This window comes from Lycium barbarum, chromosome 9 (genome assembly GCF_019175385.1).
Source record: "Lycium barbarum isolate Lr01 chromosome 9, ASM1917538v2, whole genome shotgun sequence".
In the NCBI taxonomy this organism is placed as follows: Eukaryota; Viridiplantae; Streptophyta; class Magnoliopsida; order Solanales; family Solanaceae; genus Lycium; species Lycium barbarum.
In genome coordinates, this window is record NC_083345.1 from 124719901 (window position 1) to 124837934 (window position 118034).

A 118034-nucleotide genomic window follows, 5' to 3' on the forward strand; every position below is an offset into this window, starting at 1 on the left:
CGGGGGCTGCGTTTTCATGCCGCGCAGGTACTGACGACAGGTTCGCTGATCCACACGTTTAGGATCCTATTTCTGCTATTTGGGGCGCTCTCTTCTACAGAGCCCATCTTTTGGTACAGTCTGTCACTGCTATCTGGATATGTACTTTGTTCAGGGTATGACGGGGCCCTGTCCCGTCTTATGATTATGATATGTTCTGTAGAGGTCTGTGGATACATCTGTGTGGGTTCTGTACATATGTTTGGGATATTCTGTTCTGTGATGGCCTTATCGGCCTATGTGTGCCAAGTCTGCTTTTCTGCTAAGTTCTGTAGCGACCACTAATATTATTATTATATTATTATTCTGTTAATATGCTAATTTGGGGTATCGGGTACGTATAGGTGCCCAGCTCGGGCACTGGTCGCGGCCCACGGGGTTGGGTCGTGACAGAAAATCCCCTGAAAATAATAAGTTCTTCAGTAGCAGAAATTCCCTCTTAAAAAATATCATTTCTTTTAACAGTGTTGTTGGTATCGAGTCAAAATCCACATCGTTTTGTTCTGTTCTTCCCTTGATATCTGTTTGGACTCAGTGGTATATAAATTCGGGGTTCGTAGTGTTTCGCAGTATATTTGAAGTGTTCGAGTAGATATCGAGACCTTCGCCTCACTTCGCCGCTCCCGAAAAAGGTCGAGGAACCCTCTTCATTTTATTTATTTATAGTATTTTGCGTATTTTAGTTTAAGTTGTGTTTGTGTGTTAGCTAACATCTGTGTTGGTGGTTGTTTAGTTTTGTTTGAGTTTAGTCTTTGTTAATATGGCACAGCATCAATTAATCATGTATTTAACTTAAGAATCATACATGTCAGATTTGTTCGTTTGTCAACTTGTTCTATGTGTTAGTATGGTCTTAAATCTAGTTAGCAACTGTTAAACGTGGGTTGAGGGAGTTTATCTAGTCATTATCATGTCCATAAAGTGGTTCGTTTGACTATTAACTGATCAGTGTTGGTCCGTGAAATTTAAGTTGTTCATGTGTATTTTGCTCAGACTATCTCGCATCTGCTAGGATGGTTCCTGATTCATTCGAGTATAATACATTTCTCTGTATGTGAATGGTTAGCTATACCCAGTGTATCCCACTAGCTATGATTAGTGTAATATGATTAAGACCATAATCTGCCCGTAATTTTGAACATCAGTAATCTTGCTCGTAAAACAATTTGTGGATGAGATCCCTAACGTTAAGAAAATCTTAACCAAGTCAAATGCTCATTGTTGTTCTAAAAAGGAGAGAGCCAGTATGAAATATAGGGAACACTTGATATTCTCTCAAAATGTTGTAATATTGGGGTCACTGGTGCGAGTAACAACAATTTAGTGAACATTATATGTTGGCTTTGCCTGATTTGATGCCCTTTAAGACATTTAAAATCACTCCTGACATAGTAACTAATGTGAGTGCTGATTTAGCATGAATATGATACTAATGACTGAGATTAGCTAACAGGATAAGTTGGATAATTAAATAAAATTTAGAAGGGAAGGCAAATGACCTATGTACCTCTTCTGGAATAGGCACTGCAATCATAGTTCGGTCCGAAACTGGTCCATCTTTCAATGAGTTAAAGCATGAGTAATGGTAACCATGTGATTCACGGTTGGAATCATCTTTTGATTCTCTTTTGATCCTGTACCTTTTATGATGTGTTTTGATTTTGTAAAGAGGAAGATGGTTACACTTTGAATGTCTAGACCAAAATGGGTTAAATGTTGTCCTGTTTGCTCCTCTATGTGGTTGGATGTACATCGTCTAAATAGATCTGGGTTCTCAGAATGAGATCTCCCTGAGTACTGCTTCCCTAAATACATATGTGATGGGGTTTCCTTCTGTCTCCCATTTAGACCCAGAGTAAAGTATTTATTGAATCTTAACTTGCTTGGATTTTGCACAAATTGGTTCGAGTGTCAAATAGCCCCCTGTACATCATGAAACGTGACCCCATTCCGTCTCTCTTTGATCATTGTTCTGTGTGTATAGATTTATTTAAATACAAACCACTAGAATGTTTAAACATGATACTCTCATTGAGCTGCATTCATAGTTAATTTAAGACCATCCTGTTTTTGAAAAATGACCAGCGATTTATATGTGTGGGACTAGCTATTTTACTGAGTGTTACTTTTGAATTGTAGAGGAGTCTCTTGCCCTTATAAGACAATATATGTGTATATATCCGGTATATTGACATTGAATTGATGTGGAACCCTTCTACTCTCCCTCTCCCTCTTTGCTATTATGCTACTGTTATGTGATATACATAGGATATACACAATATATACAATCTATTGGTCTGTTTTTTTAGATTTACACTTCATATGTTTAACCCTATTCATTGACAATATACTAATTCTTCCTTCCCTTTCATTTTATGCATGAACATCGCATACGAGTCTGAGAGACTCGTTCTTCTTCCATACTCGGTGTTGGGCCAAAAGCCCAACGACATCCGTCATCTCTGTCCAGTTGCGTTCACAGCAGATACAATATTTGGGCCGAAGCCCACATAGCAGGAACAGTGTTCGCAGCAGTGGCCCAAATGGGCCAGATCCATTTAACAGCAGCCCGTTTTTGAAATATGGGCTGAGCCCATTTTTAATTATCTCTCCTTTATTTATTTTATGCATTTAATTTGTATACTAACTATTTTGTTTATTTTTTATTTAGTTCATATAAACCTTAATGAGTTAATAGATTTAGTAATGGGTAGTTAGTTCAAAGAAGACTAATAATTAATCCCATAAGTTTTATTTTCTTCTTTTACATTACAGTTATTTATAGAATTTATAATATTTACTTCTAAAAAATAATTGATAGTATAGATTAATATTTTTTTAGTTAAAGGAATCATATTTTATCCCTCGTTATCTTAATTTCAAAAACACCACTAAGACGCAATTGTAAATTCAAACATATTTTAAACAACTCTTCGAATTTTGAGTCAATCAGGCATTTTTTTAATTAAGCATAGTAGATAAAGATAATAAAAACGGATAAAAGAATCTATTAACTCTTTCATGTTTTATTCGTATTTCTAAAATTTAAGTTATAATTAATATCTCATTGTTTAGTTCGTTCAAATATTTATCGTGTAAGTAAACATCTTCTTCTATTTTTATGTGAATCATCCCATTTTGCAAATTTCATCTTCATATCACTTCCTTTGAAACTGTTATTAACGATTATAAATTTTATTTAAAATAGCATCCTAAGATTCCCCTTTATACAAATATTAGTCTTGCTTTCAATAGTCTCTTATGTAAAGTCTTAATAACCTTTATAAGTCTTATTCTAAAATGGCATTTAAAGTTTCTTTATACAAATTATTATCTCTTTCCTGTAAATATTACTTTAATTAACATGATTTTCTTCTTAAAACTTTAGCAATATTTTAAGGTCATTTCTAAAAATTTTAACCCTACATTTAATTTAATTAATCAACCTAAGTTGGTCGGATAACCGTAAGTTAACGGATTCTAAAGGATGCCTAACCCCTTCCCTTTAGGATAATATAGAGCCCTTACCTAGAATTACACTGGTTAAGCAGACTATTAATTGAGGTTTAGCTTTAACTTTGCCTTAGTTAACCCTTTAGGTGTCCTAATTCACCGTTAAATTAATTAGGTGGCGACTCCTTAAAACAAATAAACAGGAATCACCAATACGTCATACTCCCTAAATCAACCCGGTTAAAATGGGGTGTGACAGCTTGGCGACTCTGCTGGGGAATTTAGGCTCTTAACCATAACAACTTAGGTTAATAAATCATTTGTTGGATGCTTTGTTTATTTTGCTTTATTTTGTCTATATTGTTGCTTTATATGCTTTTAAGTATTTTTATTCCTTATATGTATTTTCTGTGTAATATGTTATTACTGCTTTCCTTAAACTGGCATTCCGTTCATATTTCCTCCACTTTTGGAAAATTCACACTATCACACGTACACGCGAGGTGTGCTTAGCGCACCCGCAAATTTCTTCATAGAATCCAAATTTTAAGGGAGTTGGCGCATGCGCGGGGGTGCCCGAATAACGGGGACCGCGTAGCCTTCTCACTCGAGCAGTCCGCTCGGGAACCTTGTGTCTAGCAAACCCATTCTTAGTCTACTTAGGGTAGAGCGAAGCCAAAACCTTGTAAGAACATGCATCATTTTAAACCTAGGAGGCTTAATACCCTTGGTGTATTAAGTTCATTAGTCAACCTTACCAAATGTCCAAAAGAGTCCATGACTCTAAGTGACACTACTCACTATCTATGTGCATTATTTGAAGGACAAATATGTGGAATATGTAGACCTAGTACTCTATAGATAAGTATTTCAAGAAAAACTGACCTTTTGTTGCAGGTTGACGTGGAGCATCTAAAATTAATGTCGGAGGTTGAAGACAATTAAAAGAAATTAGTGGAGATAAAGCGTTAGATATCCTAGATCAACTTTAAATTGTATTATTAAACTGGCATGTAATAAATTTTATTTTCTTGTAAATTAGTTGTAAGAAGAGTTATGGAATGATACATAAAAGACATGTTTGTCCTTCAATGTTCGTTAGGCCTACCTCTGGCATAAAGAGGTCCCTTGCATTATAAAACGCGATGTATTATGTGCAATAATGTGTTTATATGCAATAATATTATCCTTACCGTATACTGACTCATTTTCCTTTTCTTTTTCTTGTTTTTATTTTTTTCTTTTTAAACTTATTTTCAAATCAAAAAAGGTTGACTTGTGCTAAAGGGGAACTGGCGGAACATCCATATTTCACACGGTCTAGAGCCAAGAAATCAGACTCTGACTCATCACTAATCGCCTGGTTAACTAAAAGGACTCGTTCTAAAATGGATCAAAGTTTGATCAATGCAACCACTTCATCTGAGCCATCTCTTAGTTTACCAATCACGAGTGATCCCACATCCTCTAATGAACCAGAAACACATTTGGAGACCATTGCTCGTCTGGAGCGACGAGTTGCCGAACTAAGTCATATGGTACTTCATAACCGGTCATTTTCTCAAACACCGCCACATATGACTCCGTCCCAGGGAGTTCGTCAAACTTTGCCTGTGCCACATCCATTCCCAAATTTGGACGAATTTAACCAAGCAAATTATTTCACCACTTCTCAGCCAGTTCGTTCCGAACACCTCACTCAAAATGCTCCCTTTTTATTTACAACCACCTCTTCAAAAGCTCAATTCATACCGCCAGCATATGACACACATCAAGTTCCGCCGGTGTATACTTATACCACAGCTCCACCCATGACACAGATTCAAGGACAATGTCGCACAGATGTTGATCATTATGTCGAAGTTGAAAATGAGGCACGGTCAGTTAATGATGAAATGATAAATAGAAAGCTCAAAAGTTTGGAAGATGCCATGAGAAGTTTGCGTGGACTTGGTAGTAACCAAAGCGTGAGATATGAAGAATTATGTGCATTTCCTGAGGTAGAATTGCCACCAGGTTACAAGATTCCAAAATTTGAGAAGTTTGATGGGTCGGGGAACCCTTTCTTCCATTTGAAGGTCTATTGTGAAAAGTTGATTGGTGTGGGGAAGAATGAAGGGATAAGAGTCAAACTATTCAATCAGAGTTTGAGTGGAAAAGCCTTGGAGTGGTATTCTAAGCAAGATACAACCAAATGGCGTACTTGGGATGATTTGGCAAATGCTTTTGTGGATCACTACAAGTTTCATGTTGAGATCGCTCCTGACAGAATCTCAATTACGAAGTTGAAGAAGAAGTTCACCGAATCATTTCGAGAATATGCTATACGGTGGAGGGAAGAAGCATCTAGGGTACACCCACCCATGGAGGAGACAGAAATGGTTACTTTCTTCATTCAAGCACTAGAACCAGAATACTATGAACGTTTGGTGACAATGAGTGGAAAAACTTTTGCAGAAGTGATCAAAGCTGGGGACATGATCGAAGATGGCATTAAGACAGGGAGAATAACAAGTCTTGCGGCTTTGCAGTCTACTAGTAGGGCTATACAAACAGGTACTCTCGGAAACGGAAAGAAAAAAGAAAAGGAAGCAGCCTCGGTAATGGCTTTGGGAAACACCTCGTACCGCCATCAACAACCACCGCGATACCAGCCTAACGCTCACCACTCACAATATTTCCAATATTCTCCACATCCCTACGACCAAGCTTTGTCATCTTACCAACCTCAATCACCACAAATATCCTACCCTGTTTACAACACACAACCAGCATATCGAGCTCCACGACCACCAACATATCCAGCTCCACCATCACAAACTCATCATCCAAACAATGCATCCGCACCTCGCCCAAATAAACCGTTCCGCAATTTCACACCATTGGGAGAACCACTGAGCGTTGTTTTCGAAAGACTGCAAGCTTCAGGCTTAGTATATCCCGTGGAAGGTAGAATTCCAGATCCATTACCCAGAAGCTTTGATCCCACTAAAACATGTGCCTATCATTCGGGGGTAAAAGGCCATTCCACTGATCGTTGTTACGCATTGAAGCATAAGGTTGAGGATCTTATTGAAGCAAAACAGATCACGGTCAAACCACCAACACCAAATGTGGTTAACAATCCACTCCCGACCCATGATGGGGCCACGATAAATATGATTGGAATAGATGAAAATGTTGACGACCCAGCCGAATTTATAGTGCCTGTGGATCGTGTGGAGGATCATGATTTTGTAGCCGTTGCTTCTCCGGCTGTAGTGATAAGGGGTTGTGTGCCTGTCGAGATATTAGGAGCTTCATCAACGCCTGTGGAAGTAGTTCAAGCACCAAATCAGTTACCAGTGCTCGATACAAAAGCCGTACCATGGAATTATCAACAAACTGTGATGGAATGTCGAGGAAAGGACACGATCACTGACAAGGTTAAGACATCAGGAATGACAAGGTCTGGAAGATGCTATTCTCCAGAAGAGCTAGTTAGATTGGGGCAAGATAAAGAAACCAATGCGCCTCCCAAAAGGGTCGTGACAGAAACCGAAGCAGAAGAATTTTTGAGGAAGATCAAGGCTAGTGAGTACTCAGTTGTGGATCAGTTGAAAAAGACCAATGCTCAAATTCCTATTCTCTCTTTGCTTTTGAGTTCAGATATGCACAGGAATGCACTGTTGAAGATCTTGAATGAAGCATATGTCCCAAGCGAAACAACTAGTGAGGCGTTAGCTGGGATGATTGAGCGCGTACTTGACAGCCATCGAATCAGCTTCGATAATGAAGAACTGCCGCCAGAAGGATGTATGCATAACAAAGCACTCTATATAACTGTCAAGTGTCGTAACATGTTTGTGGCTAAAGTATTGATTGATGGGGGTTCTGGACTCAACATCTGTCCATTAGCAAGTCTGAAGAAGATCGGATATAATGTTAGTGAGCTCAAGACCAGTGATATGAATATTCGAGCATTTGATGGGGCTCAAAGGCGCCCTATTGGGGAAATAGAGTTGAAAGTGTTGATTGGCCCTGTTGAATTCATTATGGATTTTCAAGTACTTGATATTTCCACGACATACAACATGCTGTTAGGTAGACCGTGGATCCATTTGGCTGGGGCCGTACCATCTACTTTGCACCAAACTGTCAAATTCGAGTGGGATCAGCAACAAATATGTATACACGGAGAAGGAGATACGTCTTTCTATCTAGAGCAATCCACCCCATTCGTCGAGGCAGAAGGAGGGTTCGACGGAGCAGCTTACCACGCTTGGGAGGTTGTGAATGTCACTAAAGAGAGTGAAGTGTGTCAAACTCAAGAGTTCAAAAGATCATGCGCCGCAATTATGGTTGCAAAAGAAATGCTGAGAAATGGGTACCAACCTGGATTTGGGCTAGGGAAAACACTAAATGGGCGAGTTGAGCCAGTCGTTCTCCCTACGCAACAGTTTACATTCGGTTTGGGATATGAGCCAACTGAGGAAGAAGTGAAGAAAGCACGAAAAAATAAAATGAAGGAGATTGCATTGCCAAAACCCATTCCTACCATTGATCAAACTTTCTTAAAACCTTCAGATCTTATTGTTGAAGTTGCCTATGATGATATCGTGGAAGGAGTCAAGAACCTGTTCGTGGAAGATGAAGATGATCATGCTATGATAATCAAAGACTTTGCTGAAATATTGACTTTATAGGCTGGTGAGCCGGGACCTGAGTTGCAAAATTGGACTTCTATCTTAGCCTCGGTTCGCCGGGAGTTTCAGTATTTTAAGTTTAAATTTCCTTTTGTAGTAGGCCGGAGGCATCAACTAGAACATTTAGTTCCTTTTGTCATGTTGCCTCTATGTTTTGTTACGGCCTTTTTAAATTAAGATTCTGTCATTTTGTTTGTAACGAACTACGTTTGGCCTGACTTCCTGTTGGATACGTAGGCAGCCCACATCGGGTTCGGCCACTTTTTCAAATCATTTCAGTATCTTTGTTGTATGGGTGGAACTACGTATGGCCTGATTTCCTTTTGGATACGTAGGCAACCCACATAGGGTTCGGCCCCTTTATTAAAAAACAAAACAAACTCAAAAATCTTTATGTTCATCACGAACTACGTCTGGCCTGATTCCTTTGGGATACGTAGGCAACCCGAGGCGGGTTCGGCCCTTCTATTTTGAAATTTTTATCTTCGGTTTGGCCAAACATTTTTGGTTCGTATAAAATACATAAGGATTTTTAACAAGATTTTGGTCTTCCCACCATTTAAATTCATGTGTCTTGGTATCTTGAAACTGGGACAAAGTTTTGAAATCGGTCAAATCACTTTCAAAAAATTTTCATTACAACTTTCTCACTTTTCGATCGTTTAGAACCAAGCGTTTCCAGGACTTGAAACTGGGACAAATTTCGAAGTCGGTCAAATCACTTTCGAAAACTTTCATTATAAGTTCTTATTTTTCAATTGTCCAGAATCAAGCATCTCTAAGACTGAAACTGGGACAAATTTTTAGAAGTAGCATAAAAGTGGTCTTAAACAAAAGTCCATCCATATTTCTAAAATGTGAGTAAATTCAAAAATCGAGCCTTCTTAATCATGTTACATATTAGAGCCACTAAGTATTTCCTTTCAAAGTCATCTAAATCTCATTACTTTTATTTTCAAAATACATTTTTTTTTTTTTTTTTTTTTATAACTGAAACTCCCCGGCGAAGCAAGATATGTGGTGAGACATCGAAGAACGTGGACGCGACCGAGACAAAAGTCAATTCAAGGGCCAAGTTCCCCGACATGCACAAGTCAACCAATTTTCTTTTAAACTCACAATTTTTCTTTGTTGAGACAGGTCCAATTAACATGAACACGGTGCATGTATTAAATTATGGGCATGATAAAAAAGTTAACTTTCTTCAAAATGCAAATACTCTTCAGCGTGGATGCAAAGGTAGCTTATGCCGAACGGTGGGCGTCGTTCCACTCATCACGAAATTTCAATTGCAACAGTGGACACAAGTTCATCTTCTCAACCAAGGGCTGTAAGTATAATTCTTTTAGACCCAGCTATTGATTCTTATCACTAACAGTTGTTTTAGCTCGTGACATTCATCGATGGATCGAATACATATAATCATGGACACTGACCTTGATCACCTGTTATTGGTTAGAATTCCTCAATTTCGTCATCACTTCATACATGTTCAAATCATTATCAAATTCTTTTAGAATGAAGTATGTTAATAAGATAACAAGATCGAAATATTGCATCGTATATCAAATTGTGGGGGTTAATTATATATTTAACTTCCGTCACAATGGGACATCGAGTAAGATGTGGATATCTTTTTACAATATTATCTCTAAAGTGGACGTGGATTTACATTTATATTGTGGATACGAGTATGGGAGTGGGAGTAGAATTATATTACAAAAATATACATATAATTGTAGAAAGTGGATACAGATTTATGTTTCGAAAGTAAAAGTGAATTTATTTTTGCGCCGTATAATGCAGACGTGAAAGTAGATGTAAATTTACTGTTGTACCGTATAATACGGACGTCAAAGTCGACGTGGATTTATATTTTGTACCGTGAAATGCGGACGTAGATTTATATTTTGAACTGTGAAAGTGGACTTGGATTTATTTTTCTGCACCCTGAAAGTGGATGTGGATTTACATTTTTGCACCATGGGAAGTGGACATGATATAGGCACCCACCTTAAAATGCGGGTATTTCAAAATTCAAATTAGGCACCCACCTTAGAATGCGGGTATGTCAATTTCCAATTTAGGCACCCACCTTAGAATGCGGGTATTTCAATGTTCAATTCAGGCACCCACCTTAGAATGCGGGTATGTCAATTTCAATCCAGGCACCCACCTTAGAATGCGGGTATTTCAATGTTCAAATTAGGCACCCACCTTAGAATGCGGGTATGTCAATTTCAATCCAGGCACCCACCTTAGAATGCGGGTATTTCAATGTTCAATTCAGGCACCCACCTTAGAATGCGGGTATTTCAAGTTCAGGCACCCACCTCCGAATGCGGGTATCTTATATTTCAAATTCAGGCACCCACCTCCGAATGCGGGTATCTTATATTTCAAGTTCAGGCACCCACCTCCGAATGCGGGTATCTTATATTTCAAGTTCAGGCACCCACCTCCGAATGCGGGTATCTTATATTTCAAGTTCAGGCACCCACCTCCGAATGCGGGTATCTTATATTTCAAGTTCAGGCACCCACCTCCGAATGCGGGTATCTTATATTTCAAGTTCAGGCGCCCACCTCCGAATGCGGGTATCTTATATTTCAAGTTCAGGCGCCCACCTCCGAATGCGGGTATCTTATATTTCAAGTTCAGGCGCCCACCTCCGAATGCGGGAATCTTATATTTCAGTTCCGGCATCCACCTCCGAATGTGGATTCAACTTTCGAAGCAGGGGTTGCAAGTGTAACTTCTCCAACCCTGCCTTATTTACATATATTTCTTTATTGCTAACATTTGTTTTTAGCTGATGGCTTTTGGCAATATCAAAGTTGGCATCACACATCAAATCGTGGAACTATTTCTTCGGCAGCGAACTGGGGCAATTTGTCGGGAAGGATAGTCAAACTTCCCGACACGGGTCAAAGATCTACCTCGAACACTCGTCTCTAATTGCAAGTATTCTCTTGCGTTCCAGCAATTCAATTTTCAGAATTCTAAAGTTTCTATCACAATACCCAGTGTTATCATAATTCAGCACTGGGACAATATTTTGCAAGTTTTGCGCCAATTGGGGTTCAAGTGTCGTATTGTTCCAGAACTACACTTGACCTGATTCTCGTGCAGCCCGAGATATGTAGGCAACTCAGAGACCGGAGTTCGGTCATAATCCTCTCAGATTTCCTTTAGCCGGGACAAAATAGGCTATTGAGTCAACGTCTTTGCCCGACAACTCTTTTCATCATTACCGGGCAAAGAGGGACAAGTTGTTGACACCCAATTTTGTCCCGTCTCTCTGCCAAAATACCTATTTTTAAGCTTCTAATATTTTGAAAAAAAATAAAAAAAATACATTCTGGTTACTATAATTATTAGCCTCTTATCAATACCGACATTTTATTATTCTATTATAATAATAATTATTATTATTATTATTATTATCATTATTATTATTATTATTATTATTATTTATTAATATTATTATAATTCACAATTCTTATCATTTCGGCATTTTACCAGCTTACGCATTTATCTTTGCATAAATAAATAATAGTATTTATTTAGTGCGGATTTTCAAAGAAAAGTAACATATATTATTACACGGCTATTATAACACCATATGATTTTATTACCCGAGTCTAGTAATCACATATTTTTTGGTATTAAGTAATATTTTGTCACCCTCGGTATGTTCATTAATTAAAATGGGTCTCTTATTCAAATTTAGAAGTCAAACTGTTTCTTGCACTCAGTCCGTGTTTTGACTTACCGGGCTCCAAATCAAATCCCGATTGACTCCTAATATTTTTTGGACTAGTCCATATCTCTTATCTCAATTTTTAGAATAATTCGTGTTTTAATTTATTAGCCTATTCTCTTAATACCCGGTCTAAAAATTGACCCAGTCCACAAATGGACCGGGTCTGACTCGTTTACTCAAAATAAGGGGAACCCTTTTAGGGTTTCCCCTCATTTTTCTCTTCCGCCTCATCATCGCCTCTTCTCCATCATCCTCCGCCTCTCCACCTCTCCACCTTCCCGTCAATTATCACCACCATCACCACCATCACCACCATCGTCACCTCTACACCACCATCTCCCCATCGTTCTCTTCCTCCCCTTTACCCTAAACCCTAGCCGCCGCACACACCCCCCACTGATTTTCCCTACCACGTTACATCACACGCCTCCACTACTCTGACACCTCCACTACCTCCATCACACCCCACTCGATCCTGTTCCCTCCACGCTCACTGTCACCCCACTTAATTTTGTCTCCCCCCGCTCCTCTCAAACAAACCCTAGTTCGCCCTATAAATATTTGTTTTTTTTAAGTCAGAAGGGGGGATTTTGGGGGATTCGAATAATTCCCCATACCGGATTGTTTTTTTTAGATTGAAGAAACCCCCAAGAATTGAAACCAGAAAATCAAGAAAATCCCTTGAAAAACGATATCTTGACAGATCGGAAAGAAAATTTCGAAGGAGCAAAACCTTTGGATTCGAAAATCCCCTGAAAATAATAAGTTCTTCAGTAGCAGAAATTCCCTCTTAAAAAATATCATTTCTTTTAACAGTGTTGTTGGTATCGAGTCAAAATCCACATCGTTTTGTTCTGTTCTTCCCTTGATATCTGTTTGGACTCAGTGGTATATAAATTCGGGGTTCGTAGTGTTTCGCAGTATATTTGAAGTGTTCGAGTAGATATCGAGACCTTCGCCTCACTTCGCCGCTCCCGAAAAAGGTCGAGGAACCCTCTTCATTTTATTTATTTATAGTATTTTGCGTATTTTAGTTTAAGTTGTGTTTGTGTGTTAGCTAACATCTGTGTTGGTGGTTGTTTAGTTTTGTTTGAGTTTAGTCTTTGTTAATATGGCACAGCATCAATTAATCATGTATTTAACTTAAGAATCATACATGTCAGATTTGTTCGTTTGTCAACTTGTTCTATGTGTTAGTATGGTCTTAAATCTAGTTAGCAACTGTTAAACGTGGGTTGAGGGAGTTTATCTAGTCATTATCATGTCCATAAAGTGGTTCGTTTGACTATTAACTGATCAGTGTTGGTCCGTGAAATTTAAGTTGTTCATGTGTATTTTGCTCAGACTATCTCGCATCTGCTAGGATGGCTCCTGATTCATTCAAGTATAATACATTTCTCTGTATGTGAATGGTTAGCTATACCCAGTGTATCCCACTAGCTATGATTAGTGTAATATGATTAAGACCATAATCTGCCCGTAATTTTGAACATCAGTAATCTTGCTCGTAAAACAATTTGTGGATGAGATCCCTAACGTTAAGAAAATCTTAACCAAGTCAAATGCTCATTGTTGTTCTAAAAAGGAGAGAGCCAGTATGAAATATAGGGAACACTTGATATTCTCTCAAAATGTTGTAATATTAGGGTCACTGGTGCGAGTAACAACAATTTAGTGAACATTATATGTTGGCTTTGCCTGATTTGATGCCCTTTAAGACATTTAAAATCACTCCTGACATAGTAACTAATGTGAGTGCTGATTTAGCATGAATATGATACTAATGACTGAGATTAGCTAACAGGATAAGTTGGATAATTAAATAAAATTTAGAAGGGAAGGCAAATGACCTATGTACCTCTTCTGGAATAGGCACTGCAATCATAGTTCGGTCCGAAACTGGTCCATCTTTCAATGAGTTAAAGCATGAGTAATGGTAACCATGTGATTCACGGTTGGAATCATCTTTTGATTCTCTTTTGATCCTGTACCTTTTATGATGTGTTTTGATTTTGTAAAGAGGAAGATGGTTACACTTTGAATGTCTAGACCAAAATGGGTTAAATGTTGTCCTGTTTGCTCCTCTATGTGGTTGGATGTACATCGTCTAAATAGATCTGGGTTCTCAGAATGAGATCTCCCTGAGTACTGCTTCCCTAAATACATATGTGATGGGGTTTCCTTCTGTCTCCCATTTAGACCCAGAGTAAAGTATTTATTGAATCTTAACTTGCTTGGATTTTGCACAAATTGGTTCGAGTGTCAAATAGCCCCCTGTACATCATGAAACGTGACCCCATTCCGTCTCTCTTTGATCATTGTTCTGTGTGTATAGATTTATTTAAATACAAACCACTAGAATGTTTAAACATGATACTCTCATTGAGCTGCATTCATAGTTAATTTAAGACCATCCTGTTTTTGAAAAATGACTAGCGATTTATATGTGTGGGACTAGCTATTTTACTGAGTGTTACTTTTGAATTGTAGAGGAGTCTCTTGCCCTTATAAGACAATATATGTGTATATATCCGGTATATTGACATTGAATTGATGTGGAACCCTTCTACTCTCCCTCTCCCTCTTTGCTATTATGCTACTGTTATGTGATATACATAGGATATACACAATATATACAATCTATTGGTCTGTTTTTTTAGATTTACACTTCATATGTTTAACCCTATTCATTGACAATATACTAATTCTTCCTTCCCTTTCATTTTATGCATGAACATCGCATACGAGTCTGAGAGACTCGTTCTTCTTCCATACTCGGTGTTGGGCCAAAAGCCCAACGACATCCGTCATCTCTGTCCAGTTGCGTTCACAGCAGATACAATATTTGGGCCGAAGCCCACATAGCAGGAACAGTGTTCGCAGCAGTGGCCCAAATGGGCCAGATCCATTTAACAGCAGCCCGTTTTTGAAATATGGGCTGAGCCCATTTTTAATTATCTCTCCTTTATTTATTTTATGCATTTAATTTGTATACTAACTATTTTGTTTATTTTTTATTTAGTTCATATAAACCTTAATGAGTTAATAGATTTAGTAATGGGTAGTTAGTTCAAAGAAGACTAATAATTAATCCCATAAGTTTTATTTTCTTCTTTTACATTACAGTTATTTATAGAATTTATAATATTTACTTCTAAAAAATAATTGATAGTATAGATTAATATTTTTTTAGTTAAAGGAATCATATTTTATCCCTCGTTATCTTAATTTCAAAAACACCACTAAGACGCAATTGTAAATTCAAACATATTTTAAACAACTCTTCGAATTTTGAGTCAATCAGGCATTTTTTTAATTAAGCATAGTAGATAAAGATAATAAAAACGGATAAAAGAATCTATTAACTCTTTCATGTTTTATTCGTATTTCTAAAATTTAAGTTATAATTAATATCTCATTGTTTAGTTCGTTCAAATATTTATCGTGTAAGTAAACATCTTCTTCTATTTTTATGTGAATCATCCCATTTTGCAAATTTCATCTTCATATCACTTCCTTTGAAACTGTTATTAACGATTATAAATTTTATTTAAAATAGCATCCTAAGATTCCCCTTTATACAAATATTAGTCTTGCTTTCAATAGTCTCTTATGTAAAGTCTTAATAACCTTTATAAGTCTTATTCTAAAATGGCATTTAAAGTTTCTTTATACAAATTATTATCTCTTTCCTGTAAATATTACTTTAATTAACATGATTTTCTTCTTAAAACTTTAGCAATATTTTAAGGTCATTTCTAAAAATTTTAACCCTACATTTAATTTAATTAATCAACCTAAGTTGGTCGGATAACCGTAAGTTAACGGATTCTAAAGGATGCCTAACCCCTTCCCTCTAGGATAATATAGAGCCCTTACCTAGAATTACACTGGTTAAGCAGACTATTAATTGAGGTTTAGCTTTAACTTTGCCTTAGTTAACCCTTTAGGTGTCCTAATTCACCGTTAAATTAATTAGGTGGCGACTCCTTAAAACAAATAAACAGGAATCACCAATACGTCATACTCCCTAAATCAACCCGGTTAAAATGGGGTGTGACATCATAGTACTGAATATTTATTCTCTTCTCATGTATACATGTATGCACTTCAATTTTAATTTTCCGACACATATTTATTTCCCCCGTACATGCACTTTTAATTGTTCACTTGTGACTTTTCACGTTCTTGCTGAATATTTATTCTCTTCTCATGTATACTTGTATGCACTTCAATTTTAATTCTCTGACACATATTTATTTCCTCCGTGCACTTTTACTTGTTCACTTTTGACTTTTCACGTTATTTAAGAATTAATAAATGAAGTACTCCCTCCGTCCCACCAACAAAACATCAAATACTTGTACCAAAAGCTTTACAAATTGTACACGCACTGAATGTTTGTACCATAAGCTATATAAATTGTACACTTTACTCAACTATTTTTTTATCCCACGTGGACATATGTCATAGTACTTAATATTAATTCCCTTCTCATGTATAGATGTATGCACTTCAATTTTAATTCTCCGACACATTTATTTCCTCCGTGCACTTTTACATGTTCACTTTTGACTTTTCACCTTCTTGCTGAATATTTATTCTCTTCTCATGTATAGATATATGTAGTTCAATTTTAATTCTTCTACACAAAAGTATCATTCTAACGGGTCTTATATCATCTAGTGGGACTCGGTATTATTCGATCAGAATTTGTCCTTTGAAGAGGAGACGGCTCTGTCTCAATTTAAGTGTTTACGTTTGAGTAGACACGGAGTTTAAGAAATAAAGATAGACTATCTTGTGGTTCTAAATTAAAAATGTGTATAATATAATAAAATATCCTTTGACTCTTGTGATTATAAACTTGACATGTAGGATATTTGAATTGTCAACTTACTAAATATAAAAAGAGGCGGATATAACTAAAATAAGACAAATTTTAACAACAATTGATGAGAAATTAAGGGAAAAAATAAGACGAAAAGAAAGAAATATGGAGACTCACTAAGGAGAATCACGGTATCATTTGTAAAATATACAAACCATAAAGACTAACTAAATTGAACAATCAAATTAATCATGTTGGGTCCCGTGCATCGCACGGGCATAGTTTGCTGGTATAACTTAAACAATAAGGTCTTTTTACCATACTATTTTGGCCACAATAACCCAAATGAGATAAATTTATATGAATATTGAGCTCAAATTTAATAATTTATACTTAATTAATTTCATTTCTTTTATATCATAAAAGAATGAATGGCACAAATCTACGCAATGATTTACGACTCTCCATGACTCCATCAATCTTCAGTGGGCCCTTAATTAGTTTGGAAATTAAGAAGAATTGAAACAGATTAATAAGTCAACAAAAGTCTAATAAGCCAATTTTCTCCCTTTGAGATGTCGTGTCGGTGCAGACATTTGAATTGAATAATAATGCTACTATTAGTTTAAATTTCAGTGATATTTTGATACTTGTTATTCAATTAAGTCTTTTCTATTCTTCATACAAAAAAATACGCTCCAATATACGAAACACCTCATATTCACGTAGAATTAAGGAAATGACCGCATTCCAAGGGAATATGATATAGGAAACCTTGTTATTTAATTGCCAGATATTTGATTCATTGCGAAAATATAATATAGTGTACATAAAAGCTTATATGTTAGATCTAGCATGAAATCATACCACAAATTGAGATATAAAATTATACAAATAGCAAGAAAACGTAGTAAAAGATTGTGCAATTTTTTATCGAATTTATTTTCCTAATTATTATGGTATTAAAACAACTTTCACGTGCCAAGTAAATGTAGTCACCAATTTGTTCACGACATATCGTGTCAGTTGTAGGAATAGCATACTGCTATTTTCTTAAAGATTATATTCCAGTCTTTTTGTCCATTTTGATGTAAACGTTTTTTGTTGGTTTTCTTATGTTAGTCCTAATTATTTATACTCTCTGTGTATATATATTTCTGCCTGAAATGAATGAATAAATGATATTTCTTCCTTCAAGGTATTTGTTGTTCGAAATTTAGTAGTCCGACTAGTTTGAATTCGTTCATCTCATTATAACTCTAGGTGGTTTTGTACATATGTATAGATATTGCAATGTAGTACAGAACTTGAGACAATATAATTTCAAGTTTTAACATTGATTAGTATATTTTGATTCAACATGAAATGTAAGAAAAAAAATTAGAATTTTTAAGTACGTGTTAAACATGTCATAACATTTGTGTGGTGATACGACTTTTGAAATTTGTGATATTAAATATTTCATAATATTTCTGTGACTATAAAAGCTTTTCATTAAGGATAAAATGAAAATTTTAAAATTAATTTAAATGTTATTTTTTTGGACGGAAAAAATGAAAACAAATTACGGCAGCAAAAGTACCATATAGTAGAAGCTGACAATGAAAGTGGCTTTGCTTTTTATATTCATTTGTTCATATAAGGATAAAAGATACACAAAATATAGAAATGAGAAGTGACAAATAAATAACAACAAAAGTGTTTACATCAAATTTACAAAAAACGTTGATGACTCACTAGTGGAATCTCCAAATTTCAATATGTTACTTCATTACAGACAAAACTTTGTAATCTGAACAGATTGGTGAATTCAAAATTTCAACATGCTACTTTGTCTTGGCAAGTATTATATTTTTATGAGCCATAGAGGAGGAGGAAAATATAAAAATGTAATTGCTACTATTAATTAAAAGCCATGGGTATGAGTTTTTTTTTTTTTTCATTTCTTTAGGAAATCAAGAGGGGCATTTGGACCTGTATTATCCTATTTTCTTGTGTGACTCATCTAAACTGTATTTGACGGTCCCATTTATAATTTATCAATTATAGATTTCGATAAGATTAATCATATGTTTAGCAGTATCTTAAGATGTCATAATCTTAAAAGGTAAAAATATAATTAAGTGATACCCACAAACTGGAATGCTTCTTCTTATAATGAAGTTGAGTTATAGGCTAAAGTGCACAAATAGCCACTTTTAGGATCATTGTTTGCATGATTTTTAATGTTTAGCTGCCTCAGAATCAAATTTCAGACCTTCGAGCCTGATGTTTGGACTAGCAGAATCTAAATACAGGTCGAATTCACACCTCTAGGTAGAAGCTAAACTCTGCCAAAGCCTGTTGAATAGCTTTGAGTCAACTAAACAGATGATAGGGTTCTTAATTGGACAGTATGAATATAGGATAATTATGTTTAGATTGACCCCATATATGAACTTTGATATTGACACGGCTAAATTTTAAAAACCTTATAAGCCTCGATTTCTTAAATAATGGTCCTAAAACAGCTATTTGTGCACTTACCCATACTCTTAAAAGATCGAAATCATCAACTTAAAATTCTAGATCCCCTGTGAAGAGGTAACTATCCATATAAAAAGTGAGATTCATAACCCGAAAAGTAAAACAACTAACATATTACAATAGGCTAAAAAAACACACTCAAAATTATATCCAATAATAACAAGTGTAAGGTTAAACCTTCTTAATGGGAACCCAACAAGGGTGTTAGTGGAGTGATATAAATATTCTTTCATTCTTAACCAGAAGTCTTCAGTTCGAATTCTAGATATATAGTCGCTTTTGATAGCAAGCCCTTTTTTCCCCAATGTGAGACTTTTTTGCACGGATTCGAATTAGCCAAGCCCCAATACGATACCAAACATGTGTGGGTCATTTGCACTTTTTCCCCTCATAACAAATATTTTTTCTACAAGCATAAGTTTATATTTTCGCATCATAATATTTCACAAGTGACGTCTCGCACCCGTAGACATAAATTCGATTTGAAAGACAAAAATTAAAGACAGGCCCGTTTGAAGGGAAAAAATTAAATACTAGCCCATTTGAAGTGCAAACCGTGCAATTTCTTCAATGCGTGTGGGAAACCAAAAGAAAAATAAAATAAGAATGGGCAAAATAAAGGTATTGGTGATCCAAAGAAGACGACGTCAATACTAATATATTCTCCCAAATGTCCTACAAGATAGCACATTTTATTTGACTTCTCCAACACTCATACAAATCTTCCTTCCTCTTTCCTTCTTCTTCTCTTCCCCTCCCTTTATTTCTCACTCACTTCTCTTTTCAACCACTTTCTCTACTCAACTTCTTACAAACCAAATGCTCTTTTTTCTAATCACACAACAATATGGGCAAAGCATCAAAATGGTTCAAAGCACTCCTTGGCTTCAAGAAAAATGACTCTTTTTCTTCTTCTTCTTCCACTAAGAAGAAATGGAGTGATGTTAAATCCTACAAAGATAAAGATTTTCAACACCACCACCATGATAACTACCATGACAAATTGCACTACAACGATCACCGTAAAAACGATGCTGGAGTGGACCGCACTAATCGTGCGGTCCACTCCAGCATCACGACCACAAGTAGTGTCCATACAGCTGTCGTGAGGACGTGGAACGGTGAAGAGTGGGCTGCCATAGTGATACAGTCACATTTCCGAGCTTATTTGGTTAGTTATATACCCTCTGTATCTTCGTTTCATTTTATGTGAAGGTATTTGTTGGCACGAAATATATTGAAATTTGAAATTTGGAGACTTTTAGAGTGTGGTTGGTATGAGTTTTCTAGAAAATAAGTCATTTCTTGAAAAGAAAAAAAAAATACGATGTGTCCTCGTCAGTTCATGGTAAAAACAAAAAGCGACGTTAGAGTGAACGCGGTCCACTCCAGCGTCACGACTAGTAGATAAGTTATTTAAAATAAAATGAAAAATTTGTAGTTAAATTGTTTTTAAATATAAAAGATTGATTTTTGTTTCCCGAAATTAGACCAAAAAAGTGCCCCATAAGTCATAAAATGGAAGAGAGAAAGCATTTATACCTTTTAAAAAAATCATTTTCAATTATACGAATAATTCTTGTTGTTAGGAACAGTTTACTCGTAATCTGTAAAGGACGGCAAGACGGTGATCGAAGGTTTTGTTAAAAATGGAAAAAAGATGTCGGACAGTTTATTAGTCGGTCATGAAATGGACAATTAATTAAATAGGTTAATTACTTTTTTTTTACTCTTAATCTAATTGAGAACGGAGTTTAAGAAGTAATATGCTTTCTTTTAATATTTGTAGTCTTAAATAATTATAATATTTGTGTGATTATAAGGCTTTTTTGAAACTTGTAATCTTAAAATATGTCATAATATTTGTATAACTATAAAAGCTTCTCCAAAAATATAACTTAAAAACAATAAAAGGTCCATTCTTGTTTGAACGAACTAATACAAAAATAGTACTACTTAGAACAAAAGTGAAACGAATGAAGTAATATTTCAAGATAGTAAATTTAAGAAAGTTGCTAAATTGCCGCACCAATTTGACCCAAATTTGGCCACACTTATGTAAAAACCACCATAACCTCTATTGTACAATTTTAAATTAAGATAAACTTTGAGAAGAAAAGATAGAAATGATATTAAGTAAGTATAAATTATTAAATCTAACCTAAAAAGTCATACGAATTTACTCCATTTGGACCATTGTGGCCAAAATAGTGTTAAAAAAGACCGTATTGTAAATTTAAAACACACACATATGTTAATGCGACCAGGGTATGTTAATGGTCAATAAAATAGAGTGAAAATTAGACGAACTAAATGCTTTCATTCCTTCTACTTAAGTTTTATACTAATGGAAGGTAAAATGTGTCGGATGAAATAGTCGAGCTGCGTGCAAATTGATATGGTAGATTTAACAATTTTTTTGGGAGTGCATGGGTTGGTGTGGTCGGCAGGGGGTGCGTGGATGGTTACCACATAGTCAAATGTATACATGAAAGAGGATAGTAGACTATTTTGGACCTGTCTGGACCAGAATGTTGTGGTCGGGGGCATAGTTTTCGAGTTTCATTAAATATAGGGAATGAACAAGTGTACTTAAAAATTCGATGAAGTTTGTCTATACGTTCACACTATGAAGATCTTTTTCACTATTAGATTACCTTAATATGTAATTAAGAATCATAATAAGTGAAATTAACAAAATGAAAATTAAAACAAATAATTTTTTATAACATATTAAATTACACAAATCATGTAAAATTCGTTTACGCTTTCAATTTTGAGTTATGTTTTGAACCTTATTTAGAACTGTAAAAATAATTTCTTTTAAAAATGCAAAATAAAGTTGTGTATAACAAACTCAATGTGGTTCAATATTTTTATGAATTTTACGCGTCACGAGGGCTTAATGCATCAGACTGCCTTTAAACTTATTTCCTTTAGGTATGTCTCAAGTCTCAAGTTGTTAATACAAAGCATTGGTCAAACTGTGAGAATTCACCGACTCTAGTTTCTGTATTCGTCTCTCCACCAATGTACCATTTATTTGCCAAAATTAGTGACACTCGATCGTACTACTAGTTTACTAATTTTCCATTTTGTGTGTTAATTTGTAGTCAAGGAGAGCTTTACGTGCATTGAAGGGACTTGTGAAGCTTCAAGCACTAGTAAGAGGTCATATTGTAAGGAAGCAAACTGCGGATATGCTAAGACGTATGCAGGCGTTGATAAGAGCTCAATCAAGAGCTCGAGCTGGACGATTTCATGTTTTTGAATCCCCTTCTTTGAGCGCGAAGTCTGCTCAATTTCTTCATCATGTAAGTAACGTAACATCTTCCTATTTTCTAAAAAATCGCTCGTGAATGAATATGCTTAACCATTTTGTTTCATTTCATATGATGGTGTTTGGCTGATCATGTTATTTAAACATGTTCATTTTGAATCTTGATAAATAGGGTCCTGCAACTCCTGAGAAATTCGAGCATATTATTCGTGCAAGGAGCATGAAGAATGATCAAATGTTTATGCTCAAGGTATTTAATTTGCTGGATATTTTATCCTTTAGGAAACACATAATCTAGGGAAAACAATAAAAAATAACCTTTTTTATTATACGAAATTAATTTTTCCCTCTGTTACACTTTAGGGTCATTCATACCCTTGTCGTTAGCAAATTGTCTCGTAACATATTTGCCCTTAGACTTAACGGAGCTCCACCCTAATGTATAACAGATGGTAATTTTGGATGATAGTGAAAAGCAGAGGGTAAATTTGGACTTTTTTCTGGAAGTATTTTGACACGTGAAATCCACTAAATCTGTGCTAAAGGTCCATTAGAGTCAAGGGGAACTACGAGAAGATTTACTGATAACAAGAGTATGAATGATCCTAAAGTATAACAGAGGATACAATTAAGATATTTATATGCTTGCATCAAGGTAGACTGTTTACGTCACACCCCTTGGGGTGCGGCCTTTCCCCTGACCTCACTATCTAACATGAGATCGATGCTTTGTGCACTCGGTTGCCCTTTATATAGTAGAGTGTCGATTTGTACCTTTTCTGCATTAGCTATTTGCATAAACTTATGCCTAACATAAAATGTGTACTTATGCAGAGGAATTCTTCAAACCATATGGGCAAAAGACAAGAATATTTTGCAAGAAATGGCTCAATTGATGATGACAAGATTTTTGACATATACACCATAAAACCATATGCCAATGCCAAACTAAAGAATTTATTTCATTCCTCTGAACTTAGCTTGATTTCGGACCAATTAAGTTTTAGCTATGATGAAACATGTTACTCCTCTACAGATAATAGCCCACAACTTCACTCAACAGCATCATCTAGATGTGCTCGTTCGAGGACAGGACCATTTACGCCGACTAAGAGTACCAGTGGATGCTCGGATAATCATCCGAATTACATGTCTTACACAGAGGCAGCTAAGGCAAAAACGCGATCAATGAGTGCACCAAAACTAAGGCCTCAGTATAATGTGTTAAACTCAACAAAGAGATACTCAAGAAATAACATGCAAACCAGCAAAGGCACTTATCAAGGTTCTGGTAGATTAGACAGGATTGGAATGCCTGTTAGGCGCGTTTCGGATGAATTTAGTCGCGGTTCTTCTCACACATATTAAGATGATTCATATTCAAATTTGTAAGTTTGAATTTCGAATTGTTTCATCTTGCTAACATAGGAGTATATGTATATGTATCTTATTCTGAATGTCTTATGTCCTGAATTTGCTTATTCATCTGTGTTGGAGATATAATTACTGAACTTATGTGAATCACTTTGTGTCTAACTACATGTTATGCTAAAATGTACTAGAAAGCTTTCCTTATGTTAAAGGCGATTCAAGATTTTATACACATAAATTTTCTTTAAGCTACATCCACAGTATATTATAACTACTTTTCAACCTTATTAAGAAGTTCAAATGCTCGTTTTTCTTAACGCGGTGTTACGATTAACTTGCGCACATTTCGGCTAATCCATTGAATACCTGCTACTTCCCACCTGCACGGGTAACAAGTAATTCTAGCCACCACCAGGACATAAACTGATGGAAATAGGTCATCAACCCTTTTTTCTGCCTACGCTAGGAGCAGGGGGAGCCAGCGGCGCAAAAGGGTTCATCCGAGCCCTTTTTCACTAGAAAATTACATTGTATATACAAGATCAAAGTTATTTCAGGTATATATAACTATATGTTAAAACCTCTAGGCTTCCTCTATGTTTACTCACTACAAGAAAGTATAGAAATCGCAACAAAAATTTTTATATTTGGCAACAACTTAGTTTTATTGTTAACAAATGATTTTTTTGTTGTCAAAGAATTTAATTTTGTTGTCATAGTATTAATTGTTGTTGCAAAAAGTACTTTTGGCAACAAAAAAAAAAAGTTATTGCACGTTGTTGTAATAACAGCCGTTGGGAAAAGTTCATGCAACAAAATATTTTTTTTTTTTTTGCCAAAAGTACTTTTTACAACAATAATCAATCTATGGCAACAAATTTTTTTGTTGACAAATATAGTTTTTCTTGCAGTGACTTTGTCATATTTTGAATCACTTAGTGAAATTGTTGATTTCACGCTATTGGTTAGGAGTAATGGACCACTAAAGCATTAGAAGACTTATAATCTTCTCTTTATTGTCAACTCATTCATGGCTTTTTGATCCATTTTGACAACTAGCGCTTAAGTATGGTTTGAATTTCTAGTATAACATACAAATGGTCAATTCGTGCTTTGAAATTAAGAGTATAAAAAAGCTAAGGCCATTAAAGATTTTTATATACATACTTCCAATTGCATCGCAAGAATATAATATCAATGGAGAAGAACGTATCTTCCCATATTAGATACACTCAATTTCATCTTTCCCAAATGTAGACCCCATGTCCATTTGACTTATAATAATAATAATAATAATAATAATAATAATCGAAATGAAGAAAAATAATGGCTGATCAATAGACAAACATAAATGTAGTAGTTGTAGCAGCTAAAAAGTTGTATTCGAATGTTCTTGACCCTTCTTACAAGCTGTAGTCAAATTTAGGGAAGACCCTCTTTTATCTTTTTCATTTCTTCTTCTTCATTCCCTTTTTTTTTGGGCCCTAGCAACATAGGATGTGTTTGGTAAGAAGAAGAATGCTTTCTTAGAAAATGAAGTGATTTTCTTATTTATTTGTTGATATTTGGTAAGTAAACAGAACATATTGTTCTGTGATCATTTATATGGACGAGGATCCTCTCCATTTTCTCCAATTTTCTACTTAGATGAGAGACACATGTCATTATTAAGAATTAAAAGTTAGGATTTAACTGTCCCAAAGCAAAATCCTAATCATGGTTAGGATGATAATCATTTCCTTTATTTACTCTAAATATTTTGAAATTCCACAATTCTAGCTAAAACATAATCTCATTCATAAATATATTTAAATTTTTCTCACATTTCTTATTTTGTTGCGTGTTCCTTCTTTTTTTTTTTTTTTTTTTAATTACACATATCATCTATAATTTGTCAAATTGTGTTCTAACTCTTTTATAATTGCATTTGTTCCATTGGACATTTAAGACATGACAGTGCTTACGATTGTCTAATTCGACGAACAATCTTATTCTATTCATTTTTATAGCTATTTTGTTGCTAAAAGATTCCATAACTATCAGTTGTAGCAAAAATATAAAAAAAAAATAACATCTTACAAATTTCTTTTAATTTAAAAATACAAATTTTATTTTTTATTTTTAAAAAAATTATCAAATATTGATTCAATTTGGTCTTACTGTTCCCACTGAGCTAATGATGTCTATTTCCCTCATATTTGATAGCAGTGTAAAGAAGAATTAGGGGGGAAGTATAAACTGGTAGTTTAGTACATGTATAAAAATAAAAACAAAACTTGTTAAAAAAAAAAAAAAAGATTCGTAATAAAGTAGGAAAAGTGAGAAAAGCTTAAATATATTTATGGATGAGATAATATTTTAGCTAGAATTGTGGGATTGCCCAAATTTTTTAGAGTAAACAAAGGAAATATTTGTTATTCTAACCATGATTAGGATTTTACTTTGGACAATTAAATCCTAATCTTTAATTTTTAACTATGACATGTGTATCTCATCTGAGTAGAAACTTGGGGAAAATAGAGAGAGTAGAAATGGAGATGAGCCAAGGTACTAGGGGTTCAAGGTAAGGGGTGGAAATTGACAGTGAGGAGGAGACAATCAGTGTAAAATGACACATGAAATTTCTTTTCTCTATATTCAACTGTTTTTCAAAATATTTTGACGAGCCCAAAATTGGCAGGAAAACATTTTACCGAAAAATGATTTCCTCGTATCAACCAAACCTTACAAATAGTGGTATTTTAAGATTACATGACAAATAGGTTTCGTGGTGTAGTTGGTTATCACGTCAGTCTAACACACTGAAGGTCTCCGGTTCGAGTCCGGGCGAAGCCATTTTGTTTTTATCTCTTTTTTTCTTCTTTTTGTTTTGGCAGATAACTGTGAGATGAATTTCATCTTTTGTTTTTTAATGACTTACTTTTGTACCTTTAATGTATTATCAACTCTAACTATCTTTTCTTTTCCTTTATCCTTTTTAATTCAACATGAAACAAAGGAGACTTGATATGAACATAGGGTGTGTTTGATATGACGGAATTTTTTTTCTGGTTTGGTTGCACTAATATTTTGAAAAATGTTTTCATCAAACGAGGGGAAAATGTTTCCTTCAAATTTTGACAAAAATATTTTTCGGACCAATAAAAACACAACAATGTATTCTCAACCCCGCACTATTCACTCACACCCTACCTGCCTACCCCATCTATCCCTACCCCCATACCCCCTCCCACACCAGAAGTTGCACTCCAAATTCAAAAACCTCTCTAGTATTTTGCTTTGAGTATATGCAAATGCTCTTAATCGCAAGTATGATATTGTAACATTCTTTTAAGGGTCGCTTGCACAAATCTCTGGCTCCACTACTCATGGCAGTAAGTTTTGTTAAGGCTAACTTTTAAAAAGTTCTAAAACAACAAAGCGACATGTGAAGCCATTTGATCAAGGGCAAAAATTAAACTTGTCTTCTCCAATTTTGAAGTATTCATATTCTGACTTGTTGATCAGATCCATCCAAATAATAATAATAAAAAAAAGTTCTCTAAAGTTGCTCAATTCACCGCCCACCGGTGGGGAACATGTTGTTTAACATCAAATGCACTATAGTAATATGAAGTGATAATTAACCTGAAATGTTATTTATGAAACTTATTTTCCCTACTACCACTTACTTTTCGAAATATTTTGACGAACCAAACTAGAAAAATGATTTCCTCACGCCAAACACATCCACATGTAATATTTTAAAGTTGTGCTTATAATTTTCTTAATATGAGGAATAATATCAATAACCAGGTTTCGTGGTGTAGTTGGTTATCACGTCAGTCTAACACACTGAAGGTCTCCGGTTCGAGTCCGGGCGAAGCCACTTCCTTTTTTCCTCTTTTTTCTTTTCTATTTTTTGTTTGGCAGATAACTGTGAGCACAAATTCATTATTTGATTTTTTAATGACTTATTTTTGTACCTTTGATGTACTTCCCTCTCTAGCCAGCGATACTGCTTTACGGTGTCCCAACTAATCCAGATTCGTGTCTTATAAAGCCTGTTAAAGAGAAGCATTCTCTATTATGATTGTTTCATTCCCAATGGTCGAATTCGAGATCTTTAGTTTAAGGATAGATGAATCTTACCCATCACACCACAACCATCGGTAGTATGAACATGATAGGGAAGTCAATTTATTAACTTGGATATTGCACATATTACTGGATATAAAATAGATGTCTTTTTACTTGGCACAGTGTATACGAATGGAATTGAATTTAACATGATACGGAAGGTTGATACTTCTTACTATTTGGGTTACTAATTTGACAATTTTTAAACAATTATCTGACATTACCATCAAATGACCTTAATGTATATAAGTATGTAACTCTACTTCATTGATTTTTTATGGGATTTTCCTAATATCCACTGATAATATGTAATGATATTTTTACAGTAATTTAACCTGCTATAAAAAAATTACTTGTCATCATTTTTTAATGTGGCAATTACATTTTGTTCTTGTTATACTATACTGTAGGGAGGTAATTCTGGATACGTGGCAGAAGAAGAAGACTATGGTGGCTGGAAGGAGTCTGCTTATTGAGGAATCAATTAATTGTTTTTCTTCATGTTGTGAAGTAGAGTGGAAATTGCAGACTAAAAGGTTATGTACTTACTGAGATATAAAGGTCAAAAACACATTTGAATTATCACTTTTTCGCGAGTTTTCCATCCAAACTATCAGTTGTTCCATTTTCCTACATGAACTATAACTATCTATGTATTACAACGTAACATGCCTAATTGAATACTTCAAGTAAAATAAAAGAACAACTGATAGTTAGGGTGTGAAACTAAAAAAAAATAATAGTTCAGGTTTGTTTTTATCATTACCTTGTTCTTAATTTATGCAGTTTGTAGTTGAAATGAAACAAGTTGGGTTGGCAAAGAGTGAATAATAGAGATTTTGCTTTAAAGAATCATGATTTCATCTTTTTCATATAGTAATAATTAATTATCATGTAAGATATGTTATTTCGGAATGAAATTTTTTGTTGTAACCAAAGTGTTTACCAAGTGAAAGTTCTGAATTTCCGATGAGCATAGGAAAAAATTGCTCTTGTGCTGGAAAGTGAAATATTAAAGCTCTAATGTTTTTACTTTTAACTAACAATAATTATTCCATCAAGGGCTAGTTTACAATGGATCGAGGATTTGAACTTTACGTGTTCAAGTTCAGGATTCTATCACCACCTATTTACATGTTGTAATGGAAAAAAGTGAGCTTTAAATGAAGCCTAATTTCGTTTGAGGTGTTAAAATGAATTCAAGTCAACTTTTAGGGGCCGTCTATGTATTTGGCCATATACTAATATATGTGAATCCAGTCCTACAAAACAGGATCTACAAAACTTAAGCGGATGGAACTAATCACACTTATTATGCATAGAGTAGACAAACATGATCAAAATGTAAGTATTTAACAAATTGCTATGAGGATTCTAAAGCAAATTTCTAAACTTACTGTTAAAAAGTGATATACAACCAAGATTGAAAATTGAAGCAATTTCAACTACCATAAAGGATAAGACCCTATGCATAAAATTCCCAATACCCATTTTCAACTAAAATATGATGCTAAAATAATACACCATCCAAACAAACAAAAAACCAGAAAAAAACATAGAAAATTCATTTGATTTTTTTCCATAATATCAGAAACAACCTTTTCCATGTCCAATTATCTTCATTTCTACAAATGACCTTTCCATATCCAAAAGACTAATAAATTTCTCACCATTTTCGCCTTCATATCTTATTTCAAAATAACCCCTTCTTGGCTTTTCAGGATTAATCACCACTACCGCACCAACCACCCCTTTTTCTAAAGATAATTCTGTATCCATCCAGTACTACTAAATGCCACATACTATGACCCCCTTGAGACTCTACCTAATTCACATAGACCTGAAAAGTTAGATTGTCAAGAATGGATTCTCAATCAGATGATAAGCTCTACCTGCAAATTCAAGGCCAACAGAACCATATAATGGCAAGACCATGCTGGAAGTATTATCTTTCAAGTTAGATTAACACAACTTGGTGAGGTATGTAGACGGCCATAAATAGTTCCTGATCATTTCCTTCTCCTCTTGCCCTAACAAAAAGAATACTACTCGGAGCTTCCAGTAGATCGATGCTATACTTTAGGCTCCAAGAGTAGTTGTTTCTCAATTCAAACACGTTAAAACGAGGCATCCGTCCCCGGATTGAAGGGCCAACTAGATACAAACGCTCATTGACACATCCAAACCAGTAATTCTTAAGCGTAATATCCATATCCGGCATCAAATAATCAGAGTGCACAATCTCCGTATCCATATCAAAATAGCAAAAAGCTACTAAAACCCGCTAACACCCAAAATTTGAACTCCACAGGTAAAATATACATACAAATAAAGCTATAAACATTATACACTAAATCAACTACTGGTAATTAAGAAGCTCATTCAACACAACGCAGACAAAATGAATAATACAATTTGGTGTTGAACTCATTCACCCTCTACTCAATCAAAATGTAAAGCATGTATACACGCCAAATATGGACCTATGTATCTATCTACAAGCATGTTTATGTGACAGAATGAAGATGAATAAAATTACCACAACCAAAAGGAGAAAATGATCAAAACGATCCTTAATGTATGAGCTTTGGTTCCATTTGGCTCTTAATGTATAAACAATAGTCCTTAGTGTATTCCAAGTGATCAGATTGGGCTTAAGCCATATAAGTAAAGACGATAACAATTTCTGCTGTCAAAATAAACAGAGGCCCTCGACATGTACACTTCACCTGAGTTGATAAACTACAAAACAAAAGTACCTTCTTGTATTATTCAATCCGATTTCAAAACCCACATAAAACATTCCTATCCCTGATACAAGTAAAGACAAAAACACAATTTTGTTGTCAAAATAAATGGAGGCCCTCGACATGTGCACTTCACATGTCTCGAACCGTTCAATCCGATGTCAGAACCCCGCACCCTAACTTGAAAGACCCATGGAAAAACTTTCCATGCAGGGCTAACCCTAGAATGTCTACGATCAGGCTGGGCTAGGTAGGGTGTATGTGGAGAAAGATGCGCTTCACTTTATTTTGACAGCAAAAGTAGCGATTATCTTTACTTATATGACCTACGACCAAACAAATCACTTCTTGAAATATATTACAGAGCATTTTCATAATGTTTATACAATGAGGACCAAATGGAACTATAGTGGAACTAAAACCCATATATTAAGAACTATTTTGATCAATAAAAAAACAGGTATATATACCAAGAAAGGTCTCAAATTTACAGCAAAATAGTACAAAGTGACATTTTAAAGGAAAAAATTGAAAGATAACTTACCAAATCACTGAAATAAGCAGACACCAGAGGCAAATTGGAACCAAAGTTGAGAAATATGTAAGTAGAAAAAAATAGAAAGAAATAAAGTATGAAACTGCTCGAATATATATAGACAGAGTACAGGTAAGTCTAATGACAAAGTTGCCCCAAAATAAACATCAAAATCACTGATCTACCCCTCGTCGTACACCCAACCAAAATTATAAATCAGAATCCTTAATGCTTAAACAAAAACAAAACAGTACTTAATATTTAAGCAGTATTTGTCTTCGAACTAGATACAGAAAAACGTTAAGTGGAAATGTAAACTGAACTTAAAATATTCTGAGCCACAGTACTTAATGTGTTTCCTTAAGAAATTTAATCTCCTCTTCGAGTTAAAAGATTATTTTTCTTCCAGGATAGAACAGAATTACCTTTACTGGGACAGCGGTGCTTCCAGTATACTTTGGATGCAAAGAACAGAAGCAAAACACAGACGACTCAAGTTTTAACCAAAAATTTTCGAGTTAGGAAATGAAGTAGATGTCCTGTAACCCTTAGTACACCTACTCATCGCAATTCAAATCAGTGACCGGTGAATTCCAAAGACCGGGTGCCTAAAGAACCCAAAAAAAAAAAAAAAAAAACTATGCCTCATATGACTAAAATGAATGTCAAAATGAATACAACAACATGCTATAAGAATCACAACAAAAAGAAGCAATGGTTCACAAAATACCAACAAATTTCTGAACTTACCATTAAAAGGTGATATACAAACCAAGATTGAATCAAATGCTCCATACCTCATTGTCTACTAATTTATGATTCTAAAATCATACATCCAGACAAACAAAAATGGCCCCAAAACCAGAAAAAAAACATAGTAGATTAATTTTATTTTTTCAACAATATCATAAACACCCTTTTCTATCTAGTTTCTTCATTGCTAAAATGACCTTACCATATCCAAAAGCCTAAATAGATTTCTCAACATTTTCACCTTTCTCTCTTACTTCCAAACAACCCCTTCTCGGCTTTTCAGGGTTAATCACCACGTTAAATCCAATCACTCCCTTCTTCAACCCCTAGTTCACCATTAAATCTCGAGTCTTGAACGAGTTACATTGCTTATACTGCTCCATAACAAGAGTCTTTTTTCACCCGTCAAGAACATTCTCAAATTTGGTTTTTTGGTTTTGGGTGATCAAGGGCTAGCTTGCTTGCAGCTCAACTATTCACAACATGTTACCTTCCACCAGCACAAATACTAGATAATTCAATCTACAAAACTTAAGCGGATGGAACTAATCACACTAACTATGCATAGAGTAGACAAAGTGACAAACATGATGAAAATGTAAGTATTTAACAAATTGCTATGAGGATTCTAAAGCAAATTTCTAAACTTACTGTCAAAAGGTGATATACAACCAAGATGGAAAATTGAAGCAATTTCAACTACCATAAAGGACTTACCCTTTGCATTAAATGCCCGATACCCATTTTAAACTACAATTTGATGCTAAAATGATACACCATCCAAACAAACAAAAAACCAGAAATAAACAGAGTAAATTCATTTGATTCTTTTTCCATAATATCAGAAACAACCTTTTCCATGTCCAATTTCTTCATTGCTACAAATGGCCTTTCCATATCCAAAACACTAATAAATTTCTCACCATTTTCACCTTCGTTTCTTATGTCAAAGTAACCCCTTCTTGCTTTTTGAGGATTAATTACCACTTCCACACCAGCCACCCCTTTTTTCTAAACAGGATCATAAAAGAGATACTAAATATGCTAAAGGATAATTCTGCATCCATCTAATACTACTAAATGTCACAGACTAACTTGCGACTCTACCTAATTCACATAGATCCTAAAAGTTAGATTGTCCAGAGTGGATTCTCAATCACATGATAAGCTGTACCTGCAAATGCAAGGCCAGCAGAATCAGGTAATGTCAAGACCATGCTGCAACAACTATTACAACAAGGTCTCCAGAAATTCACTTATTGTGGTATATGTTATTTGTGGATATAGCTGCGTCCCTTCCAAACCACCAGAAGACTCAATGCTGAAGAATGTGTGATCTCCTTTAACAAATGCAGAGTATATGAAAACCAACTCCATATTATCAGGATATGGGGTTTCTCTGATTTTCTTCAGGAGTTCATCTTCGGTGATGTAAATCTTCTTTAGCGTCTTCCCAATTTTTCCTTCCCAAATCCCTACCAGCTCATTCATTGAATAGACATTTCCCGGTGGCCTCAGGTATAGCGCTTTGTTCAGAGTACGTGCATCATCCACTGCATTTATGGCAAACGCAGCAACATCATTTTCCTTCACAAAGACACCTTTAGCAGTTCCATCACCAAATATGGTGACTTCATCTCTTGGAGGGGCTTTCAGACCAGGTTGAACAAGTGACGGTAGGAGAACACTCGTAAAGAAGTTGCAACAGACATAGGTGTGAGGAATGCCTTCAGCTTCAATAATACGCCTAATCTCGGATTTTCTTGAGTAGAAGTTGTGGTCCAAATCAGAAACTTGACTTCTGTCAGGATCTGACCCGAACTCTGAAGGGAGGAACCGCTTAATGCAACCAACTCGTTTGATAGCAGAAATCAGAAGCTTTTGTTCGTGTACTTGCTTAGCTGAAACGGCACAAATCACGACATCAACTTGCTTGAGTGCTTCAAGCATGATATCTTCATCTTGCAATGAACCCTTGATAAGTGTAACGCCCGCGCTGGAAAGGGCATGAAGCTTTTGGGATTTATGTGGGTCAGAGAATGCTGAGTCTCTGACAAGTCCAAATGTGGGATGGAAGGAATTGAGACTGGCCTTGGCCAGTTCAGAACCCAGACGGCCTGTTACTCCGATTATCAGTATCTTGCTCTTTTTTGACTCCATTTGCCACCGTCCACCCTCGTCGATGAGCTGAGGGTTGAAGACTCACTCCTACAAAGAACTCAATCACCCTCCACTCAATCAAAATGAAAAGCATGGACACACACTAAACATGGACCTATGTAGATATCTATCTACAAACATTGAACCAGAAAAAATATTACATGCATGTACAATTTCAGCAACAAATTTCCCAAAAGAATAAAATTACCAAAATCAAAAGGAGAAAATGATCAAAATGGTCTGTATGTATGGGCTTTGGTTCCATTTGGTTCTTATTGTATTTCAAAAAGTGATCAATTGGTCCTAAGCCATATAAGTAAAGACGATAACAATGTATGCTGTCAAAACAAACGGAGGCCCTCGACATGTGCACTTCATGTGAGTTTTAAACATCAAAACAAAGGTACCTTATTGTATCATTCAATCCGATTTCAGAACCCCACATGAAAATCCCTTACCCTAACTTGAAAGGCCCATGGGAAAACCTTTCATGCACGTGTAGAGCTTGAAGAAATTTTATGTGCATATTTTCTAGAATTGATATAATATTATCTACTGGAAGCAAGGTTCAAAAGAGTTGAATGGCGCACAATGTTGAGTTATTTAGTAGAGGACTATGGATCAATTCCCACTTAATACTATTTCTTCTCCTTTTTTAAGTGGTGTAACCATGTTTTAGAAATTCTAGATCCATCTCTGCTTCTTTTCACAATTTTTCTTGGACTCACACTCTAGCAACTCTCTTTGTTGCTCTCTCTTATTTCTTACTTGTTCAATCACTTCTTGCTTACATAAGCACGCACTCTTTATTTGAGGATACATACAACTCAAATAGTCACCTCTTTTTATAGATGCTGATTGAAGGATCTAGTGATAGATATTTACTGCTCTCTTCTAGAATACTCCTAACTACCTTTTTCTAAAATCACTCTCATCCTAGAGTTCTCCTCCCAATTCTCTAGAACTCCCCGAAGGGTAGCGGCTGCGGGTTCCCATGTCATTAAAAAAAAAAAAACTCTAGAACTCTTTGAATATTATAGATTCTTCATGAAATATCTTAGTTATTAATTAAGTCGGTGATGAATTCTTAACAGATTATGGAAGGAACGCTAGAATGTCTTGATTGGGCTAGGTAGGCTGTGTATGGAGGAAGATGCCGAAGACCTCACTTTATTTTGACAGCAAATTAAAGTACGGATAGTCTTTACTTATATGACCTTCCAAATTGATCACTTTTTAAAATACATTAACCACTATTTTCCTAATGATTACTCTCTTTGTCCCAATTTATGTGGCACATTTCTAATTTCGAGAGTCAAATTTCTTAATTTTGATCGAGAATTCGGGCATATAATCTTTAGGTTTTTTAAAATAAAATATACATATTTGGATTACGTAAATCTACGCATTGATTCACAATTTTTTGAACCATATGCATAAAAACAATTTTAACCTAATCAACCGACTTTATCGAGAAAGATTACTTTTTTTAGGCCAAAGGATTAATAGCGAGATTTCAAACAATTTATTGGTCTTCCGACTATTGGCTTTCCGTCAAGAGTTAGTTCCGAGACATAGATATTCAATTCAATCTCGGAGACAGTCAAAATAACATTGTTCGTTCTAAATGAAAGGACTGAGATAGGCCGCACATAAGAAGCACTATAAGTCACAATAATTAAACATTTAAATGTTTATTTTCCATAATGTTTATACACTCCACCCCCCACCACCCACCCTCCACCTCTCGAACACATCTCATCTTCACACCCACTCAACCCACCCACCCTGCCCAACACCCACTACCCCCCAACACCCACCCTCCACCTCTCGAACACATCTCATCTTCATGCCCACTCAACCCACCCACCCTGCCCAACACCCCCTACCCCCACTCCGCACCCTCCACCTCTCGAACACATCTCATCTTCACGCCCACTCAACCCACCCACCCTGCCCAGCACCCCCACTCCCCACCACCTTCCACCCCTCCCCCACCACCCACCCTCCACCTCTCGAACACATCTCATCTTCACACCCACCCACCCCAACACCCACCACCCACCCCTCCCCCACCACCCACCCTCCACCTCTCGAACACATCTCATCTTCACACCCACCCCAACACCCCCACTCCCCACCTTCCACCCCTCCCCCACCACCCACCCTCCACCTCTCGAACACATCTCATCTTCACGCCCACTCAACCCACCCACCCTGCCCAACACCCACCCCTATATTAAGGACCAAATGGTATCAAAACCCATACATTAAGAACTATTTTGAACATTTTAACAACAATAACAATACAGAAGTGACAAATTCTTGAAGAAAAAAATGAAGGAAAACTCACCCAACTTCTGAAATCAGCAGAACCCAAGAAACAAATTGGAACTGAAGTTGAGAATTATTGAAAGGCCAAAAATAGGAACTTGCTTGACTTATATGACCCGAAATGAATATCAATATTACTTAACTACCCCTGTCGTGCAGTCACTCCCAATTAATCCCTCGTTTCAATTTATACGAACTCATTTGACTGGGCATGACATTTAAGAAAGAGGAATACTTTTAAAACTTGTGGTTCAAAATAAGCCTTAAAAATTTGTGTGAGCTGTAAATCATTCATAAAGTGAATTTTTTTTCAAATTAGGAAAGAGGTCATTCATTTTGACACGGACTAAAAAAGAAATAGGTTCAAACAAATTGAAACAGAGGGAGTATTAGTTTCGACAAAAGATCAAAATGGTCCTTAATGTATCGCGATTGGGCTATTTTGGTCCTTCGTATATACTACGTAATCGAAATACAGTCAAACTTCTTTATAACAGCATTGTTGGATCTGAATGCACCCATAACAATATTAACATTTAAATAATATTTCGTTGTTATAGGCAAAAAAAAATGCATAAAATCTATTCATTTTTAATTGTCAAATTCTAAGCCTAATTACACTTTTGATAATAAAGGAAATCTTTTAATGATTATCAAATTCTAAGCCTAATTACACTTTTGATAATGAAGGAAATCTTTTAATGATGAAAATATACATATTCATATGACATTCTTTATCTTAAATAGTGTATTAAGGATTAAATATTTGGTCAAAATCTCTACACTTATTATTGATAATCATAAATATTCTATTTTTATAAAGATTGTTAATTATTATACTACCCAAAAAAAAAATGTTATATGGGGTAATTTTACAAAGAGTGGACTGGTATAAAGTTGGTTGTTGCTGTTATAGGTAAAATATTGTATAGAGAAGTAAAATATGACTTAAAAAAATTGATTCCGAAAAAACTTGACTGTTATAGAGAGATGCTTTATATACGGATGATGTTATAGAGAGGTCTGATTGTAGTCTTTAATGTAAGGAAAAATGATTATTGTAGTCTTTCATATATACCACGTAATCGAAATAATCCTTCATATATATACCACATAATCGAAATAATAAAGGTTGACCTTTCTTTTCATTATATTAGATTTGGTTATGGCCGAAAGGTTTCACTTCCATTTTTATATTTTATACAATTCAAGTGAGTTGTTGATTAATCTTAACAGCTTTTTTACTTGCACCGTCACTTTTAAGGTTTAGGACCCAAAAGATCATATTTTTTCATACACTAAGGATTAAATTGATCATTTTTTCAAACATTAAAGACTTTTTCAGTTAGTTTCTCTCCTTTTTTTTTTTTTTTTGAGTTTTTTTCATTCTTTTCGTAACTCTAACAAAGTTTAGTAGTAAAAAGATGTGTTTGCATTCTTTTCTAATATTTGCCTAATATTATAAAGAATGAGAAGTGTAGTAATGTCAAATCTCAAAGATATTTTTTTGTAAAATTCAATTCACGAGATTGAAACAATATATATTTGATGACATAACTAAACACACACTCCTATAGTCTCCTATAAAAGGGCTTAATACCTAGATGGACCCTTAAACTTGACATGTTTTGTAAGATAGGCATATAAACTTATAAGGTGACCAGATAGACACTTAAACTTATTCAAAGTGTATTTTTCAAGTTTTTCAGTTGTTTTGAAAACAAAAACTATATTTTTCAAACACTCACAATTTTCATGGCCAAACAAGCCCTAAATATATCACAAAATATTTTTTTAAAAAAGCAAAAATAAGGCAAACGCATATACATGAGACTATAAATGTGCACTTAAACCAATAAATACTCGCTAATCGCAATTTTGCAGCTTTCAATTAACTCGGATTGTTTTTTTACACTTGAATAATTAAAAAACAATAACTTTAACCAATAAAAATCCTTAAAAAAAGAAATTTCAAATTAAGAAATTTCTAAGTTCAGTATTTCAAGTGTAAAAGAAATTTCAAATTAAGAAAACTGTAAAGCCGAGAAGAAAATCCTTAAAAAAAAGAAATTTCTTAATTTGAAATTTCTTTTTTTAAGGATTTTTATTGGTTAAAGATATTGTTTTTTAATTATTCAAGTGTAAAAAAAAAAACCGAGTTAATTGAAAGCTGCAAAATTACGATTAGCGAGTATTTATTGGTTTAAGTGCACATTTATAGTCTCATGTATATGCGTTTGCCTTATTTTTGCATTTTAAAAAAAATATTTTGTGATATATTTAGGGCTTGTTTGGCCATGAAAATTGTGAGTGTTTGAAAAATATAGTTTTTGTTTTCAAAACAACTGAAAAACTTGAAAAATACACTTTGAGTAAGTTTAAGTGTCTATCTGGTCGCCTTATAAGTTTATATGACTATCTTACAAAACATGCCAAATTTAAGGGTCCATCTGGGTATTAAGCCCCTATAAAAGCATAATGGAGCAAATCAACAAGAATAAACTTGCACGGCGCCTAATATCATAATCAAAACAAAATGTAGGTATTAATTAATGTTAGTCGATTTCTTTAATGAGCATATACTAAGAATGAAATGTGTTACATATAATATATATCTATTAAATAATTCAGTTTTCTTTAAAAAAAAAAAAAAACAGTAAAGTAATATAATGAACAGAGAATATGAAAGAAAAAGATCAAAAAATTGTATGAGTTTTGGTTCCATTTGATCCTCAATGTATAAGCATGATGAAAATAATCTTTAATGTATTACAAAAAGTGATCGATTTGGCCCTAAGCCATATAAATAAAGACAATTGTTACTTCGGTATCAAAATAAATTGGGGCCCTAAGTATCTTTCTTCGTATACAACCTATTTAGCTTAATCGAAGACATTATAGGCTTCCTTCTATACTCCATTGAATATATTCACCATAAAATTACAATTTTCCTCAAGTGTAACCTTGTATAGAAAGTTTTTCCCTAGCTCTTTTCAAGGGTTAAGGATTTTGATGTGGGCTTTGACGGATTGTACGATACAAGAAGGTACTTTTGTTTTGTAGTTTGATAGCTCAAATGCAGCGCACATGTCCGGTGACTCCGTTTATTTTTACAACAAAAATATGTGTTGTCTTTACTTATATGCATTGGGACCAAACTGATCATTTTTTAAAATATATTATGGACCATTTTCATTATGTCTATACATTAAGGATCAAATGGAATCAAAACCCATGCATTTAGGACCATTTTGGTCATTTTTTCGAGAAAATGAGTTTACCACCCAATAAGGGACCTTCCATATTCCCATCAGAAGCTCTTGGGGTTGTTTGGTTCAAAATTAGGATATTTCAAAATTATAACTTGGATAACTTACTTCATTTTCTATATCGGATAAATTATATCAAGATTTTGATATAAAAATAATAATCATTTTATTAATAAAATCTTTTATTTACCAAAAATATTAACATGAATACAGTGTGAGCTCGCTCACATTGCCGGTCCCAAGCCCGGATAAAGGAGGAGGGTTGCCGAGGGTCAATCGGAAACAGCCTCCCTACCCAGGTAGGGGTAAGGCTGCGTACATCTTACCCTCCCCAGACCCCACTATTGTGGGATTACACTGGGTAGTGACCAAGACCATTAACATGAATACAGTGTCATAACATGATAAATCCTCTTAAATATTGAATTCTTTGTGCCCTGGTGATTTAGGTATACCTGAATAAGGCAAAATAGATATACAAGATTCATATAACCGACTTCAACTTATTTGGAATCGAAGTGTAATTGATTGATCGCGTTGACGTGTACACATACAATATGTCATAGACCTTACATAAACTCCTAACTCATCAGAAAAGAGAAAAATATATATATTAACAAACAAAGAGAGAAGAAAAATAACCAAAAATATTTTGTTGATATAATCCACGGCATATCCAGGATCAAAAATGCAACATGAGAATGGCCAGAATTCATTATCAGCTCACCAGATTCTCGAAGACCTAAACGATAAATCGATAGCATTTGTGTTCGGAATAGGATACCACGTCGGTCATTTCTCTTCTTCGCATCTGCTGTTATAACTTCAACTTCTGCTAGTCCGGTTTCAAAGCTTTACCATCCGTTGGCTGCCTCCACAGAAAGATTGGTCACTTTCTTCTTATTATTGTTATTTGATTTGATAGGTTATTCAACTTTATCTGTACAAGATTGAATTGCAGATTTCATTTCCTCTTTACCCAATGATGTTTCCACTATCACCTGCACAAAACAATGCCCACTTAGCACCAATGAGTACAACAACAACAACATACCCAATGAATCCCACAATGTGGGGTCTGGGGAGGGTAGAGTGTACGCAGACCTTACCCCCCTACCTTAGGTAGGGAGGCTGTTTCCCTACATAGCACCAATGAGTATTGCCATAAAAAGGATTTACCTATTTATATACATCTCTGAGTAAATGGTACTTAGTACTGAAGTTACAAGTTGGTAAACATGTAATGACATGACAAAAAGACGTCTTCGGATGGACAAGTTATAGCCAGGTAGAGGTAAAACTTAACCTTGAGGTCATTACACACATTATAACCAGTGTTGTCAAAGGCGAAAAGCATAAAAAAGCTCTAAGGTCCGTAGGAGCTTTAAGCACAAAGTGCAAATAAAGCGTGGGCTTTAATGAAAGAAAGGCGAAAATGGAGAAAAATACAAATATGTATGTGTAGTCCAAGACTAATGACAAGCATGAATTACAAATATATGAGCAAAGAAATTGAAAAAACAATTACGGTAAAGTGAACTATCAATTGTTTATTGTTGCCCATGCAGGATAACACTCACTAGCAAGGAAAAGTATGCCTTAGAGCCTTGACGACGACACTGGAACACCCGCTAAGTGAGGGGAAGCGCTCAAGATGTTTTGCGCATTGTTTCAAGCTTAAGCGATCTTTAAGTGTGCCTTTGACACCACTGGTTATAACTAGCATTAAGTAGACCGAGTTTCCAACATTGCAAAGATCTCACATCGATGGTGGCATTTGTGTGGACCTTCTAAATCGGTGTCCAAAATCTATCATCCAAAACATAATTTTACGCTCTTAAGTATCACGTTGAGAATGTGAACCTCCTGCTCCCAAATAATTAACAAGAAAAACCAACATGACAAGGAAAGAAAAAAAAAGGTTTTTCTCTCTTCTTTTTCCAGGATTTAATGACACATCAACCGCAACCAACATCACCAAGAATCTGTACTTTAAATTCACTGATAAGCTCTTGACAATCCAGCTCGATTACAGCCCTATATAACCTCTTATACCCATAGTCTTTCAAAGAGAAAATGATACTTGTTTTCCTTCTTTCTTTCTCGCTTCTCTCTTTTCTTTCTTCATAATTCTTCGACATCAATGGTCTCCAACTACGCCTAATTACAGTTTTTTTTATTTTTTAATCGTGGTGTCCAGACAAGCTTGCGTGCACCTCGACTAGATCCATGGAGTACCTACTACCTCCCACTTCAGGTATCGAGTAACTCTGTCCACCAAGCCTAGGACAGATGGGAAGAAATCACCCCATGTTTTTGCTTCCGCTAGGATTTGAACCCGAGACCTCATGATTCTCAACCTTCATTGACCACCGGACCACATGCTCGGGTGTAAAATTATAGAATTTCATTCTCAGGAAAGGGTGATAAGTTATCCAAGAAATTTGTCAGACTACAACATGTCAAGCATTTTACACTTCCAGACATCAAAGAAACTTCAACTAAATACTCGATGGATATGAACAGGAGAACTAAATGTTTTAATCATGATTTCACGACACATCTTTAAGAACTGCAACTTTACCCTTCTTTTGCAGAAAAAGAATTGATAGATAAAATTATGATTTATGACGCAACATTAAGGCAAAATAAGGAGAACTTTGAAATTTTACCTCTTGTACTCTATTTCCTGACCGAGCAAGTAACTTGTATTGATTCTCAAACATGGATGCCATATAAACCTGATAGAAAATCAATGATTAAAATCTTCCAAAACAATAAAGCCAGCAATGCACAGTTAAATTCACTATCTCTTACATGCTTTGAGTGAACCAATCAAAAACCTAATACATTTGCTGTAAGTATTGCGCCTAAAAACGTGCCAAGCCTAATACATTTGCTGTAAGTATTGCGCCTAAAAACATGTCATAAACTGGTACTCCCTCCGTCCCAATTTATGTAACACTCTTTCACTCCCAAAAAGAGTAACACATTTCTATATTTAGCAACAATTTAACTTTAAACTTCCCATTTTACCCCCTAATGAGATGATTTAAGCCTTATTTTGGACCACAAGTTTCAAAAGTTTTCCTTTCATTTTTAAACCCCATGCCCACTCATAACAACTTCACGTAAATTGGGATGGAGGGAGTACTATATATGAATGAAAGCTACGTTAAAGCAAATAGTTATATTGCTTATGTCTTATGTAAGGTGTTACCTGAAATGTTGGAGCCAAACCAGGGCTCAAGAAGTACCGCCCTTTTGACACAGAGGAGATACCTTCGACTTGCTGTAATTCTTTGATAAGTGATTCCACGTCGGGCCACTGTCCAACATTAAATTAAAATTCTACCATCAGCTATAGACAAATGCAAATGTATATTACAATCTAAGATCAGATTCAGCAATGATTTCATGATAATTTTAAAAATTATGGGTTCATTCTACTTGTTGCATTTTCAATAGATTTTTACACATAAATTTATACACCGCGTTAAAAGTACTGTGTTTAGATGAACCCGGTAACGAAAGGCTACATCCGCCACTGCTAACAAGTACTTGTACTGTACACAACTCCAACTCCAACTCATCATGAATCTTAATAATATCCAAGAGGACAAGATGTTTATTGAAGAGAAAAACTATATAGCTTGTCAAACCATTTTTTTAAATTGAAACTCATCTTCAAAAATTATTTCAAAAAATCAATCCAGTCGTATGACCAAACACTGTTTTGAATTTTTTATTTGAAAAAAAGCAAAAATATATATATGGCCAAACAGGCCATAAGTGTTCTTTTAACTGAAATCGAGGACAACGATGACGTATTGATCTAAGGTGTCTTTGGTAAATTGAATGAAGTTCAAAAGGAATAATACTGTTCAATCACAAGGGTGAGAACATAAAACACAAAAAAAAAAAAAAAAAAGAAGGAGAGAGAGAGAGAACATAAACCTCAGTATCTTGATCTGCTGGTTGGAGTTTTCCGCTCAAATTATCATGATCGCCAACAACAGCCTCCAACGCCTCCATCATGGGATCTGGCTGCAAAAGGTACATAAAAACGCACAGGTCAATCTCAATCTTACCTAATAATATCAGGAAAGAAAACAGACAGATTACCGTTATTTCCTTCAACGACAAAAAGATGCGCTCAAGTGAAAAGTCTAACTGGTGAACTTTTGCCTCCACAATCTACAAGGAAAAATTTCCAAAAAAAAAAAAAGAGAGTAAGATATCTTTAAAATAGTTAGTTCTGACATTATCAGAGAACATATGATGCGCTTAACCTCCAATACTCCGAGCCAGCATGGATCTTTCACAACTCAAAACACTATACTTATCTATAATCATCCGCTAAATTTCATTTCACTTTTACATCAGAAGATATGAATTACTCCTCTGTACCATTTCATGTGATGTACTTTCGTTTTTGGTCTGTTCCAAAAAGAATGATACCTTTCTATATTTAGAAAAAAATTAACTTGAAACTTCCCATTTTACCCTTAATGAGATGATTTATCGCCACACAAATTTCAAAAGCTCCTTTTCTTTCTTAAATTCCGTGCCTAGTCAAAGTGCATCACATAAATCGGGACGGAGGAAGTACAAAATTTGTTATGTATAGTTACTGTCTTATTGAGAAGAAACTACCTGGCCAATTTTAAAATATGACACAGGGTCTAGAGTGGCATCCCATGAGACTTCTGTCTGGTGAATTAGGGCAGGTACTCCTTCAACCTATATTAAATATTGCAAATTTAAGATGTAATCAATAGTTAGCTGGAGTTATCTGTCATGAGAAGCTCATGCTACATCACTGTTATACCTCAACAAATATACCGAAGTAGGTAATTTTTTGTATGCAACATTTTACCACATCCCCGACTTGAAGTTTTGCCTGCAATGCAAATTACACAAGCTCAGTGACTTCACTATGGGAGCAAGATCCAGATTAACTAACACTGAGAGATAGCATACAGTTACTATCTAAAATACATAGGAAATATTTGCATATTCCCAAAACCAACATACTAGAGCTATTGAGAATTGCCCTTTTTTCTTCCTTCATTTTGTGGGAGGAAGGGAGCGGGTTCTCAACGACTAACTTTATTTCAAAAGTGGAAGAAGTCAATATTGCGTATTCAACATATATTGACAGAGGAAGTCTCCATAACTTGTTGCATGAAAGTTTCACAGGACTACAAGAAATGCATACAAACTACAAAGTATACCGATAAAGTGCCTAAATCTATACACAATACGAGCTTTTTCTGTTCCTGATTAAGAGCCACATGTACATTAAAGCAGAGACTAAAGAGCAAGGAAGGGCGCTTGAAACTGGAAACATAGATTTCAGACAGCTGCATTAGGAGATCCAATGGATGGCACAGATATTATATTTTCCAGAATTTTCTTCAAACTGCTAGACTTCAGCATAATTTACAAACTACCTCTAGATTTTTTTTTTGACAATTACAAACTACCTCTAGATTGAAAGTTCCATAAGTTAGAGAAAACCGATTACTCAACAAATTAATAGTGAACTACAGTGGATTTGTTTTTGATAACCATGGTGTCTGGGCGAGCTTACGTGCATCTCGACTAATTCCGTGGGGCACCTGCTACTGTCCATCAACACAGGAACCAGGCAACTCTATCCACCAGGGCTTAGACAGAAGAAAGAAATCACCTAGTGTTTGTGCCTTTGCTGGGAATTGAACCTGAGACCTCATAGCTCTCAACCCACATCATTGACCACTAGGCCACACCCTTGGGTGCTCCCTCTATTATCTTATTAAAAGCGATACCAAGCTTATTTCCTTCTACAAGTGTGCCTATCTATTTTCAGGATTTTCTCTTCTGAACAATATAGAACGAGGAGAAATATAGAACAATATAAAACGAGGAGAAATAAAGAACAATATAGAACAAGGAGAAAGAAGTTAGGTTGGATATCTTGAAGTCAGTCGTAATATTCATGACCAGTTAACATAGAAAACCGAATACCACATTCCATAGAAGCTTGGGTTATTTGTGAGATGGCCAGTTTGATAAAAATTACGCAAAAAAAAATTGCAAGCTTTAGACAATGTAATGTTCTTACCATAAGGCTTCTCTTCTTCTCGACCAATTCTTCCTTTTCTTTTGGCTTTATCGAGAATATTAGCCTTCTGGAATTTCTGTCAGCCAACACCACACTTACTCTGATCCTCTACATGACAAGGATCACAAATTATGTTCTTTCTCAGAGTTCTAAGATTGAGATTAATAGCCTGTTTGGCCAAGCTTCTCCAAGGTCAAAAGTGCTTATATTCAAAGTTGAGGCTTTTGGTTGAATTTTTCGGAGAAGAAAAAGTGTTTTTGAGTAGAAGCAGAAGCTGTTTTTGAGAAGCTAAAAAAGATAGTTTCTCCCCAAAAGTACTTTTTGTATAGCACTTTTGAGAAAATACACTTAGAATCACTTTTTAAAAAGTAGGCCAAGCATTAATTGCTGCTCAAAAGTGTTTTCCAAATTGATTAGCCAAACACAAACTGCTTCTCACCAAAAGTACTTTTTTGAAAAAAAAACACTTATCAAAATAAGTTGAGTTTAAAAGCTTGGCCAAATAGGCTATAAATAGCGAAGCCCTCCTCACCTGACCAACAAACGATGATAAGAACTTGAGTTTCTCTTGGTCATAAATCCTAAGAAGATCTTCAAGTTTCATGTCTGGTGAGATCTCCTGATCGCCATTTTTAGCAACTTGTGGCTCTATTCCCGCCTCAGGAGAAGCTGCCTTGCCAAAACCATCAATGATACCCAAACCTTGCTTGTACAGGGATGGATCTAAGCCTTTTTGCCTCAACCAAGATTCAAAGGCTAAGAATTTCCACCTGGCTGCTAGATTGCGGTATGGCAAAAATCCTATCAAGGAACCAAAAGATACCTGTAAAAAGACGTAAAAAGAGTTTCCGTTAGAAATAAGTTAAGAGCAGATGCACCTTCAACATCAACTACACCTCAGTCAGCAATATGAATCCTCATTTCTTCATTTAAGCTCATATCATATCATCATCATACTAAATAAAATAAAAGTGAAAAATAAGTTAAAAAGTATATACTCCCTCCGTCCTAATTTAGCGACACTCTTTCCTTTTTAGCCAGTCCCAAAAAGAATGAAATCTTCTCATAGTTAGTAACAATTTAACTTCAAACTTCCCATTTTACCCTTAATGAAATGATTTATAGCCACAGAAATTTCTGTGACTTAATTTAGACCACAAGTTTCAAAAGTCTTCCTTTCTTAAACTATGTGCCCAGTCAAACACCTTCACATAAATTGGAACGGAGGGAGTATAATAATAATATTAATAATAATAATAATAATAATGAAGTAATATGATGAGTCGGGGTAGTAAGTAGACTTACAACAAAGCCTCTGGTGCTACAGCTGACTAGTTCCACTTCGTCTCTTCCTCCGCTCTTAACAAGCTCCTCAGCTCTTACCCAGTCATTATCTTCGTGTTCCTACAAGGTTGCAGCACTCAGTTTCATCAATACATTCTTCCTAGTTTTAAGGAACGAACACAGAAAGAAGGAAAAAATTTAATCTACCTTAATGGGTGATTTTGCCAGAAAGTTTTCAATCTCTGACACATTTTCCATGTAGCCCTCAGATTTGACAGGACGCATATCCTCTTGACTAACATTTGATGTTGTCTTTTTAGGTTGGTCTAATCTATAGTAGCACAAGTTATTAATCAAGAAAAATATAACAGCAAAATATGTAAGGGCAAAACAATGTCTGCAAGTACCTTTTCGGTTTTCCAAGAAGAGCAGCATCTAAAGATTCCGTGGGTCCAGTCTCGGACGGTTTATTGGAATCAGAACTTCTTTCGGCACGCTGTGTATCAGTCTGCTGGAATCCTTGAAAAACAATCAAGTACACTGACTAAGATGCTAAATTACCAACAAAATTATAAAAATTGTCCCTTATATTTGGTAGTAGGTTCAAAAATAGTCCCCTCAGTATAGGTTCAAAAATAGTCCCCTAAGTATCACTTGAGCAGTTTTGGTCCTTTCAGTTTGCCAAAAGTGAACATTTTTGGTTTCCGTCAGATATTTACGGAACTCTGATTGTTAAGTTTAATCGGAACTATGAAAATGAAAAAATATTTATCAGGAACTCACATTTGGAAGTACATATCTTGTTAATTTTGGTCAATTTCAAGAATCTGCTGCAACTTTTGTGGTGCAATTTCTGTTATTTTTGGTGTAGTTTTTTATGTTGCTGTTTCTGAAATTTTGACGGAAATTTCTGGTTTTTTTGGTTAAAAAAAAACTCCACAGCTCTGGTTAAATTCAACAATCAAAGTTTGGTAAATATTTGACGGAGACCGCAGTACTCACATTTGGAAATCTTAAAGGACCAAAACTGCTCAGTTGATACTTAAGGGACTATTTTGAACTACTCTCAAACATAAGGGACCATTTTTGTCGTAAGGGGCCATTTTTGTCGTTTTCTCTTAAATTACCACTTCAGATTACTATCTGTCAAGAAACAGAATCCTGTTACCTGTCCCAGAGCCTTGTTCCTCAAGAGGATTGTTTCTGCTAGGTTGTAACGGTTCACCAAGTTTATTCTCTGCCATACTTTGCTCAGAAGAAGAGTTAGCACCATTCAAAGTACTTTCATCCAAAGCACTAATATGCTGATCCTCGGCAGATTCTTGATTTAGATCTACCTTCAGGTTTAAATTATTAAACTCTGGCTTATTCAAAAGCAAGCTGTTTTTGGATTCACTAGCATCTACAGTGTCATCACTAGCTACGGGTAAGACATTGCTTGATTCTCCATTCTTTTCACTATCATCGGAGTTGATACTCATCAGCTCCGGCTTCTTTAACAATGTAACATCACTAGACTTATCACTTGATTGTCCATTCTTTTCACTATCGTCAGAGCTGATCCTCATCGGTTCCGGCTTCTTCAACAACGTTACATCACTAAACTTCTCGGGTTTCAGTTCTTTGCCCATTTTCAGAGTCAAGTTTGGCTTAATTTTGTATTTTGCTGATTCATACTCCTCCTCCGAATACAAACTCGGTTTACGCAATATAACATTTGGAACACTACTTTTCCTACTTACTTGAGGTCTTGAAATTGGTTGGCTTTGTTTATCACCCTCGGTCTTTATCGGTTTATCATCAACCTCGAACTTAACACCCTTCTTTGGCACAGGGCGAACCAAATTTAATCCATTTGATGAATTGAGAGATTTCTTTTCCTTGGACGCATCAAATGGAACCTCGGCAATTTCACCCTTCTTCTTGCCAAATGACTCTTCAACTTCAAGATAAGATGTCTCCGGGTTTGTTTTCCTACTAATTATCTATGAAATCAAGAATCACAATCAGATATAGACAGATATATACAGCATGAAACCAACACACCACATTCAGCAGTTCTGCAAGAACACACAGGAAACAATCTAAGTAGGTGTTTGGCCATAGATTCCAAATATTTTTCACCTTATTTGGAATTTACTAAGCTGGAGTTGTGTTTGGTTATACTTTTTGCAATGGAGAGAAGAGAGCACCTTATTTGAAATTTATGGAGATGGAAATGGAGTTGGAAAACAGGTTTGGAGCACTTTTCAAACTTGAAATCCACTCCAAGTTGGATTTGGAAATTTATAAACAAACACTGATTTTGAAATAAAGTGAAACATTATTCCGGAAAAAAACTGTATAATTCTCATGGCCAAACGGCTCCTAAGAGTTCCGTTCAAATTGTTAACTACCACAAGTTTTCCGTTCTCCTCTTCCAAGTGCAAATATAACTCGATGCAATTAGCAAATAAGAACATAAAATAGTAAAGCAGGGATATTTAACTTTGTCATGAAGGACTGAAATTTTAAAGCTTAAGTTACAGATAAGGTCAATACTAAGAAACTGACAATATGTTAGCAGATATCAAATTACGATATATGATTGTACAATTCCGGATGCAGGATAAGTTCTTTTTTTGCTATAATAACCCTCATTGTGCTGGTAACCAAAGCTAAGTTTAAAACTTTGGAAGGGATAAAACTCTCCATTCTCACCAGACGGACAGGAAAATCACTCAACTCCTCAAATTTGTATTGCACTGATTCAGAAAGTCTCTTAACTATCTATACTATCAACTGTGTCTCAATCCTAAACTAGTTTTTGGGTCGGCTATATGAATCCCACAACTCAAATTTGAATTGCGTTGATTCGAAAAGACTCTTAAATATCCATACTATCAACTATGTCTCGATCCCAAACTAGCTTTTGGATCGGCTATATGAATACTACAACTCAAATTTGAATAGCATTGACTGGACAAGTCTCTTAACTATCTATACTATCAACTACGTCTCAACTCAAGATGCAGGATTAGTTCTCTTTTCCTCTGGAACACCTCGTTGTGTTGGTAAACAAATCAAATTTTAAAACTTTATTATCAACACACAAGTAGAAAAGCCACTCGACTCCTCAAACTTTGAATTGCATTCATTCAAAAAATCTCTTAGCTACATATACTACCAACTATATCTCAATTAGACTAGTTTTTGGGTCAGCTTTATGAATCTTAATACTTCCTCCTGTCCCGTTTATGTGATACCATATCCTTATTAGTTCGTTACAAAACGAATGACACATCCTATATTCAGAAACTATAATCAGAAGCTTTTATAGCCACAACACAAATGACACTGCATGTTTAATACCACAAGTGTCAAAAGTCTTATAACCACATAGTATCACATAAATTGAAATGGAAGGAGTACCAAATTTCTTAGCTAAGCAAAGAAAAACTTAAAAAACAATAAAGAACGGCACATTCTATATTCGGAAACAATATAATGAGAAGCGTTTATAGCCACACAAATGATATGACATGTTATTACTTATTAGCCACACAATGTCACATAAATTGGAACGGCGGGAGTACCTATTTTCTTAACTAAGCAAAGAAAAATTAGAGAACATAATTTGCTGAAATGAATAAGGAAAATAAAAAGAACAATGAACATGTTAGTGCAAGTTTAAAGGAGAAAAATAAACCTTAGCTAAGGTCAATTTTGGGTCTTCACCAATCAATCTACCAAACTTAAGTTCCATTTGGTCCCATTGGTCAAGCTTGTTACTACTACTACTACTATCATCTTTAGTAGCAAAAACAACAAATTTCTTTGTCTTTCTGGTGGAAAAAACAGTTCTTGAAAAAACCCCACTTGTTATTGACCTTGAATTATCATCTTTAGCAGAAAAAACACCATTTTTTTGGGATTTTTTGGAGGAAAAATGAGTTCTTGAAAACACCCCACTTGTTATTGAGCTTGAATTATCATCTTTACAAGCAAAAACACCAGTTTTTTTGGAGGAAAAATGAGTTCTTGTCAAGAACTCATTTGTTATTGAGCTTGAATTATCATGTTTATCAGAAAAGACAACAACTTTATTGGATTTTTTTGATAAAGAAAGGGATTTTGAGGTTCTTGAATGGTGTAAAGATGAAACTGACAAGAAGGGGTTGGTTGTTAAGGTTTGGTCTAGGCTAAGGTTGTTCATTCTTGAAAAAACAAAGTGAATTTCATCAGACAATTTTGAATATTATTGAAGATTATATATGGGTCTAAAATCCCAATTTAAAGGAACAAGGATTGTGAGCCTAGTGAAGAGTAGCAATAGAGATTTTGCCTTTGGTTTATCCTCTTGTTTTGAGTTAATTTTTGTATTGAGAGAGTGAGAGTTTTCAATTAGTGGCATAGGGGGAAGGGGTGTCACGTGATTGGCACGTGAAGCAATACTGTGTGATTTTATCTAATAAGGGTCAAGACATAAGTTTTATCCTGCTTGCAAGAGTAGCGTGAGGCGAGCTGTTTTATCTAATGAGGGTCAAGACATAAGTTCAATCCTGCTTGCACGCGTAACGTGAGAATAAAGAAGACAATGGGATGGATGGAAACAAGTTATGAACGAGTTAAAGACTATATATGCAAGACGAGATGGGGCGACAGAACTTGTAGGCAGGCTGAGAATGGAGAACGAGCGAATCAGTATTTTACTACCAATCACAAGTTTCATATTGGATGCAGTATTCATATGGAAAGTTATGATTAAAGAGTTCAGAGTTCTTTATAAATCACAATCTACTTTAGAGATTTCTATGGAAACCTTTTTCAAATACAATATCAGTATGTGACGCGAATTTAATTAATCGTGCCAACGAATTTTGAAACCAAAATAAAATATGAAGACAACAATGTGTTTCTTATTAAAACAAAATTGTGGAGAAAAGCATTACAAACATATGGTGCCTCAATAGGCTTTACAAAATTTTCAAATGAATGAAACAAATAATTAAGAAAACCAATTAACATGTCTCTCATCAAGATGATTGATTAGTCTCATTAACAATAATTAAATCAATTAACTATTGCATTATGACTAATCTTGAGTTTCTTGAGTCTCTTCAGCAGGCTGTGGCTCATCAACAGTAGTAGTTGAAACATCTTGTTCATCAGTTGATCCACTATTTTTTTTATTTGTAGTTGTTGTGAGATGATTATAGGAACCTTTTTCTTTGAACAATTGAGAGAAATGAGGCTTGCAATAGAGAAGTCCATCTAATGCTGCATATGATGAAGTTGTAAGTTTGCATCCACCATGAGCACATCTGAAGCAAGACTGATGGTAAAATTCTCCATCTACTGTCACCTGTTTTTTTTCAATCACATAATATAGATTAAAGTATCTAATTATATGTTATACAGATGAAAAAAAAAAAAGAACTGCTCGATACCTTTGGGTGATCTAGTTTACAAAATAGAAGACAAATGTATAACTTTTATATATTTTAGTATACTATACATATAATATACATATACTATGTGTATAATATACAAATGTCATACGTATAATATACATATCCATGTATAAGTTTTGTATATTTAGGCTACTGTCGGTAACTAAGTTTGGCCGAAGAGACATAAACGAAAGTATCCCATGGGCTAATGCGCACACAGAGACAGATCAATTTGATCTTTATTAGTTCGAGTTCAGAATTCTACCTCAAGACCACTTAATTTGTTGGGTTCAAAATCTATTTTATTTTATATTAATTTAGTGGATTATTTAACATATTGTAAGGATTTGAGTCAAGCTATTGGATTCGTATGAACCCATAGCTAATGCAGGAGGTCCGCCCAGCATACATGTACACATAGGGAAGAAACGCCTTGTATGGAGTGTTTTCTCCCTTTTAATGAGCTTTATGAAGGGTAAATCAGAATTAACAGGGTCAGCGGATACAAAATACCAAATGGTTAAACAAACTCAAAAAAAGAAAGAATCTTATATTTCAATATTCTTTGTAGAATCTTATATCTCAATATTCTTTGTACGCATGTAACATTTTTTTTTTTCCAAATACTACTTAGTGTGTCTGATCATACAATAACCATGTGGAAAAGAAGAAAGAGAGCTCTTTATCAGTATTCTAGCTGGGAAAATAAAAGCATTATTTGGAAAATCTTTGTTTCCATCTGTCTTGCGCGGGACAGTACTTCATCCTCCCAAACGGAACATATCTTATAAAAACATATAAATTGGGTGGGTTCAGATTAAACGATTTGATTACGAGTCATCTCTACTTGTTAAAACTGAATTAATTCTATAACATAACAAATTAAAATTTCTTTTATTTTTTGGTTTAATCATCTGATATCCGAAATTCATATGTCTAGTTAATCCGAAAACTCGATAAAATTATTTACCTTTTCCAATGGGTACACAGTTTTCTTGCATGCTGCACATTTTTCTTGAGTGCCCGAAAATAGAGAGGATAGCTTGCTCGGGCATCTGTTCTGTAATCACAATGATATTAAAAAAAAAAGTCAAATTTCTGATATATACAATCAGTAACAAATAAATACATGGAGCGAATATAGTGAAAAGATTAATGTTGACATTGTTAGAACAATTATATATCATATCTCCTCATAATTAATAAAATAAAAGAACATTCAAAAGTATACAAATAAACTACAATATATATTATGCATGGATGGATTGCTTATTAGAATTAAAACTGTTATGACAACATCATTAACTTTATACTCTCGACATTTCAGTTTATATGACTAATTTTCTAACACAGTGGCATATTTCTATAGTTAGAAACTATTAACTTTTATAGCCACACAAATATTATAACATGTTTAAGACTATAAGTTTCACAAGTTTTAAACAACACAAATATTCCGACATTTAAGACCACAAATTTCAAAATTCTTTATTTTTCTTAAATTCTGCGCAAATCTAAATTATGTCATATAAATTGGAATGACAAGAGTAATTAAAAAGTCTCACTAAAGTTGACATGAGATACATACCAGATCATTGTTCCTCCCGACTGCACATTGATATAAGAAAAAAATAATTAGGCTATGAAAATAATAAAAATAAATTTAGGCTAATTAGGCATATAATTAAAAACGTATATAGATGTATTAAAATTCAGAAGAAAAAAAAAAAAACTAACGTGACGAAGACTTCAAGGCTCCACTTCCTTTCTCCTTGAGGAGTTGTTCAAAATGTGGCTTGCAAAATAAAGTTCCATCGAGGCTAGAGTAGTTGCTCAACTATATATAATTCAAAGGAAAAATCAACAAAAACACATTAATTAGAAGCTTCAAGTTGATATGATAATTTCCATACAAAATTAATAATTTGTTTTATGTGTTTTTTTTTTCATTTGTATCTATCCATTTGATAATAATTCTGCTTGTGCGAGCTTTGCTCACATTACCCGTCTCAAGTAGGGACATAGGTTGGATAGGAGACAAGGGGATTCAAAAAAATTGTGTAAGAAATGTAAAGGTGGAGTTGAATAAGGACAATTCGGGGCACGAAGCATCTTGTGATCACAAAGGGTCCGAGGAAGGGTCATGCCCTAAGAAGTGTTCTGTAGGTGGCCTATCCTAACACAAGAGTCATTAATTCCACGGTTCAAATGCGTGATCTACAAATTTCACAAAGACAACTTTACTATTTCCCCTTGTCCCCTTGAAGCAGGAGTCGTTGTAACTCATATGCTGGAAGGTTTCCATATATACATAAAACATATCTATGCACTCTATATTTTCTGTACAAGGGATTAACGTTGGGCGAACGTGGATAGTAGTCACTATCTCAAATAAAGGAGGATTGTTGAAGTAGGTTGATAACCAGCGTAAAATTCATCCATTTATGATGAATTTTCAAAGTGCATAACCATTATATCTATTTATTAATAATATACATTACAATAATATTTAAGGACTGATAAGCAACAAATTATCAAATAATCATGTTAGTTACGAATTATTTGGCTATAAATAGCAGCTAATCTCGTAGCTAATTTTTATTTGTTCCGTGAATAGCTGGGGCAATATATATGTGATGATATGTTTGTACATGGAATACAACCAGAGCGGAAGATAATGGAAAGGAGACAAGGTCCTAACTAAGCATAACACAAACTACCATCCCATTTATCATATCAGTCGAATCGATCAGATTCGTTATAAACGAGCCTTCGAAAAATTCATGAAATAGTGAAGAAGTAAAAATATTATAAAATCTTACAGCAAGTCTTCCATTGCAATGGCTACATCTGAAACAAGTATTATGATAATTAACACCACCTGCAGAAATCACCTCTGCAGCATACACAGCTTTATCACATGCCTTGCATTTTGTTTGGGTTCCAAAACTTGACATTTTGTTAATTTTTTATTTTTTTTATTTTTCAATTTGGGAATTGAGATTTGAGATCATTTACAATATATGAATGAATCTCTATCCCCAAAGTTATAATGAAAAAAAAAAGCTCATGATTTAACTTATGATGAACAAGTAGTTGATTTATTCTTCATTTTAGTGGCTAGGAACGAATTTCCTGAATGAATGGATAGGCCAAAATTTGCCTAACATTAAGGACATGCACTGAAATATATTAAAGTGGTTAAATCAGTTGGGACAAAGAAAGTGAAGATGGAAAAAAGAGAGAACGTTTTGAATAAATTGTGAATATGAAAAATAAAACAATTATATAAGTCGATTTTATATCATCGGATACAATGCCGTTTATGTTGGACCAAAAAATATTCAAATTATAAAAAAAAATAACCAACGGACAACTTTAAAATCGAATCAAACCAACCGATAAGCAACAACATTCAACAGAAACAACACAGTACATTAGCACCATTCAAGCTCGAGATTTTGCTCAAGGGTAGAAGTATAATTTTTCATAAAGCTTATCGAGTTATATATGATACGGATAAAATCGGACAAACTGGGTCCTAAACAAATAACCCGAGAGTCATTAATATGATATCAATAATATTTTTTTCTCGGCTCGGGTTATCGGCTTCGCTTATCTGCCAAAACAAAAAGAAGAAAACAAGAGATAAAAAGAAATGGCTTCGCCCGGACTCGAACCGGAGACCTTCAGTGTGTTAGACTGACGTGATAACCAACTACACCACGAAACCTGCTATATTCTATAAGTCCTCAGTTTTATTAAGATGGACTAGTACAACCTTAAACTAACCTACCCTCAGAGAATTGGAGCAGACTTATTTTTTTAAAACTACTAATCCGTTTCAAATTAAGGGTTTTAGTTTGACTGAGCACAAGATTTAAGGAATACAAAAAGACTTTTGAATCTTATGATCATAAATTAAAGATGTGTGTCATTTGAATCTTGTGATTTTAAACTTGTAATATAAGATGTTTGAATCGACAACTTACTAAATATAAAAAAAGAGATACTCTTTTGAGACATTATCAAAAGGAAATTAAGATACTTAAATTGAGACGAAGAGAGTACATATGTAATTTTTTACATAATGAACAAGCTAAATAGTTTTTTTTTTTTTTTTTTAAATATGTCAGCGGAAAGGTTATATTTGGCCCATTTGTGTTTTTGAACAAGGCTAGTTCAGTAATTTTGATGTTTCATTTTGGTGCAATTGCAACTTTGTCATTAGACTTACCTGTACGTTTTTGTTCTTCGCTTATATTCCACACTTCCTTTTCTCTCTGCTTTTTGCCCTTTGCATATCATCACTTCAGTATTTCTCAACTTTATTTCCAATTTGTCTCTGGGGTCTGTTAATTTGGTGAGTTTTCATTAAAAATTTGTCACTTTTGAATTTTTGTACTATTGTGTTGTGAAATAATTCTTAGGGTGTGTTTAGTTTTTAATCTACAGTTTATTTCTTTGATTCTTGCTACTATATGTTGTTTCTTGTACTTCAATTATCTTATTTATCTGTGATAGCTACTGTTTTTTTTCCAGACTGCTTTATCATGGCTTTTTCACTTTCGTTAGTTTATTTTCATATTGCTTTGAACTGCTCGTGCTTATCTTGATATTTTTTTCGTCATGCTTTCTCTTGAGCTGAGGATCTTTCGGAAATAGTCTCCTTATCTTCTGAGGTAAGTAAGGTCTGCGTACACTTTACCCTCCCTAGACCCCACATTGTGGGGTCTCACTGGGTATGTTGTTGTTGTTTCTAGTATTTGGTAAGTACGCAATAAAATATTATCTCAAAAGTATTTTTATGTAATCTAGTAAAATACTATGGGGTTGGGATTGGGGGAGTGAGGGTTCAGAAGTGGCGAGGGTGGGGGTTGGGGTTGGGGCGTTGCGTGGGTGGGGAGGAGACAATAAACTTAGAATGTCACTATAGAACTTATTTTCCCTACTTCTATTAGGGAAGTCATTTTTCTCATTTTTGAGGAACTTACTTTCCTAAGGAAAATGTTTTCCAAAACATTTTGACCGGCCAAACATGAGAAAATTAAAAAATATTTTCTTCCATACCAAACACACTCTTAATATATGGGTTTTGGCTCATTAGTCCTAATGTATAAACATGATGAAAAGGGTCCTTAAGTAAAGAAAATAGCTATTTTTAATGTCAAAATAAAATGAGGCCCTGGACATCTTCCTAGATACACAACCTAACCAAGCCTAATCAAAGACATTCTGGGGTTCCTTCCATACTAGATTGAATATATTCTCCATAAAATTGCTATTTTCTTCGAGCTCTACTTGTGCATCAAAAGTTTTCCCGGGGGTCTTTCAAGTTAGGGTTAAGAATTTTCATGTGGGTTCTGAAATCGGATTGAACGATACAAGTGGTACCTTTGTTTTGTAGTTTATTAGCTCACGTGAAGTGCACATGTCAAGGGTCTCCGTTGCTTTTATTTTGTCAACAAAAATAGCTGTTGTTACTTGTATTGTTTCCTTTTCAAAATTTCAACATTTTGGTTCCTTTTTTTCTTATGTTTGGGTAGTTTCTTGATGAATTTGTACATGCAAGTAGGGGTTTCAAATGAGCGGGTTGGGCTGAATTCGGGTGGGTCAAAATGGGCTGAGTCAATAAATGACCTGCCAAAAGTTACTTCAGTTGAAATGGGCTGGGCTAAAACGCACTAAAAAGCGGGTCATAACCTAACCTGCCCAGTTCACTAAATTTTAATTTCTTTGTTTGTTCTTTTATAATTTTTAGTACCTAATATAACTATTTTTTTCCTTCTTATAATGACTATACTTATAACATATCAAATTAAGAAAATGTATTTTGAGAATATATTAAATTATTTCGATTTTCGCATATGTCAATTTGGACTACATATCAGCTTAACTATTAGATGGACTGAAAGGGTTGGGTCGAAATGGGCGGGTCAATGACCAGCTCAAACTTGAGCAGTTGAGTGGGTTGAGCAGATCATGTTTTTATGTGCTAATTTTGCTACCATGTATATTTTTTTCTTATTCGGGTATGAGTGTTTGTAGATATATATATATATATATATATATATATATATATAGGTCCATATTTAGTGTGTATACATGCTTTTGATTTTGATTGAGTAGAGGGTGAACGAGTTCTTTGTAGGAGAGTGGTGAGGTAGAATTGATACTCAAGAAAGTATTCCAATTTGATGAGATTCGGAAACGAGGGTTCATTTAAAATAAATAAATTAAAGAATTAAATTTTCTTTAGCATTGGATGTAAGAAAAAACTCGACTGCCAAAGCAGCACTTAGCACTCCAATTATTAGAAATAGACTAGTAAGAGACTCAAATGTCACCTAAAACTTTGTGGGAGGAGTTTTGATAGACATACACCCCGTCAAAACCACTAAAATCATAACATGAAAATCTTAAGGCTTTTACAGTAAAGTCAAATATATGATATTCGAGAAGAACGGGGAAGCAAGGGAGGGGAATGAATCCGGTCTTGGGTATAAAGGTGTGCCTTAAGGCAGCGAGGGACGAAAGGATAGAATGATTCTATGTATGCGCGAGCTGAAATATAGTTAGTTTCATTAAAGCCATTTTGTCACTTGGTTACCAACTTCCAATTGAAGTGCCACCGACAACTTTCGTGTAGTTTGTGATTGGTTGTAACTGCTATGATTTTCTCTAGAATAAATCTTTCACTTAATGGATCTTCTTGTTCCTCAAACCAGAACACCAAATTGTATTATTCATTTTCTCTTCTCTGTGTTGTTGTTTATATATTAAAGTATCTGCTAAATTTGAAAGGAATATCACTTGCTATGGCTTCATCCGAACATTGCAAAAGTGCTGAAGCAGTTGAAAGAAGTGATGATCTTGTAGTCAAGATTCTACTGCTCCTCCCAGCAAGACCTCTGTTCAGGTTCAAATTAGTTTCTAAACGGTGGCAATCTCTAATCTCTAATCCTTATTTTTCGTCCCTCTGGAGGCCTCAAACTTTCCCGAGTGCACTCATTGCCCGGAATTTGTCTTGGTCGTTCGGGAACAACTGTGACAACTTCTCTTACATTCCACTCAAAGATGCAGCAGCACTCGAGGATTCTCCTCATGGACTCTTGGATTTTTTAAAAGGCGACTCTTTCACTTACACGGTTGAAATCATGAGTTCCTGTGGTGGTTTACTTTTCTGTTGCTGTTATAAACCATGGATCAGAGAGTACTATGTGTGTAACCCGACTACCAAGAAATTCACCCTTCTTCCAAGTCCAGATAGGCATTACTCGCGAGACTTGTGTTTGGCTTTTGACCCTTCAAAATCCCCTCACTACAAGATTCTCAATGTTGGATTTCATTACAATGAGATGTACTCTTCTGAGACAAACTCCTGGAGGCAATTACGAGATCCGTTTCCAAGACAAATTCTATTCCATTTGAGAGAAGACGAAGACACGGGAGTTTTCTTCAACGGAGCAATCTTTTGGGTGTTAGCCCGTAGCTTTTGCTATTTTGATATGGATAAGGAGATTCTTCACTCTGATTATCCGATGCCAGAAATGGATATTACGTTTACAGATTACTGGTTTGGATGTGTCGATGAGCGTTTGTATCTAGTTGGCCATTCGGACAGGGGATGGATGCCTGGTTTTGACATGTTTGAATTGGGAAATGACTATTCATGGAGCCTAAAGTATCACGTTGATCCAGTACTGGAAGTTCAGAGTAGCATTCTTTCGGTTATGACAAGGGAAGGGAATGATCAGGAACTATTTATGGCTGTCTACGTACCTTACCAAGTTAAGTTTATCAACTTAAAAGATAATACTTGCAACATGGTCTTGCCATTACATGCTTCTGTTGGCCTTGCATTTGCAAGTAGAGTTTATCATTTGATTGAGAATCCATTCTTGGCTATCTAACTTTTAGGATATATGGTGTAGTACTCTTTGTAGTAGCGGTCTTTACATATCGTATAAACAATCGAAAGAAAAATCTCTATCTGATAGGGCTAGGTACAGTCTCAAGGTTGTCATAGTATGTTACATTTAGTATTATCATCAGACCCTCTATAACGACATTTCACTATAATGATCAAATTTTCTTTGGAACCGTTCTTTCATTATGTTATATTACATGTTTACTATAAAAGCATTTCGCTATAGCGCCCAAAAACAATCTGGACAAACGACGATGTTATACCGAGGTTTGCCTGGTCAGGCCTCCTCTCTATAACAGTCATCCTTTATAGCATCATTTTACTGTAACTGTTAAGTTTTCTCCGTAACCAATTTTCATTTTATGTTATAAATAGGGATAAGGCATCATTACCCCCCTCACCTAGTAGCGTTTTTGCTACGACACACCTTACCTAATTTTTGGTCCTATCACTCCCCTAAACTATTTAAAACCGTAATATTTTACCCCCTAAACGCTGATGCCCACTCTCATATGGGAGAGTGACATACACTCTCGTTGCCACATGTGCATTTATTTATTTTCTTTTTTTTAAAAAAAAAATCCAGCTTACGTGTCAATTTTTAAGAATAAAAAAATAAAAAATTGTTTTTTCTTTTAAAAAATTTATTTTTAAAACCCGTTTTAAAAATAAAATAAAAAAAGCTGAAAACGCGAATTAAAAAACTGAATTTTCTTTAAAAAAATAAATTTAAAACCCTTTTTTTTTAAAAAAAATGAAAATTTGTTTTTTTTTTTAAAACCCATATGTTTTTAAAAAAAATAAAAATAAAACAAAATTGAAAACATGAATTTTTTTTAAAATATGGAAAAATGGATTTGTTAAAAATACGGAAAGCTTGATTATTTTTTTTAAAATGTTTTAAAAGATCTTGATTTTCATGATTTCATTTTCTTAGGACACTTTTATTTTTCAAATAAAATCCGGAAAAAGTGTTTTTTCTTGTCAAAATTTGAAAAAAACTGATTTTTTATAAAATTTTGAAAAAATTAATTATTTTTTTAAAATGTGGAAAACTAGATTTATATTCATATTTTAAGAAAATACAGATTTTTAAGAAAAAAATTAAGTTTTCCCGTTTTTTATGTTTCTCACTCTCTCAAGGAGAGTGAAACACACTCTCCTTGCCACGTCAGCGTTTAGGGGGTAAAATATTACGGTTTTAAATAGTTTAGGGGGGTGATAGGACCAAAAATTAGGTAAGGTGTGTCGTAGCAAAAACGCTACTAGGTGGGGGGGGGGGGGGGGGGGTAATGATGCCTTATCCCTTGTAAATATGTTCTCTATAACAACATTTTGCTATAGCAGTCAAAAGTATCCGGATAAACGACATTGTTATAGAGAGGTTTGACTTTGGATATAGAATTATGCTACCATATTTAGAAGCTCTTTTATGATCCTGTTTTCTTAGAGTGGAACTTCACATATATTAGTAGTATAGTTTTTTTATGTTTTATCTTTCATCCTTTTTGTGCCTTAATGAAAGGCCACCTTATTATATACCAACAGCTTATTCCTAATCAATTAGAAATTAGCACTTTATGGTTAAAAGTCTTTTTTTTTTGTCCTTCCACATTTCTTCTTATACTGAGGGGAACAGTATTAACTTTGACTGAGTCAGTCAGATTATTTTCCATGAGATGGATATCAATTTTTTATGACCGTGTTGTCTGGGCCCGCACCTCGAGTAATTCACGGGGTATCTGCTACCTCCCGCCAATACAAGTTGATATAATGGAACAAAATTAATCTGTGTTTAAGTGAACAACATTTTCCGCAAATAAGGTCTCTAAACTCGCCGAGAGCAACTGAAAAGAAATGCTGAGTGTTTATCCAAATACTGAATCTGCAACATCTCAGCTACAAGTATATAATTACTTGGCAGTATCAACATTCCTATGCTAAGAATGCTAGCATAGAACAAAAGATTTATAAATGAACCATTTTTATGTAACAGTATATATGATTTGCACATAGCATATCCCCCTTTGTAGATGATACATTTACAATGTTAACGTCACAAACAGTAGATCCTGTTACATCAGATTATAAGATTAAATGTGATTCCCGTGCTTCTAGTAAACCAAACATGGATATCGCGCAATATAATGAGTTTGAAAGTTGGTTTTGCAATTGTTATTGACAAACAAGGGTCTCAAAGTGTTGCAAGGCTTGAAAAAATCAAATGAATGTATGTTTATTTGCCTATTCTTTTTTCTTCTGGTTTTTTGGGGGTAAGTCCTTTCTGTTAGTAAAAAGTTGTTGAAGTTTCAATCTTGGTTGGTCATATATCGCCTTTTATGGAGTGGTAAGTTTGGAAATTTGCTGGACTTCTGTGAACCATTGTCACTTCTTCTTGTAGTGCTTCATTAACATAGAAGTTAATATTTTGGTGATAATGTTTACTTATCTATAGGACTTTGTCATATATATGAAGTATCTCATTTGAAACAAATTAATGAGCAACCAATTAATTCCAACAAGACGTTTTCATTTCTTTTCTTAGTGATATGGCATGTATTGCTTCTGCATATGTTTCCAATAACACAGCCAATTCAATTCCATTCGTATGCACTGTGCCAAGTAAAAACACATCTATTTTATATCCAGTAATAGGTGCAATATCCAAGTTAATAAATTGACTTCCCTATCATGTTCATACTACCGAGGGTTGTGGTGGGATGGATAAGATATCCTTAAACTAAAGGTCTCAAATTCGACCATTGGGAATGAAAACAATCATAATAGAGAATGCTTCCCTTTAATAGGCCTTATAAGACCTGAATCTGGATTAGTTTGGACACTCTAAAGCGGGATCGCTAGCTATACGGGACAATCTTTCTTAATTTGTTTCATGTTGTCAAAAGAAATTACCTCAATTTTGAAAAGAATAAAATTATATAAAAAGATGATGGCTAGAGTGGGAAGTACATAAAAGGTACAATAAGAAGTCATAAAAAAAATAAAAGATGAATGCTCACAGTTATCTGCCAAACAAAAAATAGAAAAGAAAAAAAGAGATTAAAACAAAAAGAAATGGCTTCGCCCGGACTCGAACCGGAGACCTTCAGTGTGTTAGACTGACGTGATAACCAACTACACCACGAAACCCACTTGCTATTATTTGCATCCGATCATAAAATATAGATTTCATTCCAATTTGCTTGCCATCATTCCCCTTTGATCAAGTTTAAAAAAGAAATAGAGCCTTCTAAAAACATGTGATATTAAACATGCCTTAATATTTGTATGCTATAATACCTTTAACACTTGTAATCTTAAACATGTCATAACATGTGTGCCGCTATAAAAGCGGCGACACAAATAAGAAAATAGTATCACATAAAACGAAACAGGGGCAGTACAAGATTTGTTAATTAATTGGACATTCATATGAACTCAAATTTCTTAAATAAATGTAGCTTATAGTTATGTTGCTCGGACTTTCCTAAAATGTTGTTGTGCTTGTGTCTAATATTCCTTCAAATTAAAATGCACTAACTTAAATCATCTGACATGCACTTATCAGCAATTTTTGAAGAGTTCTAGCAACATAAATCTTTAGAAGGCTAATTTTCGTTGTCCCCTAAAACTCTATGTTTCCATTATAACTTGATGAGAGTCCTCCTTCAACTCACAATTATTATCATGAGTAACCAAATTAACGAGAAAATCAAAAACATCAGTGGCTATAACAGCAGATGCAACATCTTCTTTATGAAGTGTACTTCTTCTTTTTTCATGCATATTGGTCATATTAATCCATGCCCCCTTTGTGAGCTCTTCAATGAATAATTCACATGCCTTTGAAAAAACAATGGGAGCTTCACCAGATATCATCTTCACATCATCACTTGATTTCTTCATTATTTTCTTGATTCTTGCTAGTGGCAATGAGTGTGGACCTGTTTTTCTTGAAAGAATTCTTGAATATGCCCCTGCTTGCCTCATTTTTTTTATTGAACTTTGTGACTTTTTTGTACTTTTTTTTTTTTTGGATAATTATAGGAGTGAACTTAGAGTTTTGTATGAAAAATGAGAAACAAGTTTATGATTTGTTGAATTATTTCAAGAGGGATATTTGCATGAATATATATAGATATATGGAGTGGAGTATAAGTGCAAAAAGTCGTATAGGCCGGCTGGTTTGGCCGGCTAGAGAGTATATTTAGAGACTGTTTCACAAAATCAATTCTTATTCAATATTTGGATGTTCCTTGTATATAATTTGATAAATTTTTTGTTTAAATTTCAATTTCATTTTTGTCATAAGGGGTGCCATCTAGGGACGTGCATTCGGTTTTTTGGTTTTTGTTTTTTTTGGGGATTTGTTATTAGAGGCGAAGGTAGCATGAGAAGTACGAGTTCGGCAAAATTTAGTATAATTTTTGTTCAATTCTATATATTTTTTGAGAAATCCACTGAATATTGACATATAATAAACTTCAGAATCCATAAATTTCAATTTTTGGATCCGCCTCTAATTGTTATGAAATATACTTGTCCTTCTTGGTTATGTAAGAGTTTTTTAAAGGGGTTTATAATGCATGTTCCGGACGATTTCACCACCTACCTTAGGTTTTGGATCAGAGCCTCAGTTTTTTTTTTCAAAGAATAGGTTGTCTGGTGACTTTTTTCTGTTTGCCCAAATTGGTGAGTATAGTAACCAGGTACCTATAATGTTGTAAGGTGTGTGTATATGTGTATATATATATATAGAATGTATTCAGTGAAATAATTAAGACGAGAGCAAGCTGGTTCGTTAACATAAAAATAAAGAAGTGATGGGAGAAGGAAGATGAAGAAGCTATGCATGTTGGAGTTATAATTCATGACTTTTGTTATCTCAAAATGCTTCTAAGAGCCCGTTTGGATTGACTTATAAGTTGTTTTCAGCTTTTTTGAGTGTTTGACTGGCTAACTTAAAGTCATTTTGTGCATAAAATAAGCCCAAAAAAATAATTGGACCCGTTTGACTTAGCTTATTTAAAACAGCTTATAAGCCAAAAATAAATAAATTAGTCTACCCCAATTTTTTTTTTTTTTTTTTTTGACTTATAAGCTGTTTCCAGCTTATAAGCTGCTTATTTTAAGCTCATCCAAACAGGCTCTAAATCAGGGAAGAGGCTTTCAAATTGTCAACCAACGAAAGAGATTCAAATTTTACAAGTTCCAAATTCTTTCTACTTATTAGGGCGATAGGACCTTTTTGAATTGATCGTTGATGACCACATCCAAAAAGAAAGTTGAAAAATGCCAGTAGCATCATCTAATTATAATAGATTGATGCTGACTAAATATATAATCTACAGTTATGTTATTGCATGTCGGGAGAAACTACTACTTTTTGTGACATTGACAGGATATTTAATTTAACGAGCCTTCTTGATTATAATTCTTTTATACTTAAACATTTTACTAATCATCAAAGTAACGTTTATAAAACTTCAACTTAATTAACCTTGATGATTATCATTATTTCTTCTAGATTGTTGCGACAGAGAGAGGGATAGAACATCGAACTAGACAAGATTTTTGCTAAGCGAATTTAAAATTTATAAAAGTAAACACATGAAAAAGCAAACATAACTCAATACTTACTATATATACATAAAACATAGTAAGTTTTACCTTATATACAGTGAATCTTCCAGTAAAGGGGATTTGATTTTTATGTGTAAGTTTGATAGCATCATCTAATAATACATTGAAGTTGACTAAATCTAGAATCTGCAATTATGTTATTGCTCATCAGGACAAACTACTACTTTTTGTGAAATTGACAGGATATTTAATTTAACGAGCCTGGTTGATTATCATTATTTAGAACTGCTTCATAGAATATGTAATCACATACTTGTTAAATATGATAGAAGCATATTCTAAGAATCATGCTTAAAGAAATTAGGAATGGACTAATGGTGTTATTTTTTTCCTACAATAAATTGTGTGGTCAAATGTCACTTTTGATTTAAGAGAATCCAAATTATTTGTTTAGGACAAATATAATTATTGGTTAATCTTCATTATTAAATTCCCACTCTTCAAACTGGAGTATTTCTTGTACATTATATATAGTTAATGGTAGTTTCATGAATCTTTATTTTAGGATCAATGATTGTGGTGAGATGAATATGACAACTTCATCTTTAATTAGAGGTTTCGATTGAAGCCCTCAAAATGAAAAAAAAAAAAAAAAATCATCTGATATAGAGTGTTTTATCCTTGCGCAATTCCAAATTAGTTAGGACCCAAAAAGAGTATCAAATGTAGGAGGAAAAATAACCATGAAAACTTTATTATAAATGCACTTTTTTTTGGAGGGACTAAATTGAAAAGTATAAACTCTCGGGAGTTTAACATCTAAGATGATCTTGTTAGAAAGAAAACATTATAATGGACACTTTGAAGTTGTTTTCTAGACATGCTATTGCCGCCTGTCGGTAGCCTGTCGGTAAGGCAGTTCAATGGTCAAGAGGTTAAAATTTTAAATCGTGATGTATATAAGTCAGAAATCGATTGATCTCATAATCACTGTTGTTCTCCTCAAAAAGTTACATTTAAGGGGGCAATTCGCAGGAATGCCCTTATTTTGGGGTGGTCTTTAATTTTTGCCCTTGGTTAGAATCTTTTAGTTTTGGGGTCAAAAATTGAAAAAAAAAATCGCAAGGTAGAATTTGGAATCTCAAGGCAGAGTTTTGCTACCTTCAGGCAAAGTTTGAAACTCTGCCTTAAGGGAGAGTTTGCAGTCAAACTCTACCTGATCAGGCAGAATTTAGGTAGAGTTTTGTGACAAACTCTATCTTAAGGTAGAGTTTTGCCTTCAAACTCTGTCTTAAGGCCTAACTTTGCTAAAAAACTCTGTCTTGCGAAATTAGTTTTTTTTTTCCTTAGCCGGGATTCGAACCCCAAACCTCATGGTATTAGGCGAAAGAGACAAAAATTAAAGGCCATCAATTTGAGGAGCAAAAATTAAAGACCAGTGCATTTGAAGGGAACTCCGCACAAAAAAATGTATTTAAGGTAGGATCTCATTCAACTAATTTGACTAGTTTTTCTTAGGCTACTTTGAGTCCAGTTGAAATTCTCTATTTTCATGAATTTTGTTCTTTATAGTAAATGAAAAGACTATAGACGGAAAGCAAGGAAATCCATAATGCTGCCCATGTCATGAGCTTGTGTCGCCAATTCTTCAAAAGTGTGGCTTGATTCCTTGGGATATACACTAGACCCCAATGCATCCCTTGATTGTACATCTCGACAACACAAGTTTCTAAAAGGCTATTCTTGTAATTTAAACTTAATGTTCATCACATATTGATGAAGTCCGCTACTAGTTCATCTTTCCTTTGTCGTGATGTTCATCAAATTGGACATTTTTAACTTCGTATTAAAAATGTGAAATAAAATATTAAAATCCATTGGCAAACAAGAGAGAAAGATGTGGCATTTTTTCGGTTGTCGAGTGATTGATGATATTCCTTCCCACAATTTGCACATCATCATTGAGTAAATTTCTTAAAATGTCACTCATGTATTGAGAATTGTCTTCTAATAGCACTTTCATTTTTTTTAGGACTAAAATATCACTCAACCATCACTATCTTCCTCTGAATATACTAAACACACAACATTTTTCTTTTCTCCTAGTTCGAATGTCATGTCACATAAATTTCTATTTTTTTTTATAATAAATTTATTTAACACCTCCAATCCATGTCTATGAAAATTAGCTAAAAGTTCTTTGTTGTTATAAAACTAAATAATTGTAAAGAAGAAAAGCTTTAGAGAAAGGGGGGAAACTTTATATTTCACTTCTTGTTTTTTGGTGTCTCTAATACAAGAAAACACACTCCTATTTATAGGAGGAAATAAGTGAACTTGGTGGCCATAAGGGACAACTTGGTGGCCACCAAGTTTTTACTTGGTGGCCACACATACTTGGTGCCCATGTATTTGGTGGGCATCCAACTACATCCAACTTACAACACTCCCCATTGGATGTCCATTAATTAGATGATGTGCCTCGTTAAAACCTTATTAGGAAAAACCCTATGGGAAAAAAAATATGCTAATGAAGGAAAAAGAGTACACATATCTAGTAATATGCTTTGAGAGATGCCTCATTAAAAACCTTACCAAGAAAACCCAATGGGACAAAACTTGGTTAAGGAAAAAAGAGTACAATGCGTATTTTACTCCCCCTGACGAAGACCAAGATTCAAATGTCGGAGTCTTCGCATTCCAATCTTGAATATCATCTTCTCAAGAGTTGAAGTTGGCAAAGATTTGGTGAACAAATCTGCAGGATTGTCACTTGAATAGATTTGTTGCACATCAATATCACCATTTTTCTGGAGATCATGTGTGAAGAATAACTTTGGTGAAACGTGCTTCGTTCTATCCCCTTTTATGAAACCTCCTTTTAATTGAGCTATGCATGCAACATTATCTTTATATAATACTGTGGGTATTTTTGTATCACACTTCAAGCCACATCTTTCTCTGATGAAATGTATCACTGATCTCAACCACACACATTCTCTACTTGCTTCATGAATAGTGATTATCTCAACATGATTTGAAGAAGTAGCAACAATAGATTGCTTTGTAGATCGCCATGATATAGTAGTACCTCCGCATGTAAACAGATAGCCTGCTTGAGATAGAAATTTATGTAGATCAGATAAATAACCTGCATCTGCATAACTGTCACGACCCAAACCCCGTGGGCCGCGACTGGTACCCTAACTGGGTACCCATACGTACCTACCTGATCGAATTTGAACCATACAGATTTTTTTTTGTGTCAAAACAGAAGTACAGAAATAGGCCGATACAAATACGGCACGCGCGTAACATACGTACATATGAAACATATACCGGAACATACGGACATTTACAAGTAAGCCGATAAGGCTAACATACAGATGAAACCCGTAACCCACACACCTATCTACAGGCCTCTACAGACATACAGAATCATATGACGGGACAAGGCCCCGCCGTACCCAGAATATACAGACATACGGAGTACACAAAGACAAAAGATATATACCAAAAGATATGCTCCGGGTCAAAGGAGCTCTTCAGGTAGCAGAGTCGGAAACCTACGCTGGCGGCGTCTCACCTGGCGCGTCTGTACCTGCGGGCATGTAGCGCAGCCCCCGGATGACCGGGGGTTAGTACAAAAAAATGTACCGAGTATGTAAAGCAGAAATATATATATCAAACATAATGATGATCTGGACCGGAAACACAGAATCGTAATTAGACAGGCAGATAATCCGGACAGACATACAGAAATATAACCAGTCGGACAGATAATCCAGACGGACACACAGAAATATAACCAGTCGGACAGATAATCCGGACGGACATACAGAAGCGTAAATCGTGCCGACAGACAGAATCACACATGAGTACAGGAACGTGGTCGCCACTCCTGCCATTGGCACCACAATACGTCAGATATCAGAAATTATTCTCCGACCTCCGTCACACATCATAACATAACCACGGTACCCGGGGGCGGACAGATAACACAGCACCCCGAGCCCGGACACATCATGCTTCGTAATATACCCTCGGTAACCGGGGACGAACATATAACACAGTACCCCGGAACCGGACACATCATACTTCGGAATTCACATATAGGGCTCGGCGGCCCACCGCACGATATACGTACCGGCCCGGGATCCGGTGAAAAGGAGTCATAACATGTGCACGAACTGATTAAAACGAAACCACGTACATACAAATCGTCATACAGACTCAACAGAACAGAAGTAGGCCAACTGGCCGATCGAACCAAAGTATCCGGACAATTTTTCAGACTACGCGCCTACACGACACTTGGGGAGGCACGACAAATTATAACCAGAATCAGATTTTTCAGATGTCAAAGGTTATTTTGTGGGATTTACATAGACACAGTCATATCGTGAGCAGAATAGTCGTCCAGATGTCTTCTAAGAAAATCGGGCAAAACTAAAGTAATTAAGACCATACAGAAGGTATCGGGCCTCGTGGGCCCGCCTCGGGTCAACTCGAGGCGACATATGTAAATTACCGATAGTAGACCTTATGAGGTCATCCATAATCATCTGGAAGTGTTCCGACTCCGTATGGGAAGGTTTCGTGCAAAAGTTTACTTTAAAGGCATTTTTCAAGAAAAGGGTTTCAATTGTACTGAAGGAATTGGAGCGGATTTCCGTCTCGAATTCCGAGGAACGGAGTCGTACTTAAGGCTCGCGGCCGAGCCCATCACCTCCAGAACATGCCTAGGAACAAAGGGAAATGCTTCACATACCTTGATGGCGTCTTATGCTCGCTTGGCGTCAATCCAAATTTCGTCCAGAAACTGCAAATGGTCACTTCTACCAGTTACTATTCATGAGATTCAACATTTTAGTCTTTGGGCTACATTTGGCTACCGAAATTTCGGCAGCACTTCCCCTATAAATCTAACACCCCCGAGACTTAGCTCGGCTCAAAATACAACAACAACAACAGCCCAAACATTATTAAATCACACAAACCACAACCATATTACATTAACTTCAAAACTTCACTTTAATACACAAGTTGGCAAATTCTTGATTCAACTTCAAAATTCCAAATTTATTTCCACATTAGTCCATTCATTCACTCATACCCAATTATTCAAGCAACTACATACAAGTTCCAAATCACCTACAAACATTCCCAAAGTTCACTACTTTCCAATTTTCATTCAAAACACCAAAAGTTACGACGAACGTTCTAACTTGCGTCGTTTCATTCCAAACTCATTATCATCAACCATAAATCATATTTAAAGTCCTTAATATCACAAATATACTATGATATACACAAATATACCAAAGGTATACATTTTTCTGATAGCATCCGAAATCGTTTTCTAACACCAAATCAATTCTCCAAACATTCATTTACATTATAAAGGTTACAACGACACCTCAAACGACTAAACGGAATTAAATCCATATGGTCTTGAACTCTCTACAAGTCACGGCCAAACACACCCCTTCTACACACACACACCATGCACAAACACAACCTCATCCCATAATCTTCACACTAATTCAATCACCAACACATATACATCCATTGCATAACATTAAAACATAAAAATCTTACCTTTTTCTTGAATTTCCGACTTGTCGCAAACGTCGCTCTTTCTCCGAACTATTTGTATCACGTCGGAGAGCGTCTTGAGTACTTCACCACTATGTAAAACTCAAGATTTTTGAAACAACAACCAAGGTTGGAAATTTTTCCTTCTTTTTCTCTCTAGTGGCCGAAACCCCCTATCTTTGTGTTCTTTGATTTTTCTTGCTATGATCTTGATAAGGCCAAGCCTAAATCATATATATCCACTTATAGGTCATGTGCTATGCACATGACCTTAAGAAAAATGGGCTTGGACTTGATCCCTTGGCCGGCCACCTTATTCATTGGGCCTAAATTCTTGTATTCAATTTTCTTGGCCCAATTCATTAAAAGTCCCGTTTTGTAATTCCCGAAACTAATTCCCGAAATTCCAAATTTACCCTCGGCCTCCCCCGAGGTCTTAACATTCACGACTCCATAACCAACATGGTCACATTCATCAAAATCCAAATATTTCCTCAACACACACGAGTCTTCCTTATTTCTTGATTTCCCGTTATACGAAAATACGGGACATAACATTCTCCCCCCCTTAAGAACATTCGTCCTCGAATGTTGAATCGAACTCATGGGTGTCGTACTACTCCGGGAGGGTTCTCTTGATAGTTGTCCTTTATTGATTTCTCTGACATGTCTTCTTTACCAATACTAAGGCAGATTTTTCACATCACCGACTCAAATACCTTCATAATACATTTTCCCATACTCTACGTAATCACCGAACTCTGCACTAAATTCTTGTAAGGGACGGACACTTTCCAGACATCATCATCAATATCATCTCCTTGTTACACTCCTGAGTTCCCTTACCACATCGTCGTAATCTCACTTTACTTCATATCAGACACTTCATGCCGAACAGATTCAGAACTAAAACCGGACGGATTCATAATCGGAGGCAGACATACTCAACTATGGCGGACGGATTCATAGTCAACATCGAAGGTACGGGAGCATATCAGACACATCTGAGATCGGAGTCAGACGTACAAAGGCGTATCGGACGAATTCGTAAGCAGAATCAACCACACGAAGGTATACCAAACAGATTCACAATCGAAGTCAGACGTACGAACTCATATCGGACAGATCCGAAATCAGAATCAAATATACAAGATTGTTTCATACAAAGTCGTGACCAGTCAAACCGAAGTGTATCAAACACACACGCGGTCAAAATCAAACGCACCGAAGCACATCAGATGGATTTATATCCAGAGTCAGACCCACAGAGGTGTGCCAGACAGAAACAGATTCAGAATCGAACGCAAAAAAGGTTCATCGAACAGGAACATAGTCGAACTCAGAAATATAGAGGCGTACTAGGCAGAGCCTCGTCGGAATCGGAAGTGCAGAAGCACCACAGATAGATTGTCACATTAGGATCAAATCGTTCATATTAAGGCTCCAATGATTCATGAGAACTTCCCTTTATTTGCAAACTCACTCATCCAGTCGTCACGCAATTTACCTTACGTCTTACGTATCAACTCCTTCAAAAATTCCAATTACTCACACTGCTTATCCTTTATTCATTACAACATTAGTTTCCGGGGCTCGGCTCCTAGCCCACATAGGCACCAAATGAGAATCATACACACACATACACATACACGTACACATACACACACTTATTCGAACCCTACTGGATAAAATCTCTGGCTGTCATTCAAGTTCATTCAACTTCCCAAGCAGTGTCATACCATTTTTCTTTTTGCCCGTTTAGTCCGCCTCGTTCCGCGCGACTCTCACAAGGGCACTAATTATTCCACACTCATTCTATTTACCTTTTGGTTACTCCAAATTTTCATTTATTTTGGTCACACTCTTTCTCCGGAAAAACATTACATTACTTCCCAGGGGGTCACTCATCCCAGAATTGCTCTGGCTTGAGCACGCTTAACCCTGAAACTTTTACACATTTTGACGCGTTAGGGCTGATATAATTTCGCCAATTTCCTCGTACGACCTTTGTCACGTAATTTTAGGCCAAACGGGGTCTTAGCAAATTTTTCGGAAATTTTTCGTAGCGGGTCCCACCCCCGGCTAAGTCATACCATTACCATACTGCCTTTCTGAATCTCGGTATCTACAAAATTAACATTTATCTTACTATTCCTAATACCCAGGAGTATAAGATCACGTAATTCAGCAAAATACAAAATTATCCATACATACATTTCTCAAAAGGCTTTGCTGGCGTACCTGGGCGTGCACTGGAAGACGCTCCTAGGTCCTGTCGGCCGGTCAAAGCAAATACGCGGTTCGAAGGACCGCTGTAACCAGAAGCTGCACCACGTCCTCTGCCACGACCCGCTGGCGCTGGTGCTGGTGCTCCTCGCCCCGCAGGGCGCATGGCCGCCAAAGGAGGGGATGAGCCAGTAACTGACCCGGTAAGCTGGGTTGAACCACCTGGACCACCCCTATATGGACACTCTCTCATCGTATGGCCTTGTTAGCAGGCACCAGTGGCACGATAACACTCGCCGGGGTGGCGCCTCCTGCAATGAGGACATCGAGGTATGGATGGCCCCATCTGACTGAAACTTCCATCTACTCGCGAACTCGAGGCCATGGGGTTCTGTCCCGAGAACTGTGGGGGCGTACTGTACGCTGGATGGGACGGATACCTGTTACCTTGCCGCTGGGAAGGCTCACCCTGAAACCCTTCTAAATACCCAGCCGATCTGGCTCTCTTAGGCCGACCCCTGTCGTAACCCCTATCAGGCCGACGTTCCCTACGTCGGTCCTCCATGCCCTGGGCGTGTGCCTGTACCCGGGCTACATGCATCCCTGGCTGAGCAGCCACAGCTAAACAACCATCAATCAGGTAAGAGTCCAGTCCCATCACATACCTGTGCACCCTGTCGGCCATGTCAGCTACTATGGTGGGTGCATACCTAGCCAGTGAATCGAACTCTAGGCTGTACTCGCGAACACTTCTACCATTCTGCCTCAAATTCAAGAACCGATCGACCCTAGCTCTTCGTAGCTCCGGTGGTAGAAAATGGTCAAGAAAGGCCCTAGTAAATTCGGCCCATACCGCTGGGGGCGCATCGTCGCCCCTGGAGAGCTGCCAAGACTCATACCAATTTGCTGCCACCTCATGCAATCGATACGAAGCCAACTCCACAGACTCAGTCGACGAAGCCTTAATCAATTGCAGTGTGCTCTCCATCTTTCTAACGAACTCCTGGGGGTCCTCCTCAAACTTGGTCCCGGAGAATTCTGGAGGACCACATGTCAGAAACTCGCGAGCCCTGGAGCTCTCATACCTGTCCGTACGACCACCCCCAAATCCAGGTCTGCGAACCTGCTCCGCCATTAACGTGGTCAACAACTGGACCGCATCTCGCATGGCCCTACCCTCCGCTCCTGCCTGTGGGGCTGGCGGCTCGGGCACTAGAACCTCAGGAGCTCGCGGTGGAGCCGTCTCCCGATTAGCAGCTCCTGCTGCTCTGATGTCCTCCCGCAAGGGGGGTGTAACAGACCCAGACGACGGGGGCACATCCTCAAGTGCAGGTTGTACACTGGCCCTGGTAACCCTCGGGGCCTGGCTGGTCTCTCCTGCCTCAATCCTCGCCTTGCCCTTCTGGGCAGCCGTTGCCTTCCTCGGAGGCATCACTGAAACATAGCAGATCGTTAGGAGAGGATCATCCTACTAGTATAGTTCTATCGCACGATCTAAGAATCCAAAGAAGGGTAACATCCTAAATGCCCTGTAGCTTCCCGTTTATAGATGTGGTGCACAACACATCGATAAACAAGACTCTACTAGACACGGCCTGTAGACATTCCGAGGACAAACCGCTCTGATACCACTTTTGTCACGACCCAAACCCCGTGGGCCGCGACTGGTACCCTAACTGGGTACCCATACGTACCTACCTGATCGAATTTGAACCATACAGATTTTTTTTTGTGTCAAAACAGAAGTACAGAAATAGGCCGATACAAATACGGCACGCGCGTAACATACGTACATATGAAACATATACCGGAACATACGGACATTTACAAGTAAGCCGATAAGGCTAACATACAGATGAAACCCGTAACCCACACACCTATCTACAGGCCTCTACAGACATACAGAATCATATGACGGGACAAGGCCCCGCCGTACCCAGAATATACAGACATACGGAGTACACAAAGACAAAAGATATATACCAAAAGATATGCTCCGGGTCAAAGGAGCTCTTCAGGTAGCAGAGTCGGAAACCTACGCTGGCGGCGTCTCACCTGGCGCGTCTGTACCTGCGGGCATGTAGCGCAGCCCCCGGATGACCGGGGGTTAGTACAAAAAAATGTACCGAGTATGTAAAGCAGAAATATATATATCAAACATAATGATGATCTGGACCGGAAACACAGAATCGTAATTAGACAGGCAGATAATCCGGACAGACATACAGAAATATAACCAGTCGGACAGATAATCCAGACGGACACACAGAAATATAACCAGTCGGACAGATAATCCGGACGGACATACAGAAGCGTAAATCGTGCCGACAGACAGAATCACACATGAGTACAGGAACGTGGTCGCCACTCCTGCCATTGGCACCACAATACGTCAGATATCAGAAATTATTCTCCGACCTCCGTCACACATCATAACATAACCACGGTACCCGGGGGCGGACAGATAACACAGCACCCCGAGCCCGGACACATCATGCTTCGTAATATACCCTCGGTAACCGGGGACGAACATATAACACAGTACCCCGGAACCGGACACATCATACTTCGGAATTCACATATAGGGCTCGGCGGCCCACCGCACGATATACGTACCGGCCCGGGATCCGGTGAAAAGGAGTCATAACATGTGCACGAACTGATTAAAACGAAACCACGTACATACAAATCGTCATACAGACTCAACAGAACAGAAGTAGGCCAACTGGCCGATCGAACCAAAGTATCCGGACAATTTTTCAGACTACGCGCCTACACGACACTTGGGGAGGCACGACAAATTATAACCAGAATCAGATTTTTCAGATGTCAAAGGTTATTTTGTGGGATTTACATAGACACAGTCATATCGTGAGCAGAATAGTCGTCCAGATGTCTTCTAAGAAAATCGGGCAAAACTAAAGTAATTAAGACCATACAGAAGGTATCGGGCCTCGTGGGCCCGCCTCGGGTCAACTCGAGGCGACATATGTAAATTACCGATAGTAGACCTTATGAGGTCATCCATAATCATCTGGAAGTGTTCCGACTCCGTATGGGAAGGTTTCGTGCAAAAGTTTACTTTAAAGGCATTTTTCAAGAAAAGGGTTTCAATTGTACTGAAGGAATTGGAGCGGATTTCCGTCTCGAATTCCGAGGAACGGAGTCGTACTTAAGGCTCGCGGCCGAGCCCATCACCTCCAGAACATGCCTAGGAACAAAGGGAAATGCTTCACATACCTTGATGGCGTCTTATGCTCGCTTGGCGTCAATCCAAATTTCGTCCAGAAACTGCAAATGGTCACTTCTACCAGTTACTATTCATGAGATTCAACATTTTAGTCTTTGGGCTACATTTGGCTACCGAAATTTCGGCAGCACTTCCCCTATAAATCTAACACCCCCGAGACTTAGCTCGGCTCAAAATACAACAACAACAACAGCCCAAACATTATTAAATCACACAAACCACAACCATATTACATTAACTTCAAAACTTCACTTTAATACACAAGTTGGCAAATTCTTGATTCAACTTCAAAATTCCAAATTTATTTCCACATTAGTCCATTCATTCACTCATACCCAATTATTCAAGCAACTACATACAAGTTCCAAATCACCTACAAACATTCCCAAAGTTCACTACTTTCCAATTTTCATTCAAAACACCAAAAGTTACGACGAACGTTCTAACTTGCGTCGTTTCATTCCAAACTCATTATCATCAACCATAAATCATATTTAAAGTCCTTAATATCACAAATATACTATGATATACACAAATATACCAAAGGTATACATTTTTCTGATAGCATCCGAAATCGTTTTCTAACACCAAATCAATTCTCCAAACATTCATTTACATTATAAAGGTTACAACGACACCTCAAACGACTAAACGGAATTAAATCCATATGGTCTTGAACTCTCTACAAGTCACGGCCAAACACACCCCTTCTACACACACACACCATGCACAAACACAACCTCATCCCATAATCTTCACACTAATTCAATCACCAACACATATACATCCATTGCATAACATTAAAACATAAAAATCTTACCTTTTTCTTGAATTTCCGACTTGTCGCAAACGTCGCTCTTTCTCCGAACTATTTGTATCACGTCGGAGAGCGTCTTGAGTACTTCACCACTATGTAAAACTCAAGATTTTTGAAACAACAACCAAGGTTGGAAATTTTTCCTTCTTTTTCTCTCTAGTGGCCGAAACCCCCTATCTTTGTGTTCTTTGATTTTTCTTGCTATGATCTTGATAAGGCCAAGCCTAAATCATATATATCCACTTATAGGTCATGTGCTATGCACATGACCTTAAGAAAAATGGGCTTGGACTTGATCCCTTGGCCGGCCACCTTATTCATTGGGCCTAAATTCTTGTATTCAATTTTCTTGGCCCAATTCATTAAAAGTCCCGTTTTGTAATTCCCGAAACTAATTCCCGAAATTCCAAATTTACCCTCGGCCTCCCCCGAGGTCTTAACATTCACGACTCCATAACCAACATGGTCACATTCATCAAAATCCAAATATTTCCTCAACACACACGAGTCTTCCTTATTTCTTGATTTCCCGTTATACGAAAATACGGGACATAACAATAACCAACAAGATCTATACTACCTTTGTTAGTATAAAACAGACCGATATCGCTAGTTCCTTTCAGATATCGCAATATATGCTTAACTCTGTTCCAATGTCTTCGTGTAGGAGAAGAGCTATATATTGCTAGCAAACTAACAGAGAACGCTATGTCAGGTCTTGTAGCGTTAGCAAGATACATAGATGCACCAATTGCACTAAGATATGATACTTCAGGACCAAGAAGCTCTTCATTTTCTTCCCGAGGTCGGAACAGATCTTTACTCACTTTAAGTGAGCGAACAACCATTGGAGTACTTAAAAGATGCGCATTGTCCATGTAAAATCGTTTTAAAACTTTTTCGGTATAAGTAGATTGATGGATAAAGATCCCGTCTGCTAAATGTTCAACCTGCAAACCAAGACAAATGTAACACCCCGTACCTTTAACTTAAACTTCGATCATGATCCTAGACTTAGAAAGTCAGATAAAGAATGTGAGAGTTAGAATTTTCCTGTTCAGTTGTGAGATAGTGGTTTACGCCCATGAACAGTGGACGTATTTCAATTTACGGGCCGTAAACCAAGTCGTAAACTGAAACCAAGGATTTCTGAACATTCTGGAATTTGGCATTTTGATGTCACATGGTTAAATACGGACCGTATTTTAGTTTACGACCCGTATTTCAAAACGTATTTGTAATTTGGGAAAACTTCCTTGATGAAAGTTGTAGATATTTGAAATAACTTTCCAACGGTATATTATGGGGGTCAAACAGACATCTGTGCAAAGAGTTATAGCCATTTTACTGAAGAGACGCAGTGCAGTCCGTATTGCAAAATACGACCCGTATTGCAGTTTACGACCCGTAAACTGAAAATACGGCTAGCACAGTGCTGGACGTAAACTGCATTTTCCCAGGACAGTATATATTCGTCCATACCAGTTCAAATCATTATTTTTCATTCCTTCAAGCCCTAGAACGACTTCCTACCATCTCCCATCATCAAGAACACCAAGGTAAGCCTACTCTAATTATTCCAACTCGATTCTAATACCTATTCTTGTAATCTAAACAAGAAATTATCATTCCAAAACTAGGGTTTTCAAGAAAACCCATCTCAAGGTTCAAGAATTCAAGATTTTGGAAATCTTCTTCAAAGCTCAAGTCTTTAATTCAAGTTTTGGAGCAATTAAGGTATGTAGAACTTCCATCCACATGTGGGAATCTCTACGTTCTTCCCCATGCTCCGTTTCTTGATATCCATGAAGTTCAAACCCTAGGGCATTAAACCCAACATATTGGTAGCCCGTATTTATGTACATGAATTTTGTATCTATATTCGTTATTGTATTCCTAATTTTCCATTATGGTTATTAGAAACCCTAGCTTAATCCATGAATCATGAATTCTTCCTCATGTGTTCTCATTATGTTTATATGAAACTTTATGATTTTATGTAGCAAGTTACAAGCATGTTTTCAAGTCAATTATATATATATATAATTATGAACTATTGTTATTACTCATGAATCAAGAACATGTTTGCAAGACTATGACAAGTTATCTCATGAAATCATATTACAAGATATTTCATGAAACCATGTTTACAAGTTATTTCGTGAAATAATGATTACAAGTTATTTCACGAAAATCATGGGCTTCTTAGCCAACTATATTATGTTCATGTTTTTGGAAATTGCTTAGTTAACCGAGAAGGCTCAGATAGCCTGAAACTACGTAGCCACCGTAGGATAAGGGTTGTCAGCAAGGAGGCAACACCTTCATTATGCAGTTTGGATCCTTACATGCTTATTATTACTTAAATCACATATCCCTGGCAAGGTTGTGAGTGTTCTGCTGGTAGGACGCAAGTACCAGACCATGTTGTCGGTTATACTATAGCATTCCCCACGTTACAAGTAGTTTTACGTACAAGTATTTCTATTGATTGTTGTTTTAAGACTTCACTCACGTTTCATGTTCATGTTCAAGTTACATTCAGTTTCAGTTCATATCCTATATCTATGTTGTGCCATGTTCTTCATTTCAGCAGGTTTTACTTACTAGTACTATTCACCATGTACTAACGTCCCTTTTGCCCGGGGCCTGCACTTCACGGTGCAGATATCGGTTTTCAGGAGCATACATCTGCGCAGTAGGATCACTTCAGATATCAGCTTATTGGTGAGCCCCACTTCTCTCGGGGTTCAACATGGAGTCTGCATTAGTATTCAGTTTATGGTAGTCCAGGGCCATGTCCTGGTAGTTAGTATTCAAACATGTTTTAGAGGTTTCATAAACATATGTTAGTTCACAGAGTCAGTTATGCTTTTATGTTTGCAAACTATTGTGTTTCCATGATATTTCATGCTATGAGATAATTTCAAGACTTTATTCCGCAAATTACATTTTCATGATTTATTTAAATTGCATCATATAGATTATATTGTTTTAATGCCCATATTGAAAAGCAAGCCATGAGGTTCGCTCGGACACATGCAAGCAAGGCCCGAGTGCCGTGTTACGCCCAGGCCATGGTTCGGGACGTGACAACAAAGTTTTGTTTTTCCGAGATCTTTCATCTCAAATTATTTCTTTAACTATTCAATCGCCTTTTGGAGCTCTTCTGGAGTTCCAATTAGGTTCATGTCATCAACATAAACATCAATTATAACAAACTCTGATTTTGTTTTCTTAATAAAAACACATGGACAAATGGCATCATTTATATAACCGTCATTTACCAAGTACTCACTGAGGCGATTGTACCACATGCGCCCTGATTGTTTTAAATCATACAATGATCTTTGTAATCTGATTGAATACATCTTCCGAGACTTTGAACTAATTGTTTCAGGCATTTTAATCCTTCAGGAATTTTCATATAGATTTCATTATCAAGTGAGCCATAAAGGTAGGCTGTAACTGTTGACACCTAATTTTGGCTCGACGTGCTTAAAATTAACGTTTTGGGGGGCCCTGATTCGTTAAAGAGCACGAAATACATTTTTATACATTTTTTCAACAATTTATTAATACTTATTCTTATTTATGCAAAGATTATGATTTTTATCAATTTATTGTCATTTGAATTAATTTAAATAATCATTATTTTTTCAGAGTCATCTGTACAGATACAACACAACAGTGCAATTACATATTAGTAAATAATCATTTTTTATTTCTTTACAACACATTACATTTTCAAGTATCAATCATATTTTATTTACATTTTTTTATGGTATATTAATACTCGTATTTTTTATATGTATATTAGTTATATTTTAATACAGTTCGTTAATACAGAAAAGCCTGGACAGTTTATAACAACACAATTAATTCAAAGATATTTCAAAATTCACCTTGTGTAAATTACCGAATTATCGCTTAGTGTACAGTTAAAATCCCACTTACCCGTCATATAATTTCTTTTCCCTTTCTTTCTTCTGCGAGGCCCCACACGTTTTCTCCTTTTTAACTTTTCTCCTATTTTTCCCCCTCATTTTTGTTTCTCCAGATTTTTTATTCCTTTCCTCTTTTCTCTGCAGGCCCCATATGTCTCCTACCCTTTTTGACTATTTCTCCCCATCTTTGCCCTCAAATTCTCTCCCCTCATTATTACACATGCACACACTTACAGATTTCATCTTTTTTTTCCCTTTAAACCCAAACACTTTTTCTCCCCTCACTCCTCCACAAACCGCCGCCGCCCATCACCACGCCGGAGCTCGGAGCTCCAGCGAACCCCAACTTCACCTCCAACCATAGCCATAAACCACCAGCAGCCCATTCCTCCCTTTCCCCTTTCCCGTCACTGCTCCGACGAGCTAAGACCAACCACAACGACACCAACCACCCCACCGTCTTCCTCCTCTTTCCCCCTTTTTCTCCTTCACGCCGGAACTGCCACCATCTCCGACAACCCTTCTGTTTTATCGTGGTCCCACAGATCTGTTCATCATTGAGGTGTTGCGCTGGTGGTTGTCACCATTAAAGAAACGCGTTGAACGTAAAAATAAACTCCGGCAAACTGCGCCGGAAAAGAAATGATCAATAAACCCCGACAGCCCCTGTTCTTATATTTTTTGTGCATCTGCTCTATTTTTGGTTGTTGATTAGTTTGATTGTTGCTACCCATTTCGGAGAAGCCCCATGTTGCTCTCATTTTTTCCGATGACCTCGTGGTCCCCTCCGGCGTTTGTTCGCCGCTCTAATAACGATATTATCTCTGTTTTTCCAGAGATCTTGCTCCATATTTTTTGGACGATTGTTTTTTTTTTCTTTTTTCCAGTGACTTTCACTATCATTTGGTTACTACCCCATCATTACTACTACTGTTACTGTCTTTTTACTATTGCTCACTTGTTGCTTTTTTTTCATATTAACTCTTACGTTATTTTCGCTAAATAAAGATTGGATTTTTGGCCAGAGAATATTTTTTTGGAGGCCATCGGTACTTTTACCCTTTTTATTGCATTTATTTAAATTTATTTGGGCGAATACTAAACCCAATTGGCCGATGAAGAAATTTCCGTCGATTTCCAAGGCCTTCCATGTACAAAGACGGGTTTTTTTATTTTAAGTTTATTCATTATTTTTTTAATTCATCCAAGAGTTATTTATTATCTTACTAACATTTTTATTAAGTCTCACGCAGGTATCCGGAGTTACTTTTTGAAGATGACACTCAAAAGAAGTTCAAATAGCTTCTTAAATTCTCTGTTTATATATATATATATATATATATATATTTTTACATTATTAAATTATACAAGCATAAAATATAGTGAAACTTTACTTTTTAGGGTGCAATTTGATGGTATTTATTTATGATCTGCTTAGGTGATTTAAATTTTATGTGTTTTAGAAAAATCAATATTAGGCAGTTATTATTTTCGTAGCTAATATTCTTATAGTTATCATGTTTCGCTAGAGTTTTAATTTAATAGCTTAGCACACTTAAGTAAATAAATAGGGTGATTTGCCTCAATATTTAGGCTTTAGAATGTACTCTCATAATTAATTGATTAGGCGTACATACTTAGCTAGTTAAATTAGTTAACTCACCTTGAGTGCAAAATAATTTCATGTCCATTCCTTATACCCTTTTCACATATCCAAGCCTTTAAGTTGCACATAACTTTTTTTTTTAAAATAATTATTATATCACATATGTATAAAATACGTATTGCACGATTATTTATGTGAATAGTCATATTAGTTATTCTTTAGTCTAAACTCTACTAATTTTTGTAAATAATAATCAAGCCTTTTTACACATCCCTCGAATAGTTAAATTGGTCCAGCCGGGAACCACATTTGTGGATTCTGAAGGATGCCTAACACCTTCCCTTCGGAATAATTTGAACCCTTACCTAGAATCTCACTTATTTTCGTAGACGTGTTAAGCTGCATATATTAATAATTTATACGTACCCTAGTATACCTTAAATGCTAGGTGGCGACTCTGTACATAATTAATTATTTCAGAGCTCCATAAGTTGTGCTTTGTTTAGCCTTTGGTAAAAATAGGGTGCAACAACATGGCGACTCTGCTGGGGAAACACTTAGGTTCTAGCCATATAGACTCAATTTGTTATTCGAGGTATGTTATCTTTATTTGAATTTTTCTTTATTTTACTTTCTTGTATTTATTCGTCATGTATATCCTTTCCCTTGTTCCCTTATTTGTTTACGTACATATCTGCTTTTAATTTCATATACTGTATTTTTGCCTTTTTACTAGCAAGTTTATTTACCATACTCATTTTTACTTTATTGTAAATTATGCATCTTGCTTTTACTGTTTCTCTTTAATTGCTATCTTTTTGTGGTTTTATATTAATATTCATACGTGTTATCGGTTTATATAAATTGGCATTCCGTTCATATTTCCTCCACTTCTGGAAAACTCACACTATCACACGTACACGCGAGGTGTGTTTTGCGCACCCGCGAATTTTTTTCGTAAAATCCAAATTTTAGGAGAGTTGGCGTATGCGCGGGGTGCCCGAGTAACGGGGACCGCGTAGCCTTCTCACTCGAGTAGTCCGCTCGGGAGTCATAGGAAAACCAACTCTTAGAATTCCTAGGTTACTGTACATTCCATTTTGCAGTTGTTTTTAGCTAGGTTGAATTTTATCCTTTATTTCGAACATTCTTTTCATTTTTCACATACTCTTTATTTGTTACATGTTTGGTTTTTAAATAAATATTGTTGTTATTTGCTTTGCACTACCTTAGCACTTTATCTAACTATTTTTTAGTTGACTTGCGTCGAACCCTGCATTTTGTAAAATATTTTTTCTTCAATCATGCATTTTATACCCTATCTGCAAGAACTACGCACACCTGATTCTCTTCTTTGATGAGATACGTAGGCAGCCCTTTTGGGTTCGGTATTCATTATTCAAAAATCACAAAAAAAAAATCCTTTATTTTGAAAAAAAAATCACAAAAATATTTTATTTCTTTCTACCCTATCTGCAAGAACTACGCACACCTGATTCTCTTCTTTTATGAGATACGTAGGCAGCCCTTTTGGGTTCGGTATTATTATTCAAAAAATCACAAAAAAAAATCCTTTATTTTGAAAAAAAAATCACAAAAATATTTTATTTCTTTCTACCCTATCTGCAAGAACTACGCACACCTGATTCTCTTCTTTGATGAGATACGTAGGCAACCCTTTTGGGTTCGGTATTCATTATTCAAAAATCACAAAAAAAAAAATTCTTTATTTTGAAAAAAAAATCACAAAAATATTTTATTTCTTTCTACCCTATCTGCAAGAACTACGCACACCTGATTCTCTTCTTTGATGAGATACGTAGGCAGCCCTTTTGGGTTCGGTATTCATTATTCAAAAATCACAAAAAAAAAATCCTTTATTTTGAAAAAAATATCACAAAAATATTTTATTTCTTTCTACCCTATCTGCAAGAACTACGCACACCTGATTCTCTTCTTTGATGAGATACGTAGGCAGCCCTTTTGGGTTCGGTATTCATTATTCAAAAATCACAAAAAAAAAAAAATCCTTTATTTTGAAAAATCACAAAAATATTTTATTTCTTCTATCCTATTTGAACGAACTACGCGCACCTGATTCTCATCTAAGATGAGATACGTAGGCAACCCTTCTCGGGTTCGGTACTCCTTATTCAAAAATTTAAAAAAAAATACAAAAATATTTTTTAGTTTCGTATCTTTGACTTGGTTGGTACTGACACAGTTAGAATGTGCATATGAAATAAACAAGTGATAATCAATATGATATAGAGGACTGACTTTGTGGTAAACCATAGATTCTTTTGGTACCTCTCATTCACACCTTAAGTGACACTTGAAAAATTCTATTGCATGCTTGTAAGACAAGAACAAAACCAACCTCATTGTTTCCTGTGCATTGTGTGGTGAGCTTTAGATAGCGTTCAATTGCATTGCATTGTGATCTAGAACTTGGCCTGAATGTCTGTTGAGGCGAAATTATGAGTAACACTCAGCATAGAAAAGGATCGTAGGCTTCTTTGACCCGTTTGAGCCTTTCTAGCCTACCAAATGACATTATCCCTAGCATTCGCCCTTTGAGCCTAAAGCCTTTTATTTGACCACCACATCATAAGCCTATACCATTTCTGAGTGCTTACATGCACTATCTCTCTCTTGGCCCAACCTCCCTGAGCGTACTAAAAAAACGTGCAACTGCGGATAGAGATCTGAGCTGAAGCTTCAAAAAAAAAAAAAGAAGAAAAAAAAAAAGGGGATTCGACCGTCCCAGCAAAATAAAGGCTAAGAATGACCTCCAAAGCAAGAAGGAGCCCACACATAAAAAAAAAAAAAAAAAAAAAAAACTCAGTCATTAGGGATCTCGGACATCTAACCCGTTATTTATTTTTATTTTTTACACTCAGGCATACAATCTGGAATTACTATCAAGACCTCGGGCGTGCAACCCAGGTCAATTCTCTTAATCCCCACAGAGTCTCGGGCATGCAACCCTAAACTCAAAAAAAAAAAAAAAAAAAAAAAAAAAAGGGCTCGCAACCCTAAACTCAAAAAAAAAGGGGGCTTTAACTTGCAAAATAGGTCGCACAAGTACAAAAGAAAGGGACAATAAAACAAAGTAGATCAGCGTCAGAGCACACAAATACTAAGCACAGACATAGTGCAACGCTTAGGGAAGGATTAGTCACTCCTTACCCAAATAATATCCTACCCTTTTCCGAAGCCTACATTACAACACCATAACAAGCCCTACGTGATTCTATGCTAAGGTTTCTCTCATTAGTGGATACTTACATGACGGCCAAGCTTATGGTATTACAATTGCAAGCATTGAACATCTTTCTGAGTTTGAGTGTACTTCTCTAGATGTCTCAAAGTTCGAAAATATTGAATATGTGTGAAAAGAGACTTTCTTTCTGGTGAGGGCACTTGAAACATGAGGATAGGTATAGTTCGTAATCCTTGTTTGAAGCAAAATGAACCAATCTTGTCGATTTTTAGGTATGTCTGAGGTACCACTTGAAGCTATAGGAATTACCAATAAGTCGATCTTGGTTTGTTGGACGATAAATAATGGTGAATTCTTATGCACAATACTAATTGTTGGTACCAACTGAAGTCGGGGCATGTTATATCAATCATTGTTATTATTAAAAAAAAAAATTGCTGGATTTTGCTTTCGTGATTTTGTTATTTTTTTTTTCTTAATTTTATTTTTTATCGTTGCACAGTAAATATAGTTCAATGTTGTTGTGTTGTTACTAACTCTACAAGGTATCGACATCTGGTCTTACCATGAAAGATCCTCGTATTTCTCCGCTGAAGCATGAAATTGGGAGAACATTTTTTAGTAGCTTAAAAAAAAAAAAAAAAAAAAAAAAGAGCAAGTGCACATCACTTTCCGCTGGAAGTATGCGAATTTTTGTTTGTTTAAACTGGGACAAAATTTTTGAGGGGGCCCTCAAAAATTCCACCAATGGCACATTTTGAGAGAAAAGGCACGGGCTCATCCGGCCCCACAGTAGGGCACTGCATTGGCTCGTCCAGCCCCACAATAGGACACCGAGGGCGTCATAGTCTAAAGGCATCATTCTCATTGCCTAAAGGCACCATTTCATGGCCCAAGGACCTTACCTTCTGCACTTCATTCGCGCCGAAACAAAGGCGTTACCCTCCACACCTGCATTGCTTTGTTTATTTTTTTTCAAATGCCCCCGCGTATGCTCGCGGCCGCATTGCACTGCATCTGCATAATGCTGAGCACCGCCTTTCATATGATGCATGGGCTGCGCACCGCCTTTTGCATCGCTTTCATATGTTGCATGGGCCATGCACCGCCCTTTGTAATTTTTGCATAAGGCTGAGCCGCCTTTCATATGATGCATGGGCTGCGCACCGCCCTTTGCATCGCTTTCATATATTGCATGGGTCTTGCACCGCCCTTTTAAATTTCTGCTTGGGCTGCGCACCGCCTTTTTGCATCACTTTCATATATTACAATGGGCCATGCACCGCCCTTTGTAAATTTCTGCATAAGGCTGAGCATCGCCTTTCATACATTACATGGGCCATGCACCGCCCTTTTAAATTTCTGCTTGGGCTGCGCACCGCCCATCGCATCGCTTTCATATGTTACATGGGCCATGCACCGCCCTTTGTAATTTCTGCATAAGGCTGAGCACCGCCTTTCATATGATGCACGGGTTGCGCACCGCCCATCGCATCGCTTTCATATGTTACATGGGCCATGCACCGCCCTTTGTAATTTCTGAATAAGGCTGAGCACCGCCTTTCATACGATGCACGGGCTGCGCACTGCCCTTCGCATCGCTTTCATATGTTACATGGGCCATGCACCGCCCTTTGTAATTTCTGCATAAGGCTGAGCACCACCTTTCATATGATGCACGGGCTGCGCACCGCCCTTCGCATCGCTTTCATATGTTACATGGGCCATGCACCGCCCTTTGTAATTTCTGCATAAGGCTGAGCACCGCCTTTCAAATGATGCACGGGCTGCGCACCGCCCTTCGCATCGCTTTCATATGTTACATGGGCCATGCACCGCCCTTTGTACTTTCTGCATAAGGCTGCGCACCGCCCTTTGCATCCCTTTCATATGTTACATGGGCCATGCACCGCCCTTTGTAATTTCTGCATAAGACATCGCACCGCATCTGCCGTGTTTTATTCTTGTTTTCTTAATGCCCCTGCGTATGCTCGTAGCCGCATTGCACCGCACCTGCATTTCTTTATTGTTTTCAAATGCCCCTGCATATGCTCGCAGCCGCATTGCACCGCACCTGCATTTCTTTATTGTTTTCAAATGCCCCTGCATATACTCGCAGCCGCATTGTACTGCACCTGCATTTGTTTGTTTTAAATGCCTTGCGAATGCTCGCAGATGCACTGCACATACATTGCATCATTACTTTGCGAATGCTCGCAAACACACTGCACATGCATTGCATTATCACTTTCAGATACCCTTCAAACGCATTGCATCATGCCTTAAAAAAAAAAAAAAAACGTCCATTAGTTATCACCTTTTCGAACTACATTGACCTGATTCTCGTGATTGACGAGATATGTAGGAAGCTCGATGCAGAATTCGGTCACATCGGGACGAGAATCATTCTTTCCCCAGCAAGTGTACAATCCTTCCCTTTTTATCATTTTTTCTTTTTATCGCAACCCTGCCGACGGACTGAGAGTATTGTCAAAGCTCTACCAACGTCTGGCCTCTTTCTCCGTACATATCATTTTAGCAATTCTTTATCGAGCCAAAATAGGCTACATGTCAACATCTTCGTCCGAAAACTCTTTCATCGTCTCCGGTCGAAGAGGGACAATCTGTTGACACCTAATTTTGGCTCGACGTGCTTAAAATTAACGTTTTGGGGGGCCCTGATTCGTTAAAGAGCACGAAATACATTTTTTACACATTTTTTACATTTTTTCAACAATTTATTAATACTTATTCTTATTTATGCAAAGATTATGATTTTTATCAATTTATTGTCATTTGAATTAATTTAAATAATCATTATTTTTTCAGAGTCATCTGTACAGATACAGCACAACAGTGCAATTACATATTAGTAAATAATCATTTTTTATTTCTTTACAACACATTACATTTTCAAGTATCAATCATATTTTATTTACATTTTTTTATGGTATATTAATACTCGTATTTTTTATATGTATATTAGTTATATTTTAATACAGTTCGTTAATACAGAAAAGCCTGGACAGTTTATAACAACACAATTAATTCAAAGATATTTCAAAATTCACCTTGTGTAAATTACCGAATTATCGCTTAGTGTACAGTTAAAATCTCACTTACCCGTCATATAATTTCTTTTCCCTTTCTTTCTTCTGCGAGGCCCCACACGTTTTCTCCTTTTTAACTTTTCTCCTATTTTTCCCCCTCATTTTTGTTTCTCCAGATTTTTTATTCCTTTCCTCTTTTCTCTGCAGGCCCCATATGTCTCCTACCCTTTTTGACTATTTCTCCCCATCTTTGCCCTCAAATTCTCTCCCCTCATTATTACACACGCACACACTTACAGATTTCATTTTTTTTTCCCCTTTAAACCCAAACACTTTTTCTCCTCTCACTCCTCCACAAACCGCCGCCGCCCATCACCACGCCGGAGCTCCGAGCTCCGGCGAACCCCAACTTCACCTCCAACCATAGCCATAAACCACCAGCAGCCCATTCCTCCCTTTCCCCTTTCCCATCACTGCTCCGACGAGCTAAGACCAACCACAACGACACCAACCACCCCACCGTCTTCCTCCTCTTTCCCCCTTTTTCTCCTTCACGCCGGAACTGCCATCATCTCCGACAACCCTTCTGTTTTATCGTGGTCCCACAGATCTGTTCATCATTGAGGTGTTGCGCTGGTGGTTGTCACCATTAAAGAAACGCGTTGAACGTAAAAATAAACTCCGGCAAACTGCGCCGGAAAAGAAATGATCAATAAACCCCGACAGCCCCTGTTCTTATATTTTTTGTGCATCTGCTCTATTTTTGGTTGTTGATTAGTTTGATTGTTGCTACCCATTTCGGAGAAGCCCCATGTTGCTCTCATTTTTTCCGATGACCTCGTGGTCCCCTCCGGCGTTTGTTCGCCGCTCTAATAACGATATTATCTCTGTTTTTCCAGAGATCTTGCTCCATATTTTTTGGACGATTGTTTTTTTTTTTTCTTTTTTCCAGTGACTTTCACTATCATTTGGTTACTACCCCATCATTACTACTACTGTTACTGTCTTTTTACTATTGCTCACTTGTTGCTTTTTTTTCATATTAACTCTTACGTTATTTTCGCTAAATAAAGATTGGATTTTTGGCCAGAGAATATTTTTTTGGAGGCCATCGGTACTTTTACCCTTTTTATTGCATTTATTTAAATTTATTTGGGCGAATACTAAACCCAATTGGCCGATGAAGAAATTTCCGTCGATTTCCAAGGCCTTCCATGTACAAAGACGGGTTTTTTTATTTTAAGTTTATTCATTATTTCTTTAATTCATCCAAGAGTTATTTATTTTCTTACTAACATTTTTATTAAGTCTCACGCAGGTATCCGAAGTTACTTTTTGAAGATGACACTCAAAAGAAGTTCAAATAGCTTCTTAAATTCTCTGTTTATATATATATATATATATATATATATATATTTACATTATTAAATTATACAAGCATAAAATATAGTGAAACTTTAATTTTTAGGGTGCAATTTGATGGTATTTATTTATGATCTGCTTAGGTGATTTAAATTTTATGTGTTTTAGAAAAATCAATATTAGGCAGTTATTATTTTCGTAGCTAATATTCTTATAGTTATCATGTTTCGCTAGAGTTTTAATTTAATAGCTTAGCACACTTAAGTAAATAAATAGGGTGATTTGCCTCAATATTTAGGCTTTAGAATGTACTCTCATAATTAATTGATTAGGCGTACATACTTAGCTAGTTAAATTAGTTAACTCACCTTGAGTGCAAAATAATTTCATGTCCATTCCTTATACCCTTTTCACATACCCAAGCCTTTAAGTTGCACATAACTTTTTTTTTTTAAATAATTATTATATCACATATGTATAAAATACGTATTGCACGATTATTTATGTGAATAGTCATATTAGTTATTCTTTAGTCTAAACTCTACTAATTTTTGTAAATAATAATCAAGCCTTTTTACACATCCCTCGAATAGTTAAATTGGTCCAGCCGGGAACCACATTTGTGGATTCTGAAGGATGCCTAACACCTTCCCTTCGGAATAATTTGAACCCTTACCTAGAATCTCACTTATTTTCGTAGACGTGTTAAGCTGCATATATTAATAATTTATAGGTACCCTAGTATACCTTAAATGCTAGGTGGCGACTCTGTACATAATTAATTATTTCAAAGCTCCATAAGTTGTGCTTTGTTTAGCCTTTGGTAAAAATAGGGTGCAACAGTAACCACATCCATCAGATATATTTCAAGGTTTTCATGTACAGCTAAATTGATGAGATATTGAAATGTTATGCCATCCATAACGGGTGAATATGTTTCTTCATAGTCGATACCGGGTCTTTGAGAGAATCCCTGTGCAACAAAGCGTGCCTTGTATCTCACAATATCATTTCTCTCATTCCTTTTTCGCATAAAGACCCATTTGTGGCCAACTGGTTTTACACCATTAGGCGTCTGGACTACTGATAAGTTGGTATTTTACCAACTTATCTCTTCTTTAATCTTATATTTTTGCTATGTTTGCTTGAGAAAATAGTGCATTTAATATCATTTACATCTATTTTACAGGTTTATGTGATTTAGAAGTGATCGGAAGAAACCAAGTGAAAATAAAGTCAAAAAGAGGTCAAATTGGACAAAACTGCACAGTTTTGCAAAAAACGGGCAGAACTGCAAAAACGAAAATCTGGGGCATATTTTGTCATTTTTTGGACTTGGAAAAATTGGGAAACATAAAAGGAAGACTAGGGGGCAAAACATTTTCATCTTTGGCACAACACATAAGTTCTTAGAGGCTAGGGTTCATCACCAACACCTTAGAAGAGAAGATTTGGAGGCACCGAATGAGAAATTCTTTACCCATTTCTTCTACTCTTGTTTTGTATTGAATATTTATGTGTAGTATTTCGTTTCAATACTTGAACCTTGTTTATGGAAGTATACATTGTTTAAGTTTGGATTGAATCTCTTGTTTTGCTTATGTGTTGAATGATTTTATTCCTAATGAAGTGGGTTATTGTTTCTTTAATTAATCTCATTTTGAATGATTCTTAAGGGAGTAGCTAACCTTAAGACTTGCCCATTTATTTCGATTTAAACTTGGAAGAGGCAAACTCGGGATTGGGAAAGATTAATTAACAAGAATTTGGGGCGTTAACCCTCATCTAATGGAAATCGACCTAGGGATAGGCGACACCACTTGTAGCCATATTCGGGTGTTCTTAATGCTCCTAATTGATTTAGGGATATTCAATTAGGTAGTCTAGTTAGTCTTCGGAAGAAGCTAATTTAGAGTCATTATCCGAGGCTAAGTAATATAAACTCACCATTATTTGTAAATCATGAAGTACATTGGATCGTTACTTGAGCGTAGTTTCCCTTGTATCCATGCTTGTGTCCATTGATCATTTTACTTGCTTTCTAGGTTAGTTTACATTTTTGCATTAGTTATAATTTTCTCTCAAACAAAATCAAAATATTATCTATCGTTTGGCTTTAGCGTAGTTGGTGAAAATTCCTACTTTTCCTAATCGCCTACATATTGTTCTTTGTGGGATTCGACCCCGACTCATAGTTGGGTAAATATATTTGCATACGACCGTGCCCATTCTAATTAATAGGGTGGATTTGGGCGTTATCAACTACCGGTCCAAAAACCTCACGTTTGGCAAGTGAATTCAATTTTGATTGAACTGCCTCTTGTCATTTTGGCCAATCATATCTTCATTGACATTCTTCGATAGATTGAGTTTCCTGATCCTTAATGTCTTTCATAATATTCAGTGCAACATTATATGCAAAAACATTATCCACCATAATCTTCGATCGATTCAAATCTATCCCATCACCAGAAGAACTCAATAATAGTTCTTTACTCACTTGAGTCGGGCTCCCTAATATCTTCAGGAGTATCAAGATTAATCAGATTTTGAATAGCTTCATGATATTCTTTCACGGTGTCATTCTGATCATTTTTCGTGTTTCTTTTTCTAGGATTTTTATCCTTAGAACCCAATGGCCTACCACGCTTCAGGCATGTATGAGATTCAGAGGCTATGACACTAGTAGATTGTCCATTTGAGACATCAATTCGGATAGGCACATTCTCTGCATGGATATATGACTTAGTTATCTTTTTCAAATCAGTAAATGCATTTGGCATTTGATTTGCTATTTTTTGCAAGTGAATGATCTTCTGGATCTCTTGTTCACATATGGGGGCACGTGGATCAAAATGAGATAGTGATGAAACTCTCCACGCAATCTCTCTTTTGATTTCTTTTCTCTCTCTCCTAATTGTGGAAAATTTGTTTCATCAAATCAACAATCTGCAAATCGAGCAGTGAATAAATCTCCCGTCAATGGCTCAAGATAGCGAATAATAGAGGGTGATTCAAACCCAACATATATTTCTAACCTTCTTTAAGGGCCCATCTTAGTGCGCTGTGGTGGTGCTACTGGCACATATACAAGACAACCAAAGATTCGGAGATGAGTAATATTTGTTTCATGACCAAATACTAATTGTGACGGGGAGTATTTATTATAATGAGTCGGTCTGAGACGAATAAGAGATGTTGCATGTAAGATAGCATGATCCCAGACGGTAGTGGGCAACTGCGTTTTCATAAGTAGTGGTCTTGCTATCAATTGTAGTCGTTTAATAAATGACTCAGCAAGGCCATTTTAGGTATGAACATGAGATACAGGATGTTCAACTTTTATCCCAACTGACAAACAATAATCATCAAAAGATTGAGACATAAATTCTCCGGCATTATCGAGGCGCATAGCCTTAATAGGATAATCTGAAAACTGTGCCCTTAAGCGTATTATTTGTGCCAATAATTTCGCAAACGCCAGGTTGCGAGACGATAGGAGGCACACATGAGACCATCTTGAAGATGCGTCTATTAGGACCATAAAATATCTGAATGACCCACAAGGTGGATGGATAGGTCCACATATATCCCCATGTATACGCTCTAGAAAGGTAGGGGATTCAATGTCAACTTTCATTAGTGATGGCTTAGCTATCAATTTACCCTGATAACAAGCGGCACATAAAAATTCACCACTTTCAAGAATCTCCAGGTTCTTAAGTGGATGCCCATTTGAATTTTCAATAATTCGTCTCATCATTATTAATCCAGGGTGACCTATTCGGTCATGCCAAAGCACAAAAGTATTTGAATCATTAAAGTTCTGGTTTACGATCGAGTGTGCTTCAATTGTACAAATTTCTGCATAATACAGACCAGAAGACAAAGTTGGCAATTTCTCCAAAACATATTTCTGGTCGGAGACATTCTTTGTAATGGCAAAATATTCATCATTTATTTCGTTTAATGTCTCAACTTGATATCCATTACGGCGGATATCTTTGAAACTTAACAAGTTTCTTGGCGATTTAGAAGAGAATAATGCATCTTTTATAACAAGTTTCATCCCCTTAGGCAGAAATACAGTGGCTCTTCCGGAGCCTTCAATCAATTTTGAATTGCCAGAAATTGGATTAATGTTTCCTTTTTTCCTACGCAAGTGAGAAAAGTATTTCTCATCTTTGAATATGGCATGCGCTGTTCCACTATCAATCACACAAATATCTACATGATTGGTCATTGATCCAAATAAAATTTGAGGAATTTCCACATATTCTTCAAAATAAAAGAATAGACAAAGTAAACATGAAAGTAGATATTATTATTAAACAAAGCATTAGACAAAAATTATTTACATAACTATGGAAACATAACTATTATAGATAATAGTAACAACATGGATAAAATTATCTAAACTATTATAGATCCATCACCGATCAGATGATCTATTTTTCCTTCAGGGAGTTCAAAGAAATCTGCCACATCTAGATGCATGGGCTCAACATTATCTTCAGAAATAAAATTTACTTCGGCATTCTTTTCTGTCTTTTTGAGGAAGGCTTGATAAAGCTCAACTAGATGCTTTGGCGTACGATAGGTACGTGACCAGTGCCCCATTCCTTCACATCGGTAGCATTTATTTTATGAATCTTTCTTTTGCACAGCTTCATGCTTTTCATCCTTCCTTTTACACTGCTGATGGCGAAGGATATTACTTGGTGCAACTCGAGAATCATGATTAAAATTTCTTCCTCGACCACGGCTATGACCACGACTGGGGCCACGACCTCTTTCACGCCGAGAATGGCGAAAATTTGCCTCATTTACTTCAGGGAATAGGGCAGTACCAGTAGGTCGGCTTTCATGATTTTTTATTAATAATTCATTATGTTGTTCAGCCACTAGAAGATGTGAGATTAGTTCAGAATATTTCTTGAACTTCATCTCTCGGTATTGCTGCTGCAGGAACATACTCGAGGCAGGAAAAGTGGAGAATGTTTTCTCCAGCATATCACGATCAGTGATATTTTCACCTCATAATTTCAACTAAGAAATAATTTTAAACATGAGAGAATTATATGCCCAAATATATTTAAAATCTTGTAGTCTCAGATGGATCCAATCAAAACGTGCTTGTGGAAGCACAACCATTTTCAGGTGGTCATATTTATCCTTTAAATTATTCCACAACATAAGAGGATCTTTAACAGTGAGATATTCTATTTTCAAGCTCTCATCAAGGTGATGGCGAAGGAATATCATTGCCTTGGCACGGTCTTGATTCAATGCCTGATTTTAATCTTTGATGGTGTCTGCCAGACCCATCGCATCAAGATGAATTTCGGCATCAAGAATCTAAGACAGGTAGCTTTTGCCAGATATATCTAAGGCAACAAATTCACGTTTAGAAATATTTGTCATTAATTAATAAAAGGAAAGTCAATACCTTCAGGGCTTTCAAAGTATTTGCTCGAGATGGCAAAGACTCGTGCTGATAACGTGTTATAAAACTAAATAATTGCAAAGAAGAAAAGCTTTAGAGAAATGGGGGAAACTTTATATTTCACTTCTTGTTTTTTGGTGTCTCTAATACAAGAAAACACACTCCTATTTATAGGAGGAAATAAGTGAACTTGGTGGCCACACATACTTGGTGCCCAAGTATTTGGTGGGCATCCAACTACATCCAACTTACAACATTTGTTTCTTTTTTCTTTTTTTAATTTATGTTAGATTGGTATTTATGTTTTTGATGAATTCAGGGTTGGCCCAAGGCCAAAGCCACTAAGGCAATGGCTTTGCGCCCCCAAATTTTTGAGGCCCCGTTTTTTATTAAGTTTTATGCTAATTTGTTTTAAAAATAATTGTCACTTATGGGACTTTATGTAGCTTCTAACTATGTAAATCATTTTAAAAAAAAATTAAAGATTGCATGTCTGAATTCACGATAAAATAAAGAAGTTGGACTTTTGAAATCTAAACTGTGTCACATAAATTGAGACAGAGGGAGTGCACAATATTTATAAAAGAAAAAAGGAGTAGAAATGTTTTTAGTTGTGTGGTTGATTAGCTATATTGTCAGTTGATTTTTTTTTTGAATTAATTGACTTGAAAAAATTGTTAACAAGTTTGCATTGACGATTATAAAACTGTAATTAATGAATTCACATCTAAAAAAAAACTAGAAAACTAGACTTTAAATAAAAAATATATGTCGATCTTTCTCTTTAAAAATAAAATAAAATTAGGGCCCCTCTCTGAAGTTTGGCTTTAGGCCCCCAATCTTGTTGAGACGGCCCTGGAATTCAGCTTCTTCTTCTTCTTCTTCTTCTTCTTCAAAAAAAAAAAAAAAAAAAAAAAAAAAAAATTTATGTTAGATTGGTATTTATGTGTTGATGAATTCAGCTTGAAGCTTTAATTTAGGAAATTCAAAGTTCTAATGTTTTGGGGTTTTTTTTTTTTTAATGTAATTATCAAGTTCACTTCTAATATAAAAACAAGATTTTGCTGCATCTGAATTCTGGATTAAAATTTTCAAGAATTAAATGGGGAAATATATATTTTTTGGCCTATTAAGTTGATTTTAGCTTTTTCTATCTGGATACGCATTATAGATTCAAATTACATTTTCTAATTGGTTGTTCTCAAAATGTTAATTTTGTTTAGCTTTAAAAGGGATTTTAATTTTGTTTTTGCTTTTTTGAAAATTCAAATATTTATACCTGCATGTCGTAGGGCCTCATGGCGAAGATAAAACCACAAGCTCTATTGCTGCAAAGAACAAAGAAGTTATAGTCATAAATAGCCCCCTAAACTTGTCCACAGATTCCTCATGGCAATCTAAACTGACACTTGTACCTATTGAACACCTAAACCACTTCGAATTTGTGCCACATAAATACTTTTTGCTGATGTGGCAAAAAAAGTGAAGCACACTTTCCTTGAGCGCGTTAACTACTCTTAAATATTAATTTATTTATTTATGGTTAAAAACTTACCTCTTTTAAAAAATATGACTTTAATTAAATTAAAAATAAAATAAAAATTGGCCCCTACATTTAACTCTTGCGCCAGTCATAGTCACCTCCCCCCCCCCCCCCCCCCACCTTTTCTCTTCTCCACTTCGTCTTCTTCAGCAATTTTTTTTTGTTCTTTTGTTTTTGTGTCTTTTGATTCTTTAAATAAAAATAATTTGTGAATTAGATGTTTCTTTTGATCACCATTTTCTTTATCTTTTCTAAATCTGAAAAGCACCATCACCATCTTGTTCACCGGAAAAATGCTCACCACTACTACCACTCTCTTTTTTATTAAGTGTGCATTCTTACCTTTCATTGATTAACTTATATTTAGCAAGAACTTTAAAGATTGCAGGGCCATAATTTTAGTAGTGGTTCGGCGGTGGCCGCCGGTGGATTTCGATAGTGAAAAAAGAAAAGAGGGATCCTAAGGAGAGGGGAAAGAAAGGGATAAGAAAAGAGGGGTGGGTCTTAGAAAGGCGTTGCTGGACTTAAATGAGGGAAGAAAAGGGGAATAATTGTTGGCGGGGTGGGGGATGGCTGCTGGGGGTGGGGGAACGGCGGAAGGTGGTGGTGGATTGGTGAGGAAGAAGAATAAAGGGGGTGATTGTTTGGGTTGGGGTGTGGGTCTATTCCTTTCTTTTTTTAACTATTTTTTTTTAATTAGTTAACATTTTCTAATAATTATTTTGAGGCCAAATGCAATGTGTCATAATTTAATTTGTCAAATTTGTCACATCATACGCGAGTGAACTACACACACTCATATTTTTCATTGATTGTTAAAAATGTGTCTAAGTGGTATAAATTCGGAGTAGTTTAGGTGTTCAATAGGTATAAGCGTCAGTTTAGGTGGCCATGAGGAATCTGTAGACAAGTTTAGGGGGCCTCTTATGACTTTGGCCTTTGATGTTTTTTAATTGGGTTAAATGGGTATAAGATATGGGTGGGTTGATTTAATGGGTTTGAGTTGAGTTCAATGTATTGAATGAGTTAAATAATTTTTATTAAAAAATAGAATATCACGTGACATAGCATGCCAACTAAGAGAATGAGGGGTTTGTGTTTTGAGTATATTATGAGGAAAATAATGATAGTTGAGTGATGTTCTAGTCCTTAAAAAACATAAATGATATTAGAAGACAATTCTCAATACATGGGTGACCTTTCAGTGAATTTACTTGGGCAATTTCCAGGGTTGCCCTTTGCTGGGGGTTCGAACCCCCGCTCAGTCAAAAATTTTAAAAAAATTCGCAAGGTAGATTTAGATTCTCAAGGCTGAAATTTCATGGATAGAATTTGCAAAATTCTGCCTTGCGAATCCAAACATCTGCCTTGCTATTTTGTTTTTAATTGAACCGAAGTTTGAATCCACAACTTCAGGGTATTACGCGAAGGGCAAAACTTAAAGACCACCAATTTGAAGGACAAAAATTAAAGACCACCCCAAATGAAGGATATTCCGCGCAAAAAAAGAATTTACTCCATCATCATTAACTGGGCAATTTGCAGGATTGTCACTGGAGGTGGTCTTTAATTTTTGTCCCTCAAAATGGTGGTCTTTAAAGTTTGCCCTTCAAGCAGAATTTACATGGCATAGGCAGAATTTCTGCCCATGCAAATTCTGCCTGAAGGATTTGCATGGGTAGAAATTTTGCCTGTGCGAATTTTTATTTCTTTTTTTACTGAGTTGGAGTTCGAACCCACAACCTCGGGGTGTTAGGCGAGGGGTAAAATTTAAAGACCACCAATTTGACGGACAAAAATTAAAGACCATCCCAAGTGAACGACAATCCGCGCAAAAACAAAGTCATTAATTTGAGCAAATCGTCAAGTTAATATTTGGGCCTTTGGCGAATAGACAAAAGTGTAAAGAAATTTGTGCCTATATAGTGACTGACCCATGAAACTTTTGACTTTAGATGGCCTAAGATTCAATAAGGACAATTTGCACGATTGTCCTTCTCCGGGGACTAGTCTTTAATTTTTATCCCTCAATTTGCTGGTCTTTAATTTATTTCTTTTGCCTAAAATATTCCGAAGTTTTGGGTTCAAATCTTGTCTTAGTCATAAAATTTTTTTAAAAAAATCGCAAGGCAAGGCTTCGCGAAAAGTCTGTCTTATGTGGCAGACTTTGCCTTAAGGCATAACTAAAACTCTGCCGGATACGGCAGATTTTGCCTTATAAGGCAGACTTTTAGTTATGCCTTAAGGCAACGTCTACAGACTTTAGTTATGCCTTAAGGCAAATTTTGCCGCATAAGGCATACTTTTTGCAAAGCCCTGCCTATAGATTTTTTTTATTTTTTTTATTTTTTTTACTGAGCGAAGGTTCCAACCCAGAACCTCGGGGCATTTTCGATCACTTTTTTAAGGAAGGCCAAAAATTAAATACCAGCAATTTGAGGGACAAAAATTAAAGACCAGTGCCTTTGCAGAGCAATCCGTGCAAAAAATTGGTTCAATAATTGGGCTGCTGATGAGTGGGCTTTAGCTAATTGGGCCAAAATTTCAGACAGAATGACTAAGAAGAACTAGGAGGAGGTAGAAAAGATGAAGATGAAGAGGAGAGGGAAGTAAAAAAGTGTCAAATTTGACTAAACTGTAAATTATTTTTAAAAAAACTGACTAAAATTTAAAGAGCCATATCTAAAAGAGATTATCTGGTGCTACTTTGGGTTTCTATTCACATTTCGTTTGAAGAAATTGCACGGATTGTCCTTCAAATTGGCTGGTCTGTAATTTTGGTCCTTCAAAATCAAACTTAGACCCAGGGGTTAAGTTCTTTAAAGGATCCGACATAATTTATGGGATATTATGATGCAAAAATATATTTATGCCCCACAAAAAAGTGTTCTGTCTTGAGGGACAAAAATTAAATACCAGCACAAAATAGGATAAAAGTGCAAATGGCCCATTTCGTTTTGGTATGAAATGATTCTTGAAAAATACAAGGTACCACTATATATATATCCAATAATATTTGCAATGACTGCATGGATTTAGCACAAATGATATAATTTTATTAAACTTTTAAGCTCATAAAATATATATTTGAGTTGAATATAGCAATTAGCAAAGCAAAGTTGAGATGCACTTGTTAGAATACAAAAGTGTCACTACATCCGCTAATATTTGCAAGGCTTTACTAGAGTGACAATATCAAAGACCATGATTATGACTATTAGATGGTTCCCTTCTACTTTCCTCAACCTTTTTCCTTTTATGTTGCTTATCATCATTTCTACTTTCACACTTAAATCTGATTCTTACTCATACTCATTTGTTTCAATTTTTTATAAAATTTATATATGATATATATCTAGTATCTACTGATCCAACTAATTCAGATTTTTGTTGTGTATCCCATTAAAGTGGAAGTGCTAGTTTCATATTAGAGATTTTTTCATTCTCAAAATTCGAATTCTAATTCTTTTAATTAAGGATAAAGAGGTCCATCCATCCCGACACATCACTCGATGGTACTAATACTTCATTTCTACTCTTGCATAAAAAGGGAAAAAAAGGATTTGATGGCTTTTTAGCTAATAATTAGCCCATCCTTTTATATTGCGCTCATCCTCATTTCGATTTTTACACTCAAATCTAATCCTTATTAATCTTTGTTTCGATTTTTTTTATAACATATGGTCTATATTAAGGTTTTTCATTCTAAAGGTTCGCACTTGAGATCTTTTGTCAAGGATAGAGGGATTCTGTTTGTCTCGTAACATTCCCCAGTGGTACTAACCCTTCATTTATACTCCTGCACAAAAGGGAAAAGAAGGATTTGATGGCTTTTTAGCTAATAATTAGACCATCATTCCTATATTTTTTTATCATGGATAACTAACACTAATTAACTTACTAATTGCCTTGGTTAGTGCAATTGATTATCCTAGTAACTACACAATGAGAGAATTAATGTCAAAATGGAGTACTGCTCTATTACAACTCATGTTAGGAGAGCTTATAAATAGTCATGACTTTTTTAAAAAAAAAAATTGGATCACCAACAGGGTTGTGGTGAAGTGATAAGTTTTAATTCATCCTTAATTAGAAGTTTCTGGTTCGAGTCCTACTGGGTACGAAGTCGCCTTTGTTAGAGAACGCTTTACCTCCAAAATGTGAAACTTCCCGCACAATTCAAATAATTTAGTTGGATCCCAAAGCGAGTGGACACTAGATGCAAACCAACAAAAATTCTTTTTTGGATCACATGATAACATGTCATTAAAGCTTTCATTTTACTTGTAGAGGAGGCTAACCTATAGTGAAAGAACAAAAGATCAAAGCTGCAAAAACAAAAATCTTTAGTGGAAAGGACCCCATAGAAGAATAAATGATGAAACAAACAAAAGAAAGAAGGAAAAAAATCACATATAGATTTTTCTTTCACTAGAGCAAAACAAGTTGAGAAGGTACAATCATAAGTGAATTTGCACATAATTTGGGAGACAACATAAGGTGTACTCATGAGTGATGAAGGTTCCCCACCCCAACCCCCACCATTTTCTTTCATAGTTGAAGACAGGAACAATGTCACATTCTACAGCAAGGAGTGGGTAGGGTCCAATTTATATATTTCAAGAAAAGTCAGTGAAGGATCTAATGTAGACTTAATGGATTTGTCCGAAACTTATTATGTCTAATTCGGACTTTACACATATACATACGTACACACACACACACATATATATATATATATATATATATATATATATATATATATATATATATATATATATATATACACACATGATTTTATACTATAGTTTAGTGGACATGAATTTTAGAACAAAATTGACTTAGGATAATTTGTCAATTAATCGAGTAGCTCTAAAGGCATGTATCTAAGTTCACATTGAAGGACGTGATTATTCGTAAGGTTAGCAAATGGAGCAGAAATTAGACGTTGTTTGTGAGGTATCTTTCGATACTGAAATCCGATTTTAATTTCAATACTTATGGATAATTGAAAAAAAATTGACATTAACAAATATACGTGTGTGTGAATAGAAATAAATTTAGGTATATAACTATGTATAAAGAACATAATGCACGAATCCTAAATTCTGAATTCGTAACTGAAAAAAAAAAGAACATTAGTCTAACAGTACGTTTGTTCTTCCATGATTTGATAGTTGCTCCTTTCTCTGCCTTTATAATTAATATTAACATAAAAAAGAAGGAAAAAAAAAACAAGGGAAAAGAGTAGTGTGGCCAAAGATAGAAGCAAAGATATGGTAGCATTTTAATATGAACTTTATTATAAATTTTATAAAATTTACTCGAGTGAGAAAAATAATTAGCATGTGCAAGACAGTTCAGAGATTGTAAAACTCCACGTGACAAAAGTCTCTGTCCGTCTCAGCATGTAGACCAAATCTATGGAGTAATGGAAAATGTACAGGTTGGCCACATTCAATATTTCAACAACTCTAAGTTGAATTATTCAGTATATATTATGAAGTTTCTGAAAGGATATAAATGCCGTAAGGTTAGTATAGATACAGCCTTTTAGAGGGTAGGCAAGAATTTACTCATATTTGCTTGTTTCAATAAATGTAAAATATGTGTCTTTTACATCCATGTTTTACTTAATTATAATATAATTAAGTGACATGTATTTGCACTTTAGTTTTTTTAACTACTAAATTAAAGTTGAATTGGTTGATTTGACATCAAAACTGATTGATTTATCTAGGTTAACATTGCTTCAAATCATAAAACTTTTGAAGATTCGTCTCAAAAGAATGTTCAAGTAACTTCCAATAAATGTCATTCTGCAGTCTCGTTTTGTGCAAATATTTGTTTATTAGGCCATCATTTAGATTTTATTCCTATTCTATTCTAAAAGTTGTGCAAATATATTTTTCGAAATTTATCCTTCCGGACAAAAATAGACTCAGTCTAAGATTTGCTCATATAATGTTCACTGTACAAATAAAACATTAAACTGTACATCGTCTTTTAATATTTGCAATAACTTACAAAATCTTAGATCATGTAGTTTGACATTTTTCTCACAAGATTTCTAGTTTGCTAAAAAGGAATCTCTAAATTGTAGTCTACAATGTTCATAAGTTGCAACAAAAAAAGAAAGAAAGAAGGCCACAATAACATACTCAGTGAGATCTCACAAGTAGAGTATGGAGAGGGTGGAGTGTGCACAACCCCTATCTTGTCTGAGATAGAGAAATTGTTTCCGATAAATCCTCGGCTTAAGAAAAGCGTTTTCAAAAACAAGTTTGACAAATACAAAAAAAGAGATAACCAACAAAAAAAAATTTATATAAAAATCGGAGCAGGTACATATCGCCTAGGAGGTAAGTTCCTGAATTTACGTAATATGCACTAATCGACAGTATCAGAAAATATTTACCCAACAAGATTTCTCATAAGATAATTAGACAATTAAATATCTATGATAATCATTTTCATTCTTAACCTAGTAAAAATATAACTAATTTGCTATTACATATTAAAATTAACTGATAATGTAAATATTTTTTATATAATTAGTGTATACAACCACCAGCCTCTTCTAAAAAAAAGTGGATCAAACTATAGATTAAATGTGGTCAGCAAAAAACATCATGCATTTAATTTGTAGCAGAGTGGACCATAGTACTTCTGATGACTTAAAGATTTCAATTTTTGTTTAAGAGTATGTACAAAATAAAATGCAGCTCTAATAATCCAGCTGTCCTTCAATATGAGGAAACCTACCTCACACATGAACTCTTTATTGTAAATTGTAATACTCCTTTATTATTGGAGTAGTACAGTAAGAGCCTGTTTGGATGGGCTTATGCCTGTATAAGCTAAAAAAAATAAGTTGGGGTAGTCTAAATTATTTTTTTTGGCTTATAAACTGTTTTCAGCTTATAAGCTGCTTTAGATAAGCTAAGTTAAATGGGCCCAATTATTTTTTTGAGCTTATTTTAAGCACAAAATGACTTTAAGCTAGTCAGTCAAACACTCAAAAAAACTGAAAACAACTTATAAGCAACTTATAAGTCAATCCAAACGGACCCTAGGACAACTGACGATATAAATGGGAAGTGGTCCATCAACCAGCGTGTGTTTAATTTTGTTCATTCATTTGTACCCACAAAGCAAACTCCTAGCTAGGTTAAAGATGACCTTTTTTACTTATTTACTTACAAGAAAATCTTTAGGACCTTCCATATCTACCAGAAATATTGACAAAACATTGGCCACATTTATAAAAGACTAGTCTCTGGACACGTGGGTCCCATGTTAAGTAGTACATGCGATGTAAATCATAATAAAACAGGAATGTAATGAGTAACAAAAAAAATTTAAAGTGAAAAGTACAAGCTGAAATTGATGAGAACGGTTTGTGCAAGGTAAAAAAGACAGTTTAACCAGGCCACTACCAAGCTGAAAAAGAATACTCGTAGAAGTGGATATAACCAGGCCACTACCAAAGACCACCAAAGTTAAAGACCCAAAGGGCAAGGTGTTTGACCAGCAGATATGGTATGACTGGAAACCTATATACTGCCAAACATGCTTGCAAGTTGGTCACTCATGTAAACCAAAGCCACCACCCAAACAACCAAATCCACACCAATAACAAAAACAAAACCAAACACAAAAGAAAGAATGGTAGCCAACAGGGGAGAAAGGGATGGAGGTGGAAGCTAGCAAGGAAAAGTGATTGCGCAAGAATCAGGAAACACTACAAAACAACAAGAAAATGAGATAGGAAGCCAAGAACAAGAATGGCAAACTGTGCAGTCAAAAGCAGCAGCTAGGAAGAGCAACCAAAAAACAGCAAGCCTCACAAAAGAATCAGCTGCAGCACAGGCAATAACAGTAGCAGTAGCCCTTCAGGTGCCTCACAAAATTACAGGAGGAGGGGCTCAATGTAGCAGCAATTCAGCTATAGGGGAAGTAGTAAAAATACCACCCAAACCACCTATAACACAATGATAGTCACATGGAATGTTAGAGGGTTCAATAAAGTGGTAAAACATAATGAGTTGAAGGAGTTTATGAGGAAGAATAAAGTTAGCCTAATTTCAATAAGTGAGCACAGAGTTCAGGCTAGTAAAGCTAAGGGTATTATTAACAAGGTGTTCCCTGGGTGGGAATAGTGCTCAAATGAAACAAATACAGTGAGGGGTCGGATATGGGTAGTGTGGAATCCTAATGAAATGAAGTACACAAAGCTAGAAGACTCTGCCTAACATATACATGGGACTGTTGCCTATTATGCAAGTGGAAGGGAATTTGTGTTCACCGCAGTTTATGGCCTGCATACCATTACTGCCAGGGGACCTCTATGGAGACTACTAAGGAACATTGAAAAACATACCAATAGCCCCTGGTTAGTAATGGGGGATTTCAACTCCATCTTAGATGAGGAGGACAGGTTCGGTGGAAGCCAAGTGCAAATAGCTGAAATAAGAGACTTTAGGAGTTTCTTAGAAGATGGCAACATGACAGAACTTCCAACAGTTGGGAGAAATTACACTTGGACAAACAATCATATATACAGCAGGATAGATCGAGCAATTGTGAATGCAAGCTGGATGGTTCAGATGCCTACCTTACAGGTGCTAATCATAGATTCACTCTTCTCAGATCACTCCCCCCTCAGCATTACAATTGAGGAATATAGAGATACTGAGAAAAAACCATTTAAATTCTATAATTGTCTAGCCCAGCACCCAGATTTCAAAAGCAAAGTTAGAGAAAATTGGTTGGATCACAGAGGGGACATGAGGGGAGTTTGGAACAATCTAAAAAATGTGAAAAAAACAATGCAAACATTGAACAGGAAGGAATTTATAGGGGCAGCAGACAAAATACACAAGCTGAGGGATGCATTAAAAAACAAGCAAAGTCAAATGAGAGATGCTCCTGTACCAGTAGAATTGTTTGAAGAAGAAAAGCATTTAAGAGAGCAGCTAGAGAAGTGGGTCCTGATTGAAGAGAGTATATATCAACAGAAAGCAAGGGTGCAATGGCTTAAGCTGGGAGACTCAAACACCTCCTATTTCTTTGCCAACATGAAAGGAAGAAGAACTCAAAATCAAATCAGGATACTTACTAACTCAGCAGGGAATGTGCTTAGACTACCAGATGAAATTAGAGAGGAAGTGGTAGAGTACTACAAGAAGTTACTGGGCAGTTCCACCACCCAGCTACTAACAATCCAGCCAGAAATTATGCATAATGGACCTGTTTGAACTAGAACTCAACAACTTAAGCTGATCAGACCCTTCACAATTGAGGATGTTATACAAGCTCTCAAAAGCATTGATGATACAAAGGCCCCAGGTGGATATGGGTTTAATGCATGCTTCTTCAAGCAAGCTTGGAGTGAAATAGGTGATGAGGTAACAAGTGTTGCCTTGACCTTCTTTGAAACAATCAGTATGCACAAACCCATTAATAGTACATCAGTCACATTGATCCCCAAAATAAAAAAACCCCACTTCTATAAGAGAGTATAGGCCCATATCCTGCTGTACCACACTGTATAAAATTATATCCAAAATGATCAAACATAGATTACAACCAGTTATGGAATATCTAGTAGATCAGAGCCAAATTGCGTTTGTCCCAAGTAGAATACTGACAGATAATGTGTTATTGAGTCATGAGCTAATTAAGGGATATGGGAGGAAAGGGATATCACCTAGATGCATGATAAAAATAGACATGCAAAAGGCGTATGATTCCATTGAGTGGCCATTTCTTGAGCAAGTACTACTAGGCATGAATTTCCCCAAAAAGTTCATCTAATGGATCATGTGTTGTGTTAGAACTGTTTCCTATTCAATCATCATTAATGGCTGTCCAACCCAACCTTTTGATGCTAAAAGAGGAGTCAGGCAGGGGGACCCGCTATCCCCCTACCTGTTTGTGCTGGGCATGGATTACTTGACTAGACTACTGAAAAATTTGAGACTAATTCATGAGTTTAAATTCCATCCAAGGTGCAAGAAGCTGAACATTACTCAACTCAGCTTCGCGGATGACCTCCTGCTGTTTTGTAGAGGAGATACCATATCAACAAAGCTCATATTTGAATGCTTTTAGAAATTCTCTAATGCCTCAGGCTTGATTGCTAACCAAAGTAAGAGCAGTATATATTTTGGAGGAGTGCTAGAAAATGTGAAGCAGGCTATAGTGCAACAGCTTGGGTTTACACTAGGCCACCTACCTTTTACATACCTAGGAGTTCCATTAAGCTCAAAGAAAATCTCAATTGCTCAGTGCCAGCCTCTTCTTGATAAAATAGTAGGCAGGATTACTAGTTGGACAGTGAAGTTCCTGTCATATGCAGGTAGGCTACAATTAATTCAGAGTGTCCTGAATGCTATCCAAGCCTTTTGGTCACAAATATTTCCCTTGCCTAAAAAAATTCTGAAGCAAATAGAATCCATATGCAGAAGATTCTTGTGGACTGGGATATACAAAATAAGAAGAAAACACTAGTGGCATGGGAAACACTGTGCAAACCTAAAACTGCAGGAGGGTTGAACATAACAGATACCTACACTTGGAATAAAGCAGCAATCCTCAAGCACCTGTGGAATCTGAGCAAAAAAGAAAGACAAGCTATGGATTGTATGGGTGCACACATACTACCTAAAAAATAATGCACCATGGACAGTTGAGGTGAAGCAAGTATCCTGGATTATAAGGAAGATACTACAAGCTGCCAAAAGCATCCCTCCAGCCGGGCTAAATATTGAAGGGGTCATGGCAGCAGACAAGTTTTCCATCAGAGAGATGTACCAACAATTGAGGGGACAATACCAAAAGGTAAACTTGAGAAGACTCACTTGCAATAACCAAGGTAGTCCGAAATGGGTCTTCATCCTGTGCTTAGCAATCCAAGGGAAGTTATACACGAGAGACAGACTGCACAAGTGGGGTATTCAAACAAGTTTGCTCTGTCCATTATGTGCAGAAGAGGAAGAAGACCACCAACACCTATTTTTCAAGTGCATTGTCTCAGCTCAGATCTGGAAACAAGTACTAACATGGCAAGGGATACACATAGACCCAACAGATTGGGCTGAGGAAGTGCAGAGGGCAATATTCTATGCAAAGGGAAGAAGTCCAAGGGCAGCCGTGTACAGGATGGCACTGGCAGCAGCTGTTTACCACATATGGTTGGAAAGGAACAACAGGATATTCCAACAACAGAGCAACACTACAACTGTGATTATGAGGAAAATCATCCGAGAAGTACATTGCAGAGGCAATCAATGGCCCGGGCTGATAGGCACACTGAACAACTTAAATTTCTACCCTTGAAAACTCTGTGATCATAGAAGTAGGAGTAATTTCGTACAGGACCTGAGGTTGGGGCAATTGTCCAACACAGTGTCCAAAATTATGTGTACATTGATATATCTGGTAAATGGAACTTCAGTTACCAAAAAAAAAAAAAGGACAGTTTAACAATCAAATATATAATTGAAAAAGGTTCACAAACATTATCAACATCAACTGTTTGAAATTCGCTACAACAATTAATATTATTGTCAAAAAAGATTGATATTATTCCAAGTTTCAAAGTAAAAGACTTATAACTAACTGTAATAGGAACCCAAATAGTTTCAGAAAACAATAAGGATAACTAATCAACGTTACTAAGGAAATTGACAAAATGAAAAGTTACACCAAAAAATTAAATTTAATAATACAAAAGGAAAATATTAAAATAAAAAAGGACTTGTTTGAAGACAATACAAGGGACTTCTTAAGAGGGTCTTTCCTCAGAGCTTGAGGACTCTTCACTATTTCATTTAGTATCACATTGACATTCACTGCATGTTACAAAAAAACAAAAGATTAAGATGAAGATGAATGCATGATTACAGAATTAGACAAAATTATATATAATCAATCCGACGGAACCTACAAATAGCACACATAATATATAGATTTCTTGCATTCTTGTCGTATGAATGAAAGAAAGAAAGTATATATAGATGGAACTTGGAATATGAGAAGATTGTCTTTTCAGTTTCTAAATTATTGTAAGCGCATATAAATAGATATTAATATATCTATTGAAGAATTATCACAGGGAAGAGGAAAAGTTGATGAATTGCTTTTAGAGAGTTTGTAGGCTATTAAATATAAGATAAATGAAAAATTAGATACATGGTCAGTTTCAACATCAATATTGTAACTCCCAATTGAAGAGCTACACAGGAATTTTAATCACTGATATTAAATTAAAAGCAAGTCAGTAAGTACGTCATCTATACATAATATATTATGAATGTGCTTTAATTTTAGGGATAAGACATCATTACCCCCCTCACCTAGTAGCGTTTTTGATACGACACACCTTACCTAATGTTTGGTCCTATCACCCCCCTAAACTATTTAAAACCGTAATATTTTACCCCCTAAACGCTGACGTGGCAAGGAGAGTGTGTTTCACTCTCTTTGAGAGAGTGAGAAACATAAAAAACGGGAAAACTTAATTTTTTTCTTAAAAATTTGTATTTTTTTAAAATATGAAAATAAATGTAGTTTTCCAAATTTAGTTTTAAAAACGGGTTTTCCACATTTTAAAAAAATAATTATTTTTTCCAAAATTTTATAAAAAATCAGTTTTTTTTCAAATTTTGACAAGAAAAACACTTTTTCCGGATTTTATTTGAAAAATAAAAGTGTCCTAAGAAAATGAAATCGTGAAAATCAAGATCTTTTAAGACATTTTAAAAATAATAATCAAGCTTTCCACAAATCCATTTTTCCATATTTTAAAAAAAATTCATGTTTTCAATTTTTTTTTTTTTTAAAAAAAAACATATGGGTTTTTTTTAAAAAAAAATCATTTTTTTTAAAAAGGGTTTTAAATTTATTTTTTTAAAGAAAATTCAGTTTTTTAATTCGCGTTTTCAGTTTTTTTTTTTTTTTTTTTTTAAAAACGGGTTTTAAAAATATTTTTTTTAAAAGAAAAACCAGTTTTTTAATTCGCATTTTCAGTTTTTTTTTAAAAGCATATGGGTTTTAAAAAAAATCAAATTTTTATTTAAAAAAAAAGGGTTTTAAATTTATTTTTTTAAAGAAAATTCAGTTTTTTAATTCGCGTTTTCAGTTTTTTTTTTTTTTTTTAAAACGGGTTTGAAAATAATTTTTTTAAAGAAAATTCAGTTTTTTAATTCGCGTTTTCATTTATTTTTTTAAAAAACGGGTTTTAAAAATAATTTTTTTAAAAGAAAAATCAGTTTTTTATTTTTTTTATTCTTGAAAATTGACAAGTAAGCTGAATTTTTTTTAAAAAAAAAGAAAATAAATAAATGCACATGTGGCAAGGAGAGTGTATGTCACTCTCCCATATGAGAGTGGGCATCAGTATTTAGGGGGTAAAAAATTACGGTTTTAAATAGTTTAGGAGGGTGAAAGGACCAAACATTAGGTAAGGTGTGTCGTAGCAAAAACGTTACTAGGTGAGGGGGGTAATGATGCCTTATCCCTTAATTTTATCTAGTAGTATTATTTATCATTATACAATATTTTCACTTTTTTTTATTTTTTGGTATAAGGCAAATCATTTTTTGATGGGCTTTTTCGTAATTCAACTTTATCTTAGAGTCTTCACACTTTTAGTATAATATGATATGATGGTAGCAGGTTGGTCATGAATATATTTTAATTAACATGTTATATAGTAAGTAATCTATCATTTTAGTATGATTTATGTTCTATGCACTGATGTTATAACATACTTTTATATAATCAAGTCAGTAAAATTAAGGTACTATTAAATATCCACGGAAAACATTAACCGATAACTTGATCAAAATGGTAACTAACATGTTATCACATGTTAAATTGTATTTGATAGTATAAAAAAAAAAAAAAATCTCAGCAGTCAATTTTTTTGATGGTTTGAAATAATTAACTCCGACATGAAATTTTGCATAACATAATACCGTACTTGGTTTGGCCGCATAAGAAAAATAATCTCCACATAATTAATGCAACGGTTCTTTATTATTAATTAGTACTACATAAAATCCCTATGTTGAGCAAAACGTTAAAAGCTGCTTAGATTTTTTTTTTTTTTTAAAAGACCACGCTAAAGTGCATGTAGTAGGGTTGGATCCCGCAACCTTAAGGGATTAAACCTAACACTTAACCAGTGCTCCATTCAATCTTGTTTAACCATGTGTCCCTTTAGTTAATATTAAATATATTTTAAGGATTATATACATAATATACCGAATTTAGTCGGATGACCATGGGTTTATGTGACCCATTGTTTATACATAATTTGCCCCTGCCTATGTCAACAATCTCCACATAAAAATTTCTAGATTATAATTTCGGAACAAATATACCATCGAACTATCGGAAATGGCTAATTTATGCCACTCGTCAATAGTTTGGCTCATTTATGCCATCGAACTATCGGAAATGGCTCATTTATGCCACTCATCAATAATTTGGCTCATTTATGCCATCGTCCGTTACCAAAATGGCTCATCCATGTCATTTTCTATTAACGCTGGTTTTACAATACCAGATATGACACGTGGCTTCCAACTAGATTATGGTTGTGGGTGGGTAGAGTGTGTGGGTCGGATTTTTTTATTAATTTGTGATTTAAAATTGAGTTGGTTTAGTTAAACGACGTAGACCTGTAATTGGAGGTCACGTGTCATATCTGGTATTATAAAACTGGCGTTAATGAAAAATGGCATGGATGAGTCAGTTTGGTAACGGACAATGGCATAAATGAGCCAAACTATTGATGAGTGACATAAATGAGCCATATCCGATAGTTCGATGATATAAATGAGCAAAACTATTGATGAGTGACATAAATGAGCCATTTCCGATAGTTCAATGATATTTTTGAACCTTTTCCGTTATAATTTTCGTATAACTAGTATGCGAACTAAACTGCTCCCAGGTGTATATAAATAACATAAATCCTTTTTCAGGCTACTAACTCTACTGTTTACGAGCGTGTGATTATTTATAGTTATCTTTCTGGTGGTTTGGTAGAATACAAATATTTTACACTCTTATTGTGCGGAGGTTAAACTCGTGGAAATAATGCAAAAGATGACAACGACTTGCCTTCTGAGAAAACTGTTGACTACTATACAGAATCGGAGTCCACAAATGGAACCATACATATATATACAAATATTTTGGTAGGCCAAAGGGTATTTGTCTATTCTGTTTGGTGACTAAGAATTAATTATTAGAAGTGATGTTTCATATGTCGCTTGAACTCTATAAAATTATTGCCGAATGTCACTATTAAAAATAGAGGTTTTTTCACCGTCATTCAGTGAAAAATTTATGATAGAAAACATGATTTTCCACTTCATTCCTACCGAACCAGCTCACTGGAAAATTGAATGGTGGGAAACAAGTTCTCATTGAAATGTTGAGAAACTTTTTAATTTTTTCCTTTGAAAATACTAATATTTAGGTTTTTTCCACTGACATTAAGTGGGAAATAGTCACTGAACATTTTCTATGGAAAATCAGTGGGAAGATAAAAATTTTTTAGTAGTGTGTGTGGGCGATCTCCAAAAACTATGTATTTTGGAACATCCGATACAAATACAACAATATTTTTAGAGAGTCCGAGTAACATAGATTTTTCTAACAGTGGCTCAAGGCTAATTCTCATGCTTAGTCCATGAATATCACCAGCTTTAAAGCCAAGAAAAGTTACAAATATTCAAAAAATAAAATCTAAAGTACAATTTCCTTTTTATACACGTATATTATTTACGATCGTATCATTATCAATCCTATCATAGTCTTGCAGTTATGTACTGTATTAGGACATCTGTAAATGAAAGGGAATGTGTGACTTTCCTTTTCTTATGAAGAAGATGGTGATTTACAAGATTTATATATATGACTAATATGTGGCAGAGGGACTTTAATTAGTGTACACCGACAGTATACATTTTTTCTTATATTATCAGGTTAAGATAACCCACAATATAATAGGTAATCTTAAAATAATTATCCTAATTTAGTAACCTAAAAATGCAGGAAACATCTTGTTATAACTGGCTAGCATATATATAATGATAAGGAGCAGAGCTATCTTATAAGTTACAGCTTCACGTGAATTCAATAGTTATTGTCCAAATTAAATTCTGTATATGTATAAGAAATTTACTAAATATTTAACTGTAAAATTAGTTATTATTAAATATTAACTTGAGGTCGTCGTACAAATCATAAACTTCAGGTCTAACATTCGCTTTTGATTGATAATGAAAAAACATTTTACACTATCAGTGTATATTAGATAAATTTGTGGCTGAGGTATATTGTTCACCGTGGATGCAAAAGCGCACAACTCATTATATTTGGGTTGAACTATATATAATTAGATTAGAAAAAAATTAAGTTTTAGAAAGTTATATTTTTCAGTAAGATTCCATAGATGCTCAAATTCTTTAGCTAATAAAAGAAAAAAGATTCTAATTTGCTGTTAATTTCTGATTTCATTATTTGTTAATAAGGCTTTAATTTATTCTTATACTTGACGAATAGAACTTGTCCAATTCCATTAAACATGCATTCCAGATAGACAAAAATTCGGCAGCATTCACTGTAGTTCTATCGTACTTTGATATTAAAATAAAATTTATGACATAGTTCAGTAAATAAAAATATAAAAATTTCAGTCGATGTCAAACAAATATTCGATATTTAATTACTGATTAAACAAATAATGCAATATTTAAGTATTAGTTCTTACTTGTAGTTTATGCTAATTAATTAAGTTTTCTACCTAACACAAAAAATAAGTACCATAGGCCAAAAAAGTCAGAGTTTGGGAATCAATACTGACTCTTTATATTATTATTGCATATATAGTCGTAGTCATAGTTGGATGATGAAGAACAATTGGATCCAGCTCTAACTTGTAACTATTAAATAATCATTTTCTCAAATTCCAGAAATCCTGTCTTTGTACCATTTTTCACTGAAATTTCAAGTTTTTACTTGATGCAGCTGTCACGGAATTTCTAATTCTACTAATGAGACATCCAGAAGAAATAGTCACCTATAGAATTTGAAACTCCATTACAGATATGCGCCTAATCTTAAAATAGCGACATTTTCATTTTTATGCTCTATCTTTGATAACTAAATGCACGCCTAATCTTAAAACAACGCGCACATGACATTTTTCAGTTCTTTCTTTGAAAAACAAACGTACACCCAGGGGCGGAGCCACATTGGCTCCGGGGGTTCATCCGAACCCCCTCGGTGAAAAATTACAGTGCATTTTCAAAGTTAAAATTATTTTATTATGTATATATAGTAGATGTTGACCCCCCTGACTTCTTCGTGTATTTACCTTTTAGAATTTTTGAACCCCTGAACGAAAATTCTGGCTCCGCCACTGCGTACACCTAATCTTGAAATAGCGCAGATTGAGCACTTTTTGGTTCCATCTTTGAAAAATAAACATTATCATGAAATTTCAAACTGCACAAATGAAATTCCATAACAACTTCGTAACAGTGACTATTTTCAAGTACTTTATAAAAGTGACATTTGTGAATGTAATCCCCCTAATCACATTAAGCCTTATACTCTCACTATTAGATCAAAGCTCTCGACCTCTTCAATAATAGTTATCAATATCAAATTGCTAGTAAAAGGCTATAGTGTAAAATAAATTATCTAAAATTTTAAAATATGTCATTCTTTTTTAAAACGAATTAAAAAGAAAAGCATGTTAATTTGTATAATTAGATTTAGGTGAGGCTGGATAAGGATATTCAATCTTCTAAACGTGGAAACATTGCCTGCTAAATTTTTGTGACGACATTAATTGCTTTTATCTAATGAAGAAAAATTTGATAGTGACAAAGGATTTGGACATGTAAGTGTAATCACCAAAAGGGGAAAATAACACATTGGACTATTCAACGTTGGCGTGCATTTGCTGCAACTTGCAAGTGCCACCTTAGAAAGTTCCATCCACTTCATTTTGATAGTGAATTTATGTTTTCCCAATATATATATATATATATATATATATATATATATATATATATATATAATTAATAATAAGTTTAACTAATATATATTGATATTGTAAATAGAGACGGAGCCAAGATTTGAATCTTATGAATTTGAGATTCTAGTTTTTTTAGTTACTGAGTTATAAATTATTAATCTATATATATCAACGGATTATTGACAAATGCAGGGTTTTAACCAAAATTAATTCTCTCGACTGAATCCATAAGTTATACTCTAACTCCGCCCCTTATTATAAAATGATTTTACATTATCGAGTCATTTAAAAACTAATTACATGTAACTTTTCTAACGAGCATAGCTTGATAATCAACAAGAAAACATGGTAATAGATATGTAATAGCAGATAAAATATATTAATAGTGTCATTTAAAAAAAAAATTATCGGTGAATCTAAGTTAAATTTTTAGAATTCATTAAACTAGACGGTGATATACCCCTTTCATCTAATTATCGAGATAAATTTCTTTTGTGGGATCCAGGCGGTCCGGAAGACCATCACACCTCTCTCTTCTCGAGAATCTACATTTATCACTATACGGATAACTATCTCTTGAAATTTAAATTCGACCTCAATGAAAAAATAAAATGGATTACTTAACAATGCATTTTCACAGGCCAAAGAACTATGAGATCACCCTTTTCATTCTGGGTGACAGCGGGATCGTAAGGATCAAACCGTTTTTTCTTGACTTAAATTGGGTGTGGGTATGAAAAATGAGTTTAGAGTATCTAAGATTCAGTTACGAGGGTCTCTTGCTGCTTTTTTTTTTCTTTCTCTTGTTCCATCAGAGTTATTTCACAAAGACTTGTCAGGGTAGGAAGGGGGGGCGGGGGGCGAAGCACACTTAGTGAGGCACAATACAACGGAGAGTTGTATGATGTGTTTGGGGAGAATGAATCGCTACACCAATCTAATAAATACATGATATATGTTTTGAGATAATTTATATTACTAAATCAAAGTTAATTAATATACATTCTCACCTTAATTTATAACTTAATCATAATAAATTTGTATGATTTGGTGTAACTATCGGATGCAAATAAATTTTGTATTTACTGATTATGTTATCCGTTGCTTCCTAAAAAGAGTGAAGAAGAATTTAGTAATTCTTTTTACAAAGATGATCATTAAATTGCCAAAAGAAAAATGGATTTACAATCTCAAAATCTTTAAATACATTTAAAAATATGGATTTCTTTGTAGCATATTGAATCCTATGCTAGTCTAGGCCACAAAAAAATAAAAAAAAAATAATAAAAAAAAGACTTATCAATATTGAACCAATCATTTCTTTGCAAAATTTGAATATGGCCAACTGAGGATATTCACATATTGTGAAGTGTGCGTTAAGCAAAATCTCCTAGGAATAATATAGGGGAATTTATGCTCATTCAACGCCTTCTATCAGACAATTATAACTACATTTTTGGTCCACATACAATTACAACATGTTTGGTCCCTCAAATGGTCACTATGTTACCGTTAAATATGAAGTAAAGAATACAAGTTTAACGTAATACGTTAGTAATTATGTGGTAGAACGGTTAATACTTACGGTAAATTTGTACATATTTATAAGCAAAGGAATAAAAATTCATAAAATTTAATAAGTCAAAAGTTTAATGTGCTTAATCACACATCAAGGAGATTAAAATAA

General features: G+C 35.5%; 6 protein-coding genes and 4 non-coding genes across 12 annotated transcripts; 4 read left to right on the forward strand and 6 right to left on the reverse strand.

The window, feature by feature from the left end:
- The first annotated feature begins 19899 nt into the window (after positions 1-19899).
- On the forward strand, positions 19900-24101 carry LOC132609882 (protein IQ-DOMAIN 22-like). Of its 3 annotated transcripts, none has more exons than XM_060324076.1 (4): positions 19900-20471; positions 22414-22614; positions 22753-22830; positions 23617-23917. In XM_060324076.1, the coding sequence occupies exons 1-4, from the start codon at positions 20148-20150 to the stop codon at positions 23770-23772; spliced, it is 759 nt and encodes a 252-aa protein (XP_060180059.1). In that variant the 5' UTR covers positions 19900-20147; the 3' UTR covers positions 23773-23917. The 3 variants fall into 3 exon arrangements, with proteins under 3 accessions (XP_060180059.1, XP_060180058.1, XP_060180057.1); XM_060324074.1 differs by having other exon boundaries at positions 19915-20471; positions 23415-24101; XM_060324075.1 differs by lacking the exon at positions 22753-22830 and having other exon boundaries at positions 23415-24101.
- Positions 24102-26712: 2611 nt separating this feature from the next.
- Positions 26713-26786, forward strand: TRNAV-AAC (transfer RNA valine (anticodon AAC)). The gene has a single exon. It is a non-coding gene; the product is annotated as a tRNA-Val (tRNA).
- Positions 26787-27745: 959 nt separating this feature from the next.
- On the forward strand, positions 27746-27819 carry TRNAV-AAC (transfer RNA valine (anticodon AAC)). Its single transcript has one exon. It is a non-coding gene; the product is annotated as a tRNA-Val (tRNA).
- A 4986-nt stretch (positions 27820-32805) lies between these two features.
- On the reverse strand, positions 32806-36760 carry LOC132609883 (probable pinoresinol-lariciresinol reductase 3). The gene is made up of 2 exons (XM_060324077.1): positions 36619-36760; positions 32806-34313 (listed from the first exon to the last, which is right to left on the reverse strand). Exon 2 carries the CDS (start codon positions 34263-34265, stop codon positions 33336-33338), a length of 930 nt encoding a protein of 309 aa, XP_060180060.1. The 5' UTR covers positions 34266-34313; positions 36619-36760; the 3' UTR covers positions 32806-33335.
- A 3591-nt stretch (positions 36761-40351) lies between these two features.
- LOC132609884 (uncharacterized) lies at positions 40352-51618 on the reverse strand. The gene is made up of 14 exons (XM_060324078.1): positions 50950-51618; positions 48430-49246; positions 47669-47780; positions 47469-47592; positions 47283-47381; positions 46510-46800; positions 45978-46085; positions 44700-44771; positions 44525-44611; positions 43994-44065; positions 43826-43915; positions 43089-43196; positions 42541-42609; positions 40352-40869 (listed from the first exon to the last, which is right to left on the reverse strand). Exons 1-14 carry the CDS (start codon positions 51454-51456, stop codon positions 40795-40797), a joined length of 2631 nt encoding a protein of 876 aa, XP_060180061.1. The 5' UTR covers positions 51457-51618; the 3' UTR covers positions 40352-40794.
- A 523-nt stretch (positions 51619-52141) lies between these two features.
- On the reverse strand, positions 52142-55757 carry LOC132608764 (LIM domain-containing protein WLIM2b-like). Its single transcript, XM_060322500.1, has 5 exons — positions 55516-55757; positions 54431-54530; positions 54282-54301; positions 53664-53753; positions 52142-52605 (listed from the first exon to the last, which is right to left on the reverse strand). The coding sequence occupies exons 1-5, from the start codon at positions 55648-55650 to the stop codon at positions 52336-52338; spliced, it is 615 nt and encodes a 204-aa protein (XP_060178483.1). The 5' UTR covers positions 55651-55757; the 3' UTR covers positions 52142-52335.
- A 595-nt stretch (positions 55758-56352) lies between these two features.
- TRNAV-AAC (transfer RNA valine (anticodon AAC)) lies at positions 56353-56426 on the reverse strand. Its single transcript has one exon. It is a non-coding gene; the product is annotated as a tRNA-Val (tRNA).
- Positions 56427-56898: 472 nt separating this feature from the next.
- LOC132609885 (F-box protein At5g07610-like) lies at positions 56899-60814 on the forward strand. The gene is made up of 2 exons (XM_060324079.1): positions 56899-57056; positions 59498-60814. Exon 2 carries the CDS (start codon positions 59512-59514, stop codon positions 60604-60606), a length of 1095 nt encoding a protein of 364 aa, XP_060180062.1. The 5' UTR covers positions 56899-57056; positions 59498-59511; the 3' UTR covers positions 60607-60814.
- A 2885-nt stretch (positions 60815-63699) lies between these two features.
- TRNAV-AAC (transfer RNA valine (anticodon AAC)) lies at positions 63700-63773 on the reverse strand. The gene has a single exon. It is a non-coding gene; the product is annotated as a tRNA-Val (tRNA).
- Positions 63774-64256: 483 nt separating this feature from the next.
- LOC132612324 (nuclear transcription factor Y subunit C-2-like) lies at positions 64257-64613 on the reverse strand. Its single transcript, XM_060326614.1, has one exon. It carries the CDS (start codon positions 64611-64613, stop codon positions 64257-64259), a length of 357 nt encoding a protein of 118 aa, XP_060182597.1.
- Between the last annotated feature and the right edge of the window lie 53421 nt (positions 64614-118034).

What these genes read in the sequence shown, in the direction of transcription:
- LOC132609882 (XM_060324074.1), top strand. Translation starts at nt 20,148, where the DNA reads ATGGGCAAAGCATCAAAATGGTTCAAAGCACTCCTTGGCTTCAAGAAA. An exon ending in CTGCTCAATTTCTTCATCAT is followed by an intron (nt 22,615 to 22,752) that starts GTAAGTAACGTA and finishes CTTGATAAATAG; the next exon opens with GGTCCTGCAACTCCTGAGAA. An exon ending in ATCAAATGTTTATGCTCAAG is followed by an intron (nt 22,831 to 23,414) that starts GTATTTAATTTG and finishes GTACTTATGCAG; the next exon opens with AGGAATTCTTCAAACCATAT.
- LOC132609883 (XM_060324077.1), bottom strand. Translation starts at nt 34,265, where the DNA reads ATGGAGTCAAAAAAGAGCAAGATACTGATAATCGGAGTAACAGGCCGT.
- LOC132609884 (XM_060324078.1), bottom strand. Translation starts at nt 51,456, where the DNA reads ATGAACAACCTTAGCCTAGACCAAACCTTAACAACCAACCCCTTCTTG. An exon ending in TATCATCGTTTGTTGGTCAG is followed by an intron (nt 46,086 to 46,509) that starts GTGAGGAGGGCT and finishes CTTGTCATGTAG; the next exon opens with AGGATCAGAGTAAGTGTGGT. An exon ending in CAGCAGATCAAGATACTGAG is followed by an intron (nt 43,197 to 43,825) that starts GTTTATGTTCTC and finishes AATGTTGGACAG; the next exon opens with TGGCCCGACGTGGAATCACT.
- LOC132608764 (XM_060322500.1), bottom strand. Translation starts at nt 55,650, where the DNA reads ATGTCAAGTTTTGGAACCCAAACAAAATGCAAGGCATGTGATAAAGCT. An exon ending in TCGGGAGGAACAATGATCTG is followed by an intron (nt 53,754 to 54,281) that starts GTATGTATCTCA and finishes TTGTGATTACAG; the next exon opens with AACAGATGCCCGAGCAAGCT. An exon ending in CTGTGTACCCATTGGAAAAG is followed by an intron (nt 52,606 to 53,663) that starts GTAAATAATTTT and finishes GAAAAAAAACAG; the next exon opens with GTGACAGTAGATGGAGAATT.
- LOC132609885 (XM_060324079.1), top strand. Translation starts at nt 59,512, where the DNA reads ATGGCTTCATCCGAACATTGCAAAAGTGCTGAAGCAGTTGAAAGAAGT.
- LOC132612324 (XM_060326614.1), bottom strand. Translation starts at nt 64,613, where the DNA reads ATGAGGCAAGCAGGGGCATATTCAAGAATTCTTTCAAGAAAAACAGGT.